General features: G+C 41.1%; 1 protein-coding gene across 1 annotated transcript; it reads left to right on the top strand.

The window, feature by feature from the left end:
* Positions 1–17,842: 17,842 nt before the first annotated feature.
* On the top strand, positions 17,843–125,236 carry LOC124130931 (advillin-like). Its single transcript, XM_046493989.2, has 27 exons — positions 17,843–18,084; positions 31,473–31,547; positions 38,329–38,400; positions 40,221–40,298; positions 43,337–43,389; positions 47,931–48,036; positions 48,801–48,911; positions 50,080–50,146; positions 68,345–68,483; positions 70,953–71,031; positions 75,971–76,069; positions 79,881–80,037; positions 81,340–81,437; positions 81,726–81,863; positions 82,681–82,770; positions 83,607–83,678; positions 84,608–84,694; positions 88,847–88,930; positions 91,342–91,403; positions 93,885–93,978; positions 94,191–94,283; positions 104,665–104,709; positions 105,003–105,068; positions 105,623–105,748; positions 106,982–107,053; positions 110,753–110,839; positions 123,602–125,236. Exons 1-27 carry the CDS (start codon positions 18,016–18,018, stop codon positions 123,713–123,715), a joined length of 2,433 nt encoding a protein of 810 aa, XP_046349945.1. The 5' UTR covers positions 17,843–18,015; the 3' UTR covers positions 123,716–125,236.
* Positions 125,237–125,793: the final 557 nt, after the last annotated feature.

The raw sequence follows: 125,793 nt of genomic DNA, 5'->3' as shown, positions 1-125,793 counted from the left end.
TTTCACAAGTCATCGTCTGCTGCCATCTTCAAGCAAAATCTCAAATCTCTTAATCGAAACCCGACGTGAAATTGAATTGCTTTGATTATCTGAAATATATCCGCCTGTTTTTTTCTCAAGGCAGCTTGGCAAATTCTTTAGCCATTACTGCATTCTTTGAACACTCATCAGCAACGATCATAACGTTTTCGCGAGCAAGTTAAATTACAGAGGAAAGTTATGGATTTTAAGTTGTGATGTTTAATTGGAAGAAAGTTTATCACACCGAAACGACCGAATAGAGATAAAAGAGTTAAATCTTCCGGTAAACATATTTTTCTTGTTTAGACATTTTCCCAATGTTTTAATTATAAACAGGAAGCAGATATTATTTGTTACATCAAATTTAAGATACCCTTAAATTTGTGAAGATCGGGGATGAAAGATACTGTCTGGATCCTTTCCTGGAATATGATGTCGGAAAATAAACACTGTATATAAGGACGCCTGGCACTTGACAGGAAATATACGTCCTCTTGTTTTTATCATCATGAGAACATGGCGTACGCAGTAAAAAGTCCTCGCCACTTCCTAGATCTTTTTGCGATTTTGAAATTACATCATCGACCCTCCTTATCTCGTTTGTATATTCCAATATGTTTTCGATTGGATAATTATGTATCTTGTTTACTTCTCTTTTGCATGCAATCCTTCGAAACGTCATGTTTATTTCACAGACACAACATATCTACATAGAGTCAGCTGTGAATATTGTTGTGCAGCGTTACCATGTTAACACTTTGCGCCGACATGTGTTGTATCCGTCTCGCAGCACATCGTTGGATCTGTCACGTGATCAGGCATATTCATATTACCTTAAGGCACTTAGGCCACCTCCATGGTGAAGTGGATAGAGCGTCTGTCCGGTGAACGGAAGGTCGGTTGTTTGATCCCCGGCCGTGTCATACCAAAAGACGGTAAAAGATGGCTTTGGTTGTTACCCTGCCTGGCGCTCGGCATTAAAGGGCTAAAGCAAGGACTGGTCGACTCGGAGTCAGTATACTGTGTCTGAATGGGGTATTCGTGTTAAACTGCGGCATGGTATGTATCTCAGTGGGCTAGGAAATAGCACACAAACACACGCGCATGAACGTCACCATAGACTGCCAAAATCTTATACGCCACGTCTAACTCCACTTCTATATTCTATATTCACGGATAAATGTACCTTTATCATGCTAAGAGTGATTGCCCTGTGGTATTTTTTTCATTTCGACAGGGACACTATCAACCGGAGTATGAATATATTTGTCACACCCACCATGTTATCGTTTGTGTTGATATCGCAACGAAGCAAGCATATCCATGTATTCATATTTTGACGTTTCAATACAATAAAAGAGTGAATGAGTCGAGTTTAACGCCGTATTGAACAGTATTTCAGTTACGTCATGGCGTGTCAGCTTGATGTGGGAGGAAATTCCATGTTGTATTTATTTCCCGCTTTTGGTAAAACCCCGGAGCCAGTGTATACGTCTGGCAAACTCCGGATCACAGCTCATGATCACATTCCAGGCCGCAACTTCGCACAACGAACTACAGCGCTTTATCATTTAAAGTCGGAGGAGTATTTTCGAGCTTAAATGATCACAAGTCGTCCAAACAAGTCTTGCGGTCCACAAAACCAAACTTCAGAGATGATTTGTTTGGTATTAACGAGAAAACGCCCAATTTGTTTTTGTAGTATTCTTATACCGAGGAACTGTTTATATACCATCAAGTTATCACAGTGGGAACACGTAAATGACGGCTCTCAATCCACGTCTCATGTACGTAATGTCTGCATTGCAGCTTGTTTCTAACTAAGATGTCATTTTAGGAAATGTTTTCGAGTTAACGAAACTGTTCCTGAACTTTAACCAGTATGACGCCAAATTCAAGACGACTTTTCGGCCAAAAAATATCTTCTAAGTGTCCGCTGGTGTATTTTGTGTTGAATATGTGTATAGTGCTGTCCCGTCTCCTATGTATTTTGTGTTCTGTGTCAAAATATGTACTAGTTTCCTTATAGTCATTAAGCTAACACAAGTCAAGAAACAGCTGTTGCTAACTCGAATTCCAACATCCAATATCATTATTTCCACACTAGATATAGCGAAGCGACGGCTGTTACGAACACAGTTGAAATTGACGCCATTGCTCAAGTAAATACGAACTTCGAAGAATAGGAATTGATTTTACAGGTCACTTAGAATATTATCCGGAGTTGACAGTCTGAACTGATGGGGAGAAACATTTACATGCAAATCTTACACAGTCATACATTTGGTGTATGATATCTACGTCCCAAATCTTAGCGACCTCTAGTTATTCTAATGGGCGGTCGGGTAGTCTAGTGCTTAAAGCGTTCGCTAGTCACACTGAAGGCCCCTGTTCGATTTCCCACATGTACAATGTGTGAAGCCCATTTTTGGTATCACCCACCGTGATATTGCTGAAATATTGCTAAAACGGCGTAAAACCATACTCACTCACTCTATCTATCTATTGTGTAACAATTTTCAAAAATAGGCAGTCATTATTACTAATAATGTGTATTTTATGGGGATTGTCCTTTTGAAGCATGGCCACCACAACATATAAACCCAACGTCATCGTTCATGTAGCTCGCGGCGTATGAATACCTCTTGTCAACGTGAAGCCTGGTATTGCAGCTGAAGTATTCGAGGTATCTGTGTTAAATGATAGGAACTGTTTTGGTGTAGGATCTCGCGAGATGCAGCTGACTACAGAGCGAGATACGCAGGAGTGGAACGTGTTCAGAATGGAGCTCTGTGTTAAGTAAACATGTACACCCTTGAAAGTTATTTGTAGTTCTAAATAGTATGTTGACGTTTCTCCAGTATCAATAGTTTAAGATTTTTATATAAGCTGTGGGTACAGGTCTGGATCATTCTTAGAGTATATTTAGTCAAATACGACGTTTTTCAAATTTTGTCTGCTCGTAAATCGTATTACTAATATAACGGGTAACATGAAATATATTCCACATTCGTAGAAGGTACCAGGATAGGCGTATCATAAACATTCATTGTTGAAACCCTGTCCTGATGTATCATGGAACTCTTTACTGAATGAGGACCGCCTCCGTGGTCTAGTGGTAGAGCGTCCGCCCGGAGAGCGGAAGGACCGGGGTTCGATTCCCAGCCGCGTCATACCAAAAGACGTTAAAATGGTACTTGTTGTTACCCTGTCTGGCGCTCGGCATTAAGGGGCTAAAACAAGGACTGGCCGGCTCGGAGTCAGTATACTTTGTCTGATTTGGGTAGTCATGTTCAACTGCGACATGGTATCTCAGAGGGCTATCACTATAAATCAGTCCGGACTAAAACAAGCAGCCACACACACACAAACGTGCATGCACGTCGCTATATAAGTGCAATAATCTTGGACGCGACGTTAAACCCTATCTCACCTCACCTTTACTGAATGGAGGACCGCTCTAAGTCACAGTCATATGTTTCCGAGCCGGATATGATTTTCCAAGGGAAGTCACTCCTGATGTAATATCAGGGGCAGATAACCTTCAGCTACCCTTCCGAGCCCAAATCAATATTCTGATATTTTCATCATTGCTGTTTTTGTAGGATTATTAATTATTTTCATATTAATGAGCAGCTAAACCATGCGTCACTTCGCGCATCAATGGTTTATTCACATCCAACCATTGATGAAAGTTTACAATAATATAATTGTCAAACCGTGGGTAACGTGGCAAGTGAAGCGTTCTCCTCCTGTGGAGTCTATTATGATCACATGAAGTATGATGTGTTCATTTTAATTGTTACGGAACATTACGAAATAATATACTCTTTACTCAAATATATACAACAGCATTGTGTCATAACGAATACTAGATGCAAACCCTGACTCTAGTTCAGGGTTGGGGGTGGGGGGTCACGGTGGCCCAGTCGTCTAAGGCGCTACGATTCGCTGCGCAGAGTTGCGTCCCTTGGGCACACCAGAAACCTATGATTGTGGGTTCGAATCCCGGTTCGCCCCGATTATGTTTCTAGGTTTGTCAGCACCATACCCGTGCTCGTGGGTTTCACCGAAGTGGTAAACGTCTGAGACCTGCATCACTTCGGGCTTTCCTCCCACATTAAGCTGACACGCCGTGATATGACTGGAATACTGTTAAACCCAACTCACTCACTCACTCATGTTCAGGGTGCCGTTGTACAAAGCGATCTCAACGCCAAGGTGATCGCAAGTCCTATACCTTAACATAAAGTTAAGTTACTTCAGGTAGCCCTAAGGTTGTTTTGTACAGCGACACCCAGGCACACATGCCGATACACAGCCTTAAAGAAATGCATACATTTCCCGCCACTGAGAACACATGCCTCTGTTTATCATGCTTGGTTTCCACAGTCCCCATAAGTAGGTTAATGGCTTCCCATATACACATCTAAGCAGTGGATAGTACAATAGCCGAAGTACGATGACCCTTGCCGACCTTGACACACTTTCGGAAACCAGCTGTAATTTGTCACACAATCAAGACCGATCTAGATGAAGCAGACACACTCATCAGGAACATTCTCTTTTGGACACAGTTTTTAAATCAGTTTTTTTTGCTACCATATCCAATATTCGGTTCAGTATTATTCAGTACGGAACATACCGCTTCCGTGGTCTAGTGGTAGGTCCGGGCTTCGATCTCCGGCCGCGTCATACCAAAAGACGTAAAGAGATGGTAATTGTTATTACCCTGACTGTCGCTCGGCATTAAGGGGCTAAACAAGGACTGGTCGACTCGGAGTCAGTATACTGTGTCTGAATGGGGTAATCATGTTAAATTGCGGCATGGTATCTCGGTGGACTTGCACTTTAAATCGGCATCAGTCTGGACTAGTACAAGCAGCCACACACACTTACAAGCACGTGCAATAATCTTGGACGCGAAGTTAAACCCTATTTCACCTACCTCACCAGTATGGAACACTGAATGATATAATATAAGGTAATCAGTATGTAACGTGTGCTCAGTATATATGTTCATCTGATCTTTACTTCGCTTATCATGTGAATGCTTTGAGCATTCATTTGAAATATTGAACTAAGTGCGTTATAAATACACTTCATCATCATGATCATCATCATCATCATCATCATTAGTGGGACAATCTGCGAAATCTCCTACAAGAGAATACTTATTTGCATGTTGTTTGAATGTTGGAATTCGGGGAAGTACCTCACAATATAACATCAGGTGTGAAGTTAAAATCTAACAATAATGACATAAACTAACGACACTCATTAGAGACAGTTGATTACAACACTCCACATACATGTATTATAGATAATACCACTCTGAATGTAAAGGGGCGGTCGGGTAGCCTAGTGGTTAAAGTGTTTGCTCGTCACGCCGAAGACCCGGATTCGATTCCCGACATGGATGCAATGTTTGAAGCCCATTTCTGGTGTCCCCCGCCGTAATATTGCTGCAATATTGCTAAAAAAAACATACTCACTCACTCACTGAATGTTGCGAACAACAACTGAGTTCATACCTTAGCTACAGTGTCACAGTACACAAACAAATCACATGATAGTGCTGATACATATTTAACTCTTTGCTGGAGATGACAATGTATATTCTTAAGGATAACAACTTCTTTATTATACATACCCAACATGTCAGGCTCCTTCTTACCCAGAAGGGCGGTCGGGTAGCCTAGTGGTTAAAGCGTTCGCGCGTCACGCCGAAGACCCGGGTTCGATTCCCGACATGGGTACAATGTGTGAAGCCCATTTCTGGTGTCCCCCGCCGTGATATTGCTGGATTATTGCACTTATATAGCGACGTGCATGCACGTGTATGTGTGTGTGTGGCTGCTTGTACTAGTCCAGACTTATGCCGATTTATAGTGCTAGCACACTGAGTTACCATGCCACAATTTAACATGAATACCCCACTCAGACACAGTATTCTGACTCCGAGCCGACCAGTCCTTGTTTTAGCCCCTTAATGCCGAGCGCCAGACAGGGTAACAACAAGTACCATCCTTTAACGTATTTTGGTATGACGCGGCTGGGGATCGAACCCCGGACCTTCCACTCTCCGGGCGGACGCTCTACCACTAGACCACGGAGGCGGTCGATAGGGCAATGAAGAAGTTGTTATCCAAACTCGTACTCACTGGCATGTCTACATCCAACTTCTTAATGCGTATAAAAAATCTAATAACGATGTACATGATAAATACAATACTATGAATGGCCAATACTGATTCGTACACAAATTGCTTTTTATATATTTTGATGTTCTTTGTTTTTACAGTTGAAACGTTTATCAAAGTTAATGAAAAAGACAATATTTACAGAACCGAAATACTACAAAATGTTCTTTTCATGTTACTTTAAGAACGAATTCCTTCAAGAAAAAATATACTGAAAACACAAATGCTCTTATCATTGAGATCATAGAATGAGCCATGACATGAGATATAAATTAGAGATGTCAGATTTGAAACATGACATGCATATCTTGAAACGCTATCTCGAAGATTTTACGTCTTATGTAATAAACTCAACAGAATGTTTCATGTTTCTCAGCTTTAAAATTTGAAGTTTAAGACTATAAATCCCGAAATGATTAAAAATAGCATCTTTTTCTGCATAATCTAAGATTTTTTGTAGTATCAGGCCAGGGAGACTAACTGAAGAGAGAACGGCATCGACAGCATCAACAACTATGCCAGACATGGAAACCACGCGGCGCAGTGAAATATACGAGCGCGTGGTGAAATAGACGAGCACATGGCACTGTTCATTTCACCCACTATGGAGCCATTGAAGCGACAACATCTGGCCGAAATGTACTTTTTTACACCGACTTGGCGTTTCTGAATACATAAACAGTGTCTCAGAATTCACCATAAGTATCAGACCGACAGAAACTTTATACGTCATTCCCTAATGTAATCTTCATTGCCTTGTGTCCGACATGACGTGCATTACGTCATATCTTGGGTCAGGACGCTGTCAGCTGTGACATCGTATAACATTATGTAATAGAGAACACACCAAAAATGCACGTGTTACGACTGGTTAAGCTTTTGAAGCCATGCAACCGTTAAAAAATAAACAGCTTAAAGAACAATTAATGATAGATATAGGCATAATACCTAATTGATCATAAAAGTGTATTTTAGGACGAATATGATCAGGTGTTCCTATTCGTTCAGTTATTTTTCTATTGTATCGTGTTGTAATTATGTGTACATTATACATGGCTGCATATACTATTTATCTCCGGCTGCATGTACTAGTTGCGAATATTTAATCCTACATTCGTTGGTTGGCACAGAGATCTTGATAAGTAAGAGGACTATGTTCCTCTCTTAAAGGCACGTTCTTCTCTAGATAAAGGACAGGCCATCGTATTGAACCAGGGACCCGTTCCGAGAAAAGAATTCGTAGTAAGTGTTTGAGTGAGTGAGTGAGTGAGTGAGTGAGTGAGTGAGTGAGTTGGGTTTAACGCCGCTTTTAACAGTATTCCAGTTATATCGCGGCGAGTCAGCTTAATGTGGGAGGAAAGCCCGAAGTGATGCAGGTCTCAGACGTTTACCGGGGCGAACCGGAATTCGAACCCACAATCATCGATTTCTGGCGTGCCCAAAGGGACGCAACTCTGTACAGCGAATCGTGGCGCCTTAGACGACTGGGCCACCCGTGCCCCCAGTAAGTATTTGAATAACGTAAGAGGATAAGAAAGATTGACAACAGTCGGAATGATCAGTTACTTCATACATTTACATCCTATTGTACACGACGACTTGCATCACTGTCATCTAATGTAAAGCTGACACGCCGTGATATGACTGACACACTGTTCAAGCTAAACCAAACACACTCACTCACTCTGTAGTATACTGCTTATGCCTGAGGCCTATTGAGAACTAACCCCATCATGAGGCATTGTCATTACGAAAACGGCCACGGCAGCTTTAACCCCGATTTTTAAAAAAGTGTAAGATTATAAGCTTTAAGCATGAATTTCGAAGGTTTCCTTGGTCCTAGAGAGAAAGCTAATTTGTCACAGTAACTTTTGAGGAATCCATCTGACGAATTTGTCGTGGCTGAAACTGTGTACACGTACAACTGCTCTGTTGCGCGCGTCCCTGGTTACATAAACTCGGGGCTGTATTGATCTGTAAGGTCAGACCTGTTGATCTGGTTCAATATGACAACATCGAGCCCCATAATGTGGGTGAGTGAGTTGGGTTTAACGTCGCTTTTAACAGTATTACAGTTATATCGCGGCGTGTCAGCTTAATGTGGGAGGAAAGCCCGAAGTGATGCAGGTCTCAGACGTTTACCACTTCGGTGAAAAAAAGCGAGTACGGCTATGGAGCTGACAAACCTAGAAACATAATCGGGGCGAACCGGGATTAGAACCCACAATCATAGGTTTTCTGGTGTGCCCAAGGGACGCAACTCTGCACCCCCCATACCCACCCCCACCCCCATTTTGTGGAGACATAACACAACACAAACACAAGGCATGTAACACAATTAAGGCTCTGTTCTCAAAGTGTGTGTGTGTGTGTGTGTGTGTGTGTGTGTGTGTGTGTGTGTGTGTGTGTGTGTGTGTGTGTGTTAATTAACCATATATTATCAATTGGCCTACAATCTCAACAGATAATTCGTATGGCAATATTTGTGTTTGACATGGTGTTATGATGAAGTTTTGCTCGATTTTTGGAAATATTATTATATTTTACACATTGCTTGTTATTATGTCTGCACCATAGATACCATTTTACATGATGTGCTAATCAAAATTATTAGGACTTATTTGTATACAGAAACGTGACCCGTGCGGCCTTAGTCTTCGAAAATAACCCCTGTTTACACAGACCCTGAGAAAAGAGCGTGTATGAAGCTTATATTGGTGTCGGCAACCAGGTGTTACCTTTCAACTACATCTTCAGGAAGACCCGCCCTGGGGAGAGTTCAATCTATGTGCAGATGGATGGTGGGAAGGTGAAAAGTGGTCATGCCGACAGTGTGGTCGAGCAATCAGTTACTGGCCAGACTTCAAAGCATACAACCGGACAGGCCAAGGTCGTCTTCAGTTTGCCATTTTGCATCATTTTTCTTTAAGATTTTTCACTATCCGCGATAATGCTGGCATTGTGCGAAAAACAGCGTACAACCATCCTGACTCGTCCCGGAACATCCGGGTTAGATTTGGTCTTCAGCAACCATGCTGGTAGTAAGAGACGGTAAACGGGATCGGGTGGTCAGGCTCGCTGACACGATTGATGCATCGAATCCCATTTCCGTACATCGATGGTCATGATGTCAGTCACTGGACTGTCTGGCCCAGACACAATTAATTACAGATCGTCGTCATATAGCTGGAATATTGCGGCGTTAAATAACAAACAAAAAAACAAACACTTCTTTTCTTGTACTAGTCACAAAGGACTCATTGTACTATCATATATGTCCCTTCGATAATAAAGTATTATTCCATTAAATTTTACGAAACCAACACTGGTGAAAAAATTGAGTTTTCTAAAGAAAAATTGTATTTGTTCTTGCGTTAGCATGTATGAGAGCGAGAAAACGTTCATCGAGGAACGTTTTAGACACATTGGTTTCAAGAACTAAAACGGAACGTGTTATCGTGCCATTCTTTATTTTTGTGCTTTTAGATTTTCTGTCGTAATTAAATTGTTGCTGACCACATATGGTATGTTGTGTATACCATTAGATTGTAAGCCTATCGTCATGTTCCTTGAGGTAAATGGTGAATAATCATCATAATTAATTAAAAGTGACAAAACCTTTTCCATAATCGTAATAAATTTCCGCTAAAAGCAGAATCCGTTGCACGATTTCGACTGTATCACACACATAAATGTGATAAGCAACTTATAAAATGTGAAAATGTAAGCTGGTCGTTATTCCTACATTCATCGTCATTAGAGGCGGTCGGGTAGCCTAGTGGTTAAAACGTTTGCTCGTCAAGCCGAAGACCCAGGTTCGATTCCCGACATAGGTACAATGTATGAAGTCCATTTCTGGTGTCCCCCGCCGTGATATTGCTGGAATATTGCTAACAGCGGCGCAGAACCATACTCACTCACTCACTCACTCACTCACTCATCGTCATTAATGTGAACCCAAACTACAGGTTTGACCGAAAGCCCAAAAGAAACACAAGTAGAATATAACTGTGTCAAACATACGACTGACTACGATCGAAATAGTGCAAAAATATGCAGTATATGTTTTAGGAAAGTACCATCAGAGTGAACGGGTTACATAATGCGTGAAGGTGTTTCGTCTGAGACGTTGTCTGAGGATAACATTAAATTCTGTTCTGTCTTCAACCTACATTGTGGTTCATTATAAAGCGCAATGCTATTTCAATTATATACAGTTGTCCAAACCTGAGAATAGCATCAAGACAGTGGTGTTCACTATGACAATGATACATAAATGTTCCCGATAGTCATCATAAGTACATGCCCAATTTGTTAAATACCTCATCCCTAATGGAGACGGTATCACGAAATTAGGCTAACAGGTCCCGTGCTAACACATTCTAATGGCTTGTTATGGCGCACATCCATGGTCAAGAATTCAAAGCATTCTAAGAGTTTGGTCCTAACGAACCTGGACAGAATACACAATAATGCTGTTTCATGGTGCTGAAGAGTAGGTTGTTCCAGTGAGCGAGGTTTAATTACAGCTATAGTTAAACATTCCTAGACATATGTTGACATTGCTTCAGTCTCATTGTGGAAACAGGTTAAAGATGTGATAATGACTGTCCTGGTTGTTGCAGTAGAGATCGGTTGTCTGATATCGTGGCCAGGATCGCCAGGTTAAGTAGCAAGATTGACCTGATGGTGATGACAAACTTAGTGAAGTCTGTATACTGACGTGCAGCAGATGTATTGAAGCCACGCATATTCAGAACATGGGGTTTCATACTAGTGGACAGCTTCCTTGGTCTAGTGAACAAAGCCTCTGTCCACAGAACGTTAAGTGGTTCGAGGTCGCGTCAAAGGACGTTAAAATATGTTAGTTGTTGATACCCTGCCTGTCGATAGGCATTCAGGGGCTAAAAGAAGGACTGGCCGGCTCGGAATCAGTATACTGTGTCAGAGTTGGGTATCCATGTTAAAATGAGGCATGGTATCTCAGTGGGCTAGCACTATCAGACACACTATCGAGTAATTGTGCAATTAAGTGGAATTATTACCATGTGGGTTCTCAAATGAATTTGCTTGATTTTGAGCAATCTCAGGAAGGAACCAAGTTGATTGTTCAACTTTGTTCAGCGCTCTCCTACATGGCAAACTGAAGCAATAACTTCATTCCTTGATCCATGTTACCAAACATGGTTTCCACAGATGCTGTTATCTCTCTATTTGCAGAGGTTCAGGACAATGTATTGAAAATGAAAGCAAATGTCACCTGAAGTTCACTGCCAAAACAATATGTGAAATGCTGGACTTTCGTATTGATAACATGTATGCAAAATTTGGAAGGAAGTAGGCCTCCTCATGGGCACCAATTAATATTGCTCCCATTCATGCTGATCAGTTTCTGTAGTCATATGATTTTGGAATTTTTCATCAGATTTGCAAAGTCAAAACAAGGAAATTTAACTTTATCTTCAGGTATATCTATGATCTGATATAGTTCAATATTCGTTAAATATCCAAGTCCCTGCCACTGATTTACCTACCTAGAAATAAAAAGACCAAGTGAACCGCCTCATCTGTTGATATTTAGATCTGAAGGATTTCCCAAGACAATATGACAAGAGGGATGACTTCAACTTGCCAATCGTCAACTTTCCCTTCGTGTCGAGCACTATTGCAGCAGCTCAAGCATTTGATGTCAACAATTCACAACTGTTGAGGTACAACAGAGCATGCTCTATCCACGAAGAGTTTCAAACAGCGTTATACGAATCATGCTCAAATGTTGTTTCAACATTCATGGCCTCACCAAAGTTTGCAAAAAGTTTAGACAAGTGGAGGACAGTTTCAAACTGGACGCATCAGTGACACAAAAATGTTCTCCGACGCAATTCCCTATTTAACTTGTACCATATGTCTATATTTATGCAGGTGAACAAACGACTATTTGTATTAATTATTACTGCTATTATATTCCTTTATCATATATTTCCAAGACATTGTGTCTGCATAGAATGGTGATACTGTTCTAAAACACTTCAACAATGCAAATATACACTTATATATTAAGTATGAGTGGCGAAGCTCCAATGGCAAAGATAATATACAAGGCAAGTACATCTATGAAACAGAAGATGATCTTACCTGGCTGTCAGACCGTCCCAATGAAACTGACCGTCGATAGGTTAGCTGAGCGTTTTACCTCATTTTGTAGAGAACACCTTCAAGGGAGCTAATCAGATTCCCATGGCGCAGTGCCATACACCATGGTTACCTTGATTGAACTAATATCTAGCCTCACTATGTTTAGTTTCGTGTAAACCTCTTTTGACAGTTTCAATATATTCGTAAACAGGCACAGTGAGCCTCACAAACCTCCCGTAATTGTACATATCGGTGTTATTGACATTTATGGCTTCTTGCATATGGCTGTGGTTAAGTTTTTGTTTTTATGAAATGAGTTGGGCATTTACTCGTTTATTGTTAATAAACTTTTAGTGTTATTTTTGTTTGGGGTTTAGGAGATAACTTTTCTTAAAAACTTCTGTGTGTACTGGCATAAGTGGGTTCGTTTGGGGTTTTTTTGTTCCCACTTCTTTTGGGGGTGGGGTGCGTGGTTGAGTTAAATAATCTTATTTGCTTCCCGTATATTTGACTCACTTTCACACGGCCAATCGAACAACTGTCATTTTTTTATACCGTGCAACACAACACAACAAATGCAGGTGTGATAACTACAGGTGAGAGGTAATATATTTATATAAATTAAGTTGTTTAAATGGCATAATATCTAGTTGGTTGAAAATGGTTTTCAAACAAAAAATCTATATTTTTTAATATACACCTACATACGTTTTATCAATTTTAGCTCATTGGGAAGTTAAGGAGAATATCAAAAAGGCCTGAAGCAGTGCTGGTCATTATGCAGAGATCAAATAGCGGGCAGGAGCATCTGGTGGCCGTGGGGTCGAATCCCAATTGATACCAATAATGTTCCTTGGTTTGTCAGCACTAATAATACTTAAATAAATCTGTTACTTTTGAGATTTCTTTGGATTATTGAAAGGGTTTTGTAGTTTTTATTTCGACCTGTGTAACCTTGACATTTGAAGGTGACGCGCTGTGATATAAGGGTTCATAGTACGCACGTTGTATTCAATCAGCAGGAGTTTTGTGTGGGATCTTATTTGAGAGTCTGGCCAAACTCACTCACTCAAAGAACAACTCTGGCACTGAACCACATGATATGCGTCCGAGAGAATGAACATGGAGTAGCCTGTGCTTGTAGACAATGCACATGAACTGCACCTTCTTATAAAAGCCTCTACATAGTTAGGGGTTTGCTCAGAATCGAAGGTTTTCATTCATGTACGCTTCTTGCAAGTGCATTTGTCACCCAAAGGCCACATGGGAAAGACACACAAGCGGTCTGTTGATTTTCCATTTCTGAAAAATAGCAGATAATCATGGATTAATTTCTCTTTCTCTGGTGGATGTTATTTGCAAATGTTAAAAATCCATGATAATTTCCTGTCATATATGATTGAAAAGTACCACATTGTCGATTTCGCCGCTTTAAACAGTTTTCCAGCCATTTCATGGCGTGTCAGCTTAATGTGGGGGGATAGGCCAAAGTGATGCAGGTTTTCAGGTGTACCAATTAGGTGAAAAGCACAAGCAGGGGTATGGTTCTGACCAACCTGGAAACCTGGGCGACCCGGAATTCGAACCCACAATCATCGGTTTCAGACGAAACACTACACAGACAGAGAATTACGACGCATTACACGACTGCCCCCACCCGCTACACACGCCCCCCCCCCCCCCCCCCCCCCCCCTTCGTTTAGAGAAGGAAAAAATACCTACCCCCACCTAACCACAAAACTTGCAAATATACCATGTAGGCTGACGTAAAAACAGAATTCTACACTTTTCTGTTACGTAAATTCCAAGGCTGATTCTATCTCTTTAAATCAAGTATACACCATCAGCCTCAGCATCAACCCGGTAATCAAGAAGATCCTTTAAAACTCCTTTAATCAAACGACCACCATAATTATCTTCATAATTGATTTCATCAAAGCTATACATAATTTCACACGCATACCTGTTAAATTAACTCAAACTAAGCATACATGTATGTGGTATGATATAAACATCAACAAGACTCGAGTCAAGGCACTGTTCAATGGCATAAGGATAGAATCTAGTACACACACTGTGCTACAAACACCAGATATAAGAAAGTATGTGCATACTTTGATGTAGTACATCAGCAGCCGACTACGCCATCGCTGGATGAAGGATCACACTTCAATGTGCAACCATAACGCTTGTGGTTAAGTATCTACGTATTTTATGCTCCAGTGGAACATATGCATAATCGTTTGCACGCAGCTTACGTAATACTGCAATAATGTGTGTACACAAACACCGTGCTTCTCAGGAAGTTATGCAATCGAAGAACGCCATCCATGTATTTCGTTTACCTATATTTACAAGAGAACCACGTTGGATTGAAAAACTCCTCTAAATGACGTTAGATTCTGTTAAATTCCGTTTTGACCAAACTATACTTTTAATTACTTTACATCTGTGTACCCGTGAACATCCAAGGTAGAAGAGGTCTTCAGCAACCCATATGCATGCTTGCCGTAAATGGCGTCTATGCTTGTCGTATGGGGCGACTAACGGGATCGGGTGGTCAGGCTCGCTGACTTGGTTGATGAATGTCACCGTATCCTAATTGCGTGGATCGATGCTCATGATGTCAATCACTGGATTGTCTGGTCCAGACTCCATTATTTACATACCCCCGTCATATAGCTGGAATATTACTGAGTACGGCGTTAAACGACAAACAAACAAATCTTTTCACCGAACTTGACTTTACTCTTTACTCATTCGCTTTTCAGGAATATTTACTTAAGAACCGTAATATTCGAACAGTTCATCATGATAAAGTAAAAATGAAGATAATTTCTTTGCTTCTGTTGTACTTCCCATTCATCACATCTTTCTGCGGACTAGGCACTGAGGGGAGTGCAGTTTACAAAAGTCCACGCTAGAAATCTGTTTTCTAAACACGGGGGAGCTGTACAGACATGCTACATATGTGTCTCACGCAGTAATAATATCGTTAACGTCTTCGCTCATTCATATATAAACATTATTTTTTTCATGGTGCATAACTTTAACTTGAATGAAGCAGATACGTACCAGATACTTCTGCAAACTTCTATGTTATATTATATTGGCAATCCTGTTAACGACTTATCAATTTCTATTTTTATTATGCAGATATATAAATATTTGCAAACCCTGTCATTTCCTTTTATCACCAAATTGATCTTATTCACCAGCAATGTCTTCAGGAAATTGTAGCTTAATCATTTTCGAGCTACCGCGTAGTTGGAATTTTGTTGAAAAAAATTCTCACCGAAAATAAATACGTGATAAACAAAAAAAAATGTTTTCTTCAGTTAGTATCCTTTCATGTATGTTAAGGTTGGTTGGTTGGTTGGTTGGTTGGTTGGTATTTTAACGCCGCACTCAGCAATATTCCAGCTATATAACGGCGGTCTGTAAATAATCGAGTCTGGACCAGACAATCCAGTGATTGATATCATGAGCATCGATCCACGCAATTGGGATCGATGACATGTATCAACAAAGTCAGCGAGCCTGACCACCCGATCCCGTTAGTCGCCTTTTACGACAAGCATAGTCATATTTTACGGCAAGCATGGGTTGCTGAAGACCTATTTTACCCCGGAATCTTCACGGGTCGTATGTTAAGGCTGTGGTGGTATTGGCCCTGTTAACAAGACCTTATGTACAAGATGACATTCAAAAGCTGGAATTACACCGACCTCGTTCTTTAGCAGGGTGTACGCGAGTCTAATCCCGTTAGGGTCGCTGATCGTGGGATCATCTAAAGGTTCCCACTGGATCATTTAAAGTCATTTATTTGTGAACAGATAAAAACCAGCTATATTCAAATCATCATGTAACGAAAAAGGATAAATAACGTTCGTATTTAATAACAGGTCAAAAGATTATTCGTTATATGCAGGCATTCGCTAAATACGAGTTCGATATACCCAAAGTTGAATTTTGGCAGTATTCATCTGTGTACTCCCAACATGATTAAAACGTCTGAGAATCATTCTCGGTAACCCCTGATATGATATGCAGGACTACTGCTATTTCATGCATCGTGGTGCTACACAACATGAAGGAATTTTATCAACGCCAAACTGGGTGAATATTATCATATTTATAGTTCATTGTAAGTACTTATGATAATTATTACTGTATCAGGTGAATCTACATATGCCATTAGTTCTTGGTGACCTTACTAGTTTGTTGGTCGTCACATGAATGAGATGAATATCCTTCACAACTGTCATTATCAGAGGGAAGTCAGTTCTAGTTATTGATTGATAGATTTAGCACGACCCCGGTTTTGTGTTAATGCAACAGTTGTTGATGTGCAAGCAGCTTTTAATTACTGCAGAACCTCAGTAGGTTAGGATGTAGCGTTACGATTAATACGCAGCGTTTGAGGTGGATAAACAAATGTAACGCTGCTTCATTTATTATTATGTACTGGGGTCTTTTGAAGCGTATTTGTCACATGTGATTCAATAACAAAGGATTCATATTGAATTCATGGCTAACCAAGTGTGTCTGGAACGCAGGTTCAGGGGGTGTATTAGAATGAATACGGTTTACAGCTTTGCTGGAAACATCTGAGATGTCACCTAGTTAATTAGTGCCACGCCGATTGACAGAAACATGTTACCAGCAGTAGGATACGTATGTCGGTCTGGCGGGAAACACTTTAACTCTGCGACGTATAGCCTGCGGTGATCTGAAATATATTATACACATCACCATCGTCAAGATGGTAACGGCAAAAACACATTGACCTAAAATACTAGGTCTCACCAAAACATTGTCCTACAACAGCTCAGCCGCACCCAATTGTCCTACGAGAGAAAGGGGTGGCAATCGTCCTTGGCGCCGCACTTTGTTGTGCAGAGTTGCGTCCCATGGGCACACCTGAAACCTATTATTGTAGGTTCGAGTCCCGGTTCCCCCCACTTTAAGCCGACAGTGCCGTTCAAAGCGGCGTTAAACCCTACTCACTCACTTACAATGTTCTACATTATCCCAGTCACATCACATTACCTTACAATATATCAAACCACAACGGTAGCAGTGCGACCCAACTCGACCCGTAGGGGTACAGTGACACACAAGCACAACCAGATCAAGGCTGCAAGTTTAAACGAATCGTTATCAGATGACCAAACATATGTTTGTTGCAGCCAGTGGTCACGATCAATGATTTCGACTAATCGTACTTAAGTGTTTTAGTAAAAGGAAAAAAAGGAAAAAACTTGAAACAATGCAGTGCCGTGAAAGCACGTGGGTTCATATCCACCAGTTAGTTTGTCACTGTAAACTGAAACCATGTGCTGCATACAAGCAATCCGACTGACACAATTACTTCCACACAAAATGATAGCAACGTGATAGTCGTGTATTTAAATGAGACAGTACATGCGATCACGTTACTCATCATGAAATATGCCAGCCAGTAGTCGAGGCAACACGTGCTCATTATGATGAATATTCAAATTTGTGACTGTTCATCTGTGGTCACCGAGCTGTTGTTCCAGATGGAATAGGTGACACCAACAACGGCACGAGTACATGTCAAGTCCATTGCAGTTTGATAGACATTTACAACAAGTGATTGGATATACATGTGGGTCGATTTCAAAACAATATGGCAGCGTATGATGAAGCATTTGCAAAATCTGGCCAAATCCCTGGATTAGAAATATGGAGGATCGAGGTGGGCATTTAGTTTTTCATATATGATCATTTTGCATTTGATAATGCGTAATTTATACACTATTGATCTGGTGTGATAATCCCGATGAATCAGGTATCGATTACCTGATGTTATAGGTGCAGTTCAATCACGACCGTGAAATCAGAGACGGATTTACAGGGTGCCGGCGACGTCATACTTCGGGAATATCCTGATACTCCTTAAGGGTTAATCCGATGCTTTTTAAATGTACCCCAGTTGTATAACCGTGCTCCTCAATGCAGATGCACGTGTTGATCTAACTGGTTGTGATCCACACGCCTACATAAATCAATATACAGTTGTGAATCATAGTCACATTTCTCATGCATCCATATAGCTATTTATATGTGATAAACTGTATGTACTTTGGTGAGGAACTCGTTACAAAGAAAACACTCTTCGCTATTGTTGTTTCCATCAAAGTATTAACACGAATAATATAAGTTGACCTGTAAATACGGATTCTCTGAATTGAAACAGACCTTCCACGTTCCACATTATAACGGGGCGATGGCTGTAGGGCATATCATGTGAAAAACATATGTTATATTATTAGTGATAGAGAAAACGCAGATTTTTCAATATTACGATAACCCGCTCACAAAATAATTTGCTTACTTTGCAAAAAAGAATATGTTGAATGGATACGAATTCGAAAAAACTCAGCATTGAAAACTGTCATTAATACCACGTGCGTGTTTTGTGAGTTTAGCCACACCGGCTTGTGTAGTGAATTCTATACCTAACAATATTGAGGCAAATATATATTGTATTGATTCATACAATTTATTATAGGCTGTTAAACATGTATACCATCTTTCAGTAGTGTACATTATCTGGATGTGACGTGTAGGAATAAACTATAGGCCATGGGCCAGAGGGGTGTGATGCCTGCTAAACATCACGTAGAATATACACTGCATTTCACTTGTCGCATATTGATGCTGAGTCTGATGATGGTGTCAAGGGGAAGACGTCTGGGCACGTCGAGGACGACCCTGGTCGAAGTCACGGCGGGTGTTAGCGTTTCGCGTCGTTCTCGGTTTTCGTGCATTGACGACGGAGCAACGTGGTCGTTATGGAGGGAAAGCCCGACGTCTCACCTTTCATGGCATACATGACACTAGAGGGTGTCCCTCGTTAACCTGTCCCTAGAGCCATCCGAAGTTAGGCTGAAGGCAGACGCGGATTGACCCAACTTATGCGGGACGTACAGAATGTGTCGTGTGTGCGCATATCGCATATCAAAATGTAGCCTGGGAGAAGACCTACTGTGACGGGAAAAACATTGAAGACATCAATTGTAGCGAGTTAGTTGTAATTTGACTCCCGTTTCCTTCAAACGGGTGAAGTTCAGCACCACTCCGCCAAAAGCAAGTTCGAACAGCAAACCTCTTTACTACTGATGTACAAACCCAGTGGGTCAAAAGCACACTGGGTTCAAAGTTACGCTGCACAATAAAACAGAAAAGGCAGTGTCTATTTCTGCAATTGTTTTCCCTACTACAGTAAACTACGGCTATAACGAACTCAAAGGGACTACCGATTTTAGTTCGTTATAACCGTAATTCGTTATAAGCATATATACAGCATAACTACAGCATATAGTCGGGATTAAAAGGTTAGTTCGTTATATCCGTTAGTTCGTTATAACCGTGTTCGTTATAACCGTAGTTGACTGTACTGTGTTTCACCACTTTTGCCTTCCCCTTATATCTACCTTTTCCCTTTACCCTCCCTTCCTCTAACACATGTACACTCGTGCGAAAAACTTAAGTGACGGTTTATCGCCTTCATGATGTTAGCGTTGTTGCTGTGGCTTAATCTGTCTCCCAAACCCAGCAAAATATTTTAACAAAGAGTCCAACTCAAGTCTAGAATAACTTGGTAAATCTAGACTGCCTCAGCTCTAGGATTGTTCTTGGCTGCATTTGGATTATATTTCATATTTAGAAGATATAGATTTTAAGATATGAGAACTTTATTCCTGGGACCAAGTATCAGTCAAGCTGAAGCTGAGTTAGCGGCGAGTGTCATGGTGTGTCATGGCCCTGGGACAGGTTCCTCGACGTTGTCACCACCAGGACTGTTTAACCAACGACTGGCAGTACTAATTACGTCTTTAAGAACAACACGAGCTTTTGGAACATCCGATGGTGATTTCTTGGCATAATAATTCTCTTGTGGTTATGTGAACCAACTTCATCCAGGCAACAACAGAAGGTCTTTGGCCATGGCGATGTTTCATAATACCTCCAGACTGACCACCAGACCTCCTCCATCACGAGACCAATATCACGAAACGTATCTTAAATGTTTATTCCAACCATGTAAACTACATGTATTAGGAAAATGTAATTTCCCTATATGTAAGAAAATAATCCAGAGACACTTCGGTGGGTGGGTGAGTTCGGTGTTACGCCGCTTTTAGCAATATTCCAGCAATATCACGGCGGGGGACACCAGATATGGGCTTCACACATTGTACCCATGTCGGGACTCGAACCCGGGTCTTCGGCGTATCGAGCTAACGCTTTAACCACTAGGCTACCCGACCGCCCCAGAGACTTCGATATGTGTCACTCACAGTTGAGCGAATCTTTGTAAGAGTGTCTGCCAAATATTCATGAAACCCCAGAAGGGTCGTTTCATCTTTATAAACATATCATATACACCTGGTTATTTTGGGGGTATTTGTATGTGGTACTTTTTCAAAGGCACCCATCAGACACACCCAGACGTAAGTGATGCCTCATGAGGTCAAAACTTTCGGTGTCGTCATATACTCATTAATATCAGTACGAAAAAGTCACATCTATACAAAAACATAAATCTTATCAATACTAATCCGATTGAATACAGGTACAATACTAACACACATGAGTCCGAAAGAGGAACGGGATATTGCTAAATCAGAAGGCGACCTCTTAAACACTTACGAGAAGAAAGAAATGAGTAAGTTCCTTCACTACTCATAATCATACTCGTATAACGCGGCTGTTACATTGCCAGAACCTCATTTTCAAGGGCTTTCGAGCGGACTGTAAATATATTTTCAGATCATGGATATAGGTGAGGTGAAATGGGGTTTAACGTCGCGACGTGCATGCACGTGTATGTGTGTGTGTGTTGGGGGGGGGCTGCTTGTAATAGTCAGGACTAATGCCGATTTATAGTGCTAACACACTGAGATACCATGCCGCACATGAATACCCCACTCAGACACAGTATACTGACTCCGAGCCGACCAGTCCTTGTTTTAGCCCCTTAATACCGAGCGCCAGACAGGGTAACAACAAGTGCCATCTTTTAACGTCTTTTGGTATGACGCGGCTGGGGATCGAACACCGGTCCTTCCACTCTCCGGGCGGACGCTGGGCTATTAGACCACAGAGGCGGTCTTCATGGCTATAGGAGCTATAATACACTCTCTCAAAAAGGAAACGCAACACCTATATTTTCAAGATGTTTATCTCAATATTCAAGTTATTATAACACATTTATTATTGAAGACAACAACATGAAATTTGGCATGGTGGCAGTACAGTTATGCAAGTTTAAGTTCAGGCTTCGACAGTTCTCTCACTAAGAATGACTTGACGCAAGGGGGCGTCTTTCTCAGTACCTCGTATGAGCGCCACGAGCTGCGATCACAGCATTACACCTCCTTGGAACAGAACGGATTAGACGCCGGATTCTTTCCTGAGGGATTGCTCTCCACTCCTCCTGCAGTGCAACGGCTAGTGCATCCAACGTCTCGGGCGGCGGTGTACGTGCACGTACTCGTCGATCCAGATAATCCCAAAGATGTTCGATTGGGTTGATGTCTGGTGATCGGGAGGGCCATGGTAACACGTTGACGTTAGAATTCTGGAGAAAATTCACTGTTACATGAACAGTGTGCGGCTGGGCGTTGTCGTGTTGATAGAGCCCCCTCTGTTGGTCGATAATCGGCAGAAGATGAGGCTGTCAAACGTCATTGATATAGCGCTGGGCTGTCAAATTGCCACAAATGATCACCAAGTCTGATCTTTGGTTGTAAGACATGGCTCCCCACACCATGACGCTCCCTCCACCAAATCTGTCGACCTGTCGAACACATTTCGGGGCAAAACGTTAGTTTCCTCTTCTATATACACGCTGTCTTCCGCCACGGCGTTGTAAGCGAAAACGTGATTCGTCACTAAACCAGACGCGCCTCCAGTTTCTGAGGGTCCATATCCGAACGTTGGTGCACCACCTGAGTCGTTGGCGTCGATGTTCGTGGCGTAAAACAGGTCCAATAAGTGGTCTTCTTGCACGTAGACCGGCCTCTCGTAGACGGTTCCTAATTGTTTGTGCGGACACTCTTCTCAAACCTGGCACCTATGTTGCAGTGACGGTAGGTGTGGCTAGCCGATTACGTAGGTAGGTGACCCGGATGAATCGATCCTGAGGTGGTGTGGTAACACTTGGCCTACCACTTCTGGGGCGATCTTCAGTTGCATGAAACTGGGTGTATTGGCTCCAAAGTAGGGAATCGTTGTTTTATGAATATTGAGGTGCCAGGCAACGTTTCCAAAGCTTTGTCCGGCCTCAATACGACAAATTGCGATATTTCGATCTGCAGCACTCAACCGTGGCATATTCGACCTTGTCTTTCGGTGAAAATGATAGAGTGAATTGCTAATCAACACGTGCTTTTATAAACCCATACTTATACTGCTCTTTCCATGAATTGCACGTGCATGAGGCTTTTGGCATGGGCCACGTGAAAATTTTGCTCACTATGATAAAAGTAACAATAAAATGCCCTTGTGCACGAAAATTAATGTGTTTGGGCGCTTACGTTAATAAACAGTGTACATGGTATTCGTGCATATAAGGAAAACCGTATTTACAATCAACATTTTTCTTTTTGGGGCTTTCTAACATTTTCAGACTGGGTTGCGTTTCTTTTTTGAGAGAGTGTATCTGTAATACCTGAACATCAAGTTCCGTCATGGAATTTATACGCATATTCATACATGTATAAATCTTTGCGCGTGCAAATCGCCGAATTGTCCTTTATTCCTTATTTGTCACTTAAATGGTACGTTCTGACTGATTTTCTGCGACAAAACAGGAAAAGTTTCCCAATTTAATTATTAACTTGAAGTCTCGGGATATAACTGTTCATGTCCCAATAACGGTAACTGGTAACGGTACAGGGGCTGTATAATCACGTGCAACACATATGGGGTAAAATGGTCATGGTTTCCCTTCCTGCGTCAAAAGGTTCTAAATTGACGCCCAAATTTGACATATTGCGTGACGAATTATCCTTTCCGTGTTCTTTGTCGTCACTTTGTCACCTGATATGACAGTGTGATTCTTTGACCTTGTGACGAAGCCTGCTGTTTCAGTACCACGGCAATATGCAATTATTATCTATGTCGTTTGATTAAAATAGCGAAGCATACTGGTGGCGTGCTAAAACAAGATATCTCTAAATAGATCACATTGTCACCTGATATTTCAGAATAGATATTCACCCTGTGATGAGGTCCGTAGTTTTAGCACCATGGCAAATTGCAATATGAAACCTTAGTCGTTTGGTTTAGATGGCGAAACATTCCAGTGACAATGCCATAACCAAATTGTTCTAAATAAATTGTATTTAGTTTTTTTTTAAAACGGGTATCAGATATCCAACAGAGTACACCGCGTATAGATGTGACAAGTGACATCGAGGCCAAATGCAGTGACACGGTGTAAGAAAACTCACTAAATTCAACCAATTGTCCTCCATCTACGAGACAGAAGAAAAGCTTCAAATCACGTACATCCTACGGGAGCAGATAGAAACAAACGGACCAAATTCCCCTCATTGCTCGAGGTGTAAGCTATCCACTGACATACAAGTGCGGGTCCCAAGACGTCACGTTGATATCGGTGTCTCAATATATAGGTTTTGTCACCGCGACTTCAGTAACTGTGACTCGAAAAAGCAGACAGTGATCACATATTTATACAATGAGTCGAGACAGCCATGCAACGTCACCATCATGATTTACAGAAAGTAACAGCAGTGAGCGATTGTTTGAGTGCCAGGAACGGTTGTCGCATATTTTGAATGCTGCAGCAGTGTTCTGTGGTATACCATCCACATGACAAGCAGCAAATTTGATGCAAAAATACTGCCTTCAAAATATGTAAAATTTAATCATATTTATTCAATATTTTATTCATTGATACCATTTTTTAATAATATATAACCGTTATACTTTCCCTCCAGTACATTTCTAGCCTTAATAGATATAAAAATAGCAAACAGCTTAGAATATCTATCGTTGCTTTTTTCACAGTTCTTATGGATTTTTTTTAAATTTAATGCGAAGCCGAATATAGATAGTGTAAATAGCGTCATGACATTTATAGGAAAATAATTCATGTGAAAGTATGTGCATCGACATGAGCCTCGCCGGGGTCAGTGGTGTGCCTTAAGTTGCATCAGAGCCGTGGGGGAGGCCCTCCAACTGTCGTTGTTGCTGCTGCATGAGACGAAACAGAGCAGCAGTTATATAATACGTTCTGACACATACTCGTAAAACCGACAGTGTTCATTTATTACGAGGAAGATCCCGACAGGGAGGCAGCACCGAGAGGGGTTTACATGATGAAGATGTGCTTAGTATCCTAGTTATCGGCCTAAAATGTTGATCATTTCACGGTGAAATTGTTACAACATTACTCATACCCTTGTTGAAACACTTCAGGGGAATTTGTTGATGTACATGTAAACACGTTGTTGATGTTGACATTTTATATCAACATCTTTCAAGACATCGTGGGACATGCCAGATTCTAAATTGCAATGGTTTGTGAACGTAACTTAAAACTACGAAGTACAAATTACACGGAAAGACCCATTTTGCTTCCAACCAAGATTTTTATTAAGACATTCCAGAAATGTTATGTGGTCATTCGGATGAATTTCCTGAACATGACACAACGATTGTCAGGGCGTATTCATACCTCCGGACTCAATCGGTTATAATAAACATTGTGTGCGTGACTTGTCCTCTTCAAGAACACCTGGTTGCAACATTGGTTTTCAGTGATCCATGAATATAATTTTCATCACAATTGTGCCATTTTTTACATATTTAAGACTGATTTTTCTCTAGCGTTGAAGTATTGAATGTATTTATGTTAAATTTATGTTTCGTATACATAATAAATGTCGAATAATATCGCAAAGTTTTATTTGCAATAGACAGAATAGAAAATAATTTTGTTCGATTCTTTCTTCTTTATTAACAAGGGGGCATGGGTGGCCCCGTCGTCTAAGGCGCAGCGATTCGCTGTGCAGAGTTGCGTCCCTTGATTGTTGGTTCGAATCCCGGTTCGCCCCGATTATGTTTCTAGGTTTGTCAGCACCATACCCGTTCTCGTGGGTTTAATAAAGGGGGTAAACGTTTGAGATCTGCATTACTTCGGGCTTTTCTCCTACATTAAGCTGACACGTTGCGATATAACTGGAATACTGTTGAAAACGGCGTTAAACACAACTCACTCACTCACTCCTAATAAGCATAAGGAGTATTATAAACTTTATATAAATGCAAAAGCTTTAAAAGCGATGGTATTCTTAAGTGAAATTTGTGCCAGAACACCATCTAGTGGAAGTTTAACTTAAACGTCATTGCCCACGAACATGGCCAGAATGCTGACAGGCAACCAAACCGATACCCAGCCAGTACCTGGGAGAATATTTACGGCATCCCAGCAACTAACCTCGCTGTTCCTCAAATAATGTTGTGTTGACACAACCTTCCTGCACTACCTGTTCAGGTAGAGGTGATATTTTATACCTGCAGTCAATATGCTCAATAAATTCTGCAACAGATTGTACTGAGATAGGATGTACGAATTCCAAAGTCTGTCGAGACACCATTTGCCTCCCTAAACCATGAGTGGTTATAAACACAGCGTACATATCGTTTACATGCATTAGTAATGGTGGCCGCAGGAAGCCAAAACATATAGACTTGTCTCTGTCATGTTGCATCATGTTTCAGAAACATGTACACTGTAATTTTAATTTCAACAAGCATAAAACTGTCAGAACAATGTGCTTCGTCATATAATGAAACGAGCCAGTCATGTGAGTTTTTTCTCTTTTTTAACAATATGCAAGTAATAATAGAGCAGGGGACATAGACATTGGTGATTCACAAACACATGCTTGAGATATAGTCGGAATCGTACAATCAACTCGATTTCTTATGAATATGGAAAGTCTTTTGTCGCTTTTGTTCACGTGTTATCCCAGTCTCCAGCAATTGACATGAAATGTATAACCATGATGCATATTCAGTACAACACTGAACAGTGCAATTGACATGAAATGTATGACCATGATGCATATTCAGTACAACACTGAACAGTGCAATTGACATGAAATGTATGACCATGATGCATATTCAGTACAACACTGAACAGTGCAACTGACATGAAGTGTTTGACCATGATGCATATTCAGTACAACACTGAACAGTGCAATTGACATGAAATGTATGACCATGATGCATATTCAGTACAACACTGAACAGTGCAACTGACATGAAATGTATGACCATGATGCATATTCAGTACAACACTGAACAATGCAATTGACATGAAATGTATGACCATGATGCATATTCAGCACAACACTGAACAGTGCAATTGACATGAAATGTATGACCATGATGCATATTCAGCACAACACTGAACAATGCAATTGACATGAAATGTATGACCATGATGCATATTCAGCACAACACTGAACAGTGCAATTGACATGAAATGTATGACCATGATGCATATTCAGCACAACACTGAACAGTGCAATTGACATGAAATGTATGACCATGATGCATATTCAGCACAACACTGAACAGTGCAATTGACATGAAATGTATGACCATGATGCATATTCAGTACAACACTGAACAGTGCAATTGACATGAAATGTATGACCATGATGCATATTCAGCACAACACTGAACAATGCAATTGACATGAAATGTATGACCATGATGCATATTCAGCACAACACTGAACAGTGCAATTGACATGAAATGTATGACCATGATGCATATTCAGCACAACACTGAACAGTGCAATTGACATGAAATGTATGACCATGATGCATATTTAGCACAACACTGAACAGTGCAATTGACATGAAATGTATGACCATGATGCATATTCAGTACAACACTGAACAGTGCAACTGACATGAAATGTATGACCATGATGCATATTCAGCACAACACTGAACAGTGCAACTGACATGATGAAATGGGATATAGACAAGCACCAGGCTGTACACGGATGTCTATGATTCACTCGACGTGTATGCGCGACAGCTGGTGATCTCCATGAAGTGCAGTAGCAATGATGCCACTGTACAACTTACGCTTGATGAGTTACTCCTTTCGCTTTTTGCAACTCGTCTTTTGATTGTGGTAGTGACTGTGTTTGAAGCAGCAACAATCACTGTTGGGTCTAGCAGTGCTCCACTTTTACCATCACTGGATACCACATCGTTTCCACGTTGTTTTTAAGTGTGCTTCTGACCGATTTCCGGCGGTGTCACCTAAGTGTGTCTCTGTGTTATTCAGGGACCGATCTATAAGAATATCAAATGTGAACCACTGGGTGATTACATTCACAATGAATGTCACGTTACGCCAATGCCGTTGTAGATAATAGGAATGTTAGTATTCCTGTAACATTAAAACTACTTTGTTTATTTGTTGTTTAATGCCGCACTCAGCAATTTTCCAGCTATATGACGGCGGTCTGTAAATAAATGAGTCTGTAAAAGTATTTAAAACAGTACTGATACAATCAAAGCGCCTTGTGCAGTGGTAACTAAATTGATCGATATCGTGTTGTGACAGTATTATCCCCTTATTGTCAACACCTACCTATGTTATCTCACTCATATATGCAATTGTTGTTACTGTACTGGTAATCCCGCACCTACTATATATATTCTTTACTTTGTCCCTCATTCAGTCTTGCTTGACAACGGTATAAGGATCTATACCGAAACGTCACTTTTTACAGTGTCAAAGTTGTTATCCATAAAATTGTGTCTACCTTGTAATACGTCAACTTCTAGGTAATGCCTATCAAACAATGGATCGATATTATTGATTTTCTTTAAAGGGGACTAGACTGCGGCTTTTGGCAGTTCTACTTAGTTTGATTTAAGGTACACCGAAGTCACACTCGCTTTCTTTGTATGCCGACCCAATGAAATGCATGTCGACGTAACTGCATGAGAACACTAATTACAGAGAGACAATGATTCCCCACATTGCACGAATCACAACGACTAGACGGGCAATGGGCACAATGCTGTGGAACATAGTCTCCCTCATGTTAGCCGTGTCCCTTGCAGTGAGGTGGAATGGGGTTTATAGTCGCGTTCAAGATTCTTGCATAAATATACCGACGTGTTTGTGTGTCTGTGTGTGACTGCCTGTACGACTCCAGACTAATGCGGTTTTATAGTGCTAGCCTACTGAGATACCATACTGCAGTTCAACATGAATACCCATTCAGTCACAGTAAACTGACTCCGAGCCGACATACCTTGTTTCATCCCCTTAATACCGAGCGTCAGGTAGGGCAACAACAAGTAACGTAGTTTAACGTCGTTTGGTATGACGCAGCCTAGGGATCGAATCACTATTTAGTGCATAACAGGTGTTTCAGAATGTTACTGCTGATAAGAGTATACAAAGCGATACTTTGTTTAGAACATGTGGGAATGTTAATAAGTAGCCTGTGATGGACAGAGCGTGGGGATACATCAGAGACTGGACTTGTTCAGGAGAACCTTAATCAGTCGACCTGGAACACACATACTGTGCTGTCCATTTTCTCCGACACGGGCCCATTTCAAAGCCAAAATATACATTGTCGGTATTCCACACAATATTGCCCCGTAGGAAACCAGACAGTTCTGAGAAAGTTTCTGTGACATTTGATACTTACATCTAAGTACCCACCTCTCTCAGCTGTTACCTGTAACTATGCTACTTGTATAAGAGAACCAGCATTTAATATTCTCTGTGGAGGGGAGGAGAGAGGGTGAGACTGGTTTTGATATTGTCGACACTCGTTATCGATGAGTGAGTATGGTTATACGTCGAGGTCAGCACTTCAGAGGTCAGTTTATTAAATGAGTCTTGGACAAGAATACAAGTAGCTGTTTGTTTGTTGGTTGGTTGAACGCCGCACTCAGCAATATTACAGCTATGACGACCGGACCGGACCGGACAATCCAATGATTGACATCATGAGCATCGATCTACACAACTGTGATACGATGACATAGTAGCTGTTTCTATGTACAACAGTCTTACCCCGGGACACCGTCACACACAATCACCCAGGTCACTGTCACCACCCGATTTCAATCACTCGGCTCTAACGACACCGGGCGTTAACGCCGCACTCAGCAATATACCAGTTATATCACAGCGATCTGTAAATAGCCGAATGTGGATCATACAAACCAGTGATTGATATCATGGGCAACGACCCACGCCGTCGGGGTAAGATGCCCCGCAATCAAGCAAGTCACGGTGCTGACCACCCGACATATTGTATTGCTTCTTCCAGACAGCATATGTGTTCGGGACCTATTTACACTCGGAGCATGTGGCAAGTGTAAATCAGCAATGCGTAAAGTAAACGTACAGGGAAGAGCTGTTGTGCATATTTCATGCTGCATTTATATTTCCCGAACTGTTTTGTAGAATATAATACATATTTTAGGGGCACTATATGGTATGCTTAAGAAGTGAATGTACTCACTTTCAAACGACAGTTTACTAAATAGACTATATATTGAAATTTATAGACTTAGACTATAACTAAATTGTTTTCTGCGTTGCCGGTAGCGTATTGAGAATAAATATTGAATTACAAACAGATTATAAATTGACTCAGTTCTTCAACGTATAACCTGACATTATGAGTGCAAGTAATTTGTACGCATACATGATGTTCTTATCTTGTCTTTGGTGTCTGTCGTTTATACACACTAAAAGTTCTATAACAGTTGAATGTAGACAACACTTTCTTTGGGAGTATGTATCCATGCACCGTTTCAACGATAACGTGCAAAAACTAAATTAAAACACAACACAATATACTTCTTACGTATTATCCAGACTTAGGGAGCAATAACTGTGTATATAAATTAGACGAACAACCTTTTCATGAAGTAGAACACTCACAGACTACAAATGTACTGACAGTAATTTAGGTCCCCCTGCAGCCAGAAGTAACAACTGGAATAATCTGTCAATCTGGAAACGGCATGCATCACTTGTGGCAAATTACCTCTCGGTAGTACTCAACCTCATGATCAATCTGGCACGTGCTTTGGTCACGTGACGCTCGGTGACATTGACCTTCTGATTGCTTCTGCGCATGTGTCTCCATGACGCCTACCATCGTCAGGTGTATCAAGTTCTCCCGTTGGAATAAGTTGTGGCAGATCCTTGAGTGATATTTTATAGTTATGTCATTTCCATTACCTGTGTGTGTTGCTACACGTTCGTTAATGGTTAAGGGGTGGTTCAGGGCAGTTCCTCGCTTGCATTCAAAGTGCTTGCTTCCATTCGTAATAAAAGTTCATCTTACGCTCGAATCATGAAGCATTCCTCGGCTTTGTCCGTTTTCCGTTAGAGAAAATTGATTGTTAACTCTGCAGAGCGCAGGTTATACTTTAATAATCAAATGATCAACATAATACTCATTAAAAATTTCCATGATCAACGAAAGCTCTGCTTAAAGCAGGGTCCATTGTTCTATTCCAACTATATCATAAGCCTGTATCTATGAATCGCTGCAAAATAGTGACGATACCAGGTGTTCCCGTAAAGGTGAGCGTATTCTTCCCCACTCGTGACACCCGTCCCAAACACACGCAAAGGCAAGTCACCTGATAAACAAACACGAAACAAATGCTACAAGTCAAAATAGGAAATGCATCAGATATAATTTTTTGTCACTGTTCCGTATAAAATATGGAAATGTTCTCCGCGTGTGACGAAATGGCCAACATGATTTGTCATTGCTACTGGGTTTGTTCTTGTATTAGTCCGGACTGATACCGGTTTCATAGTCCGATCGTTTAGCGTCTTGTGGTATAACCCGGCTGAGGTTCGAACCACCGACCTTCCGCTCTCCTGGCAGACGCGCTATTCACTAGGCCTCAGAGGCGGTCTTCCACCAAAGACGAAAGCGTCTACAACTTGTGTCATATAGTATGTCGAACTAAAGACCTCCTTGTACGCAAACATACTCAAACATGTTCTAATTCATTTCAGAAACTGAAGGTGGTACCACAGGAGTCATCAACCTATGGATCCTTCTACACTGGAGACTCCTACATTGTTTTAAGTGTAAGTTTGCCTGGATTCCTCGTCACATAGTCCTGGTGATGAGCAAGTGTGCATGTAGTCATAAAAAGGCAATGATAATAACTACTTATTACTTTCTCATGTTCTTGCTTCATTCTATTTTTTGAGGTAAAGAAAATGTGTTTGAAGAGCATGTTAATATTCGTTAACCCCAGATAGTGATCATTTGGTGTAAAATGCAAAATAGTGAAAACCACTGATGAAACCAGGTTTTAGCAAGAAGGGTGAGCATGTCCTGCCTTACCGGTAGCACCCCCCACACACAAATACAAATACATTCAAATGTAAGTGTTTGTTGGTTGCCTAACTCCGCAACTCCTGACTGTAAATACTCGACAAATATAATTAAACGTTTATGTGGCCGGTGTGATACACGCTTTTACGCAACTGTGACATCCGGAAATAACGAACTCGAAGAAGCTTATAATATGACCCAAGTGGATTCAGGAATAAAATTGGATCCAAATATCTTAAGCTTGTCCTACAAACAGAACAATCTCATTAAAATCATATCTTAGTTCCCGCTGTCGCTAAACAAAGATATGAGGACATCCCATTAGGGGTCACGTCAGAACGACCTGTCATCCGACCAATCAAAGCGTCGCTTACCAGATCGTGAAAGCGATAGTCGGAATGTGTTTTCTAATCATGCAACCTCGAACACGTTAACAAGAGGTATTCCGAACGACTGATTCCGTCAAAATAATCGTCTGTCTCTCGCTTCCGTGGGATAAACATTTGAATGGAGGAGGCGTTGCACAGTACGTGGGAAGCACTGCCATACAATCTCAACCATATATTAGACAGTCCGTAATGTTCGTTTGTTCAGTTTTCAAAATCTTAATCGAGAACTGTGTCAACGTATTTTTCAAGCGTAGTCTGAAAAGGAAGTCGCCAGGTTGAAACGAGTGCCGTGAAGCTCAAGAGAGCTGCATTCTAACTGGCTGATGTTGACTTCTTGTTAGCCATTTCCGTAGTCGGTCAAAGTTCACGAAAGGTCGTTCTGACGTGACCCGTAATGGGATGCCCTCAGATGTTTGTTTAGCGGCAGCGAGAACTTAGATCTGATTTTCATGATATTGACAAACAGAATTGGCTCATTGCGTGTCATCGTTACCAATGGCAAGGAACCTTGCTTATACTTTCAATTGCTGGTTTACCCCGCGCATACAAGATTATCTACATTTGCTCACTCTTAACATCAACTTGGACATTCGCGTGAAACGAACCGTACATTATTACTGCTGGGGATTAAAACTAGTTCGTTTAACTGCTGCAATGTATGTGTGCAAATGTGACTGTCTTCAATTTACACCAGATGGCCTAATCTCCATTATTGTAATGCTCTTTTAACAACGGAATCGATTTAATTAAACACAACACAAATTAACATACTATGCTAAATGTGTTCAACCATAGACACAGTGTATACCTTGTAATAGAGCAATTACTTGTATGTAGATGCACATGTGTCCTTTATTGCTTTTATTGATCGCTTGGGCTAGCTGAATTTATCTTCCTGAAATATACAATGTTTGTTTGTTGTTTAACGCCGTACTCAGCAATATTCTAGCTATATAACTGGCGGTCTGTAAATAATCGAGTCTGAACCAGGCAACCCAGTGATTGATATCGTGAGCGTCGATCTACGCAATTGGAATACGATGACACGCATAAACCAAGTCCGCGAGCCTGACCACCCGATAACGTTAGTGGTCTCGTAAGACAAGCATGAGTTCCTGGAGATCAGTGATAACCTGGATCTTCAGGGGTCAACTATACAATGTTCCTTTTGATGGAATGTACATCCACAATGTCTCTTATGGATAATTATATATAATGTACATACAATGCATCCTATCATGTACTATGTGCAATACATACTAGTACATGCAATATATCTTATGATAGCACATATACATAAAATATATCTTATGATAGCACAAGTACATACATTGTATCCTATGATGGCACAAATAAATAGTATTACAATGTATCTTATGATAGCACAAATACATACAATGTATCGTGTGCTAGTATATGATCGCATCCGTGGTCTAGTGGATAAAGCGTTGGTAGGCATTTCTTTTATTCTTTATCTGTTGGTAGGCCATTGTTTCATACTTGATCTGTTGATAGGCCATTGTTCCATAAAATTATCTGTTGGTACATGGCGGCCATTATTTCATACTTAATCTGTTGGTAGGTCAAAGTTCATACTTTACCATTTGTTAGTCCTATGTTTCATACTTTATCTGTTGGAAGGCCATTATTTCATACTTAATCTGTTGGTAGACCATTGTTTCATACTTTATCTGTTGGAAGGCCATTATTTCATACTTTATCTGTTGGTAGGTCAAAGTTCATACTTAACCTTTTGTTAGTCCATTGTTTCATACTTTATCTGTTGGTAGGCCACTGTTTCATTCTTTATCTGTTGGAAGGCGATTGTTTCATATTCTGCCTGTTGGTAGACCATTGTTTCATACTTTATCTGTTGGAAGGTCATTGTTTCATAATTTATCTGTTTGTAAGCCATTGTGTCAGGTCTGTATTTGGTATGAAGTATGTGTGCAGTTTTCTTACCAACTGATCTTTTGCATCTAACAATTTCTACTGTCATTAATGGTGTGCGATGAATAAAAATGGCAGCTGTGAAACTCGTTGTGGAGCAGTGGCGTGGAAGACAACCAATCGCTCTTGACAGTGCAATAACACAGTCTTATCTGTCAGAAATTGTTTTTGTCAACGTTCATTTTCTGCCAAAACCCTTGACACATTTCAAGTGCATTGCATCAGGTTATCGAGTCAGCAATGGCAGAAAACAAACACACATTTCAGCGCAGTTTTATCGATGCACCCTGTGTCGACAATACTCAATGGTTACGAACATCCCGATCTTCCCGGTGAAGTAAACAAATTCACATACGCCGTGAGTTTTATATACCATACAAAAAATCGCAACAGTACAATCGTTAAAACCCAATTCCACTAACCAATCTCAGCAGTGCAGCCAGATTCAGTTACATATCGTATTATCTGCAACCACGATCGAGGCCACCTGAACGAAATTAATTAAAGTTGCCACCAATTTTCCCATCCTTACCCAGTTTCGTCCATGTCTATTGCCTGTTTCTATGTCTTTCTGTCTAGGAGACGGGCCACATTACGCCAACGTGGTGCCAATCGTCCTATTTTAAACATCATACTACCCCGAAGCAGCGACAAACTGATGAATGAATGTGGTTACTTCCAAGATGAGCCAGAAAAAAATATTGCTGGAGATTGAGCGTTCACGTTTTGGTGAACAGTGTAAATTAACTGAGTTATATTTTCTCACGGCAATGGTTTGTTTTAGAAAGTTTTCTAGTTCCTCTGCTTCTTTCACAACAGAAGATATCAGTGCACGAATAACATAGGCCTTCTTTGCCGTTCGTGGGCATAAGCTGTGTGTATTTTAACAACCATGTCAAAATGACTTGAAACATGCTTTGTCGGTTTGCAATGAGCAGGTTAAGTAAGAGAAGCTTGAATGCATATATCCAAAAACTGGCTGTACAGAATGTATTGAGATATGAGGATAACAGACTCTGTGATAGCTCTGGGATAAGGCATGGTGTAAGATACACTCTCGTACCGTAAACAATCATTTACAAAAACATCTTCCTTTAGTTTTGCTCAGTGGTCTTAACCGCTCTATAGGTATACAATTGTAAAGTTGGCTAACGTCAATTGACAGGTGACGTTATGGCACTGTATCTGGCAAATAGATGAACAGGACAAAACAGCAGTTCCAGAGTGTATGACCGAGGTGTGCAGGTGAACCATCTTGAATATAAAACAAATGGGACGCGAGGTATATTCACTTCCACAGAAACGTCAGCTCACAAATAGTATCGTTTACGCGACGCCGGTACAACACACCACTCTCTGATATGATCTTCTATTACCATCCTGGTTAACTTTTTATGGATCCATTCACCACATGTCGATATCGTTATTGGCACGTGCCACAGTGATATGAACATATGTCAATAACATCGTGCATCTGGGACAATAAGTTGATGTCAACATGATCTTGATATCCACATCGAAATTACAGAGCCTACGGATATACATTACGCATACTACACGAATGATGATAATTATAAGTGAAGTGCCGTATCAAATTGGCCCAGACTCAGTTTTTCAAGGCTATCTGAACGACCACTGCATCGAGTTTATTTGCAGTGTGTTGAGAAGATCAGCAACCCTACAGAGCCCTTCGCTTGGATGAGGTCGGCTGGCCTGAAAAGTAAAACAGGACCCGTCACTTCCAACTCGAAACCGTCAATACGTGATTTTGCATCTAAATGTAAATAGAGTGAGTGAGTGAGTGAGTATGTTTTACGCCGCTTTTAGCAATATTCCAGCGATATCACGGCGGGGGACACCATGAAATGGGCTTCACACATTGTTCCCATGTCGGGAATCGAACCCGGGTCTTCGGCGCAAATAGAGATTATGTAATGAATTTAATGAGACGGTCCAACACATTGTCAGTGGATGCCAAGCTTTGACACAAACACAGTATCTTAAGCGACATGATGTTGAAGCTCGATCATTTTATTAACGTCTTCGCCATGCTTTTGGTTTTAACACAGAGGTCCATCCATGGTACGACCCGGAATATGTCGAGAGCGTCAAAATGATAAATACAAATTTCTTAGGAATAGGCCCGTAAACAGCCCCAGACGTATCCAGGACAACAAACCTGATCTTGTCCTTTTGATAATTCCAATGAAATCATCTATATTATTGCATTTTCTGTCCCTTTTGACACCTATGTGATTAACAAGATTCAGGAAAAACATGGCAAATATGCGGACCTCGCTTTCGAAATGTCACGCTTGCATCTCAAGTACCAAGTTGTCCGACTCCCCATTGTCCTCGGTGCCTTAGGTTTGGTACCTCCCAGTCTGTTGACTGACATTGGGAGAGTACCCGGGTTTGCTACCAGGAATACAGCCCTTCTGGCAATCTAGGTAATGCAGAAGGCTACAGTGTTGGGGAGTCTTCACATTCTCCGAAAAGTTCTGGGTGGGTTTGACCAGGCAGCGCTTCCTGTGAGAAGTCCCATTCGCTCTCCCGGCTGCGAGTAGAGGGGGCAAGGGCCCTGAACTGATGATGAGCCTAACCAGCCTGACTGTGCCAGGATCACCAAAACCCTCTTTGCTGCATTTTTTATTTTAATCTGTACATCATCATCATCATCATCATCATCATCATCATCATCATAATGCTGGGTACTTATATTGCTCTGGCCTCCAAACGCTCGCTGCATGCTCAAAGCGCTACATTATAACCCCGGACATTGGATCAGTGTGCACTCGATTTTTCATTCTCAGCTCCCTTTGGGAGTATTAATCCCAAGCTAGACGCTAGAAGATGAAGAGACATCTGATCCCACCGGGTACCCACTGTTACTGCTGGGTGAACAGAGGCTCATTTCGAACAAAATCACTTGCCTGAGGAGACACCACATATACTACTACATGTGCTTCAGCGTGGGGCAGGACCGAAGCCCTAGAAACTCCCAGGACCCATCGAATTTCGTTCAAAAATGTTTTAACAGACATGTCTCATGAATATGATATCCTAATGATTCTTTCGGTAGAGATTTCATACGGTTGTGGAAAGGGCTTTGTCCCTCTTATTAAATGTAGCGAAACATTATATAATCTGAAAGCTGATACAGTAATCATTTAAGAGTATTTAGGTCTTGATTAGAGGATAAAAGCTATGTCAAAAGAAATTGTGTGTGTGCAGAACATACATGTTGAGGAAACGGCAGCACACGCGTGTCAAGTGTGCTTCCATCTTCCTAATGTGGTATCTAGAATGAAGACGTTAAGTATCGTCTAACTTGTTCATGAGGTGCTAACTGATTACACTCGTATCTGTAACGTGTAATGGTAATGTTCTTAAAGAATCTATTACACACCAAGTGGAAGCATGTGTACTAAGCTGATATAGAGGTGTTATGAAGGTTGGGCCTGTAACTTGTAATCTTCTTTAGGAATCTGTTACACTTCAAGGGGAAGCATGTGTACTAAGCTGATATAGAGGTGTTATGAAGGTTGGGCCTGTAACTTGTAATGTTCTTAAGGAATCTGTTACACTTCAAGTGGAAGCATGTGTACTAAGCTGATATAGTGGTGTTATGAAGGTTGGGTCTGTAACTTGTAATGTTCTTAAGGAATCTGTTACACTTCAAGTGGAAGCATGTGTACTAAGCTGATATAGAGGTGTTATGGTGGTTGGGCCTGGAGATAGAGTAAGGGGGTATTTTTGGCGTGACATGTTTTCAGATATCATGAAGAGAATAATTTATTTTTATGTTACTCTGTTTCCACTTACCGTTTTTGTAAATGAATTGTTGATGATTATCTGTGATGACTGACTTTGGAAAACATGTTAATATAGTGTCCATATGTGTATACTTGACACATGTTTTCATAAAATAATATATATTGAATATATGAAAAACGAAACACTGTCCAGATTCGATTATTTACAGGCTTCCGTGCGTAAAACAACATTCACTCACACTGTTGGTGAGTGGTCCTTCTTGAAATTACAAACGCTTTCATGAAAAGCACCTTTTAGTGTAACTAAATGTCGTGTGTTGGGGTTCAGTAATGGGCTCATTTTGTGAAGGTTGGGTTTGGATAATCGCACTGTTATATCACACATTCCTGACATGATAATGTGTTTCTTTCAGACAAAGGAAGTGCCAAACTCAAACAAGTTCCAGTGGGACGTGCACTTTTGGTTAGGAGACAGCACCTCACAGGTTTGAATTCGTAGATTTTATAATTCTACTAACAGTTATGTATCCTGTATTATTAATGATTTATATGAATAGGGCTGAGTACACAGCTGGGAGTATGACATTGCAAAGGTGAGACTACGTCAATACAGGCCAGGTTTGATTGCATGACAATTCAGAGATGGATTTATATTGCAGGTATGAAAGTGTACATTTAAATGTTTGGCAGATGTTAGGTCATGGCAGTATATCTACAATGAGATCAGATAATGGCACGCTGCTAATGGAATGTACATGTATTTGTTGAGTCACAATGGGTAGATATCTATCAATACTTCCCTTTTGCAAGACATTTATATGACTGCACAACTGTCCGCACCGCATGCAAAGGCAGATCACCTGTTTGTTCACCTGCATAAAAACACATGAACATATAGTACTAGTCGAAATAAGGAATTGCATCGGACATTATGTTTGGCACTAATGCGTCAAGCTGGGACATGTCCTCCACATATCTACGTCATCTTGCATCAGATGAAGATCTTACAGTCAGCATGCCATAAACATCTGCATGTATATTTATATTTTCTAATACCACGTGAATATACAGTTTGTCAGATATGAGATGAACTAAATCTAACAACATGCATGGTCACTCTCTCCCCAGACAATGGGGCTGGCTGGACAGGGGTTAATCACGTCATGGTTTATGCAGTGTATCGACAGTGGCCTTAAAAAGTAGTCAATGAGAGTCATGACCTTGGATTTGAAATTCTGAAACATGCGTGACATATACCTTAAATCAGCGTTAGTCTCAGTATCCACAATTGAGGAATCATATGATATAATTAAATAACACCCAAGGATTTCATTTTAGTAAATAACCCCTCAGATAATGGAAGAAAGGTCAAAGGTGTAAAAGACGTCAACCCATTCGGGGTATTGTTTATTTTTGTTTTGTTTTGGTTTGTGTTTTGTTTTTGATGTTTTTTATATTTGTTGTCTAACGACGCATCTCATTAATATTCAACTCTGGACTAGACAATCCAGTGATTGACATCATGAGCATAAATCCATGCAATTGGGGTACAATGCCTATCGATCCATTTAAGCGCCTCTTACGACGAGGTTGCGGCGTCATATGTTCTTACCCGGAGTCGGTGCTATTCTGTAAGGGTCTTGAAATCCGTATCTTTGAATCCGTGACGGAGTCCAATAGTGGAAGCGAAAATGTTTAAGCCCTTCAAAGCGTTTAAAAAATATAACGATAAAAACAGAATATAGCTACAGTACAATCCGTTGACGAAGTGAAATGAAGTTATCTTATGATATACCGGATAAGAAGCGACATGTAAATTAATTCCATATCCGAAGGACATAACTGTGTATATTAATGATTTAATACAACAGTTCACAATTCGTTACTCCATATTTCCAATTCATAATTTATTACAGCCGGATTTGAGTTAATAGTGGAATTGGAGTCTTTGGGTTTTCATTTATTCCCTCCATTGTGAATATAAGTGTATGTCGTTTATGAAAGTATTTTGAGATCACTTTTCTTAAATATTGTAATAACGTGTGGATTACGGGTTAGTATAGCTCCCTAGTAAACTATAATTGTCGTAAATGGCAATCAAGTGGGTCGGGGGATCTTGGTTGTGTGTCATTGCACGCCGACGACGTGGAACGTGGTTCATAACATCAGCCACTGGTTTGGTTGTTCCAGACTCCATTATTTACAGGTCATAGCTGGGAAATTTCTGACTGCGGGGTTAAACAACATTCACTCACTCACTTTTATAGTTAATGTCCTTACATTGACATTGTGTGCTTTTATCCAGGACGAGAAGGGCGTGGCCGCCTACAAAACAGTGGAGCTAGACGACAGCCTTGGGGGAGCCCCAGTCCAGCACAGAGAGGTGAACACATGCTCCATATCATTTCAATACTAAGCATCAGATTTGGAATAGAGACACAATCCAATGTAGCTGTTTGTGCTAGTTCGGACTCATGCCAGTTTCATTGTGCTAGTCCGACTGAGATACCATGCCGCGGTATAACATGGATACCCTTCTCCGACAAAGTATACAAACTCCGAGCCGAACGACAGGCAGGGTAACAACAAGTACAATACTTAAACGTAGTTTGGTTTGACGCGGTCAAATACCCAGAATACAAATACATATACGAAATAACATTTATAGGTAATGCATATTTCCCTATGTTAATACTTTGAAGCAAACAATTACAGAACTTAATTATTCTTAAATGTCAGAATAAATCATTTTAATTCCTCTGTCACATGATGCAAAAATGCAAATGCAAAAGAATGGGGTGAAATATAATCGATATCGACCTGCAAATATGGACATGTAGTGGTATGTTTGACACCAGGTGTCAGTGTATCGGGTTCTGCCACGACTGTAGGTCAAGGTTACTTATATGTTGGCCATATATCAATCTACAACTGCTGAAGTAAATGACATGTGTTTTTCTTTAGCAGTTCGTGCATGACAGCGTTCACAGTGTGAACCTCTAATTTGATGCAGATGGGTAGTAATGTCAAATGCAGTTCGACAGGGATTGCAATGCCTCTTTTGCGGGTAGCTTATAACAAACAATTGCCATTTGTCAGTATCTATCTTTAGCAAATGTGTTTGTGATAACGTAATGATATTGAAATTAATTTGAATGTTTCTGAAAGACGATGCCGATTGCGGTCTGCCATTTGTGCTGACTGAGATCGGTTTTCCATATCTCGACATCTCACCTGTTTCTGATCGAGAATCTATTCCTCCCCTAACGCTATCTGGAAATTTGTTGACCGATTGACTACAGGCAGAACAGGGTATCAACCTATCAACTTGACCGTGTGTATACATGTAAATTAACACCGCTGCATCAACTTGGCCGTGTGTATGTTACCGCCAGACTGTAAAATCAGTCTTTTCGTGACGTGACTAGTAGGATGAAATGAAATGACCGAAATATGAGCGTCTGTTTTACATTAACCGACTGATGCCTTCAGAAATCCATCTCAGATCAAACAAGACTCGCTAATTACTTCACGTAGTTGTTGAATGTCAATTTATTTGACCCATCTGTATAGTTCTAGTGAACAGAAATGACAGTCGTCGGTACACATGCTACGAAGAGTGATACTATCACTAAATGGTGCTAAACTCCAAAAAATACTTTTTTTAACACCACAGTATCAACTTGACGGAAGACAAACATATACAATGACATTGACATTGACATTGACATTGCAGTATATATTTTCATTTTACTGTATATTATAAGGTATTTTTGTAATTGTGTGTGTATATATATATATATTCAATACACACACACAATTACAAAAAGGAGGCAAATGTTCACTCGGTGTACATGTAATATATAATAATATAATAAAGTTCACGTTAGTCCAACATCTTCTTTATATCAGTTTTATATATACATGCGAATTAAGATCACAGTATCAACTTGACAGTATACATACATGTAAAGTATAATCACAATATTTACTTGACTAAACATATACATGTAAATTAACATCTCAGTAGCAACTTAACGGTATATATATGTTACTTAATATTACAATATCAACTTGACAGTATATACATGTAAATGAATATCACAGTATCAAATTAACGGTATATAAATATGTAAATTAAAATCACAATATCAGCTTCACTATATATATACATACATGTAAATATACATTTCAATATCAACTTGACGGTATTTGTATGTATAGATTAACACCACAGTATCAACTTCACTGTATATATACAAAAGTCATGTAAATTGATATCACAGTATCAACTTGACGGTACATAAACATGTAAAGTAAAATCAAAATATCAACTTGAGGTTGTATTCATGTAAATTAACATAACAATGTCAACTTGGCGGTTGTATACATGTAAATTAACATTACAATGTCGACGTGACGGTTGTATACATGTAAATGTATATTACAATGTCAACTTGACGACTGTATCCATGTAAATTAATATTACAGTATCAACGTGACGGTTGTATACATGTAAATTAACATTACAACGTCAACTTGACGGTTGTATACATGTAAATTAATAATGCAACGTCAACTTGACGGTTGTATACATGTAAATTAATAATACAACGTCAACTTGGCGGGAGTATTCATGTAAATTGATATTACAATGTCAACTTGACGGTTGTATTCATGTAAATTAATATCACAATGTCAACTTGGCGGTTGTATTCATGTACATTATATTACAACGTCAACTTGACGGTTATATACATGTCAATTAACATTACAACATCAACTTGACGGTTGTATACCTGTAAATTAATAACACAACGTCAACTTGACGGTTGTATACATGTAAATTAATAATACAACGTCAACTTGACGGTTGTATACATGTAAATTAATAATACAACGTCAACTTGACGGTTGTATACATGTAAATTAATAATACAACGTCAACTTGACGGTTGTATACATGTTTATTAATATATCAACGTCAACTTGACGGTTGTATACATGTAAATTAATAATACAACGTCAACTTGACGGTTGTATTCATGTAACTAAACAGCATTAAGTCAGTGGTATATGTACTCGTATACTCATCGAAGTTATCTCACAGTATACTGAATGAAATCCATTGGTAGCCTAGTTCATTGAATATGCTTCTGAAGCATATCTTAATAGCTTCTACATAATACAGCGGAACCCGGATCGTCAGATACCATGGATAAAGATCTCGTTTAAATCAAACTTATCTTGACATGTGATATGGCAGACATGTACAGTTGTCAATCAAGTTAGATACACTTGTCAAAGTAAGAAATTACATGCTGATTTCGATTAATGATTGCTGTATTTGCAAACAGATATTCTGTGAAGAGAAACTGTTGAAAACGATTGACTTCATCACCAGGTGTGTTTGTCTTTCAGGTGCAGGATCACGAATCTCAGCTGTTTCTATCCTACTTCAAAAAAGGAATTAGGTGAGTTAATAGATTCGCCTGTTTCATGGTTTGTAGATGGATGTCGACTGAGTGTGCGAGGGACCATTCTTTAAGATCGCATTCGGAATTATTCATTGAAGTCGGAAATAGTAGGGTATAGTGGCAAATGTATCACAGCGACCTGTATATAACCGAGTCTGGACATGCAAAACAGTGACTGATAGCATGAGCAACAATCCAGGTATGACACGTAGTTACAGGGTCTGACCTGAAGACAAGCACGTGATACAAGGGAGATGACGACTGAATTAACCCAACTACATAATACCAGCCTAGTTCGGCAAGGGTGGAAACTGGACTTTTATGGTCAGTTAACTCTCTTGCCTCGGGAAGATGAGCAGTGAATGGCAACTAGGGTTTTAGCCGGCTTAGAGAGCTGAGAATGAAAATTAAATGCACACTTATGTATTGATCAGGGTAATAATGAAGAGTGTGGATGTGGCGCATTATACATATGCACGCTATCATTAATGCTACTAGTTATCTGCGCGGAATTGAGATTTGAAGAAGTGAGAGATTGCTAACAGTCATATAACTCAACACTCAAATGGGGCCTTTGTATAAAATATAATGAATACATGACGCTTTTTTATGGCTAGCAACTTCTTTTATTCTTAGTACGACGTTTCAGACGTTAACGCAACACAGGATGGTGAGGTGAGGTGAAATGGGGTTTAACGTCGCGTTCAAGATTATTGCACTTATATAGCGACACGTGTGTGTGTTTGTGTGACTGCTTGTACTAGTCCGGACTGATGCCGATTTATAGTGCTAGCCCACTGAGATACCATGCCGCAGTTTAACATGAATACCCCATTTAGACACAGTATACTGACTCCGAGCCGACCAGTCCTTGTTTTAGCCCCTTAACGCCGAGCGCCAGACAGGGTAACAACAAGTACCATTTTTAACGTCTTTTGGTATGACGCGGCCGGGGATCGAACCCCGGACCTTCCGCTCTCCGGGCGGACGCTCTACCACTGGACCACGGAGGCGGTCCAACACAGGATGGGATAGGTGTACAAAGATAACAACATAAAGACAAAGCTAATGACATAGACATAGGATTAATATACAATGATAACAATATAATGACAAAATCAATGACATAGACATAGGATTAAGGTACAAAGATAACAACATAAAGACAAAGCTAATGACATAGACATAGGATCAATATACAATGACAACAATATAATGACGAAGCCGATGGGATAGGATTAATGTATAAAGATAGCATTATAATGCCGAACCAATGAGATATACAGGAGAGGATTAATTAAGTACACTGAAGTGTAGTGGTGATAAGGATCTGGCTATAATGACTTTATATCTCTGCCTACAATCAGCAAGGTTGAAATACAATCATATCACAAAGTATAATATTAAACATTTAATAGATACCTCTTGGACACGAGAGACCAAATGGCAAGCATGATTTGTGGTTGCCAGGTTCTGCAAGTAGTGCGTTCGAAGCCAAGATTCTTGATCCTTGGTTTGCTATGTGCGTGTCATGCCCGTGCTCCTGGGTTTCGCTAAAGTGTTAAACGTCTTGGATTTGTGTCCCTGTGGGCTTTACCCATTACCAAAACGAAATAAGCCTAAAATACCCGCTCACTCTTCACACACTGAACAGCGTCGATCGTTACACTAGTTTATGTAACACTGATGAAACGTATGCGTGCATATATTTGTTACTGCAAAAACAATCTGTATTTACCACTGAATATTACATCAGCTGTCATGTTAATCGACGTAAATCACAAAATGATATTACATGTGCAATAAAACAGTAAACTACCTACACGTATAGCATGCGAGATTATAAAACTGATAAATGTTCATTAGAGTGGCTCATATATTGCGATTAGAACTTCTAAAGAAGCACGCCCATTTCAGACAGATGCAGTTAACTACCGATAAATAATTACATGTATGTTCAGCTTTCAATAAATTTCAGTCTTCTTCAAAATTGACATGTAACGGTTTATCTGTGCTTCAAATCTGGGAACATGAGCTTGCGTTTTTTAATTCAGGGCTTTTCATGTTGAAGATTTAGTTGTTGAGAGGAGGTGATTTAAACCGGATAAGTCACCGAAGCGTCACATGTCTTCAGCATTATTCCCGTTGAAGCCTATGTACATGGCTTCAAAGAAAGGAGTATTATTTAGTCAAGTCATAAGGTTATGCAGTTTGGCAAGAACGAGTTACTCTTAGTAGGGCTTCAAGTAGAAATCTTTCACATGCAGCACAAACACAAGTTAAACCTACCAGTGGATACGAAGCAAAGCACGTGTCAGAAATGTACATTTCAAGCTGGAACGAAATGTACATGTTAACAACATGTGTTCTACTGAAGGATGTATCCAAGTCCAAACGCAATTAGCAACATTCCGGCTGTGACTTAGTCTCTATACAACCTGGGACCACGTTCTAATTGCATCAGGTGAAACGACCATGCCGCTGAAGACGTCGCTGCCAGCAACGCCAATTGCCAAAACCATAACAAGAACACTGATACATATACAACTACTGAACAGAGCTTACGAACCCATGGTGTTCAGTAGCTGCAGAGACATCAAAGCGTCTTTGGCATAAGATAAATTTTGTTGTATTTTTAAACTTGTTCTTTCATTGTTCTTTGTGGCTGCAAAAATCTTGTAGAGTTGGATTACAATAATGGACTGTAGTATTGTCAGTGTTTACACAATAAATGTAAACATGTGTTTCACAGAATTTGTTTGCGTCTTCCGAGACATACTCATTACTGCATTTCGCCACCGCTAACGAAACATGGTCTTCTATTTGCAAGACATAGTTAGCTTTGCGGGCTTAATTTACGCTCTTTAAAAAGACATCGGTTAATTTGTACTCTTTCAAATATCGTAAGAATTGTTTGAAAAAAGATCAAAGAAGATTTTTTCTTATTTTTCGGATAATAGAGAACAGAATTGTGTAACAAACATGCAACACGTTTCCTAAATACGTCTGCATCGTGTATATAAATAAGACGACATAACCCTTTCCATATCCAAAAGAAATCTCTGCAAAAGAAGAAAGAGTCGATTGTACGATTCCGACTATATCATGTGTTTATGAATCACTATAAAATAGAGGGGCGGTCGGGTAGCCTAGTGGTTAAAGCGTTCGCTCTTCACGCCGTAAACCCGGGATCAACCCCGACATGGGTACAATGTGTGAAGTCCATTTCTGGTTAACCCGCCGTGGTATTGCTGGAATATTGCTAAAAGCGGCGTAAATCCATACTCACTCACTCACTATCAAATAGTAAGGATACCAGGTGTACCCTGCCCCACCGGTGGCACCCGTCACAAACACATGCAAAGGAAAGTCAATTGTTCATCTGAAAAAACACGGCGACATATTGTACAAGTCAAAATAGGGAATTGCATCGGACATCACTTTTGTCACTGATGCGTCAAATTTGGAAATGTCCTCCACATGTCTACCATAAAACTTTTTGAAAGATTTTCTAGGGCCTTGACTGTTGTAACCTTGATCAAACAATGATGTTGACGATGATGTTGGCATGGTAAAGAAGAACAGTTTATGAGTGGTGCAGTCACTCCTTTCTGATTCAGAACATCGACATCATCTTCTACTGGCGTATATATATATACGTTCTGATGCAGTCGGTTAGCTTAGTGGCTAAAGTTCAGTTTCGTCTTGACTAAGACCCAATTCGAATCCCCACATAAGTACGATCTTCAGAATGACTGTATTACCATAAAGATAAGCAGAGAAACAACAGATAGATCGGGATGCATCACTGCCTCGTATGTAGTCTACTGCATTATTATCATTATTCTTTTGAGTGGTACCATATAGGAAACGACACACTTTTAATCGTACCAAATTATTAAAATAACGACGAATCCATATAGAATCCATATCTTTTATCATTTATTTTTAAAACAGTTTAGGGGACGGGTCGGGTGACTCAGTGGTCTAATACGCTGTGTTGAGTTGTTTCCCTTACTTCTACCAGGATCCAGTATCCCAGATATGCCCCAATGATATATGAATCTCTACTGTGGTTTCTTTGCACCACACCTGAGCTTGGAAACATCCATTGTCTGAGTAACTTCGGGTTTTCCTCCCACAATAAGCTGAAACACAATAACTGAAAATACTGTTCAAAGCAGCGTGAAACCCATACACTGAATACAAAGAGAATTCATACGATAATTATATATCACTTTACCTTAGTCATTTTAGCTCTGTAGACGTTAAAAGTAACTTCATGATACCCTGGGGCGGTAGAGTAGCCTAGTGGTTAAAACTTCCCCTCGTCACTCTGAAGACCCGGGTTCGATTCCCCACATGGGTATATGTGTGAAGCCCATTTCTGGTGTCCCCAGCCGTGATATAGCTGGAATATCGCTTTAAAAAGAGGCGTAAAACCATACTCACTCACTCACTCTATTTAAGGCACAATATAACCAGTCAGGTTTCTGGTATCACGTTACATGCATAATATTCCTGAGTCCATTTTCTAGATATTTAGATGGCGGGGTGGACTCTGGCTTCAAGAAAGTCGAGCGAGACAAGTATGAGACCCGGCTTCTCCATATCAAGGGCAAGAGGAACGTGAGAGTGAGGCAGGTAGGGTGTTTGTCGTCTCTTTACATATAAACAGTCCGGTAGTTTCTTGGTAGTTCATCCTGACGCAAACACCTGTTGGATCCCCATGAGGTTAAACTCCTAACTATTGTTATCCCTATTTTGTGGATTCTAAATTACTGGTTTACGTGTACATCTACGCCATTCCTTTAATCAACTGTTAAAACACTGGCTAAACAGGTATCATGTGAATCACACATTCATCATTCTTTTGGATATGATCCATAGTTTGTCAGCATTATATATACATTGAGTTTCACCATATTGTCACACAACTTCATCTGCATGGTTTTATTCTTTTTAAATAATTTGATTTAAAACTTTTAAAAGTTAAAAAACACACAGTACACAACTGCTTATGGGTATCTTAGACGTCTTATCTTTGAAAATTAATATTTTTTTCGGTTCAAGTTTATAACATTTTAACATGGTTATTCACATAACCAATTTATTTTTACATAAAATATACTGTTGCAGGAATGATGGTTAAGTAAACATAATCAGCTTTAATAACAGTTCTTTCAATTTTCAATGACATTTAAAAAAATATTTATTTCTTTTGTCCCTCAGTACATTTTCTTGAATCATGCATCAAAGATGGAAATTTCGCTGCAAGCATAAATGTCGAAGTTGAGGGATAGCAGATATGCATGGTCGTTATTTGGAGTATACATGTATGTTGTATTTGCATGAAGTACATTATTAAGGATAGGTTTCATGAACTAATGTCCTTCATACTTGCCCAGGTCAAGTGTGACGCCAGTTCCTTGAACCAAGGGGATGTCTTCATCCTTGACTGTGGCCTCATCATGTACGTGTGGAACGGCCCGACAAGCAGCAAGATGGAGCGAATCAAAGTAAGACTTACTGGAAAGTCTGGTGCACCGTCATCTGCCATCTTATATATTTAGCACCTTTGGAATTTTGGGATAGAACAGATCCCCTGCATCCCATGACTGTGGAAGGAGTGGACGAATGAAAACTTCTTCTTTTTTCTTTTTTTAACGTCGCACACAGCAATATTCTAGCTATATGGCGACAGTCTATAAATTATCGAGCTTTGACCAGACAATACAGTGACTGATATTATGAGCACCACTATATGCAATTAGGATACGATGACATGCATCAACTAAGTGAGCGAGTCTGACCACCCGATCCATTTAGACGATCCTCTTACGACAAGCATCAGAAACTGGGGTCCGGTATTTTTACCCTGAATAACGAAGACTTAGTGGCAACAGTGGGTGACATCATTGCACATTGTATGTCATCGTGCACCGACGGCGTGGATCGGTTCTCAATCATTTGTATGCCTAAATAATCCAGACTTAATTATTTACAGACCGACCGAAATATAACTGGCTGCGAAGGATATGAAAACATAACTCTAATTTACTTTTTTTTAAAAGGAAAAACGTTTTCACTTGTCTGTGGTGAGGGTCAGTTATGCAAAAAATGTCATTATTTAGTTTGAAACACATGTGTAAAGTCCGATATACAGACATGGTATAGCATCATATCATAGTCATGATGATGATGATGATGATGAGGAGGAGGAGGAGGGGGAGGAGGAGGAGGAGGAGGTGGTTATAATGTGTAACCTGGATGACTGTATTCTTACCCCGACCATGTGGGGATTTGTTTATGATGTCTTCCACAAGGCAAATTACACGAGTAAGTGAGTTATGTTTTATGCCCTTTTTAGAATGATTGAAGTCACATTAAGTTCTCAGGGACATGTATCTAACAGCGATGTTTCCTATCGTTCAGTAAAACATTTACTGACTCCTTCGTAAACAGAACAAGGCGATTGCATGGTCAGAGTGGTTGCTGATCATGGGTAGTTCGTTCACTAACAGCTTTGTGATTGAGCACCTCTGTTGTGGTCTGGCTGGTGTAGTGTGTGGTCTTACCCCGATAGCGTTGACCAATCTGTACAGTGTTGGTTACCAAGTAGGGCCGCAGGTTTCATGATGAGCATGTTTTATGTATGATAGTGACTAACTTGGCGGATGTTTACAGGCTGCAGAAGTTGCAAAGACAATCAAAGATGAGGAGCGAGGTGGGCGAGCCACAATCAACATAATCGGTAAGTCCTTGTACATTCCAAATCTCATCACTCGATTCATCAACCATTTCAACCAATCAGTATATTTAAAGACTATCATTGGATTTCCATCTTACATTGTGTTTAAATGTACATACCAACCCTTTCGTGACGTTGGTTGTCCTATATGGCTGTTCATACGTCCTCGAGACTAAATTTGTAGTCTTTTAATATACCTACACGAGTTATCTCCCTTGTCCTCGTATCGAGCATGAAGGTAGATTTTACACAGCTCACTCGACGGATAACATATTTAGTGAGTGAACTGCGTTTAACGCCGCTTTTAATAGTATTTCAGTTATATCACAACGTGTCAGCGTATTGTAGGAGGAAAGCCCGAAGTGATGCAGGTTTACCATTTTGGTGAACCCCATGAGCACGGGTATGGTGCTAAAAAACTTAGAATTTTAATCGAGGTGAATCGGGATTCCGACCCACTATGTTTCGTTTCTGGCGTGCCAGAGGGACACAACTCTGAACAGCGAATTGCGGCGCCAACGGATAACATAGAAATAACCGTGACGGAATGTGAGGATGAGAGAGACACTGACAGAGCGAGAGATTCTGCATGTAATTCAGACATAACACGTAAATAATCAAAGCTGTCAGATTGACATGTTCACAACAGTCATGTTATTGGGGGCGGTGGGGTAGCCTAGTGGTTAAAGCGTTCGCTCGTCACGCCGAAGATCCGGTTTGATTTCCCATATGGGTACAATATGTGAAGCCCATTTCTGTTGTTCCCCTGTCGTGATATTGCTGGAATATTACTAAAAGCGACCTAAAATACAACTCACTCACACATGTCATTGAACGGGGAAAATGATCTAAATCACAATTGTTTGATGAAACTGACAGCAAAATTAAATACCCATTATGTGTTTATCACCGATATTCATTTATTGCACTTGTTCTAATTCGACATAAATCTGGTTAAACTAGAGTGAAACGACATGCTTACGCAACCTTCGCTAAAAATCAACTTGTTTGCTGCATGTCTATCCAAACTGCCGGGGAAATAATGTATGCACTTGAAAATTGGATTTGACACACAAAAAACGTACACGCGTTAAAAAGGGTTAGTAGGCTGAAAACAGTCGCCGAAACACTTCAAACTTATGGTACAAAACATAGCTAGATACAAGTATCAAATACATCCTCATCGAGTTAACCATTTCTTGTTTGTTTCTTGTACAGCCACCATTAAACATGAGGTCATACCTTTTTTTTCCCTGCAGTTCAGCGGGTACGAAAGCATATTGGGTTCAAAATTGAAATATGGAAAAGACACGAAAAGAAATTCGTTATAACGGAAAAAAGATTCGTTATTACGAAAATAAATTCGTTATTACGAAAAAAGGATTCGTTATTACGAAAATAAATTCGTTATAACCGAAAAAAGATTCGTTATTACGGAAATAATTTCGTTATAACGAAATTATTTCCGTGATAACGAATCTTTTTCTGCTACAACGAATATATGTTCGTAATAACAAATCTTTTTTCCGTTATAACGAATTTCTTTTCATGTCTTTTCCATATTTCAATTTTGACCCCAGTAGGCTTTCGCAAGCAGGTAACGATCACGCCAATTCCACAAATACAATGAGTCAGTGTTCACACTAGAGCAATGTCTGGACCTGGGTGTGTAACATCATGCGGAGTCCCCCTTTAAAAGATCAGGAAGTTGTAATTAATCAGAGCTACCCTATATTATCCTACAATGTGCTATTACCCAAGTTTTATAACATATGGTGATTCATACAAAATGCGCTATAAACAACGTACGCATATAGGAAGAATTTTGCTTTGACAGAATCAAATGTTTAACTCACATATAAAATTTAACATGCCTGTATAAGCAACACATTGCACATAACCGCGTTGACAGTTTCACTGCCATCTAAAATCAAGTATAATTTATCATCTGAGCACTCGTTACCCCCGTTTGACATAACATGGACACACCCTGCCGCATCGATTAACTGTCTAAACCTTTTACTTGCAACATACATGTACGATATTAGCCCTCAGTAAGTGGTGGAACCCGGGTCTGTCCCAACACGTCGTTGGAACATAAGCCTGACACAAACACTGATAAAAGTCCTCGAACCTTTATCTGCCCTAGTCAACAAGATGAATAACGGCCAGGCTAACAATACCAGGGCCCACTTGTACAAAGCGATCTTAGCCCTAAGATGATCTTAACTCCCATGCTTTAACATAGGCTAAGATCGCTTTGTGCAAGTGGGCCCAGAAGCCTAAATACACACATTAGTTGAGGCCAAACTTTTTAATTTTTTGCTTTGAGGATTTTATCAAATATATCATTGTCAGTAGGTTAGGACAATTTATCAGAAAGACAATTCAGATTAATTTGTTTCGTATAATAATTTGTCATGTGAGTTAGTCTTGCCGTTTAGCCAAGTATATGGTAAAATAATAACACGTGATCGAGTTTTATTCGACGATATACAATAAGTATTGCTTTTCAAGTTTTGTTTCTCCACATTACTATCGGGTCGATGGAATCCGTGAAGTGTTATTTTACTACGTCTTGCCTTAAGGCCAAGCTTCCGATTCACTGATTTATGGACTCCAAAAATAAAGCGTAAAGCCTATTATTTATACCGTGTCACACTTATATCCAATATTTATAGCCCCTAATATATTTACACCCGTCCCTTAGGGTTATATGAGGCCCCTCTTATAACCTATACTGGTCGTACGAGGCGACTTAATGGATCGTGGGGGGTCGGGTAGCCTGGTAGTTAAAGCGTTCGCTCGTCACGCCGAAGACCCGGGTTCGATTCCCGACATGGGTACAATGTGTGAAGCCCATTTCTGGTTCCCCGCCGTGATATTGCTGGAATATTACTAAAAGCGGGTGATCAGGCTTGGTGACTTTGTTGAATGCGTGTTTTCGTACCCCGACAGCGTGAGACGTCGCTCATGATATAAATCACTGGTTTGTCTGGTCCAGACTCGATTATTTAGCGGCAGACGTGATATAGCTGGCGTTAAACTGCGGCGTTAAACAACAAATATATTTACACCAAACTCTTTGCACAGATCAGTTTATAGTGAATGTGGTCTCTCTTAATTTGTCACAACTCGTTCATGAATATTTGCCAACACACTTTATAATCCAAAACGACCCGTTAAGATCCGGGGTAGAATGGGTCTTCTGCAACCCATTCTTGCCGTAAAAAGCAACTATGCGTGTCGTAAGAGGCGACTAACGGGATCGGGTGGCAGGCTCGCTGACTTGGTTGATACATGTCATCGTATCCCAATTGCGTGGATCGATGCTCGTAATGTCAATCACTGGATTGTCTGGTCCAGACTCGATTATTTACAGACCGCCGTCATATAGCTGGAATATTGCTGACAAACAACAAATAAACAGACAAACAAACAAATATAATCCAAAACAGGTTTCCACAGGAGATATGAGTGGCCTGTAAAGTCATACGTTGTCAAAGCTGTATGTGTTGTGGTATACTGAGGTATGTTTCGAGATCAACGCGCCCATCTGTGGACGGGCGTAGGGAGCTGACATATCTATTGCACATTTTATGCGTAGGGTGGTTGTGAATCGAGTACTCATTTTGTGCATAGAACTCACCTGAGTATTCACACTTTGGATTTAGCACACCTGAGCATTCACACTGTGGAAAAAACACACCTGAGTAGTCACACTGTGCATATACCACACCTTAGTATTCACTTTGTCCATATACCACACCTGAGTATTCATGCTGTGGATATACCACACCTGAGTATTCATGCTGTGTATATACCACACCTGAGTGTTCATATTGCGCATATACCACACCTGAGTATTCACTTTGTCCATATACCACACCTGAGTATTCATGCTGTGGATATACCACACCTGAGTATTCATATTGCGCATATACCACACCTGAGTATTCACTTTGTCCATATACCACACCTGAGTATTCACACTGTGCATATACCACACCTGAGTATTCACTTTGTCCATATACCACACCTGAGTATTCACACTGTGCATATACCACACCTGAGTATTCAAACTGTGCATATACCTCACCTGAGTATTCACACTGTGCATATTCCACTCCTGAGTATTCATGCTGTGCATATGGACACCTTAATATTCAAACTGTTCATATTCCACTCCTGAATATTCATGCCGTGCATATGGAACACCTTAGTATTCATACTGTGCACATACCACACCTGAGTATTCATACTGTGCATATTCCACCCCTGAGTATTCATACTGTGCATATTCCACACCTGAGCATTCATAATGTGCATATTCCATACTTGAGTATTCATACTGTGCATAGTCCACACCCGAGTATTCATACTGTGCATATACCATACCTGAGTTTTCATACTGTGCATATAACACACCTAAGTATTCATACTGTGCATATTCCACACCCGAGTATTCATACTATGCATGTACCACACCTGAGTAATCATACTGTGCATATACCACGCCTGAGTAATCATACTGTGCATTTAGCCACCTGAGTATTCATACTGTGCATATAGCACACCTGAGTATTCATACTGTGCATATAGCATACCTGAGTATTCATACTGTGCATATAGCACACCTGAGTATTCATACGGTGCATATACCACAGCTGAGTATTCATATTGTGCATATATCACACCTAAGAATACATACTGTGCATATATCACAAATGAGAATTCATATTGAGCATATGCCAAACCTGAGTATTCATACTGTGCATATAGCACACCTGAGTATTCATACTAAGCATATAGCACACACGAGTATTCATACTGTGCATATAGCACACCTGAGTAGTCATACTGTGCATATACCACACCTGAGTATTCATACTATGCATATATCACACCTGAGTATTCATACTGTCCATATACCAAATGTGAATATACGACGAACAAATGTATTTATAGAACACATGTGAGTATTCATATGACACATGTTAGTATTCATAGAACTCATGTGATTATTCATAGGACGTATGTGAGCATTCATATGACACATGTGAGTATTCATAGAACACATGTGAGCATTCATATGACACATGTGAGTATTCATAGAACACATGTGAGTATTCATAGAACACATGTGAGCATGTGAGTATTCTTAGAACACATGTGAGCATTCATAGAACTCATGTGAGTATTCATGTGACACATGTGAGTATTTATAGAACTCATGTGAGTATTCATAGGACGCATGTCAGCATTCATATGACACATGTGAGTATTCATAGAACACATGTGAGTATTCATATGACACATGTGAGTATTAATGTGACACATGTGAGTATTCATAGAACACATGTGAGTATTCATGTGACACATGTTAGTATTCATAGAACTCATGTGAGTATTCATAGCACGTATGTGAGCATTCATATGACACATGTGAGTATTCATAGAACACATGTGAGTATTCATAGAACACATGTGAGCATGTGAGTATTCATAGAACGCATGTGAGCATTCATATGACACATGTGAGTATTCATAGAACTCATGTGAGTATTCATAGAACGCATGTGAGCATTCATATGACACATGTGAGTATTCATATGACACATGTGAGTATTCATATGACACATGTGAGTATTCATAGAACTCATGTGAGTATTCATGTGACACATGTGAGTATTCATAGAACTCATGTGAGTATTTATAGAACGCACGTGAGCATTCATATGACACTTGTGAGTATTCATATGACATATGTGAGTATTCATATGACACTTGTGAGTATTCATATGACACATGTGAGTATTCATAGAACACATGTGAGTATTCATGTGACACATGTGAGTATTTATAGAACTCATGTGAGTATTCATAGGACGCATGTGAGCATTCATATGACACATGTGAGTATTCATAGAACACATGTGAGTATTCATAGAACACATGTGAGCATTCATATGACACATGTGAGTATTCATAGAACTCATGTGAGTATTCAGAGAACACATGTTAGCATGTGAGTATTCATAGAACGCATGTGAGCATTCATATGACACATGTGGGTATTCATAGAACACATGTGAGTATTCATATGACACATGTGAGTATTCATAGAACACATGTGAGTATTCATAGAACTCATGTGAGTATTCATAGAACGCATGTGAGCATTCATATGACACATGTGAGTATTCATATGACACTTGTGAGTATTCATAGAACACATGTGAGTATTCATAGAACACATGTGAGTATTCATATGACACATTTGAGTATTCATAGAACTCATGTGAGTATTCATGTGACACATGTGAGTATTCATAGAACTCATGTGAGTATTTATAGAACGCACGTGAGCATTCATATCACACTTGTGAGTATTCATATGACATATGTGAGTATTCATAGAACACATGTGAGTATTCATGTGACACATGTGAGTATTCATGTGACACATGTGAGTATTCATAGAACTCATGTGAGTATTTATAGAACGCACGTGAGCATTCATATGACACTTGTGAGTATTCATATGACATATGTGAGTATTCATATGACACTAGTGAGTATTCATATGACACATGTGAGTATTCATAGAACACATGTGAGTATTCATGTGACACATGTGAGTATTTATAGAACTCATGTGAGTATTCATAGGACGCATGTGAGCATTCATATGACACATGTGAGTATTCATAGAACACATGTGAGTATTCATAGAACACATGTGAGCATTCATATGACACATGTGAGTATTCATAGAACTCATGTGAGTATTCAGAGAACACATGTTAGCATGTGAGTATTCATAGAACGCATGTGAGCATTCATATGACACATGTGGGTATTCATAGAACACATGTGAGTATTCATATGACACATGTGAGTATTCATAGAACACATGTAAGTATTCATAGAACACATGTGAGCATTCATATGACACATGTGAGTATTCATAGAACTCGTGTGAGTATTCATAGAACGCATGTGAGCATTCAAATGACACATGTGAGTATTCATATGATACATGTGAGTATTCATAGAACACATGTGAGTATTCATGTGACACATGTGAGTATTCATAGAACACATGTGAGCATTCATATGACACATGTGAGTATTCATATGACACATGTGAGTATTCATAGAACACATGTGAGTATTCATAGAACACATGTGAGTATTCATATGACATATACGAGTATTCATAGAACACATGTGAGTATTCATATGACACATGTGAGCTTTCATAGAACGCATGTGAGTATTCAAATTGATCATTGAAGAAAGAAATCATATAGATCTTAGAAAACATAAGAGTATTTGTATTGATCATAATGCACACGTAAGCCTTCGTATCATGCAAATACCGCATGTGGATATTTATAAAACCGATGTGAATATCCACGCAGAGAGAGAGAGGGGGGGAGAGGGAGAGGGAGGGAGAGAGAGAGAGAGAGAGAAAGAGAGAGAGAAAGACGTAAACATACATGTAGCGTTTATTCGTGATCATGTCTCAACGAACATACTAGTAAGACTCACAAAGTCTATTCTAACAAACGGTAGTAAAATCTACAAAGATCACTAATGGGAGACAACTCCAGGCTCCTTGTTTGCAAAGATTAGTGTGAAGCTGCCATGGATCATTCACTGATTCCGAGGCTGAGACGCTGACATGATCAGACTGTCTGTGTCTGGATGAAATTGCTAACAATAAGTAAGTTTGACTGCTAAACTAATAATCCACAATTTATGCAATCATGATGTTTATATAAACAAAACAGTCTACAGTGTATCGTGTCTGAAAGAAATGTTTTATCTCGAGAACATGATTTGTCACTTTAGTTCTTAGTTTCTGCTAGTTCAAACTGTAACTTGAGAAAAAGGTTGAAATATATTTTTCTGATTTTTTTTCGATCAATCATTGCTACTTGTTCGCTGTTTTCACGGCTCTCAGGCAGGGGCGACGATGTAGCCCATTGGTAAACACGCTCGCACGTCCCGCTGAAGAACACGGTTTGACTTCCCACAGTGTCACGAATGCCACCAGGTGAAAAGGGACATGGGTGCTAGGAAACAATTGTGCTGTGACGTCATAAAGAGGGACGTTTGACGTCATTTTACCTCCGTAAAAAAAAGGGTGATGTGTGCAGACTGTACAAACATATCTTATGTTTTCTCTCGTTAGTTCGTAATGTAATATAACCATTATTTCAAAACATTTCAGCATGCGTGTCTACGTTCAGTTAATCATACATTATATCTAAAGCTGAATTCATTACTTAAGCAGGAATAAGTCTGAAAATGGGACTTTGCAGGAAATGAGTCCAAATGGTTGATGTCATGTATCTCTGTAATACATATAAAATGAAACTTATGAATTGTATTTTTGTGTTTATACGATACTGTAGTTCTGAAATATAATGAGAAGTCAATATGTGATTTTTCACCAATAATGTCCCTTTTCTCCTGGTGGGTCGCGAATGTTATCTGGTGCTGATATACAGTAAGGGAGACCTTCTCATGGTTTGTTCAGTACACTTTACACGCTAAATACTCGGCCGTTAAAACGCTTGTCTGCGCCTGCTGCAACACGATGCTGGTTTATCAGAACTTCGACAAAATATGTCGGCTTTTCCATCTGTGGCGAGCTACGCCACTATCTCAGTGTCCCTCATAATTCCTAACTGGTATATTGCTGTGTGAGTAGAGTGGTTTATGTGTGAGTAGCTGGTGTGTGAGAAGAGTAGCTGGCGTATGAGTAGGGTAGTTTGTGTGTGAGTAGCTGCTGTGTGAGTAGAGTAGCTGGCGTATGAGTAGAGTAGTTTGTGTGTGAGTAGCTGCTGTGTGTGTAGTTTGGGTGTGAGTAGATGTTGTGTTAGTAGCTGGTGTGTGTGTAGTTTTGGTGTTCGTAGCTGCTATTTGAGTAGCTGGTGTGTTAGTAGCTGGTGTGTGTGTAGTTTGGGTGTTAGTAGCTGGTACGTGTGTTGCTGATGTTAGAGTAGCTGGTGTGTGTGTAGTTTGGGTGTTAGTAGCTGGTACGTGTGATGCTGATGTTAGAGTAGCTGGTGTGTGTGTAGCTTGGGTGTTAGTAGCTGGTACGTGTGTTGCTGATGTTAGAGTAGCTGTGTAGTTTAGGTGTGAGTAGCTGGTGTGATAGTAACTGGTGTGTGTGTAGTTTGGGTGTTAGTAGTTAGTGTGTGTGTAGTTTAGGTGTTAGTAGCTGGTGTATGTGTAGCTGGTGTGTGTGTAGCTGGTGTGTGTAGCTTGGTTGTAAGTAGCTGGGGTGTTAGTAGCTGGTGTGTGTGTAGCTGGTGGGTGTAGCTGGGGTGTTAGTAGCTGGAGTGTGTGTGTAGCTGGTGTGTGTGTAGCTGGTGTGTTAGTAGCTGGAGTGTGTGAGTAGCTGGTGTGTGTGTAGCTGGTGTGTTAGTAGCTGGTGTAAGTAGCCTTGCATCCCTCTCTCCAGTTGCCGTACACTCCTCTGTCTGGTTGCCTTACATCCCTCTCTCCAGTTGCCGTACACTCCTCTGTCTGGTTGCCTAACATCCCTCTCTCCAGTTGCCGTACACTCCTCTGTCTGGTTGCCTTACATCCCTCTCTCCAGTTGCCGTACACTCCTCTGTCTGGTTGCCTTACATCCCTCTCTCCAGTTGCCGTACACTCCTCTGTCTGGTTGCCTAACATCCCTCTCTCCAGTTGCCGTACACTCCTCTGTCTGGTTGCCTTACATCCCTCTCTCCAGTTGCCGTACACTCCTCTGTCTGGTTGCCTTACATCCCTCTCTCCAGTTGCCGTACACTCCTCTGTCTGGTTGCCTTACATCCCTCTCTCCAGTTGCCGTACACTCCTCTGTCTGGTTGCCTTACATCCCTTTCTCCGGTTGCCTTACATCAGACTCTCTGGTTTAAGATGGTACGGGTTGTCGTGATGCCCTGCATAGCATCATAGCCTTATGTCATCACGGCAACCCAGACCCTATACAGACCAGTGCTAATGCTAGCCTGGAGGGTAGAGCGCCAGCACACATTATCAGGATACAATCAGCAACATCACATTTGGATACACGTCATTACGTTCACAAACATTGTCCGTGAAACCTTTGCATCTCCGTTAAAGTCCGCTTAAGTGATCATAACCCTCCTGTTGTACGCCAATGACGGGTTCAAAAAACTCTTACCTAATTGGACTGGCAGTGTGATCATTCCTACTTCAATCTGCACATCTCCACAGAGTTACCCCATTCCGAGGATTCTGCGCAGTTCTACGCTGCCCATGATTCCATCGCAGCACGTAGTCTTAACAAACAGCGCCATGGTTTCCATCCAGCCTCAGCGATGGCGGGTAGGAGGGTGCTGTTTAGTGTCTTGGGCCTGGTGTTTCAAATATACAAACAAACTACACATTTGATTGTTTCCCGACATCACGAATTTGCTCTTTCGTTAGATCACTAACGTGTTTACACTCAGTGAACTTTAAATTGAAACTGATTTGGAAACGAACTACCACCATAATTTATCATTTGTCTTCAGTTGTTTTCCTCAGATGCGGTGCACAAGGCAGCTAGTCGTTTTCTGTGTAAACGTGGCTGTCTCGTTCTGCTGTGTATGTGTCTAATCAATGAGTGAGTGAATATTGTTTTAAGCCGATTTTAGAAATATGCAAATCATACATTCAAACTTGAGAAGGCAACAACAGTGGGTGTCACGAGTGTTTATGAACTGCATTCGTGGTCTAGTGGCCACGTCATACTAAAAGATGGTAAAGTTTGGTGTTTGTCGTTACTGTCGTTCGACATTAAGAATATAAAAAAGGACCTGTCGGCTCGGAGGCAGTATAACTTATTTGAGTGGGGTACACTCACACGTATCCGTGAAGATCCGGGGTAGAATAGGTCTTCAGCAACCCATGCTTGCCGTAAAAGGCGACTATGCTTGCGGTAAAAGACGATCGAGTGGTCAGGCTCGCTGACTTTGTTGAAGCATGTCATCATATCCCAATTGCGTGGATCGATGCTCATGTTGTCAATCACTGGATTGTCCGGTCAAGACTCGATTATGTACAGACCGCCGTCATATAGCTGGAATATTGCTGACAAACAAACAAACTCTAACACTAACACTAACACTAACACTAACTCTAACACTAACACTAACACTAACTCTAACACTAACTCTAACACTAACTCTAACACTAACTCTAACACTAACACTAACTCTAACTCTAACACTAACACTAACTCTAACACTAACTCTAACACTAACACTAACTCTAACACTAACACTAACACTAACTCTAACACTAACTCTAACACTAACTCTAACACTAACACTAACACTAACACTAACTCTAACACTAACTCTAACACTAACACTAACTCTAACACTAACTCTAACACTAACACTAACACTAACACTAACTCTAACACTAACACTAACACTAACTCTAACACTAACTCTTACACTAACACTAACACTAACACTCATACGCACGTCGCTACATGATTGCAATAATCTTGAACTCGATGTTAATTACCTATCGCCTCACCTCACCTCACCCATAATATATCACAACTGCAGAAATGATTTATTTATTATTTAATGTATGATGCCCTATGCATTATTCTATAGCTGCGGGCACTGTTATATCTACAATGACACGTCACGTCGAACCTATTACCTCAACATGTGCTTCCCGCTTGATGCTCCTTTCTTAGTCATTACCTGACCCGGTTAACTCGATTTCGATTTATCCGATGTCGGATAAGATCTTATTTTAAAGGAAAACAAACATTCCATGATTCGTCTATATTTCATTGTTTTAATTTATCACCTTAAGTTTTTAAAATTAATTAAAATTGTAAATTGACAACTTATATTCAACTTAATGCAACGATATTTCATACTACATGCTCCGCATAAGATGGCGTAGCTCACTCGAGATGCCGCTTGTATCAAAATGGGGACATGAGTCTTTTATTACTGCCCGACTTCGGTCGAATTGACGCTATTTTACAAATCTTCTTGCACATAATTGACAACAAATTTCCATTCCCATAAGGCGATCGTTACCACGCTTCACACTGCCTATCGAGGCTTTTAGTGTGTATCTGTATAATGTCCCAAGGCCTCACCTGAAGACTTATCGCTACGCAGGGACACCTGGCGTAGCCGAGTCTACTAGCGTAAAGACAAATGAGGGGTCGGACAATATATAACGCCCCGTATGTCTCGGTAATAACACCGGGCCGCATACTGTTACTAAACTGTGACAATTATTGCTTCATATCACAATGCATCATGTTAAACCTCGAATGAAATATATATTTTCACTTTATAATATACTGAAATAAATCACTCTGTTCTGTACAAACATCTTTTCTTTAACAGCGGGAATTTGTTTCATTTTGCGGGAAGACCCGTTCTCCTCAAGGTATTGTTTCTTTCAAATGAAAATAGTTCATATATTATCAATGTTACGGAATCTTTTTTAAAATGGAAATGTAATGAGTCCACCATTCAAAATCGAAAACAACAAGGCACATTCTGGTATACGATGTCATGCATGAATCAACGGCCTTGTAGGTCATGATACACGTGTTATCCAAATACATCTTCATGTACAATTGGCGACATTTATGAAGAATCTTTATAGAAGAAGGGCTAAGTCACGTTGGCTGAGGTGAAACTGGGTTTTACATCACTTTCAAGATTAGTGCACTAATATAGCGACGTGCATGCACGTGCATGTGCGTGCGTGCGTCCGTGTGTGTGTGGCTGCTTGTACTGGTTTGGACTGATGCAGATTTATAGTGCGAGCTCACTGAGATACCATGCCGCAGTTTAACATGAATACCCCACTCAGACACAGTATCCTGACTCCGAGCTGACCAGTCCTTGTTTAAGTCCCTTAAATCCGAGCGCCAGACAGGGTAACAACAAGTACCATCTTTTAACGTCTTTTGGTATGACGCGGCCGGGGGTGAAAGCCAGGACCTTCCGCTCTCCGGGAGGACGTTCTACCATTAGACCACGGAGACGGTCATAACGAGTACGATGTGTCAGGTGGTGCAACATTCTCAGATTGGCATCGAATTATCTATACGATTGAAGGAACGTCAAACTAGATGCTGAAACAGAAAATTGAAAAAAGTAATATTAAAACTATTATATCTATTTATAATTTGTAACATGATTTCATTGTATACAGTCAAGTAATCTAATGGGTGTATTGTAAATAATGTATTTTCCTATGTAAAATCTTCGGATTCAGTTCTGGAGGAAATAAAGAACCTATTTTGTTTAGAAGAGGAATATTTCAGGGCGATGCTTTTAGTCCTTGGCTTTTATGCTTTTCCTTAGCACAGATCCCCAACACCCCTTACTCACCTCCTTTACATGGATGAACTTGAACTCATTGCCAAATGAGTCTCCACTCTAAAACAACATATTCTTCTTGTCGAGTTCTTTTCGGATGATATTGGCATGTCCTTTGGACTCGACAAATGCTACATTCTTCATCTGAAACGTGGCATTTAGAAGAGGGAAACAAACCTCAGAATGCCCATATCAAGACAAACTTTAGGGGAATACAAATGTAGACTTACGAAAATCTGGATTTCGGAGCTGAACCCTCGCAATAAAGTCAAAGCCACAAATATTTATGCTGTACCCGTCCTTTTGTATTCCTTTGGTGTTGTTGATTGGACGAAACAAGAAATTCAGGGTATTGACAACTCACTCGAAGAATCATGTCAGATAATAGATCTTACCATCCTCGTTCTTCCCTCAATCGCTTATATTTTTACCAGTAGAATTAGGAGGGCGTGGTTTGATTAACGTCGAGCCTCTTCATGACAGAATAGTACTGTGCCCTTTTGCACACATTTATTTGTCTGATGATCCTCTCATGAAGCATGTCAAGATTCTTAAATGAGCCAAGGATGTGGGACATAATCTCAATATCAATGTTGATTTTGTTGATGGTTCTGTACTGCTGGACGGTACAGAAATGAGTGTCAAGCCAAGTGCCATATCAAATCGGCCCAGACTCAGTTTTTCAAGGAGAGGCTATCTGAACGACCACTGCATGGAGGTTACGTGCAGTGTGTTGAGAAGATCAGCAGCCCTGCAGTGTCGTTCGCTTGGATGAAGTCGGCTGGCCTGAAAAGCGAAACAGGAGGCTTTCTGTTTCCTGCTCAGAACCAATCACTTCCTACTTGAAACCGTCAATGTGTGATTTTGCATGAAAGTGCAAATATGAAATTAGATTATGCAATAGATTTAACGAGACTGTCCAGCACATTGTCAGCAGATAAATATAAATTTCTTTAGAACAGGCCCGTATACAGCCTCAGACCTATCCAGGCCAACAAACCCGATGTTGTCCTTTTTAATAAATCCAGTGAAATAATTTATGTCATTGAGTTTTCTGTCCCTTTTGATACCGATGTGATTGACAAGATTCAGGAATACAAATGGCAAATGGCTTTCGAAATGTTTTGCTTGCATTCAAAGTACCATGTTGTCCGTCTCCCCGTTGTTCTCGGTGCCTTGGTTTTGGTACCTCCCAATCTGTTGACTGACATTGGGAGAGTACCCGGGATTGCTGCCAGGGATACAGCCCTTTTGACAATCTGGGTAACGCAGAAGACTGCAGTGTTGGGGAGTCATCCCGAATGTCATGTTATCCCCAAGCATTCACAAATACACAGCTCAGACCAAATTGTGATGACACTTCGCCTCTTTGTACTTGTATTTATGATCGTTTTCGTCATCCTAAAAATGCCTAGTGGAGCTGAAAAATACACTTTATGCGGTAATACAATGGTGAATATACCTTAAGGACTGCTAATTGAGCACATTGCAGAAGAATTATTCATTTAAGATAACCAGCAACAATTTTAATTTTTTTTCTGTTTTGGCAATGTTGAGTTCTAAACTGCCGGCCAAAAGAAACCATACACTTGAAAATTAGATTTGACGAAAAGTTTAAAAACGTTATCAAAACGTTACTGGGCAGAAAACAGTGGCTATATACCTAAGGTCCAAAACACATCTTTGGTGCCCGTATCCAATTCATTACTATCGGATATCCATATATTGTTTGTTTTATTATAAACAACCATCAAACATAGGTGTTTACTTTCTTGTGTATGTACGGTGGTGTATATACGATGGTGTATTTACGATGGTGTATGTACGGTGGTGTATATACGATGGTGTATTTACGATGATGTATGTACGGTGGTGTATATACGGTGGTGTATATACGATGGTGTATGTACGTTGGTGTATGTAAGATGGTGTATTTACGATGATCTATGTACGGTGGTGTATATACGGTGGTGTATATAAGGTGGTGTATATACGGCGGTGTATATACGGTGGTGTATGTACGGTGGTGTATATACGATGGTGTATGTACGGTGGTGTATATACGGTGGTGTATGTACGGTGGTGTATATACGATGATGTATATACGATGGTGTATATACGATGATGTATATACGGTGGTGTATGTACGGTGGTGTATGTACGGTGGTGTATATACGATGGTGTATATACGGTGGTGTACGTACGGTGGTGTATATACGATGGTGTATTTACGATGATGTATATACGGTGGTGTATATACGGTGGTGTATGTACGGTGGTGTATATACGGTGGTGTATATACGATGATGTATGTACGGTGGTGTATATACCGTGGTGTATGTACGGTGGTGTATGTACGGTGGTGTATGTACGGTGGTGTATATAAGGTGGTGTATATACGGTGGTGTATATACGGTGGTGTATGTACGGTGGTGTATATATGATGGTGTATTTACGATGATGTATATACGGTGGTGTATATACGGTGGTGTATGTACGGTGGTGTATATACGCTGGTGTATATACGATGATGTATGTACGGTGGTGTATATACCGTGGTGTATGTACGGTGGTTAATGCTTCCCTATACCCGGCGGTTATATATTCATAGTGTGAGACTTACCATTCAGGGTCATTCAGTGTAAAATACTGCTTCGCGGCGCTTTGTTAATTTGCTATATATTTCTTTCAAAGTGTGTAACGAAAACAGTACGAACTAAAATGTCACCTTATCGCACGCCTATCTGAGCCTGTTACAATATAGAGTTACCTATTTTGGTTCTCCAATAATGAAGTCACAGCATCATAATGACCTCTTGTTGAAAGATCTTTTGAAAAACGAGCTCAGAGGTGCTGAAGAATAGGATAAATGCATAGTATTTCGGCGTTGTGTGGTTGTCAGTGTGTAACAAATTGAACTGGAAATATATACCACACTCACTTAAAATGCTATACACACCGCGTAAACCAACACCCCACGCGATAATGACATTTGATTGACAGCTATTGATGAAAGATAATGCACGTGTAATAACTTCCGTCTGTTAGTGTAAGTACAACAGCACATGTGATCGTGGCTGTTTTTAGTGATTGGGATATGACAAATGTATATTTTGTACAGCTGTTGAAAGAAGAGTCAATTACGATAAATGAGAAAATTCGCAAGCGTATGAAAAGCCATTTTTAGAAGGCTAAAATATTTATCATCCAAATCTGGCTCCACGGGAGATATTGCTCAGGTGAGATCAAGCGATATGTCTTTGGAGATATCGCTACTACGAAATTGCATCACAATGATTTGCAGGCCTTTGGGATGTATCATGTTACAATGCTCTCACAATCACACGACATCCCAAATCTCTCTGCCGCTGAAGCTGGTTAGTTGTACTTTTGACACTGGAAATATTAATTAGTGTTTGTAAACTGAAACAGTCAGAAAAATGATTTGGGATGGAAACTAAAATCTCACCCCTGTGTCTTTTGATATGAAATGTTTAAAACTCGTCGACAATCCTCGGAGTTTTAAAGGGGCGGTCGGGTAGCCTAGTGGTACAAGCGTTCGCTCGTCACGCCGAACACCCCGTTTTCGATTTCCCACATGGATACAAAGTGTGAAGCCCATTTCTGGTGTACCACACAGTGATATTGCAGGAATATGGCTAAAAGCGGCGCAAAACTATATTCACTCACTAATTCGGAGTTCTAAACATTTGATATGTTACCTTAAGTTATTTGGTGGTGGATTTGACGTTCAAATTTATTGATGTAGTATACACAAGATTCAACACAGCCTCATTCGTAAAATAAGGTTTCATTAAGTGCAATAAGTGTGTCATCACATTTGATTGGCCTCTTTCAAAAATAGGGCCATTTTGATTGTTTTAGTAATAAACATAGTTTTCATGCTGTGCGACATCATTTTGACACAATAATGTGAGTTGTTTACCACGTCATTATTTACTCGGACCCGTGACAATCCGGGGTGGAATAGGTCTTCAGCAACCCATGCTTGCGTAAATATTGCCTTTTCTTGTCGCAAGAGGCGACTAACGGGTTCGGGTGGTCAGTCTCGCAGACTTGGTTGATGCATGTCATCATATCCCATTTGCCCAGACACGATTATTTACAGACCGCCGTCATATAGCTGGCATATTGCTGAGTGCGGCGTTAAACAACAAGCAAACATTACCTGCTCGTGAGATCATGTGGTCCAGTCCATAGCTGGGCGATCGTATCAACCAGGTCGTTTACTGGTGATGAAAGAACTCATCCCAACATCGGATCGTGTATTTATTGAATTCGTCCGTTACATGCTTTTAATTATTTTGATCGTCAGATATAACGAATATTTAGATATATCGTTGGTATGAATATCATCAATACCGTCGGTAATGCAAGTAATACTAATGAAATTGACAGTGAAATTTCAATCGCTATGTTCAAAGCACATAAGTTGTCTGATAAACGTTAGTGAGTGAGTATTGTTTTTCGGCGCTTTAACACTATTCCAGCAATATCACGGCGGGGGACACCAGGAATGGGCTTCACACATTGTACCGGTGTGCATAGGGAATCGAACCCGCGTTTTCGGCGTGGAGAGCGAACGCTTTAACCAATAGGCTAACCAACCGCCCTGGGTGCCGTTGTACAAAACAACCAAAACAACTACGACTGCCGTAAGTCTATGTTAAGGTATGGAAGTAAGGACAAGCTTAGCGCTGAGATCGCTTTGTACAACACCACCCTGATAAACATGAAGATTTACAGTGCATGTCCAGCACACTGAAGGAAATTAACTATCCTTTTATTTCAGATGACAAATGGGACTGTGATCCCAAGTTTTTCAACGCTTTAGGGAGCCTTGTTTCTCAGTGCTCTATCAAATCAGCCGACGAAGGGGGCGATGACAAGGAGTTTGAACGGGTGGCACAAGACACAGTCACTCTTTTCAGGTAGGGATACTACAACTGTGCAGTGATGGTTCATACAGTTTTCCGACACTCCATATGATAGTTCAGTAATTTGTGTCGCCTTCATATAACCACAACGGTTGAGGTAGATGTTTCTGTCATATGCGCAACGGCTATATGTAATTTAAGATATCTGTTTCTCCATCATTTTGAACCAAGACCCTATGAAGGTTACATTACGTGTTTCCCCGTCAGATGTGTCAAGACCATATATAGTAAACTACGGTTATAACGAACTCAAAGGGACTACTAATTTTAGTTCGTTATAACCGTAGTTCGTTATAACCGTAGTTCGTTATAACCGTAGTTCGTTATAAGCATATATACATCATAACTACAGCAAAAAGTCGGGACCAAAAAAGTAAGTTCGTTATATCCGTCAGTTCGTTATAAGCGTGTTCGTTATAACCGTAGTTTACTGTGTTGTCACGGGGTGATTTCCAAATAGAAATGCAAAGGTTAACCCAGAAAGTGTGAAATCAGTAAATGACGACACAAGATCAATAAATAAATAACAAAATACATTGAAACATGCAGTTTTAGGTTCACAATCACAAATGTACTCACGAAAGTCCAGAATGTGTCACTGTTGAATGTCTTGAAAGTGGCACGTGCCCCGTTCTTGATTCCGGAAACAGTGTTGGAAGCTGGCCGGAAATGGGTGTACTCGGACAAGTGTCCTGTCCGCGCTTGGCAAGTAGATCGTAGGCCCACAATCGCCCTCGTCTCTCTATTATATAGGTATAGCCAGCCTTCGTCACCTGACGAACATTTTCCAATGAAATAGCCTTCGACCAATGTTGCCATTAAAACCCATGAAGTCACAACAATACCCGACATTGTACGACACTTCATCTGCTGCCGTTGACCATTGCGTGAAATACTTTGCAACAATGTACGGCCACAATACAATATCCGTTTCTCCATCTTTTGAACCAAGGCTATATGAAGCATATAACAAATGTTAAGATTGGGATGACAAAGCCAGCGATCTAACCCCCTCAGCCAAAACAAAACAGTAAAAAAATACGAGAATCTGTATTTTACTAAGAAAGTGCCATCCCAAATTTACCATTTGTTACATTTGACCACTTTCCAAATGGCATTGTGTGTTCATAGCTTTCTGCCATGGGAGACGTGCCAATTTACTCTTGACAGAGGGGTATATATATTCAGCTGGAATATTGCTGAGTGCGACGTTAAACAACAAACAAACAAACAAACAAAAATATCACTGTTTCCTTCCCGAACAAACACTATCATATTACAGATGGCTTGTGGTTTTGTTCTAAAATCCTTTATGAAATGCGAGACATTGGTTTGAACAATTACGTACCACGACCTGCTATAAAATTACTTCGAATTATCTTTCCCTGCAAAGTAATTCATCATTTGTGCTCAATATACATGTGATTGCAGTCGTGCCTTTGGCTCATTAAGGGAGCTAAAAAAGGTGTCATTGATCGTATTGCAAATGTCAGGCTTGTTACACACACGACAGGTGCCACATCAAACGGAACTATTCTAGCCATGTAAATATGTCAGGCTAGTAACTCTCTTTATTTTCTCTTTGAAAATGGAGTTCAGTTCTAAATCTGACGTGTTATAGAAACAGGACAATAAGAAAAAGAACATTCAACTGTTAATAAATGAGTTTTTTTCTATTTACGCAGTATTGGGAGTGAGGGGGGGGGGGGGGGGGGGGGGGGGGGGGGGTGTATTCTTACATCTCTTTACATTTAAACGATGAAGGCGTGTGTAAGAAAATATTTAATAACTTATGCATGTATGACAAACTTTAATAGTTTTAATGATACAGAAATGCCTGGTGTGATTTATTGACATTTATATTCAATACAAAATATTCTACTCAAAAGAAGTTAAACATCATCCCATTTATTCACGTGAGTGAGTGAGTGAGTTGGGTTTAACGCCGCTTTTAACAGTATTCCAGTTATATCAAGGCGTGTCAGCTTTCTGTGGGAGGAAAGCCCGAAGTGATGGAGGTCTCAGACGTTTACCACTTCACTAAAAATAACGAGTACGGGTATGGTGCTGACAAACCTAGAAACATAATCGGGGCGAACCGGGATTCGAACCCACAATCATAGGTTTCTGGCGTGCCCATGGGACGCAACTCTGCACAGCGAATCGCGGCGCCTTAGACGACTGGGCCACCCGTGCCCCCTTGAAGTCTGTCATGACAGATAACTATAGGTATATGATATAATCGTGTGTTATCTAACTTCTTCTGAGTAGTATATAGGCAAGCCAGGCAATGAATATATTTCTGACAACCCCATTTTCATTGAGAATTCGGAAGATTCCTGATAGGAACAAAACGTTACGACGTACCTATCTTGAACGGTTTAACTGACTTTCATCACAGAGACACACATTTCAGATATAATACCACATGTGGATAATGTCCATATCGCCTGCATGTTTCAGAGTGACGGACGCCAGTGGCAAACTGGAAGTGAACGAAGTAGCGTCAAAGCCGCTGAAACGAGAAGATCTGGACTCAAATGTAAGAACGAGCATTCAGTTTTCATAAATATACATAACGTTACTGATATAACATCATAATAATGACAGAGCACCTGTATGGAGTCCCGGTCAGTATAGGAATTCAGTATCCCCTGCTGGCCATTGTGGTGGGAGTCCCGTCCGGTGTCGTTGTACAAAACAACCTCAGCGCTACGACTGTCGTAAGTCTGTGTTGAGGTATGGGAGTAACGACAACCTTAGTGCTGAGATCGGTTTGTACAACAGCACCTGGTCTCTGCGGGGCCCCTGTTTCCCATGCTGGTAACTGCCCCCGGTATGCTGTTCCGGACAATACAGGGCCCTAGTATCCCTTGCTGGTAACAGCCCCCGGTATGCTGTTCCGGACAATACAGGGCCCCAGTATCCCATGCTGATAACAGCCCCCGGTATGCTGTTCCGGACAATACAGGACCCCAGTATCCCATGCTGGTAACAGCCCCCAGTATGCTGTTCCGGACAATACAGGACCCCAGTATCCCATGCTGGTAACAGCCCCCGGTATGCTGTTCCGGACAATACAGGGCCCCAGTATCCCATGCTGGTAACAGCCCCCAGTATGCTGTTCCGGACAATACAGGACCCCAGTATCCACTGCTGGTAACAGCCCGGGGTATGCTGTTCCGGACAATACAGGGCCCCAGTATCCCATGCTGGTAACAGCCCCCGGTATGCTGTTCCGGACAATACAGGGCCCCAGTATCCACTGCTGGTAACAGCCCGGGGTATGCTGTTCCGGACAATACAGGGCCCCAGTATCCCATGCTGGTAACAGCCCCCGGTATGCTGTTCCGGACAATACAGGGCCCCAGTATCCCATGCTGGTAACAGCCCCCGGTATGCTGTTCCGGACAATACAGGGCCCCAGTATCCCATGCTGGTAACAGCCCCCGGTGTGCTGTTCCGGACAATACAGGGCCCCAGTATCCCATGCTGGTAACAGCCCCCGGTATGCTGTTCCGGACAATACAGGGCCCCAGTATCCCATGCTGGTAACAGCCCCCGGTATGCTGTTCCGGACAATACAGGACCCCAGTATCCCATGCTGGTAACAGCCCCCGGTATGCTGTTCCGGACAATACAGGGCCCCAGTATCCCATGCTGGTAACAGCCCCCGGTATGCTGTTCCGGACAATACAGGGCCCCAGTATCCCATGCTGGTAACAGCCCCCGGTATGCTGTTCCGGACAATACAGGGCCCCAGTATCCCATGCTGGTAACAGCCCCCGGTATGCTGTTCCGGACAATACAGGGCCCCAGTATCCCATGCTGGTAACAGCCCCCGGTATGCTGTTCCGGACAATACAGGGCCCCAGTATCCACTGCTGGTAACAGCCCGGGGTATGCTGTTCCGGACAATACAGGGCCCCAGTATCCCATGCTGGTAACAGCCCCCGGTATGCTGTTCCGGACAATACAGGGCCCCAGTATCCCATGCTGGTAACAGCCCCCGGTATGCTGTTCCGGACAATACAGGGCCCCAGTATCCCATGCTGGTAACAGCCCCCGGTGTGCTGTTCCGGACAATACAGGGCCCCAGTATCCCATGCTGGTAACAGCCCCCGGTATGCTGTTCCGGACAATACAGGGCCCCAGTATCCCATGCTGGTAACAGCCCCCGGTATGCTGTTCCGGACAATACAGGACCCCAGTATCCCATGCTGGTAACAGCCCCCGGTATGCTGTTCCGGACAATACAGGGCCCCAGTATCCCATGCTGGTAACAGCCCCCGGTATGCTGTTCCGGACAATACAGGGCCCCAGTATCCCATGCTGGTAACAGCCCCCGGTATGCTGTTCCGGACAATACAGGGCCCCAGTATCCCATGCTAGTAACATCCCCCGGTATGCTGTCCCGGACAATACAGGACCCCAGTATCCCAGCATAAAGCTATTGGTGAAAACTAGCATAGCTTGCATACCGCGTAAGGATAAAGGGTGCGTCACCCGGTCACAGGAATGACGTCATAATATACTCGATTATGTCCCTTTGTTCCGGGTTAAGAGATAAACATTCATTGGAATTTTTGCCACAATATCGATAAACTGTATCTGATATACTATTTCACTGAAGATAAATATTTTGTCAAGGGTGACATCATATATATGTCGCACATCAAGTACTCGTGACGTACTTTCGTACGGCAAGACTTAAGAAACTTCATTTGCATTGTACCATGTAACATAATCAAATGCAAATCGATTTTCTTAATTCTAAGAAATAGTTACAAAAGTGTCTTTCGCCTTATTTCGATTATAACAGATTATTGTGAGTGAGTATGGCTTTAAGCTGTTTTTATTAATAGTCGAAGGGTATATTACGGATGAGACGCCCGAAACGGGCTTCTCTCATATTACCCATGTGTGGAATCGAACCCAAGCCTTCGGTTGGTTTACCCTACCGCCAATATCAAGTACAATATATACTAGGTTAACCATTAGTGAGTGAGTATGGTTTTACGCCGCTTTTAGCAATATTCCAGCAATATCACGGCGGAGACACCAGAACTGGGCTTCACACATTGTACCCATGTCGGGAATCGAACCCGGGTCTTCGGCGTGACGCGCTAACGCTTTTACCACTAGGCTATCCGACCGCCTCGTTAACCATCACCCTGTCATTGCTTAAACAGACCTATGAAATTGTGACTTCCAACCTATATATGTGAAATATTCATACAAAAACAAGGCAGATACGGATGATATATTGCGCAGTCTTGATCCAGGGTAGCACCCTTTGTGTAAGTAGCTTCCTGTGTCCGCTAGGGCGTTGTGAAGTGTGTGCGTCAGCTGTCACCGTCATAGCAGGGGGCGCCACCTATCGGTGTTGATGTCATACAACTCCCAGACACCGTCCTGCAGGCAGACAATGTGAACTTTACATGGCCGCGTATCTTGGATATATTTACAGTTACGATACCGGGTGTTTATTTTCTTCAACAGTTTGGACACTATTTACGTCAAATGACGTCACGCGATAATGACAAAAGAGGGATTGCTTTTCATTTTATTTAATCGTGTGAAAGTGTATTTGTGAGATTAAAAGGCACGTGTTATGGCGTCTTTCTAGAGACTCAACTCTTGTCCGCCAAAACAAGAGAGTTCTGTTCACTGGTGGTATTTTAAACACGCCTATCGAATTTCGTGTGGTAAAGATTAATACTGGGCAATTAGAACTTCAGATGACGCCGTGTTAAACTTGTTGATGTTTTAACGCCAGACGCTGTGCCAAAGTGAAGGCACTGTCATGCGCAGCATTCTCAACAAGCCTTTGTTTATAGATGTTTATTCGTTATGTTTATCCCGTTGTTCTGTTTTGTTCCTCGGTGCAGTCATACTGTATATGACAAAAATATAAACTGCCGGGCCAAAAAACTATACACCTATGTTTGATGGTCGCTAAAAATTAAATAAACACGAAACGGCTATTCGATGGTTTTTGATACGGGCACATTGTTGTGTTTTGGATCTTACGCAGTTTCGGCGACCGTTTTCAACCTATTAACGTTTTGATAATGTTTGTAGTTTTTGTTGAATCCAATTTTCAAAAGTATACGTTCTTTGGCCCGGCAGTTTTTTACATTGACACGGTCGCTCATCATGAAGTGAGGTCAGGTGAGGTGAAATTTGGTTTAACGTCGCGTCCAAGATTATTGCACTTATATAGCGACGTGCATGTACGTGTGTGTGTGTGGCTGCTTGTACTAGTTCGGACTGATGCAGATTTATAGTGCTAGCACACTGAGATACCATGCCGCAGTTTTAACATGAATACCCCACTCAGACACAGTATACTGACTCCGAGCTGACCAGTCCTTGTTTTAACCCCCTTAATGCCGAGCGCCAGACAGGGTAACAACAAGTACCATCTTTTAACGTCTTTTGGTATGACGCGGCCGGGGATCGAACCCCGGACCTTCCGCTCTCCGGGCGGACGCTCTACCACTAGACCACGGAGGCGGTCTCATCATGAAGTATGATCTATTACTTGTTTGGTCGAGAAACATTTATGTTTTATAATCACATCCTTCGTAGTTGTCTCAGACAGAAACTATACATCAACCTGAAGATATAATTATATCCAATTGCAGGTATATAGTACACTAATCCATATTAGTACCAAACCGAAGATTGAAATTAGGCTGCAATATACTCCTTAAGACACCTGTAAACAGAAGATGTAAATTAAACGACAGATATAATCATTTATCATTCAAAACTGGATTCCACAGGAGATATCGCTTGGTGAGATCGGACGATATCTCCCACGATACGTGTATATCGCTTCAATGAAAATGCAGCACAATGCATCGTTACCGTGTCGTCACAATCAAATGACATCACTAATCTCTCTGCCACTGAAGTTTGTTATCTGTATGTTTTACACTCAAGACACAGCTGGTTATTACTCTTTACAAACTGAAAAAGTAAGGAGAATTATTTGGGATGATAGACATAATTTGTTATCGACTGGTGTTGATATATTTGATATCAAAAGACACTCGAGTGGGATTTTCTAGTATTGAACTGAAAAGAAACATCAAACTTGGGCTTGGTGACTTGGCTGATTGCGTGTCATCGTTATAGTATCAGTCAAGGTTTTCCCTGGTTCAGACTCGATTATGTACATGCCGACATGATTTAGCTGGGGATGTTGCTGATTGCGATGTTAAATACCAAACAAACAACATCAAACTAAAGAAAAACATCAAGTGAAGATTAAATTGAATTGAATTGAAAAATACTGTTATCTTATGCAAAATCCCCTCTCTAGAAATGGACAGTGGACTATTACGCCAGCAAACAAATAGCCTCCCTTGGGCACAGCATCAGTTGCAAATGCTTGCCTCCGCCTTCCTGACCGAAACATCGCTTTCATAGAAGCAGCCGAATCTTTCATGCTACTAATAATCATCTTTCAGGACTGCTTCATCTTAGACTCGGGGCCGAGCGGGATATACGTGTGGGTCGGGAAGAAGTGCACTCGGAATGAAAAGAAGTCAGCGTGGCAGAAAGCCACGGTATGTACTAGAGCTTGTTTTTCTTCACAATGTCCTCACTATGTCCTCACCATGTCCTCACAATGTCGTCCCAGGTTTTCCAAATCCTCACCATGTCTTCCCATGTCTTGACATGTCCTCGCCATGTCTTCCCATGTCCTCACCATGTCCTCATCATGTCTTCCAATGTCTTCACCATGTCTTCCCATGTCTTGACATGTCCTCGCCATATCTTCCTATGTGTTCACCATGTCTTTCCACGTCTTCCCATGTCTTCACATGTCTTCCCATATCTTCCCATGTCCTCACCATGTCTTCCCAAGTCTTCCCATGTCTTCACCATGTCTTTCCACGTCTTCCCATGTCTTCACCATGTCTTCCCATATCTTCCCATATCTTCACCATGTCTTCCCATGTCTTGACATGTCCTCGCCATATCTTCCTATGTGTTCACCATGTCTTCCCACGTCTTCCCATGTCTTCACCATGTCTTCCCATATCTTCCCATGTCCTCACCATGTCTTCCCAAGTCTTCCCATGTCTTCACCATGTCTTCACAAGTGTTCCCATGTCTTCACCATGTCCTCACAATGTCTTCCCATGTCTTCTCATGTCCTCACCATGTACTCACCATGTCTTCCCATGTCTTCCCATATCTTCACCATGTCCTCAACTCGTCCTCCCATATCTTCACATGTCCCCACTATGTTTGCCATGTATTATCATGTCTTCCCATATCCTCACAATGTCTCACCATGTCCTCACCTAGTGCACTCTTGTGGCTGCCACGTTCTCTTGTCCCAGCTCTCTCTTCATGTCCTCGTAGGATTTGCCGTGCTGTAACTTACAATAGTGTGTGAGTTGGGTTTAATGCCGCTTTGAACAGTACTCCAGTTATATCCCGCCTTATCAGCTTGATGTGGAAGGAAAGCACGAAATGATGCAGGTCTCAGACGTTTGCCACTTTGAAAACCCACAAGAACGGGAATGGTGCTGATAAACCGAGAGAAAAAAATCGGGGCGAACCGGGATTCGAACCCACAATCATAGGTTTCTGGCGTTCCCAAGAGACTTGAGAACCCACACAGTAGTTCGGCATTATTCTAACAGTATAATTTGAACGTATCCATTGGTTTCACGCCGCTCCCAGAAATACTGAAGCTGACGAAGGGGAACACCACAAGCAGGCTTCAATGTACACGGCAGTCTTTGGCGTCTCTGGCGTCTTTACCATCAGGCGGCTCAGCAGTCCATGCATTTGTTATCGTGCAAACTTCAATACGTTTCTGTAAAACTTCATTCATCTAAAGTACCTATTTGCTTCAATATGTTTCCAAATTACACCGACAGTCAACTATCTCTCTCTATTTAATGTATTCAGGAAAACATTCGTCGTTTCCCTTCTAAATATAGTCCCTTGACCCCCAGCGCTATCTATAAATGTCAGTTAATACATCCATACGTCGCCGGATGTGCACGTACATTTGTACATAGGTCACTGACCTTGCGCCACGGACGGATTGCACGGCTAGTTGTGGCGTCGGCTACGACCGCAGCCTCGCCAACGACTACGTCGATGATGGCGAATCGCCTTCCAACTTCCTGCCTGTGCGTTCTGTCACGTGATTGCCATTACATTCTTTTCGACCTATTCCAACCATCTACTATAACCATGGCTGTGGTCTCCAACCCGTCATCCCTGAGTTTTGTCTCCCGTCAACACCTTGAGCTACCATCCAGGGCAAAACGTATGCTCCTTGACACATTCAAGAAAGGATACATACAAAACCGCTAATGATTGAGAAATGATTGTTCGTTTGATTCCATTGGAACTACGCCCTTACAGGAATTCGGTTCCAAATAATCCTGACAATCGATAGTGTTGTGTTCAAATCAAATATGTTCCATCATCTGTATCTCATGACCTCCCTCACACACTACATCCGTGAAGATCCGGGTTAGAATAGATCTTCAGCAACCCATCCCTGCCGTAAATGGCGACTAGAGCCGACTAACGTGATCGGGTGGTAAGGCTCGCTGACTTGTTTGATGCATGTCATCAATCCCATTTGCGTGGATCGATGCTCATGAGACTAATCACTGGATTGCCTGGTCCAGACTCGATTATTTACAGACCTCCGTCATTTAGTCAGACTATTGCTGAATGCGGATTTAAACAACAAACCAACCGACCAATCCTTACACACTACATGTATACGGTACACTAGGATGTCTACAGAAATATGAAACAACGCCAGAAAATAACCTCGATTATCCGACGAACCAGATTCCACTGGGCTTTAAAGGCAAAATAGCGATGAAAACTTAACGAATGGATTACTGAAACTCAGTGATGACTCCAGGTTAAAAGGGTAAGCAATGTCCTGCCTTACCGTAGCACCCGAAGAAACGTCTCGCAGTGTTACATTCAGTATGCAACCCAATCAACAAAGTAACCCACGACATTTCGTACTCAAATAAACCTTCGATGATACGGTTTCTCTCATGCGCCAGACGTAACGCTTCCATTGCTAGGTAACGCGAAGCTGGCATTGGGATATCAATGGTGTTCTGTTTACGTATTGCTCGCAGCCTTGAAGATGAAAATGAAAAAAAGTCCAACCATGCTTACGCTAGCATTACCTGTTTTCTTACCTTTTCATCGGAATGCAGAAATGGGGAAACTTTGCAGGAAAAATAACTACGCCACGCTATCGACTTTTTGAGCTTTGGGTTGTTAGAAATAGATAGATGAGATAAAATGGGAGGTCGAGGAGGTTCGCCCTGCACGTGCGGGATGCATCAACTCGCCGTCTGGGTGTAAACAAACCCAAACATGCATGCGCAGTATCTTTGGCATTTTATGAATAGAAGAAACAAAATAACTATTCATGGAGTGTTAAGCGTGGTAGCAGATTATATGAAGCACCAAGGTTCGCTCGGGGCCAGATATGGATGCTTAAATATCTATGTGATTTGATAAAGATGTCGAATTCGTCTCCATTGATGTTAGATATCCAGGTTAATGGGACCAACCCTGTCGACGTTGAGTGTTTACTGGAGTTGTGTTTTTGGTCTTATTTTGTTAAGAGATTGCAGCAACAGTTGTTAAAAGAAATTCAGAAAAACAATCAAGTGACCTCATCGCATCAAATAAATAAAAGCGTCAAAATCCTTGCAATAGCCACAAGAAAGATCTCTGTTAAACGCAGAGTCGATTGTACGATACCGACTATCATGAGTAAGTGTTTATGAGTATAGCTATACACACACACACACACACACACACACACACACACACACAAAATATTGATGATATCAGGTGTTCGCGAAAACGAAAAGTTGAGCCTTTCCTGCCCCAGTGGTTGCATCCGTCACAAACACATGCAAAGACAAGTCAATTGTTCACCTAAAACAACACGGGAACATAGGAAATGAGGAAAAGGAAACTTGATTCAGAATTATTTACTACCATTATTAACGAGGGAGCTTTTACGCTTCCTTTAGCAAATTTGCAGCCCCTGCACTTCGATGTCCCTAAGCATGATAAGTGTGTGGTACATGTACTTATAACTGGGAATGCCGACTCAAACCAATTTGATTCACGGCGATTTACGCCGATATTACCACCATACTTATACGTCTTGCATCTTGATTGATTTCCAGAGTGAGTGAGTGAGTTAAAGAGTTGGGTGAAGTGCAGCGTTGAACAGTATTCCTTGTGACGTAGTGTAATGGTTTCCAGGCAATGATATATAAGTAAGTATGTAACTAAAATTCATGACAATATGTATTTTTTTGGTCACTGACTCCAGTGTTTATGTTTATTCAGGACTTCCTGTCCATGCGAGGGTACCCCGAGTGGACGTCGATCACCCAGCTGGTGGAGGGAGGGGAGACGCCCCTCTTCAAACAATACTTCTCCCTATGGGCACCCCCTAACGCCCAGAGGGGGCTGGGACAGGTCTACAAGACCAATAGAATTGCCAGTGCGTTTATTGTTTACGATGAGATAGCACCTAGCACATGCGCAGTAGTAGAAGTAGTTGACGAAGACGTAACAGTTGTCAATTGAAACAATATGTTAACCAGACATCTGTACGTTAAAGAATTTAGTGTTAAACTAACGCACAACCAACAAATGGTATACAATCAACAATTGTATTACACAATTAACTAGGTTTACAAATCAATACAAATTACTGCACAGCAATTACAATGGAAGTATGCAATAGAGTGGTTGTACAATATTCAAAGGCAGTATCAAATTCAACATATGTGGCAGTGGTGATAGCAAAACGTTCAGTGATAATCATATACACCCATCCGCAACAGAGGTCAAGCCTGCGACAGGCCCTGGCTGGGAATCCGTGGTGATAAGTGATCGTCACACAAAGCTGGTTTTGATGTAATGTCAGATGAAATGTGAGATGACAGGCTTCCAACACTTTCCACACAGTGCCAGACCAGTCCAGTGTCACAAGAACATCACAGAATATTCCACATGTCTCTATGATGCTTGACATCCATCCATGCTATTCCGGAAGTTTACAGATTATTCGAGCATCTAAATATAATACTCAGCAATATTCCAGCTACATGACAGCAGTAAATAATCGAGTCTGGACCGGACAATCCAGTGTTTCACATCATGAGCATCGATCCACGCAATTGGGATACGATGACATGCATCAACCAAGTCAGCGAGCCTGACCATCCGATCCCGTTAGTCGCTTTTTACGACAAGCTTAGTCCCTTTTTACGGCAAGCATTGGTTGCTGAAGACCTAGTCTACCCCGGGTCTTCACGGGTCAGTAGTAGTAGTAGTAGTAGTAGCAGTAGCAGTAGCGGTAGTAGTAGTAGTAGTAGTAGTAGTAGTAGTAGTAGTAGTAGCGGTAGTAGTAGTGGTAGTAGTAGTAGTAGTAGTAGTAGTTGCGGTAGTAATAGTAGTGGTAGTAGTTGCGGTAGTAGTAGTAGTAGTAGTAGCGGTAGTAGTAGTAGTGGTAGTAGTAGTAGTAGTCGTAGTAGTAGCGGTAGTAGTAGTAGTAGTAGTAGTAGCGGTAGTAGTAGTGGTAGTAGTAGTAGTAGTAGTAGTAGTTGCGGTAGTAATAGTAGTGGTAGTAGTTGCGGTAGTAGTAGTAGTAGTAGTAGCGGTAGTAGTAGTAGTAGTGGTAGTAGTCGTAGTAGTAGTCGTAGTAGTAGTAGTGTCATTAATTCATTCATCAAATCGAGCACATGGTTCCTACATTCCACTTGTAACAGCACGATCCTTTATACTTCCTCTTCTCCAGAATACAGCAATGAGAAATTTGATGCCACTGGACTTCATAAAAAGACATCCAAATCCAAGAAGGATTTCATCCCCGACAATGGCTTGGGCACAAAACAGGTAATTCGTGACTCAATAATTGATTGCTTTCTCACCTCCTACAACACATGCATTACATCACAGTGTTGAGGACAGAGTAGACAGTCTTCCACTGACTGCAGTTTTCTTATAATTCGGTTTTATTAACAAAAGGAACTTTGATGTTGGTGCGATTCCATGGATTCATTTAACACATCCTCGTGCTCGTGAACACAAAGTGCTTTGTTCCACGGGTGATCTGCCAACCCGGCAACAAGCAGCTTAAGCAACGCATGGATCAATTATGTTTCACTGTGACATTCCCCGTAGATCTGGCGAATAGAACAGAACGCCATGGTGATCCTGCCCGAAGAGATGCACGGCGTGTTCTACACCGGCGACTGTTACATCGTCCTCTACACCTACAAGGTCGGCAACAGGGAGAGCTACATCATCTACTTCTGGCAGGTCAGTACTGCAGCAGTTCAAAACTTCAACACCAAAGAATCAGTCTCGATAATCTGCCGAAACAGATTCCATTGGGCGTAAAATGCATGTGCATTGTGGGAATGGACCACTAAAATCAGTGACGATTCGGAATAAGCACGTCCTGTCCTACCTGTTGAACCTACCGGTCACACAATTGGCTTTAAAAAAGTGTGTTAGTTGCACAACGCCACACATGGCGTGACTCGTACATGTATTTGCCAAGGAACAAAATGCAAGAACATTAGTATCTCACTAGCATGTATTCATGTACCATAGATGGAATATATTACTGAGTGATTACCTATTTAGTAAATAGAATAGTTAACGTACTTATACCGAGACATTGATATGTCATACGATACATACAGTCCCGTACGCCCACACGGTGTTACACAAGCATATAGCCAATCATTTATCTTCAATGGCTTACATGCACAGGTAAAACAACTTTCATATATCAAGGTCATGACATGGTATACAGCACATGCACTATCCATGCCTAGTAAGGTAGTAACCCTTCCATATCTCGAGGTAAAGACATAGTATACAATTGTGTATGTAAATAAAAGCGACAAACCCCTTTGCATATTACAACTGCCGAAAATATTAGCATGGGTTATAAGCCGTATACAGATCTAGCTCGCAGGTAGACATCAATGTAGACAAACATAGAAATAGAGAAACACAGAACCTCATGCAAGGTATAGATATCAAGGTTGAATAAACCAAAAAGAACCACACAAGTGTAAGGAAGAAGTGAGGACCACTTCAACCTCTGTCCGATCTGTCCTTACAGGGAAGCAAGAGCACCATCGACGAGAGGGGAGGATCCGCAATACTTGCCCAGCGACTGGACGACAACGATCTCCACGGCAAAGCTATACAGGTAATGGCCAACTTCCCACTAGAAGTGTCCAGTTCTCATTCTACATGACTCCTGATAAGAACACTAAGACATTGACGCCATGGTCGACTTGGTTGGCCAATGTTATTGACAGTGCGCCATTGATTGCTGGCAAGTAGGTAACACTCATGTTCTTCTTCAGTGGAAAAACACACCAGCAGCAGCAGAATACACTGCCGGGCAAAAGAAAGTATATACATGTAAATTGGATTTGACCAAAAACTACAAACAAAATCAAAACGTTACTAGACTGTAAACAGTCGCCGAGACGATGCACACTTAAGGTCCAAAAAACAACTATGACAAATCTATGTCAGTCTTGCTTGACAACGGTATAAGGATCTATACCAACACTTCGCCTTTTACAGTATTAAAGAAGTTGTTATCCATAAAATTGTGTCTACCTTGACAAGTATGACAGCCGTGTCAAATGCATCCTCACTGAATAACCATTTCTTGTTTCTTTAAGTTTTATCCATCAACAAACATGGGTGTATACTTTCTTTTGCCCGGCAGGTTGTGTAGTGTTCCTTCACTTACTAAATCATACCAAAAGGGGACAGAGCCACAATTTGCTATTCGGACATCCGTCGAATAACAGGAACAGTGTCCATTGGTGATGGGTTCTCATCTCAAAATTATTATGATTATCATACTTGGTTTGTCATCATCATCCCCGTGCTCGTGTTTTTCAAGTCGCTGACATCTTCGACATGCCTCATGACGGCATTTCCTCCCACATCAACCTGACACACCGGGATAGGAATTCTACTTAAACTGTAATTGCGGAGCTCACTCATGTTTTTACTTCTATTCAGATTCGGGTTGTACAGGGACAAGAGCCTGAGCACTTCCTGCGGTTATTTCAGGGGAAGATGATTATATTCTTGGTAAGTATTTGGATGTGTGAAGATATCACTGTGACATGGCTGTGCTCCAGCTTGATAAATCCTAAACATAAACAGATGTAGTGAATAAGTACACATGAATTTCAAGTTTTTACCGGGTTTGTAAATTTTCACCATTTACCCGTATTCAAATATATTCTCTCAAAAAGGAACATATTTACATATTGATGAAGGGGTCGAATAAGGACCTTATTGCCCAAAGGATAAGCAACTTTAAAAAACGAGTACAGGTTTAGAAATCGTTATGTGCTTTCTCAGATGTGTTCACATGATTGAGAATAAAACGTTTATATATACAAGTGCAGCGTTTATAACACACTACATATATGGGGAGGGTTAACATGGGTTAAAAGGACTGATGTTATGATAGGTTTTCAGGAATATATTTTTTTGTAATAGTTTACATAAGCAAGACTTTGAACCACGATGTCAGGAGAAACACATGGTAAAAAATACATCTTTGGTCACGGGCTTCCTCGTAATTATATTTTAATTGGTAAAAATGACATTTTTTCCTAATTTTAGCTATTTTTGTGCCCTTGATTATGCCAAGTGTAACAGAGACTAAAGGCTAGTTTCGGCCATTGGAAATGTCTGGCACCACACTATTTCAAAGTTTTCTGTTATATTCCCAATGGACCAAAAGGGTTATTGTCCTACCTCGTCCTAAAGTCAAATTCTGGGTGAAGCGAACTGGCGTTAACCTCTCAATCCTGGACATGTCTATAAAATAGCCACGTGCGAGTACATGTATGTGCTGAGATAACCACTTTTCGAGACGTAATGGTGCGTAGTACTGATGGCGCTCAAGCCTGGCTGTTGTTGGAACTCTACGGTTCATAACCAACTCAGGCAAACACAACAGGATTCAGCTGTGTACGAGTTGATTTCAAGTCGCTGTTTCTCTTCAGGGCGGCATTAACAACGAAGTGGAAGAGAGCCCAGCTAAGGTGTATCACATTCGAGGAACTAATGAGTTCAACACACGAGCTATTCAGGTAACACCCAGATTTCTAATATTGAGTACTCCTGAAGATAGGTGCATCTTTCTCCCGAAACTTAATACTTTTGAAAATAGGTTCCACTTTTTATTGACATTTAATACCATTTCAGATAAGGTGCCACTTTCTCCTAATATTGAATACCACTAACTTTAGGTGCCAATTTAAATCGACAAGAAATACCATGTCATGATACATTTCCTGACACTGAATACCCAAAAGGTAGATGCCACTCTTTCCTGGTATTCAATATAAATGATGATATGCAATGCCCCTGAAAATAAGGTGCCCCTTTCTCCTGATATTTAATACCACTGAAAATAGGTACAACTTTAAACTCATATGTAACACCAGTGACGAAATGTACTACTTAGCCCAGAAATTGAATACCTCTTACGGTCGGTGGCACTTTCTCCTGATATTTGATACCACCGAAGATAAAATGCCACTTTCTCCTGACATTGAAAACCACTGAAAATAGGTGCCAATGTCTATTGACATGTAGAAAATGTGGCACTTTCTCCTGATATTTGATACCACCGAAGATAAAATGCCACTTTCTCCTGATATTTGATACCACCGAAGATAAAATGCTACTTTCTCCTGACATTGAAAACCACTGAAAATAGGTGCCAATTTCTATTGACATGTAGAAAATGTGGCACTTTCTCCTGATATTTGATACCACCGAAGATGAAATGCCACTTTCTCCTGATATTGAAAACCACTGAAAATAGGTGCCAATTTCTATTGACATGTAGAAAATATGGCACTTTCTCCTGATATTGAATACCCCTTTCGGAAGGTACCGCTGTCTCCTGATATATAATATCACTGCAGGTTGGTGCCACTTTCTACTGTGAATACCACTGCAAATAGGTTCCTATCCCAACTCGCACGTCACTGAATGTTGGTACCAGGTGTAGGTCAAGGGGTTACTCCGTCTGCTTAACTAATCACTATCGACTTAGTGTGAATCATGGCGAAGTGGCTTTCTGTAGCACTTGAGGAAAGTACTGTGGAAGAAATACCGTCAAGTTAATGTGATCGTAAGGTTAACATCAAGCTGGCTAATTACGTTTCTCCAAAGGTTAAGTAAACCGAAAAAGTAAGCGAAACCCACTTAATCCGGATGGTGACTTTCCTGGCAAACACGTCCGGATTAACGAATACACATAGTAATAATGTACCTTTATAATGTAGTATGTTCAGTGAACGGTCATCCTCCAGTAAGCGAGTTTACCGGATTAACAAGGTTTGGCTGTACATTGTTCATCAAATTCATTGTGTTACTATTTCATGTTTTCATTGTTTACCATATAGATATAAGCGACAAAATCCTTTGTGCTAATCCGACAATATCATAAGCATGTGTTTATGAATCACAGTCACATTGTGGTGATAACATGTGTTCGCGAAAAGCAGAGCATATCCTGCTCCACCTAGGCTCCCGTCACAAACACATATCCATCCCCTGTTGTTAACGCAGTATAATGACATTAATAAGCATGTATTTAATAACATGAATGATATCAATAATAAATCCTGGGATACAACATCAACAAGGTAGATTTCACTTTCTCCTGACATTGAATACCGCTGTAGGTTGGTGTCACTTTCTCCTGACATGAATACCGCTGTAGGATGGTGGCACTTTCTCCTGACATTGAATACCGCTGTAGGTATGTGCCACTTTCTCCTGACATTGAATACTGCTGTAGGATGGTGGTACTTTCTCCAGACACTGAATACCGCTGTAGGTATGTGCCACTTTCTCCTGACATTGAATACCACTGTAAGGTGGTGGCACTTTCCCCTGACACTGAATACCGCTGTCGGATGGTGGCACTTTCTCCTGACATGAATACCGCTGTAGGTATGTGCCACTTTCTCCTGACATTGAATACCACTGCCGGATGGTGGCACTTTCTCCTGACACTGAATAGCGCTGTAGGATGGTGGCACTTTCTCCTGACACTGAATACCGCTGTAGGTATGTGCCACTTTCTCCTGACATTGAATACCGCTGTAGGATGGTGGCACTTTCTCCTGACATTGAATACCGCTGTAGGTATGTGCCACTTTCTCCTGACATTGAATACTGCTGTAGGATGGTGGTACTTTCTCCTGACATAAATACCGCTGTAGGTATGTGCCACTTTCTCCTGACATTAAATACCACTGTAAGGTGGTGGCACTTTCCCCTGACACTGAATACCGCTGTAGGATGGTGGCACTTTCTCCTGACACTGAATACTGCTGTAGGTATGTGCCACTTTCTCCTGCCATTGAATACCCATTGAGGGATGAGCCACTTTCTCCTGGCATTGAATACCGCTGTAGGTATGTGCCACATATTCCTGACATTGAATACCAATGTAGATATGTGCCACTTTCTCCTGACATTGAATACCCATTGAGGTAGGAGCCACTTTCTCCTCATATTGAATACCCATTGTGGTAGGTGCCACTCTTTCAGACATATTCGCAAGTGACAGTAACCGCAATCCAGCAATATTGGCATAACACCTTTGTTGTGTTCTGTATATCTTGTCATTAACTTGTTATATTATGTTCCAAACTTCATGCATATCATGTCTTATCAAATGTATTGAATAACCCCTTTCAATCACATTGCAATAAATTGCATGCCCAAAATGGAAACGCATAACATGTTAATATTTTTACGAAGCTCATTCTGTTGATGGGAAGTCTTCCAGGTTGCATTGCTACATGAAAATAAAGTCAACATGTTTTCTGAAGATAAAGTGCCACAAAACGGTTTTATTGCTTTATGACTTTGATAGAGTTATTATCGATGACCTTTGACATTTGAATTTGTCACTAATTTTGACAGATTTATAAAACATGTTTTCATAAATTATTCCGTTAACGAAGTGACTTTTGTAAATTTCCATTCCAACAAGACTCAATAATAATGCGAGAAATAACGATATTGGTAGACTTGAGGCTGATGAATCACAACTATCAGAGGCAAGACATTGTGACCTTGCCTAGAGATCAATCTCCCGATTTTGGAAAGATATCCGCAATGGGCAGCATCAGAGATCGTCCAAGATCAGGGAGACCCGCATCACCACAGCAGCCTACATCTGAATCCTACACCTTTGAAACAGGATAAACACTACACCGTACACTGAAACACAAATGACTGGCTTCACGTCCCATCTCTGCACAGACTGTCCAAAGCCCTTTACGAGCCGCCGGAATCAGAGCAAGAAGGCCCTTCACGATGTTATTTTACCTCAACGTAATCGACTTCAACGGCTACGGTGGTTTTGATTACACATCACCAGCGACTTCCCCTACGTTGGCGTAGCGTTGGTTTAGTGACGAATCCCGTTACTTCTTCAAAGGAGATATGGGCGTATCTGTGTGTAATAATTACCGGATGTTCCGCCCAATAAGTTGACAGATTCGGTGGGGCGAACAACAGATCGTGTTCGGGGCAACTTAACAGGTGTGCGTTATCGTGACGAGATCATACATCCTCACGTTTCCCCGGCCCCTAACACCGAGCGCCATGACAATGTCCGTCCCCACACACAACACGAGTCAGAATGAGAACTCAGAACACAAACGTTCTGAGGCGGCAGTCAAGGTCACCCGATCTCAACCAAATTGAGCATCTGATTAACTAGACAGACGGTTACGTCAACGCCAATGTAGGTCACAGAATATGCCGCAATTACGCCAAGCTCTTCAGGAAGAATGGGGTGTCTGTCATTTCACAAGATGTCATCCAGAGGCTTCTTCGTTCCATGGGGAGGAGGTGTCCTGCAGTCATTCAGGCCCAAGGTGGACACACACACGGAAATAAGCGTCACGACTGCTTGCTTGAGATGGTGACGTAAACGGCACATGCGAATACTTTAACGTTAACGTTTGATGAACTCTTTGTAATTTCCTATACCCTAACATCTTCAACGAATCGCTTTTGAGACTGATTCGATCTCTTGAAAAACACGTATGCGTTTCTTATAGGGTAGCATTTCTTGATTTTTCCGAATGTGAAATATCAACATGATTATTCTGCAAAAACCTTGGACGTTTAAAAACGTCCAAGGTTTTTGCATATAAATATAAAATTATATATTCAATAAATAAAGCCATGGCCAACTATTGCAGGTTGTAGCAAGAGCCGCATCTCTGAACTCAAATGATGTCTTCGTCGTGGAGACCGGTGCCGACTTGTATCTCTGGATTGGAAAGGTGAGTCTCTCACGTACCCTGTCACTTCAGAATGTTGTTGGTGGTCGTGGTACGGTTACAAACGGTAAGATGAAATAGGACTTACCACAGCGTCCAAGATTATTGCACTTATATAGCGTGTGTGTGTGGCTGCTCCGGTCTGATGTCGATTCATAGTGCTATCTCACTGAGATATCATGCCGCAGTTTAACATGAATACAACACAGTATACCAACGCCGAGCCGACCAATCCTTTTTTTGGCCCCTTAATTCCGAGTGCCAGTAAGGGTAACAGCAAGCACCATATTTTAAAGTCTTTTGGTATGACGCGGCCGGGGATCGAACACCGGACTTTCCGCTCTCCGGGCGGACGCTCTACCTCTACACCGCGGAGGCGCTCGGTTACAAAAGAGGAATGAATCTGGTTTAACGGCACTTTTAACAGTATTTCAGTTGTGTTGATGAGGGAGGAAAGTTCAAAGTGATGCAGGTCTTAGATGTCTTTGGTGAAGCTCACGGGCAGGGGTATGGCGCTGACAAAACAAAAAACATTCACATCTGGCATTGGAACCACGATCATTTATTGCTGGTACATCTAATGGACCATTTCCCTCAAAAGATGTTGGAGCAAACATTATTGACGAAACTGAAGGATGAGTTGATATCTGGTTTGATCACAGCTGTAACGTTTAACGGGGGATTAGACTCGGTTCAAGTGGCAATCCTTGTAATTTTGATTCAAACCGGTTTGTTTGCAAACTGAAATTCTATTATCACATACCAGCATCAGTCTAGCAGTTAATGGTCAACTTATTTACATCGGGACAATGACTCCGTTCAACACAGGGAACTTTGAAACAACGTCTCGATCTAGATTCGACCGGGCACAAGGTTGTGAAACGTTGTTCCGTTTCTGTAACCCACGCCAGTTGAATAGTGTGTGGTTCCATTTGCAACCAATCACTGTTTGTGACTAACTGCAGGTAACACCGCTATAAATACCTCATTTTTTTACGACATAACGTAACGCGTGATATTGCATAAACGCAGTTAACGACTATTTTGTCGACACCTTTCACGTAAACAGAATAATTATAAATAAACGAATACAGACTGACACATCTTTCTCGAAATTTACCTCATTATGATTATAACGCTTGAGTGTCATTGACGTTAAATTTTCATATGCCTTGTCTTTAGATCTTTAAATACTCCAGAACGAAAACCATTTCATGCCTACTTTACATCCTGGATTGCATCCAAAGCATATGCCATATTCGACGTTTACACTGGTGTCTCAAATTAGCTTTTAAAAAAATGATTTAAAAAGTGGAACAAAACTAGCCGTGCACTCAGTACATGTGTTTCTGGATTGGCTGAGCAAATTGTTTGCTCCTAATCCGAAGTTTCTGCCCGGAGATATTTTTGATGTGTTCTTTCACCGGAAATGATAACTTGTGTGTCAAATTTGAGACGTGATGCGTAATAAGTTCCAGATGTTAGACTAAAGAAACGACGTTATCTGAGAGTCTGACGCTGAACACACGCCATATTGGTACCAGAACATTTCCAATCATAGTAAATCAAACTGTCACAAAAGTTTTGTTTGTTGTTTAACGCCGCGCTCAGCAATATTCCAGCTATATGACGGCGGTCTGTAGGTAATCGAGTCTGGACCAGACAATCCAGTGATTGACATCATGAGCATCGATCCAGGCAATTTGGGTCGATTACAAAAGTAGAAACGTAAAACTATTTCTTTTCTTGTCCATGTGATTATTGGCCAGTTATGTTGTTGTCTTCAAAAAGATCATATTCAAAGGTAAGATATGCTTCAGTTTTCGATAAAGCAGTGGAGCAAGGTTACATCCCCAGCACTCTATTACTTGTCCCAAGAGGCGACAAAATGGTTAGGCTATATGACGTAGTTGGTGACGTGCCATCGTACCCCCAATGTGACGATTCTCAAAGTAGTAGTAAGTGGCTTACATGTATATGTACCACACGCGACTATTTCAGGTGCACTGATATAGCCGGAATATTGCAGAATGCGGCAAAACAACACGCAAACAAATCTATGCCAGTGTCAGTGTTTGAAATGGTATATCACTATACAGTACGTGTGTTTGTCACTTACTTTGTTAGGTTGGGTGTAGTCACGAGCTTATGGGAAATAATTCTCTTTATCTTTATTCTTGCCAGGTGTGATGTTTACTATTCTCAATTTAATCCCAAATTGTTCTGCTCCAAATGTATCTGGGATGCTGTGGATGTGATGTACAGATGTGGTCACATCCTACTTGACAAGGAGGGCACATACTAGTAATTGAACACACAACAGTTCGTTTTGTAATGAAGTATTGATTTGCCAAGTGACGTAGGTTTTGTTGATGAGTGTAACGGGTAATCATTTTCCTGGTTGTTATATCCAGGGAGCCAGCGAAGAGGAGAGGCATGTTGCAAGAGACCTCCTGGATTTCCTCTTCCCAAATAGGTACGTATATTATATTATATATATATGAATGTCCCTCTATGGCGAGATTCAACACAAGCCGTGAGATCATACAAACTAATCATAGCACCATCGAAGTGTAAACTTATGGTTGTCAGGATGGAGGATCACACACTGGTCACCTAACACCCCCATATTCCTACTCTACATCAGTTATAAATGTAACATATACCACCGTCAACAGCAGTTATAAATGTAACATGTACCACCGTCAACAGCAGTTATAAATTTAACATATACCACCGTCAACAGCAGTTATACATGTAACATATACCACCGTCAACAGCAGTTATAAATGTAACATATACCACCGTCAACAGCAGTTATACATGTAACATATACCACCGTCAACAGCAGTTATACATGTAACATATACCACCGTCAACAGCAGTTATACATGTAACATATACCACCGTCAACAGCAGTTATACATGTAACATATACCACCGTCAACAGCAGTTATAAATGTAACATATACCACCGTCAACAGCAGTTGTACATGTAACATATACCACTGTCAACAGCAGTTATACATGTAACATGTACCCCCGTTTGCTCCAGGTATATATGTAACACATATCACCGTCATCAGCAGCAGTTTCACATGTAACAAGGAGGTAATCGTATAGCCACTACACAAGAAAAATGCAGCAAAGAAAACTCTTGTAATGATTTATAATCACACTTCCTGGTTCTAAATACCAGGAAGTTTCTTTCTAACTATCAAACGCCGAGTATATGTCAATTATCTGATTTGTTTTTTTAGATTCATTCACGAACACCTAACCCCAACGCCTAGATGGGGAACTGTGGTACTGGCAGAATTGTCATGTGTCTTAACTGCAGATGTGCCAGAATCAGTACCAATTACACCAAATAGAGGTTACGATTTTATGCTGTTGCTCGGCTCGGCCCGGCCCGGCTCGGCTCGGCTCGGCTCGGCTCGGCTCAGCCCGGCTCGGCTCGGGTCTGCCCTGCCCGGGTCTGTCCTGCCCTGCCCTGCCCTGTCCTGCCCTGCCCTGACACACGGCGCTTGTACAGCACTGCTTCACTGTGCACCGGCCTTAACACCTGCGTAATTTTCACCTTGCCTTCGACATTTGTCTCTCCAGATCGTCGTATAACCGAACCTGTAGCTGTTCAAAGCGGCGTTATTCCCAACTCACTCACTTACATATATACAGCTTCCTACTCATGACCTGGAATAGCCTAGCGATTAAGAGTTCACTCATCAAGCCCAACACCCGGGTTCAATGCCCCACATACATTCTTGGTGTCCCGCCTCGATATGACTGAAAATTTGCCGCGTAAAACACGACTCACACACTCAAACACGTCATGTATATACACGAGTTGTATGTGTTTGAAAACCATATTCCATGACAAGTGACACACCCTACACTATATCACATTATCAGTTTGAGGGTAGATATTCACATTTCATATCCGTAGTATAAAACTGACATACCATATATTGAGTGAGTGAGTGAGTTGGGTTTAACGCCGCTTTTAACAGTATTACAGTCATATCACGGCGTGTCAGCTTAATTGTGGGAGGAAAGCCCGAAGTGATGCAGGTCTCAGACGTTAACCACTTCGGTGAAACCCACGAGCACGGGTATGGTGCTGACAAACCTAGAAACATAATCGGGGCGAACCGGGATTCGAACCCACAATCATAGGTTTCTGGCGTGCCCAAGGGACGCAACTCTGCACAGCTAATCGCGGCGCCTTAGACGACTGGGCCACCCGTGCCCCCTACCATATATTGACGAGTCTTCGTTTAACTTCATGTATGAAACAAGTCACATGCGGATGTAACAAAGATGGATATAGTGAAAGACTGGGCCAGTGGCTATAACGACGTCAATTCTTAATGAGAGAGGTTACTGCTGGCCCACTTTCACAAAGCGATCGTAGTGTATGACTTGGGTGTCACCCACATAGCATAGATTACAATAGTCGTAGTGCCAAAATCGCTTTGTGCAAGGGTCGGTCGGGTAGCCAAGTGGTTAAAGCGTTCGTTCGTCACGCCGAAGACACGGGCTCGATTCCCGACATGGGTACAATGTGTGAAGCCCATTTCTGGTGTCCCCCGCCGTGACATTGCTGGGATATTGCTAAAAGCGGCGTAAACCCATACTCACTCACTCTTTGTGCAAATTGGCCCTTGTTACAAACTTCGGTAGAACGAACGAATTAAGGACCCCGTTGTCTGTCTCTAAGACCCTAGAGAATAAATTAGAAATGAATTCAGCTCAAGTCTAGAATGATTTCCCAAGTTGGATTGCCTCATCTCCAGGATTAAACATTGCTGTCGGTTCCATTTTGGATTTTACTTTTTTTTATTTTGCAGACAGATGGTTTTTTTAAAAGGATAACTTTATTTCTGGGCCTAAATGTTATTCTGGGGGTCCCTTTGCCATGTCCAGTGTTGTCATTCTTAAACTGACTTTATTACAGATCAGCAGTGGAAATTCCAGAAGGCGATGAACCCGCGGAATTCTGGGACATATTAGGAGGAAAAGAACACTACGCGACCGGACAGAGATTGGCGGTACAAATATATATATAAATAACATACAACGTACCATGCTAAATAATATTTTCATAGATTAACCGAATAAAATTTCCGACGCCCCGGTCTGTGTTCGTGAGCATATTCTTCAGAACACAGACACAACTTGTTTAATAACCCTGACCGTATGGGAAGTTTGGTTTATTATTATTACTGGATGCCAAGACATGTTGTTCGCTTTTCCTTTCCAGACACCAGGCAACGACATGCCGCCTCGTCTTTTTCAATGTTCCAACGCTTCGGGCAGGTTCCTTGTAGAGGAAATCGTCAACTTCAGTCAAGAAGTGAGTATGAGGTTCATTGTAACTGCGCATGCGTCCCCGGAAATACATCTAACAATTCCACGTGACATGTTTATATGCGCGCATGCGTCCACGTGGTCCCGGAGAACAGATGCACAAATAAAATGGGACTCTAAGTGTGTTTGTGGGGGATAGTGGTAATATGGATTGCTTATCTTCATGTCGTGTTTAGAAAGCGAAACTCGACGTGTTTTGACATGGGGAAATGAGATGCACGTGTGAGGGTGGGACAGGGTGCCGCACTAGGCACAAGTTTAAATTATGGCAGTTTCACAGTTTGCGGAGTTTGAATTATGGCAGTGGTGTATTATATCATTTTTAAACGAGTAAGTGAGTATGGTTTTACGCCGCATTTAGCAATATTCCAGCAAATTGACGGCAGGTGACACCAGAAATGGGCTTCACACATTGTCATTTTTAAACGAACGCAGTTTGGTTTTTGCCAAGGTCATCATCACCAAGGTATCCTCAATAGAGAACCACTGAGAGGTGAAGAACGCCAAAGACTCGAATTCGAGTTTTCAAATCTGGTATAATTTGTGAAACATTCCTGGTGACCACAGACGTCATATTGCAGGAGTATTGCTGAAGGCGGCGTATAATTTCATTCCCATGAAAGATTTAACACCGTTCGTCGCAATATATGTGTTGGGAGAAAAACTCCATGACGCAAGACGTCATGTTTTATCACTGGACAAACAGGAAGAGTAAGGTCTCGGCATATGGTTTGTGTGGCCCTCATTTATAGGAGTCTAATGGGTAAAATACATTTGTGGTGTCCCCACGTCGATGTGGCTGGAGTGAGTGAGTATGTTAGTTTGATTGTAGCAATATTCCAGCAATATCACGGCGGGTGACACCAGAAATGAGCTTCACATATTATACCCATCGAACCCGGGTTTTCAGCGTGCGAACTAACGCTTTAACCACTAGGCTACCCGACCGCCCTGGTGTTACTGGAACATGACATCGTTGTAATACTGAGATACTGTTCAAAGCGGTATTATAGCTCACTCATTCACTCACTAAAGCTCCGAGGAGTATATTCCTCCACTGAGCTGGAGTGAGTGAGTGAGTTTGGTGTAATGGCGCCTTGAACAGTATCTCAGTGACATTAGGGCGTGTCAGGTTGAATGCATTTGTCCCTTGGGTAAAACCAATGAGCGCGGCTACTGTGTACATACCATGGATCTTGCATCGGGCGAACTTTTCGAATCAACAAACCAGTGCATCCTGGCAGCTAAGGGACGCAACTCTGCAGAGCAGGCTAAAGAGCGAGTGCGTTGGTTTTGACGCCGCTTTGAACAGTATTCAAGTCACATCACGGTGTGTCAGTTTATTGTTGAAGAAAAGCATGTTCAAGACCTCAATGAGGCACAATGATGTTATTGAGTATTGAGTTCTTGACATTATTTTATATCAAATACCATATATCGGTGTGTGGTATGTGATAAAATGTATTATTATCAGTGAGTGAGTGGATGAGTATGGTTTTATGCCGCTTTTAACAATAATCCAGCAATATCACGGCGGGGGACACCAGAAATAGGCTTCACACATCATACCCATCTGGGGAATCGAACCCTGGCGTAACAAGCAAACGCTTTAACCACTAGGCTCCCCGACCGTCCCGAATTATCAACGAAGTGAAGTCATCATCATTTTGAGCTGATGATCTTCTCTTGGTACTCCATGCACCAGTGTTGTCAACCAGCATGGTATTGTTGTTGTTTTCAATCCTCACCTCAGAACATTCACATAATAATATAGCGTTGCGATGTCGTAACAGGTGTTCAATAATCGCGTGTAAAGCAGATCATTTTTTTACTTTGATGCAACCATGTTATCGGCGCTGATACAACCACGATATCCAGGACAACCTGTGGACACAGTGCATGATGGGATACACGTTTCGCTAAACTTTGATGGAAATCTTTAAGAGGAGTTTATTGGAGCTAACTCATCCCTGAACCGGAACACGACACGTACCGGACGGTTTAATCTTCTTACCACAATATACTCCGTATCCTCCCTTGGTACCGTATTGTACTAAATGTACGTACTATGTGTTTGCTAATAGGCTATAGCCACTGACCGATGAGGGACAGATCTTGCATTTGATATCATGTTAACTTATCTGACGTGTTAAAATCATATCGGCTATCCAATCACAGGCCACGTCACTTACGAGATGGCGAAAGTGAAAGCCCGAATGTCTTTTCTAATCCTACAACCTCGAAAAGGTTAACACGAGGCATTCCTAACGACGTTTAAGGGTTTTACGACTTACTGAATGCTAGACATCGTCGATCTCACGCTTCAATGGGATTAATATTTGAAACGGAAGAGATTTTCCATAGCCCGTGGTAAGTTCTACCATGCAATCTCGACCATCTATAGACATACCAGAGTTTCTTTTCTTCAAACTGTGTTATTATCAAATTTTGAATCGAGAACCTCGTTAAATATATTTCAATGCGTAGTCTGGAAAGGGAGTCGCCATTTTGAAACGAGTGTCGTAAAGTTCGAGAAAGCTGCTTTCTGATTGGCTAATGTCGGCATCCTGTCAGTCACATCATTGGTAGGTCAAAGTTCGCGAAAGGTACCCGTGACCTGTAATGGGATGTCCTCAGATCAGTGGTGTAGCGAGTACTAAGATCTAATTTTAATGAGATTGACGTCAGAGCACCCAGTTGGTATCACGTTACTGAACGAGACCGCCTCCGTGGTCAAGAGGTAGAGCGGGGTTCGATCCCCGGCCGCGTCATACCAAAAGACGTTAAAAGATGGTATTTGTTGTTACCCTGTCTGGCGCTCGGCATTAAGACTGGGGTATTCGTGTTAAACTGCGGCATGGTATCTCAGTGAGCTAGCACTATAAATCGGCACCAGCCCGGACTAGTACAAGCAGCCACACAAACACACACACGTGCGATATAAGTGCATATAAGTGTTATATAATCTTGAACGCGACGTTAAACCCCATTTCACCCGCCGTTACTGCACGAACATTAGACTGACGTTAGGTCACGTGACCTATAGGAGGAAATGCCCGCTGTGATGCAGGTCCGAGGCGTTTAATACTGTGTTCTTGAAACCAGGACGTGAGGCAAACCACGGATCATAATCAGGTGAATCTGGGATTCGAACCCGTGACCAGGAGAGCTGGAAGCAAAGGTCGCAACGATGAACAGGAACCAGTGTGCATGACTCATGTGAACTGTATTGACCACGAACTCATTAAACGACTAACAAAATTCTAACGAACTGATCTTAGGTCGGTACATGTACTTTTAAGCTGCGTAGTGTATTAAAATGTAAACAAACCTGAATTAGGACAACAACAGTGCACTGAGTTAAAATACTTGGAAGGTGATCAACAGATTTAGAAAAATCAAGATTTGCACTAAGACTGAGGTGAATAAGTACTTTTTGAAAATGAATTTAATATCGACATAACAAAACTTAGTCTAAGAGAAATCTACAAATCCTACCACCGCGATATGTACAGTACCCAAAGGGAAAGACAAATCTGTCTTATGCTTTAACGGATATAACATCACTGTTGGCGCTGACCGGATAATGCTTTTAATTCTACTAATCAACGTTTGCAACATAGATATGTTCAGATGTTGACGTGAAGCCATTATACACCATTATGATTCTATGGAATAAGCATCGATTTAATTTTCGGCTTCCCGGCGGCAAACTCTCAAGTTCTAGGATGTACTTGTGTTTCGCAACATCAAAGGTCTGACCCAATATATAAGCTCACCCCAGTCATAACAAATCTACAGCGACCTAAAATACGCCTAACCCTTCTCATCAAACAACACACAAACAGGTAGCTTAAGTGTATCAAAATAAATCCTGAATGTTAACGGTCGTATTTACCAGCTCCTAAGCAAGGTACGCGTAGATTTAACGCTCAGATTGTAGTGAAAGGTTTTGCAGCCAAGGCTCCAAGTTAGACATGGCATCGGTTTGTTTTGTGCTTTCAATCCCGATACTAACTTGTATTTTTCGTGGCAAGAGCCGAATCTTCTGCTTGATTAAAGCGTTCTCGAAGTTTAATATACTTCAAGTTCTTATCTGTGTAATCCCGTTATACGACGCGGGGATATCAAGTCTTCTCCGGCTGCGCTCGTGTACTCATTGCCCACATGGCCAGAGCAACTGCGGCTGAGGGTTATTGGTACGAGAGTGATGTATTTTACAGATTTCTTTTAAGGTCAACATGTTCTGAATGTGAAATATGAGGGCAGTGCTTTATTACGCTTTATTACGCCATTCATACATTTTATCAAAAGTAATCAAAATGCCATTAGTTAGCAGGAAATGGATTATTCAAGAAATGTGTTTGTAAATGTAGGTTTGGTAGGTGTGGGTAAATATGCTTGTTCCTGTAAGCCTACGGGTGCAATGGGTTAGGCAAAGCTGCTGATGATTTTATTTTGGCTTAGTTATCAGTTCGCACGATAAACTGTGTATATTTATATAATTATAAAGGATAACTGGTCCTGATATTAAGTACTCTTGTTAGGTGTTGATTTAACACTGATAGTGTCTGACGCTTTCACACCATCCATATGTCTTTTAAGCCTCTTGTATATTTTGTTTTATTCAACCAAACATATTGCTTTCGGGGTTTTGAATTATCGTCAGAAACAAGTTATTGTTTGTTTGTATCGTGTTTCAACATACTGATTTTATTTTTACTAAGAAGGGAGTAAATTTAAAACATCAACGCCTGAGATAACCCGTGTCGATTTTCCGCCGAGACACATTTAATTGAGCGTCAAAAGCAAAAAAGCGGTGAAAATTATATGAATGGATCACTAAAAATCAGTGATGTCGACAGTAAATTGTTTGCGAAAAAGGTAAGCATGTCCTGCCCTGAAACATGTTGTTTGTTTGTTTGTTTGTTGTTTTACGCCGTTCTCAGCAATATTCCAGCTAGATTACGGCGGCCCCAAACACACTAAAAGTAACCACTAAACAATAATTATCAACATTTACTGAGGGTGAATTCAATATGAGCTTACGTCTAAGTAGTGATTGAAAGAAGGCGCCGGTGGCCACGGCGTCCCAATTCGCTGTGCAGAGTTGCGTCTCTTAGGCACGCAAGAAACCTTTGATCGTGGGTTCGAATCCCGATTCGTCCCGATTATGTTTTTCGGTTTGTCAGCTCTACACACGTGCTCGTGGGTTTCATCAAAGTGGTAAACGTCTGAACCTGCATCACTTCGGGCTTTCCTCCCACATCAAGCCTACACGTGGTGATATAACTGGAATACTGTTCAAAGCGGCGTTAAACCTCACACACTCAATATTTAAAAATAAGATTTACAGGAATATCTTGAAAAGTTTACGGATAATTTCCCTTTGATCAAACGAGTGAGTGTTTAATTACAACGTTTTCAGCAATAATTCAGTAATATTACAGCAAAGGATACCGGAAATGGGGTCTCACATACTACCCATTTGTGGATTCGACCCCTAGCCTCCTGAGCAAGGAGAGAACGCTGCAACCACTAGCTTAAACAGCCATCCCTTATTTCACTCGTTGATATTTAGTTTGATTTGGGGACGGGATACCATAGAAAGCTAGTTGTGCTCCAGAGTTTGGACTGAAATGTACTGTCAGATTAATGTACTAGACCGCCTCCGTGGTCTAATGGTAGAGCGTCCGCCCGGTTCGTTCCCCAGCCGCGTCATACAAAAAGACGTTACCAAGATGGTACTTGTTGTTACCCTGTCTGGCGCTCGGCATTAAGGGGCTAAAACAAGGACTGGTCGGCTCGGAGTCAGTATACTGTGTCTGAGTGGGGTATTCATGTTAAACTGCGGCATGGTATCTCAGTGAGCTAGCACTATAAATTGGCATCAGTCCGGACTAGTACAAGCAGCCACACACACACACACACACACATACACGTGCATGCACGTCGCTATATAAGTGCAATAATCTTGGACGCGACGTTAAACCCCATTTCATCTCACCTCACCATTAATGTACTGTTGAAATAATTGCCTGACAATATAGATCAGTTGTTAATGACTACATTCCAACCACCTTGATAACGGTGTAAGAATCATCAATGCAGCAAGTTTGTTATCCGTGAAGTTGTATGTTTTCTTACTTGCTCACCATCTTCTAGAAGGCCAATCGAACAATTAAATTCCAACCTTTCACTCAGTTATTCCCTGTGAAATTGTCCTTATACAGAATACCGGATTTACGAATCGCGGTGCGTTGTGACATCCATGCATGGACAAGGTCATGTGTTGATTGGGGCGGTCAGGTAGCCTAGTGGTTAAAGCGTTCGCTCGTCACGCCGAAGACCCGGGTTCGATTCCCGACACGGGTACAATGTGTGAAGCCCATTTCTGGTGTCCCCCGCCGTGATATTGCTGGAATATTGCTAAAAGCGGCGTAAAACCATACTCACTCACTCACTCATGTGTTGATGAGGACACAAGGGCACGTCGTTCTGTGTATCTGGTAGCCAGGTCACAATGAAGCAACGTCGGTGACGGAGAGTAGGTGGATGGGTGGCCTTCTTTGCTCCTGTGAGTTTCTTTGGCTACGGTATTCTGACACAGTGAGGATGGTTAGGCTCATCATCAGCTCAGGGCCCTTGCCCCCTCTACACGCAGCCCAGAGAGCGAATGGGACTTCTCCCAGGAAGCGCTGCCTAGTCAAACCCACCCAGGACTTTCCGGAAAATGTGAAGACTCCCCAGCACTGCAGCCTTCTGAATTACCCAGATTGTCAGAAGGGCTGTATCCTGGAAGCAAACCCGGGAACTCTCCCAATGTCAGTCAACAGATTGGGAGGTAACAAACCTAAGGCACCGAGAACAAAGGGGAGTCGGACAACTTGGTACTTGGGATGCAAGGGTGACATTTCGAAAGCGAGGTCCGCATATTTGACATGTCTTTCCTGAAGCTTGTTAATCACATTTGTGTCAATAATACAGAAAATTCAATGATGGAACTGATTTCATTGGATTCATCAAACAGGACTAGAGCAGGTTTGTTGGCCTGGATGCGTCTAATGCTGTATACGGGCCTATTCCAAAGAATTGTGTATTTATCATTTTCCATGACGCCCTCTACATATATTCTGGGCCGTAACTATGGATTATTATTATTATTATTATTATTATTATTATTATTATTATTATTATTATAAACTGAAACCCGCCCAGAAGGAAAGGTTTCCGTTGGAGTGGTTTCCGTCTTGACGAATGGTTTTCACTGTGTACTATTTCAAGACAAACTGACCAATACTACGTCGTTGACGACCAGACAACTTTATCACTCGGTCATCAGATCACCTTCATTGATTCGGGTTTTCACGGTGTGATAAACCCTCTAATGACAAATCTCGTTTACATTAAAAGCTAATTATCAATCTGATCCGCCTAAGAATAATCCCGCGTTTGTGTGGGGTTCCCAGTAGTCGATGATGGCTGTGAGAGGCGACTATGTAGCTGTTGTTGTCAAGCTTGCTGACGTGTTGATTGCGTGGTTTCGTATCCCGAAGGCATGGATCAATGCCCACAAGACCAAACACTGGAATGTCTGGTCCAAACTTGATTATATACATGACAGAGTCATAATGCTATTATATATTACTGAATGCAGACACACACAGAGACACTCAGACACAGACACGACATACAGACAGACAAGTACATAGTCACACCCACAGACCCATACACACACCGACACATACAGACACACATTGGCACACACAGGCACACTTACGCACACAAACAGAGACACAGACACACATACACTGACACCGACACACTCACAAGCACACTCAGAAACACACACACACACACACACACACACACCTTCTCAAAATCGTCCAAGTTTCTGAAACTGACCATAGGTGCGGTCACCCTGGAGTTGGCCCTCTCATTAACTCGTTTGATTATCAATCGCACGTTCTAATTATCCTGCTCCGTGAGGCTGGTTATAAGGGCAGTTATGCTCATTATCTTGGTGGTCTTCTTAGCAAGACTGGAACCCTGGAAGCATTCAGACGACGCACTAAGAACGTGAGTGGACATTTTATGGCCAATAATGGTGCCAGAGCTATCATGCATGGACGGGGGGCGAGCTAAATGGGTGTTCCACCGTTCTGGTATACCAGGCGAGGGCTTTCACGACGTGGACTTTATTGGCAAGATACCCTGTAGTTTCGCTCCGAGTATTGAGCTTTTTGCTGATATACGTATGTTTTCAAGATAGGCTAGTTTATTTCTATAAATAAAAGAAGATATATTTATCACGGAGTGATGAAGCATATCCCTTGGGTTTTTTAACATAATAATAATATGATCATCTACATGTATTTATAATAAATATAGCGTCGAGTTCCAACAAAGCTCCTCACGTGTGATTTACAATAAATTGTACTTACAAAAAACATAATGTGGCGGTTCAAAAATTGGCCCATAACAGTATTTCCACCTACGGATCGCCAATGTCTTCATATTCTTGTAGTTGTCTTTCACATGGCAATACGTGTATTTTCAGTTCTCTGTGAAAGGCCAGGACGAGTTGGTGCTGACTTTATTGACATAGGAAGTTTGTTAGGTACAGCTGCGGCACGTTGAAAACGAGTTTTGTTCTTGATTTGATATTTATCATTAGGGCTTTATTTGTGATCTACTGCATGTAGACATTTAGGGTTTAAACTGATGGTATCAACGCGTACAAACATTTATGGAACTGAAATTTGCAGTCTTCATTTGATGATTTGTTAACTTGATTCTCTTACACAAAGGAAACATTCGATTTTACATTTTATCCAAATGTCCAATGAAGCATTGGTAACGTTTTAATAGTTTCTCAAATAGTTTCACAGTGCAATCTACTCCAATGTGTCCAACAAACACAGCGTGTAAACACGCGGTTTCACTATGTTAGAAGACTCTGTGTGGAATCTTTTTGCAGAGATTTTAAAAGATTTATACCCACCACATGCTAAAGTTTATGTTCTAAAACAACCATCAATCATTTTAATAAGTTATTTAATATTAATTAAGACACCGTATCAATGGTATGTGACGATTACGTCATATTTTCAACGTGCAGGGTGTCTCTCCGAGCTTGGTGATAACACACAGGTCGACTCCATAACAAACACATATGACACTAATTGCCTGTATGTTATTGATTTTACTTTATAGCGGAGCGCGAAGGAATGCGATAGGAGAGGCGTTTATACAATGATAATATGAAGCACAACTTCTTTAACATGCGTAGTTCGCGAACACCTGGTATCATCACTATTTGATTGTGATTTATCATCCAAAACTGGCTCCCACAGGAGATATCGCTTGGATTAGATCAAGCGATATCTACACTGGAGATATCGCTGCAATGAAGTTACACCACAATGCTTTGCAGACCATTGTGACGTCACTGGTTACCATGACGTCACAATCAAATGACATCACTAATGGCTCTGCTACTGAAGCTGATAGCAGTACTTTTTACACTGAAGACACTGCTAGTTACTGTCTACAAATTGAAAAAGTTTGAAGAATGATTTTGGATGATAAATAAAATCTCACCCTCGTGTCTTTTGATATCAGATCCTCGAAAAAACCCTCGAAAAAAACTCGTGTTGATATATTTGATATCAAAAGACACTCGGGTGAGATTCTCTACTTATTAACACATGCTTATGATATAGTCGGAATCGTACAGTGGATTCTGTTTTAATAGATATTTTTTTATGATAATGGAAACGATTCTTGTCGCTTTTGTTTTTTGGACATGTGTAGGATGGTGCAGGATGTTTTGTTTGTTTGTTGTTTAACGCCGCACTCAGCAATATTCCAGCTATATGACGGCGGTCTAGATCTGTAAATAATCGAGTCTGGACCAGACAATCCAGTGATTAATATCATTAGCATCGATCCACGCAATTGGGATCGATGACATGCATCAACCAAGTCGGCGAGCCTGACCACCCGATCCCGTTAGTCGCCTCTTGTGACAAGCATAGACGCCATTTACGGCAAGAAGGGGTTACTGAAGACCTATTCTACCCCGGATCTTGGTCGATGATGTAGCAACCCGCCGTTTGGTCGACTTTGGTCGTCCGTGTTGAACATTCATCTAAGATGTATTCAACTATTATGACCATCAGATCCCCATTTCCATGAGACATTTAGACGTGTAACCTGCCGGGCAAAAGAAAGTATACACAACAATATTTTAATGGTTCTTATGAGGCCTTCATGACGTCTTGTATTAGGATCAACTTTTCGTCATACGATGTATGTCTTGTATGAGGAGCTGACCATCTGACTTCTTTTTCTTTGCTTTGCAGGATCTGGTCGAAGATGACGTCATGCTTCTGGATACGTTTGACGAGGTAAAGGAAGTTAACATTTGTTTGAAAAGAGAGTTCAATGAGAGCCATTTTGAAATCAAAGATAGCGCCCGAACCAACAACAAAAAAGATAAAATGCACTTTGCAATATACAGTAAATGCATCTTTTTTTAACTTGAAAAATAACTAAAATCAAACTTCACCTTTTTTCGATCAAATGATGCTACTTCCCTCAAACACCCAAAATGATTACCTTCAGGCAAAACTAATGACTTACGTCACAACACACTACTGTAACAATATTTTCCTAAAACTTATCTTTTTTTATCATCTAGATATTTGTTTGGATTGGCAAAGGAGCAAACGAGATTGAACGGAAGGAGAGCCTCTCAACTGCTATGGTAGGTGTTCTAATAACACAAACAGATGGCTGGCACTGAAAGTGGATCAAACGTGGTGGCAGGGTTGTTGGGGAACACGGGAATACAATGGTTTAAATAACAGTTTGCTCATGTTGTCCATGTAACAGAATACCCATCCATCAATTCAAGTGGATGTACGATATTACACTTGACAGTGCAATCAGGGACAGATAATCTCGCAAAACGACATCTGAGTTCAATATTCTGTAGCAGCCAACATCTGTGTACGACATTTTCTCTCAACGACAACTGTCTCCGACATTCTGTCTTCACGAATATCTGAGTACAACCTTTTGTCTTCACCAACATCGGAGTACGACTTTCTGTCTTCACCAACATCTGAATACGACTTTCTGTCTTTACCAATATCTGAGTACGACATTCTGTCTTTACCAACATCTGAGTACGACATTCTATCTTCACCAATATCTCAGTACGACATTGTGTCTATTGTGTCTATATATATATATTGCATCATATAATTGTTTATTCACGCTCTTCAGTATAATATTATAATAATTGCTGTCTCCTAGGAATACATACGCACGGATCCTGCAGGGCGGACCCCAGACAACACCCTCACCATGCAGATCAAACAGGGATTCGAACCCCCGCATTTCACCGGCCATTTCCATGCCTGGGATCCCGACAAATGGAGTGTAGGTATCACGTGGTTACGGCCTGAAATATACAGTGTCAATACTCCCCCATATGCATTGGGCAGCATTGCAAGAATTCGGTGTTGGCAGCAATAACAGCTGCTCGCTATAGGGCGATGTCCATGATTTCCCATGCAGGTTGTTCAACCCTGCTTTAGCCATTAGTGATATGAACTAATAACGTTTATAAATACAGTAAACTACGGTTATAACGAACTCATATAACAAATGTTATAACAAATGTTAGTTCGTTATAACCGTAGTTCGTTATAAGCATATATATAGGATATATATAGCATTTATACAGCAAATGGCCGGGACCAAAAAAACAGTTTGTTATATCCGCCAGTTCGTTATAAGCGTGTTCGTTATAAACGTAGTTTACTGTAAGTCATTTCCAAATCTATTGTTTCTATAAATTAGCTACTTGAGTAAGTGTTCCTTATTATTAACTTTGTTTGTTTATTGTTTAACGCAACTCTGCAATATTCCAGCTATACGACGGCGAGCTGTGAATAATCTGGTCTAAACCAGACAGCCCAGTGATTGATATCATGAACATCGATCCACGCAACTGGGATACGATGACATGCATCAAGCAAGTCAGCGAGCCTGACCACCCGATCCCCTTAGTCGCCTCCTACAAACATAGTCGTATTTTACGGCAAGCATGGCCTTATTATTATCAGTTAGCTTAGTGGTTAAATCATTTGTTCGACACACCAAAAGCCCGGGTTCGATTGTCCGTATGGGTACGAAGTGTCGATCTAATTTGTTGAGAAAAAAAACAGTTGAAAGGGGCACGGGTGGCCCGGTCGTCTAAGGCGTCGTCATTCATTGTAAAGAGTTATGTTCCTTATAACTGTGGGTTTGAATCCCAGATTCTCCCTGATTATGTTTCTAGATTTATCAGTAGATTTAAGGCCTGCATAACCTCGAACTTTCCTCCCACATTAAACCGACACGTCATGATATGATGTTTGTTTGTTTGATTGATTGTTGTTTAACGCCCAAATCAACAATATTCCAGCCAAATGACGGCGGTCTGTAAATAATCAAGTCTGAACCAAACAATCCAGTGATTGATATCATGAACATCGATCCATGGAATTGGGATGCAATGTTCATGATATCAATGAACCTGACCACCACGTCGTGATAGGAGCTCGATACTGTTCAAAGCGGTGTTAGTTAAAAACTTAGTTACTCACCAACATTTATTGTACATTACAGCACGGCAAGTCCTACGAGGACATGAAGAGAGAGCTGGGACAAGAGAACGTGGCAGCCACAAGAGTGCAAGAGGTGAGGACATGGGGAGACATGCTTTCAGTACGCGCTTAGTCTGTTGCAGGTTCAGCTGTGTTCGGTTTATTTTGTTTGTTTGTGTAACGCTGCACTCAGCAATATTCCAGCTATATGACGACGGTCTGTAAATAATCGAACCTGAAACAGACAATCCACTGATTGACATCATGAGCATCGATCTCCGCAGTTGGGATACGATGACGCGCATCAAGTCAGCGAGCCTGACCACACGATCCCGTAGGTCGCCTCTTACGATAGGAATGGGTTGCTAAAGACCAATTCTGACCCTGATCTTCACTGGAACTCACGTGTCTTGTACAATAAACTACGGTTATAACGAACTCAAAGGGACTACTAATCTTAGTTCGTTATAACCGTAGTTCGTTATAAGCATATATACAGCATAACTACAGCAAATAATCGGGACCAAATAAGTAAGTTCGCTATATCCGTCAGTTCGTTATAAGCGTGTTCGTTATAACCGTAGTTTATTTTACTGTGTTCCGCTGGGGCTCTTCGGTTTGGCCACGTGGTTTTATATGCAAACACTGTTTAGTCCACTCGAGTTATACAATTAATGGTTTTGTTCCGAGCAAGTACAATGCTTTATATCTGTTTGCGTTATATTATTGAATTCCTTGCATTTCCAATGCAATGGATGGATGTCTAATATTCTTATGAATTTAGTCAGCATGGGTTCCATGATAACGTTTTTTGCATATAGTATGCACTGAATACATATGTAGTCTTTAGGTGGATGTCTAGTCCTTGTAAACATTATGCATTTCCTCTCTGTTGTTACCCTGTCTTGCGCACGGCATTAAGGGGCTAAAACAAGGACTGGTCTGCTCGGAGTCAGTATACTGTGTCTGGGCGAGATGTACATGTCAAACTGCGGCATGGTATCTCTGTAGGCTTGCACAATGGAACCGACATTAGTTCCGAATAGTACAAGCAGACACACACACACACACACACACACACACACACACACACACACAAACACACAGCATGTGTTTAAGTTTAATGCGTCAGATGGGGTAGCCTAGTAGTTAAAGCGTTCTCTCGTCACACCGAAGGCCAGGGTTCGATTCCCCACACTGTTTCAATGAGTGAAGCCCATTTTTGTTGTCCCCGTCGTGATATTGCTGGAACATTGCTAAAAGCGGCGCAAATACAAACTCACTCACTCACTCTTGCGTGCATGATTTATTTAGTGAACTGGGTTTATGTTGTACAATTGTTTGTTTTTCCCATGTAACGAGTCTGGTGAGGCCCTAAAGATACATAAAGACGGACATGTCCATTATGTCACCTAGCAACATATGTCTGAACTGGACGGTGGCACATCAAATAAAATATGGTTTTATACAATGATTTCACATCGTTACAATCGATGTTTTAAATTGCACTGACAACGTTTGGATCGAAGCTCAATGTATTTGCATAATGTCCACAACCACAACGCATGTACACTGCTCAATGCTCATTGAATGCCATACCATTCTGCACTGGTGCAGTGTTTATTAAGTCCATGTTTCTGGTGAGTCAAGACATTCATCGTGTCTAATTAAGCCAATCTTAGGCGTATTCTAATGACTCATAGTTAAGAGACGTCCCTCCATGTCCACTGAGTACCAATACATCTGAGGTTTGAAATTCATAACGACACAAAGACAATAGCCTCTTCAGGAACAGTCTCCATCTTCGGACATCAATGATTCAAAGTATCTCAATTAATCGCCAGTCGAAGCAGCCAAATGCTGTTGACATTTCTTTACCCGTGATAAAATTAACAGCGCAAGCCCCGTTCTCAATCCTCATTCAAAGCGGCTCAATTACGCCCGGCCTATACACCACAGCTTACTAATTGCCAGCTTCTGAAAACACGTGAAACTTGAAGATGATCCTCTCCATGCTGCAGGCGGATAATTAAGACAGAAGGAAAACCTCTTTGGTCAAATTGTTAAATACCGCGCGGGAGTTTCGTCAGGGCACAGTGATGGAAACCACATCAATGTTTGTTGATTCCGAGTTTAGTCATTATTTGTCTAGTAGTGGTATACTAAGAGACTCTGAGAAGAGGTGTTGAGGTTGGTGTTGAGATGGATGAATAGACTTATTCTGTAGAGCGAGAACGATTGGGAATGCGGATGCAATGTCTGTAGTTTCTGGTAGAGAATAGGCGACATCGCTATGGCCACTCCTATGATGAGGATGCTATTCTATCTTAGCCAAATATATTTTCAGGTTAAACCAATAAGTACAGATGAAAATGGGGAGATTATATTTTGTTGGGTTTCTGATCCCATGGATTGGATGCCCTTACTGTCTAAAGACTTTGTAAACGAATGTGCTTCTATTTCAAAACATTAGAACCTTATCCCTGAGTAGTATTGTCTCGGGGTTGGGTTGTTCCGAATATAGATCAGAAATCATCTCGAGAGAGAGCATAGATAAGAGTGCTGACATGAAGACTAGATAACGATGACGACATAGATTTACGTCGTGTGGCTTGACATGGGAAGACCAGGTCCCCAGCACCCCATGCTTGTAGAAAGAGACGACTGACAGGAGCGTGTGATCAGGCTTGATGGTGTGGATGGGTATGGGTGTCATCGTGTGCCGATGTCGTGGGTCGGTGTTCATGTCTCACGGGTTTTCCTGGTCCAGGGTTGATTATTTAAAGGACGTCGTGATAAAACTGGAATTGGTGCTGACTGTGCCGTTCAACATCACTGTCTGATCAGTCGGTGTCCCTTCTGGAGATAGGATACGTTCCAAGTACCCGTTATACGAGATGGTTAAATGGGAGTAGGATTGCATCGCAATTACTTGATATGGTTTGCAAGCTTCCGTTATGTTTGTGTTTGTTTGTTTGTTTGTTTGTTTGTTTGTTTGTTTGTTTGTTTGTTTGTTGACCCGACCAATATTCCACACTATATCATGACGTCCTGTAAACAATTGCGTTAGGGTCAGATAAACCAGTTGTTGGTATCATAGAGCCTTACCATGAGATCCAAATTTAGCGGTTTACATGTTTACATGCATATTTGCTGAAGTCTGGTGTATAACAGTGAGAGTGTGAAGATTTAGGCTTTACAAACGATACAATGACAAACAGATCAATACTTATTTCACCATTCGTTCGGTGACAAGAGAATTCAGTGTATTGCCTGTATATCTGACAATCATCAGATACCCATCATAGTTAATTCCCTTAAGTCCTAAGGATAGTAGTGTAGCCTAGTGGTTAATGGTCAGCCCGCCGCACAGAAGGCCTGGGTTCCATTCCACACATGGGTACAATTTGTGAAAACCCATTTCAGGCATGCCTGGTATCACCCGTCGTGATATCCCGGACGCGGAAAGTTTACGTTGCAATTGTGACCAAACTATAGTATCTCATAAGGAAGAGAATTTATTTATTCACCTGATGAAGGAGTAAGTATATATTCCGAAACATAATGTTCCTCATGATAAAGCTGTCATCCGTAAATTCTCTTCCTTATGTGTATCACTTCTAAATGCCTTTCAAAGACGTAAAGTATCTCAGCAGAATCCTAATTTTACGGTAATGATATTTAGTAGTCAAGTCTATGAGACAATGTAACATTGGAACTGGGTCGTGAACTTGAGTGGTTTAGATGTTAAATGATTTGTATCTGATATTATAACGTGCCCTTTGCCCTGCAGGAACTGGCGTGTTATGATCAAACGTACACCTTCGACGAACTGACCAAGCGCTTGCCACCGAAGGGAGTGGATGTTACCAACAAGGAGGTATGCCGGTTCTGTGCCATATACAGAAACAATAGTAACCTATTTAGTGTATCTGTCTTACCGATGGATGGATAGATGATGTAAAGGATGAACATAAAGGAGGGCAGACAAGGATGGTTACTGGATGGGGAGTATGTAAAACTTGTTGGACTCACGGTGAAAGGCAATGATCTCTGCTGGTGTAATAGCATCATGACTGTCATTGATAGCGCGATATTATTGTGATATTTAAATGCTTTCAAAAGCCGTACATGACTGGTTATAAATAACACATGCATGGATTGTATACTGATGCATAATGATTATTACTAACGCGTGTATGTGTTACACTGGATACACTTTGGCATGAATGAGGTGAGGTGAAATAGAGTTTAACGTCGCGTATACCCCACTCAGACACAGTATACTTACTCTGAACCGACCAGTCCTTGTTTTGGCCCCTTTATGCCGAGTGCCAGACAGGGTAACAACAAGTACCATCTTTTAACGTCTTTTGGTTTGACGCGGCCGGGGATCGAACCCCGGACCTTCCTCTCTCCAGGCGGACGCACTACCACTTTTGATATAAATAAGAATGGTCGAAAGTCCAAAATGGTAAAAATAATGGTTGAAAGTATTTACCTACTACGTCGTCGAAACATGACGTCACCCAATGAGCTCGGTCCATTGTAACCACCCGATCCCCACTGGAATTGGTTCATACAAAACGCTCAGGGTACTGGTCACCCATTCTGCCCAAGAAACCCATGACCAACAACAGGGTCCCGTTCCACAAAGCGATCGTAGCGCTAAGATGATCTTAACTAACATACGTTAACATAGGCTTACGACAGTCGTAGCGCTAAGATGGCTTTGTGGAACGGGATCCTGGTGTCACCATCGAGTTTCAGTGATCCATTCATATAATTTCACCACTATTTTGTCTTTAACGCCAATTTGAATTTATTGGATAATCGAGACTTATTATTCTCTGGCGTTGACGTTTTATATTTAATAATTAAGTAATGGGTGGGAGAAAATGAAAATGAATGAATGGATGACGAAATTAAAACAAAATGATTGTGGCGATAGTTCACATTTACAAATACACATGAAATACAACAGGCCTAACAATGATTGATAAGTCTACCTGGGTATCAGCTAATATCAAGTCTTGGTTGTCTGTGGATATCATCTGTCACCGCTTAACTTAGCGTAATTGACATGAATGCAAGGCTGTCTCTTTCACTTATCGATGCAACATACACCGGCCATCTGGGCGTTGATGAATCAGATTCCTGTATTTATGGTTAGGTTGAAGAGATCTGGGGATCTCTTGCCATAAATCTTGTCGTTATTTCTGTTGAAACAGGAAGATGTCCTAGCTGTTCATATATTTGTGATTTATGACGGCGTCACTTAGATTTAATGCCATACTAATGGTTCCGTATTGAAGATAAATCAACGGAGGATTTATATACTCGTGTTCATTTGAGAGACAACACATTTCGATAATTTCCCTACATCCAACAAACGATGGGAGACTTTAGGCGAGATTATGAAACCCACTTACCCGACGTCCCGTTAGTGTGATGATTGATTAATTTACAAAATATGAAATCAGTATAAAAACAATTCTGGTTCTCAATAGTCAATGACGAGTTCGATGACCCTTATCAGTATATTAAGTAGGTCAAATGTCACATTTGAGTAGTTTTCAGAGGATACCAAAATATTGATGGCTTTGACCGGAATTCAATTGGTAGACAACCTCTATATTAGCACAAGTCAAACTTGATAGTCAGCCAAATTGATCGATATGAGAGAGGTCAGAGGTCACATTATTGAGCCTCCAACTGACCAACAAGGGTCGGGTTTCAGATGAAACCTTTTTACTGTATTGATATGCGATGTAAGCACACAGAACGTTCGATGGCCAATCAATCAGTATGTTTATATATTGGCGAAAGGTCAACGTCAAGGTGAAAGGTGACTTGACCCCACTGAATGAGAACGAGACATTGTGGGTCTGGAACAAACTATGTAGAATTGCAATATTCTGACCACATTCCAGTCAACTGATGCGAGAGAGGCAACTAAACATAATCTTGAAAATACCAATGCTGAAGGTCCATTACATGATAATATTTAAAGGTCACGGTTAAACACGGGAATTTATATCCCATTCAAAACATGTTGATTCATCAATGGACTAACGTACACTGATTTGATTTAAAATTAATACTGAAAACAAAACTTGATATCAGTTTCATAATTCTTTTCAATCGTTTTTCTTATTACAAATATGCCCCAAACATAATCATAACATTTTGTTTCAGTAAGGTGACAGCCATCTTCTTATCTATTCTAACTCTAAAAATAGCAAAGCATTGATAATAATTTGTCTGAAAGCTTGTATTGTATTCATGTCGGCATGATGCATAGATCACAATGGTGTCCATAACTGAGATATCAGTAATGAAGTGGTCGTGTAAACTACGACAGGGACGTCTTCCCGACGGCTGCAGCAACACGTTCATCGGAGACAAGTATGTATATGACTCACTATGAAACACTCACACAGTCTGAAGGCAGAGCGACCTTTACTGACAGTCCGACCAGACATAACATATCCAACATATTCACCACTCAGGGTTGACCACTGTCTCGGACTGTCATGGTCACTGAGGCCAAAGGACACGGTATTAAGATGACACTCTTTGGGCCGTGGGATATGCATGCCTTAAGAATGGGGAAAACCTTTAGACGTATCAATATGATGAGTATTAGATGTGTTCATTCTCGTTCTTTCGTGTTCATTCTTAGTTTTGTGTGATTTAGACTGTGTCCATTTAAACTATTGCACGTTTGGGACTTCGCCAAACTAAATGAAAACTCAAGCGTGGCTAAAATGTGTGTGTGTTTTCTAATTTTTAAACATGAGCAGGCCTCTGGCCCAACTGGAATTTCTTTTGACCAACAACTTTTGACAAAAAAATCATCTTGGGCCACGTACATACTTAGAGCTTCCCTTGCAAATAATCGGCTTTTTTCACGCGTTTACAAATGTCAGGGATCCATAACCTACAGGAGTTCAAATGAAAATATGTCAGTTGCATGCCAATATTTCAAATCCCTTCTCCCACCTCGCCCTTTACAATCTGATAGCATTAAGATGAATTGGCGACGTTTTAAGCTTCTTGCCAGTTCACCATTCATGTATAAGGAGGCATGGCGAGGCCTCGAAATTTTATGTTGAGGAATGCAACCTGTATGTGTATGTGTACATGTTTCAGTCTACAATATGATACACAATTAGTCGCATTCTCTGTAAAATGAGACACGATTCAGCAATACCATTAAAGTTTTAATATTTGATGTATTTTTACTTGAATGAAGTAGAAGTAGGTTTGTTTGTATATGGACCTCTGGTCAATATACAGGTACAATAAATTCATATTTCCAAAGCATGCCTCGCTGAACACAGTTTAATATATCTTTTGGTGAGCGTATTTGGTTGAAACAAGTTTCACTAGTTTTTGTATATAAGCACATTTATGACACGGGAAATGAATCCTGAATCAGTTTATGTTTTTTACACATCATAAAAAGGGCAGGACCGGTTACCCTTTCTCAAACACCTGGTGCCACCAGCCATTTTTAGTCATCCATTCCTATAATTTATGCCTCTCTTTTGCATTTTACGCAAAGCTGTTTCGTAGGATAATCGAGACTTGTTATTCTCTGGCTTTGACGTTATATATTTACATTGTCTATGGCTGGTGACAAAACGTCTATTGGAGACATATAAATGTAAAGGGTGGTAGTAATGATTATATATTGTGATTGCGACCTTGAGTTTACGGTGTAGATATTGACGACTGGAATTTGCAAAGAGAACATACATTAGTTCGCCTGTCTACTGCAGGTGTCCATTTGAATACTAAAGAGGATGACCAGGGTCGCTTGACCAGTCCTTAATGAGTTTATCCTCCTTTCCCCATTACGCTCTGATTCTCTCAGACGTTCTAATTCCAGTTCCAGACGTAGTAATTCTCAATTCCTAACTCCCAACACGTTTTATGAAATTTTGCCGTCATAAATTTAGTCGATTTCAGAGCGGCCTGGTAAGGTTTCAGCTCAGTAATTCAATGACACGGCCAGCAGACAGGTCCGAGGAGAAGACCTATTGTCAGTAGCTGTCAATCAGTCATCATTAACATGCCAATCACTCATCGTTAGTAGAAGCATCCCAGTGCTTGTCGATATCCATCGATCCCTATGACTTGTCATTTCAGTGTTAAATACACGGCCAGTAATCACACAATTAGGCATGAAAGCCCCCAATTACTTCTGATCCACATTCATTTACTTCCAGTCACAGATTTCATTAAAAGCCTCTTTTTCATATCTTCCCCCGACACATGGCGGAGTTGAAGAACAAATCGAAATATATCGATTCTTGTTAGTGGCTTTCCCTTACTTAATTAATACCAAGCTTGTTAGTGCCCCTCAAGATCTGTAATAACGCGGTGCTTGATGTTGATATATGTTCAGTAACAGTGGTGGCATTTTATTGCGATCAAGCTATTAAGGCTCCGATGGGAAGCCTTTGTTCTGCGCAGTAACAGATATGGTCTGTTACCCTGGACTACTTTGCACTGAAAACCCTGACCGTTAATTGTAGCCGAGAAGACTATTCCAGGAATCTTTTAGACTCGCTACGGGGACGATCATTGCTTTTCTGGCTATGCTATACACACCCCATCTTCATATCGGGGTTCTTTAGAAATCTGTTTCGACTATCCAACCATACAAGCTGTTATTATCAGTAGGAATACTAGTAATTATTCTACAGGCATAATTATTTCTGTAGGAAACTTATATCATCAAATTACTGAGATTGATTTCTCGGTCATGAAATGCATAATTATGGTTTTGATATTATTTCTGCTGATCTTGGTCGTAACGATATCATCAACACCACCTATGAAGATCGATTCTGCGGAGTCGTAGACCTTGTCATCCGAGAGTGAATGGGTGAATGTGGTTGAACGCCGCTTTTATCAATATTCCAGCATTATCACGGCGGGGGCACCAGAAATGGGCTTCAAACATCGTACCCATGTGGGGAATCGAACCGGCGTGACGAGCGAAAACTTTTACCACTAGGCTTCCCAACCGCCCCTTTTAATCCAAGAGGTAACACTTGCTAAGTAGATAGTTGAACATTGAGACAGTGTTATCTTCTTGATTGATATTCTAATAGTTTCTTTATGTGAACTTTACACGATATACGACTTTCCGTTGGACGTGAGGCCGGTTGGATGATCGCGAAACTGACGTTCGTAAACTTATGAACGACTCAGTTTGACTTTCATACGTTTTTCACTAGACACTATTCATGACTTCATATGACGTCACCATTTACCAACTATTTCCAAATTCCCGGAGAAAACTCTATAAATTCTGTAGAACTAATAAATACAGAGGCGTTGTTTCTGGTCATTTGGACCCTTTAAACTCAGAGTCTTAGCATACATTGGAAAAATGCTCACAGTTTGAATGCATGGTCGTTCGCTACGACCCATCCTTGTGAACAAGATATATATGCACATCCAAAGTATCGACCCGATCCGCGTCCAGACTGACAGTGACAGTCTACAGCGATCTATTAATTTACCGCAGTATCTATTTCACACATCTTCATAATTACCTTTCAATGATCGGCAAATTGATTAATGACGACTTACACTTGTGATCGCCACAGGTTCATTAGCATCTTGAAATATGTCCCCTCACGTTTATCGTGTCGGCCATTTTGCCGTCCGATGTCCACAGAATGAAGGTTCAAAGTCCAATGAACTCACACAAAGTTGAAGACAAGTCTTAAATATTCGCTAGAATCATCTGTTCCTGTCTAAAGAGTATCATCAACATATTTTACAAAATAAATACAAGTGAAAGTTCATGCATCGTCAGAGAATGATGCATGTTTGTAAAAATGTGCCAAATGTTCATCAATTTCTTGGGGGCACGGGTGGCCCAGTCGTCTAAGGCGCCGCGATTCGCTGTGCAGAGTTGCGTCCCTTTGGCACGCCAGAAACCTATGATTGCGGGTTCGAATCCCGGTTCGCCCCGATTATGTTTCTAGGTTTGTCAGCACCATACCCGTGCTCGTGGGTTTCACCGAAGTGGTAAACGTCTAAGACCTGCATCACTTAGGGCTTTCCTCCCACATTAAGCTGACACGCCGTGATATAACTGGAATACTGTTAAAAGCGGCGTTAAACCCAACTCACTCACTCACTCACTCATCAATTTCTTGCTTCTTGTTTCATGCCTCTTGCTTGTGCGAACGTCTACAGTCTATTTTTAACCAACTTCTACTGACAAATGTATCATTTTTACACTTCAATATCTCCAGTAGCATAATAACAGAAAATCAACCTTTAGCAACAAACATCATACGTACAAACATACTATTGTTCATAGTTACCTTATCGACCCGTGAAATCCCGGATTTAGAATTGGTCTTCAGCAACCCATGCTTGCCGTAAAAGGCGACTATGTTTGTCGTAAGAGCCGACTAACGGGATCGGGTGGTCAGGCTCGCTGACTTGGTTGATGCATGACATCGTATCCCAATTGCGCGGATCGATGCTCATTATATCAATCACTGGATTGTTGGACCAGACTCGATTATTTACAGACCGCCGTCATATAGCTGGAATGTTGCTGAGTGCGGCGTAAAACAACCTTATCAACCTCTTGATCGTGTTTCACCTCGCCAATACCATGTCATCCTTGTAGGATTCGAACCGTAAAAATGGTTGGTGTCTTGTTGAAACAATCTTTATCACAAACGTTTCTATGCTATATGCATACTAGTTTTAATGTAAAATGTTTTAATGCATAATATTGGTAATACAAATAATATTTTATTATTTGCTACCTTCATATTTATATATTAAGTGCATTCATTGTTTTTATGGGTTCTTCATCTATTTTCTGTGCATCATGTGTGTCTTGCTTCATGGTGAATAGCTTCAATGTGTCAGCATCCTCGGCTGTATCCTGCAAGACGCAACTGACTGGCTACAATTAGCAGAGAGACACATTTCATCATCCCTGACAAGTGACTGCTACCCATCACACAATCCCCAGTTTGTTCATCTAATTAGCTGGAGCTTCTTGAAATCTCTCCAGAAATTCTTGGCCTCTTCCATTGACGCTGATCCAGACAATTTCCTGTTAACAGATGCATTTAGCGTTTTTGTACTGGAACAAATGATTGATTCCATAATCAAAAAGCTAAAAGGAAACACGTGTCAAATAGAGACGGTATATACTGACGGACAGAAATAAGGGAACAGTTATAAAAGATGCATTTGTGTCGTATTAAATTTGGTATTTAGCCCCAGGGTCTACAGAATAGCTAATCATAACATTAGGCTCCGTAAGTTTGTATTAAATGAAACATTTTTATTGGACTCTTTCTATATATTCTTGAACTTGTTTTCGGTGACCAATGACTGCCTCCGTGGTCAAGCAGTCGAGTGTCTGCCCGGAGAGCGGTAGGTCGGTTCCCGGCCGCGTCATACCAAAAGACGGTACTTGTTGTGTCCCTGCTTCGCGCTCGGTTTTTTGGAAATAAAACAAGAACTGGTCGGCTTGGAGTTAGTATACTGTACACTGTAAAACCGGCATTAGCCCCAGACCAGTACAAGCAGCCACACACACACACGCACGCACGCACGCACGCACGCACACAACCAATCACACACACACACACCCAACCGCGCGCGCGCGCGCACGCACGCACGCACGCACGCACACACACACACACACGCACACACACTATACAAGTGCAATTAGCTTGAACGCGACTCATTTTTCGCCTTATATCGCTGGCCTAGTGGTCTAGCACATCGTGATTCGCTATGAAGAGTTGCTTCCCTTACGAGTGAAAGGATAGCTTGTTCTTGTAAATCCCTGTCAGATGTTAATCTAACTGACGAGTGTCACATAGTGTTGTCGGGACAGGTCCTTTCAACAACGTTTTATCAACACTAAATCTGAGATTAAGGCATAATGAACAATATTCACCGTTTTCCACTCAGACATGGGAAGCTAAGTGTGAAGCCCATTCCTTGCGTCCTTCGCCGCTTCTAGTGCTTGTTATTTCAACCCTTACCCATAGGACCCCCCCCCCCCCCCCCCCCCCCTCCCCCTTCGCTCTATAAGCACATTTTTTTAGGACACAGCCCGTGCGTTTGTCAGGCTGAATCTACTTCCTGCTCCCCCCCACCACCTGATCCCCACAATCACCACACACACACAAAGATAAAGAGAAAGAGACAGACAAGCACACACACACACACACACACACACACACACACACACACACACACACACACACACACACACAGACGCACGCACACACAGAGAAAGAGGCAAACACACACGCACGCACGCACGCACGCACGCACGCACAGATACACACACACATATATACAACTGATCAACTGATCAAAAAACTTTTTTCTGGTATTCTAGGGTTGTTACGTCTAGTTCCACATATCCATGGGAACCTCTTGTCGAACATGACACATTATCTAAAAAATTCTAAACAATCAAATTCAGACGATATGCCCATCATGTCCAGTCTGAATTAATGAGTGAGCGAGTGAGTACGTGAGTGAGTGGGCATTTACTGAGTGAGTGAGTGACTTCGCTTCAACGTGCCTGGAAAGTATTTCAGGTGTATGGCGGAGTGTGATGATGTGATGTGAGTGTGATGAACAACGTTTAATGAAGATTTCGATACATGAGTTCAAATATCGTAATTCCAAAACTTAGTGACCAATATATCCATTCTAACTCTGCTACAATGTTACGTTAGGCTGAACGTGCTCAACGCTTTCTACTTTAAACTGTAACCTGGTAGATCTTTACGCTGGTTCAACTGTTGCAGCAGAGTTAATATGTCCTGCGTAATATGCCTGCACTACTGTTGTTGCCCTTTGATACAAGACGTTTGCAGTGTTAGTGTTTCCGGGCAATTATCGTCAGAGGAAGGAGTTGTTTACGGGAGGTTTTTGCCATCATGAAAACTGTTCTCATTTGCAGACTTAACATTCTCAAATATACTCAAACAATTTAAAAACGCAATATATAAATAAATGCACGTACCGTGAACGGATGCCAAGGGCGGATCCAGCATTTTTAAAAGGGAGGGGTCCAAAATATCAAAATCCTCTTTTACTGCCTATCACATTTTGGTTTCCAACAGCCCCCCACCCCCCTACCTCTGTATCCGCCTAACAAGTATCCCTTGCTATTGCTCTAACATCCAGGGGTAGCCGACGTCGATATGTGTTGAGAAGAATAGATGTGGGGTAATGTGAGCGATAAAAGATTCGAATGTGTATTTTTTGCATATTCTTAGTAATGAACGCAGGCCAACCGTAACGCGCGCCACACAACATGAAGTCACCGGGTGGATTCAAATTGAATCATTAAGACAAACTTGGGCATATGAAGGATGCGGTTGGATAAGCGCTAATTTTGGGCCGTCGGGATATACAGAATTTGAGGAAGGAGCATAACCTCTACGATTCATTAAGAAATAGGTAAGATTGAAATGTGTACAAAACTGGTTTCAGAGGATTTTCGGGAAGCATTTGTATAATACTTGAATATGAGCAAGTCCTTGATACAATCCGATTTTCTAAGGAAGTGTAGATGATAAGAATACGAATGTATGGTAAAACATTCATCTTGGTGACTGACTTGCTCATACTCACATAGTTTAGCCCCATAATGTACTTATGTACATGCGGGATCGTTTTCATACCACTTTTGGAGAGTCTTTCGCAATTTAAATATTTGACATTTTCGTCGGCCATAAAAGTCATTTATCCTATCTCGTCTTTAGACATTTGTGCTAAGCTTGAGAGCTTTGATCCCTGCCACAATTCTACTTTAACCAGGATACAGAAAGTTGTTTGTACTTTGGAGCATGAATCTCGAAAAGATACGAAAATGTCACTTCGGCAAAGGCCAATGAAATTTCCAATGCAGACTTCAAGACGTGTAGGTAGCCACGTGCTGCTAACAGTACAGGGGTGCTTGCCAGACCCAGTGGTTGATCTTTGTGTATAATTGATAGACGGCTCCAGCTGTCCCAGGGTGCTGCCACCCTGATTGTGTGTACCTAGAATAGCCCCTAGTGCTGCAATGTGTGGATGTTCGTGTCTAGTAGGATATTTAACATTTAATGTTCACAATCCATTGTATTATGTTCCAGGACATTGTAGTGTTGATAAGATGAGATAAAATGTGGTTAACGTCGGGATCACGATTATTGAAATATAGCGACGTGTGTGTGTCTGTGCGTGTGTGTGTGTATCTGTGTGTGCGTGTATGTCTGTGTATGTCTGTGCGTGAGTGTGTGTATCTGTGTGTGCGTGTGTGTGCATGTGTGTCTGTGCGTGTGTATCTGTCTCTGTCTGTATGTGTCGGTGTCTGTATGAGGGTGTTTGTGTCTGTGAGGCTATGTACTTGTGTGTCTGTGTGTCTTATCTGTGTCTGAGCGTCTGTGTGTGTGTTTGTGTATGTGTCTGTGTGAGCGTGTGTCGGTGTCAGTGGCTGTGTGTGTCTTTGTGAGCGAGTGGCTGTGTCAGTGGCTGTGAGTGTGTGTGTCTGTGAGTGTGTGCTTGTATGTGTGTCAGTGTGAGCGTGTGTGTGTGTCTTTGTGAAGTCCGGGACTAATGCCGGTTTTATAGTGGTAGCCCACTGAGCCGATCAGACCTTGTTTTATCCCCTAAATGCTGAGCGCAAAGCAGGGTTACAACAAGTACCATCCATTGACTTCTTCTGTTCTGGTATGACGCGGCCGGGAATAGAACCACCGTCATTCCGCTTCAAAGCACACGCTCTACCCACTAGACCACGAAGGCGGCCATAGTTGTGAAAAATGACTCAAAATATAAGTCAGGGTGAAGATATGCCGCATTAAACAAGAGTGAGTGAGTGAGTGAGTTGGGTTTAACGCCGCTTTTAACAGTATTCCAGTTATATCAAGGCGTGTCAGCTTAATGTGGGAGGAAAGCCCCAAGTGATGCAGGTCTCAGACGTTCACCACTTCGGTGAAACCCACGAGCACGGGTATGGTGCTGACAAACCTAGAAACATAATCGGGGCGAACCCACAATCATAGGTTTCTGGCGTGCCCAAGGAACGCAACTCTACACAGCGAGTCGCGGCGCCTTAGACGACTTGGCCACCCGTGTCCCCCAGTTAAAACAACTGAAACATGAAACTAAGGCGGGCATATTTATATGAACTGTATCTGAATACAAATATATCGGTATTTATTTCACACGTACACTGAGGTAAGGGAAAACCTGTCGACACTCATCACAACAAGCTAACAAAGACACGTTTTATCTTTGAGGTTTGAGGCAATGTAAAAACCTCAATGTTCTCGTTTGACAGGATGACTTCACCTATTCAATCTACGCTTTGAAGTGTGTTGATATCATCATTTAACATGTATTGAAAGTGTACAGCTATCATACATTTTTTGTAAATAAATCATTCCTCAAGCAATGTCAAGCAATGTCAACCAATGACACTCGGTGAATTAGGAAGGTACCCATTATATTTATTTATGTTGTAAAATATATATCCTACTAGATATAATTGTTGTCCATTTCATGCCCCAGTTACATAATTTGTAATTATATGTTCTTTTCACTTGATAATGTCGAAAGTTTGAAGGCAAACATGGATTGGATTTGTGAGAAAATATTTTGTTTGAGGTAAGGAATCGTTTGGCTAAATGAGGATGATGGAAACCGGCAAATATCTGTTTGTTTCCTTTACTCACCGATTGAAAGATGTATCACGTGAAAGCTGACTTTGTAATCTACAGGGGAAAGTAAAATAAAGATTTTATGAACTGTGTACATTTGTGAACATTGTAAATATTAAAAGTTAGTAATTCAATAAAAGCGACAAGACCCTTTCCACATCCAATTGAATATCTGCATAAAGCAGAATCGATTGTACAATTCCGACTATATCCTGAGCATGTGTTTATGAATCACTATCAAATAGTGTTCGCCAAAAAAGGTGAGCGTATCCTGCCCCACCCATGGCACCCGTCACAAACACATGCAAAGGCAAGTCAAATGTTCACCTGAAAATACTAAGAAATGCTTAAGTACATTCCATTGTTGAAATCATGTTACGAATGGACTCTGGACGTTGGGATATGTTTATGTTTATATTGTTAAAAATGATCGTTTAAAGAAAGATGAAGAACAATTTCTGTTGATCTGTACTTTGTATGACAAATTGAGGAGCGTTGTTCAAGGACATTTTAATGTTATCAACATCATAAAACTTTGTAAAAACCAACGTGCATGGAAACAAAGTGCATACATATTTTTATGGTATCAATGTGAGAAAACAATGGATTAAAATGCATTATGATGAGAATAGATAACATATGATGATAATGTATGTATTTTTTACCAAAAAAACTTACAAATGTTATCAACACGTTACGAGGCTTAAAACAGTTACCGAAATACGTTAAACTTAAGGTCCAAAACACGACTATAACACCCATATCAAATACATCCACATCGAAAGACCATTTTTTTTTTGTTTCATTTCAGCCATCATACATGGTTGTTTACTTTCTTTTGCTTGGTAGGGTATATGAAATATCGCCATTATTTGATGAAAACCTTTCTCTTCTCTCAACAGAAATACTTGTCAGATGAAGAATTCAAGAAGATTTTCAAGATTACAAAACATGACTATCTCTCCAAACCAAAATGGAAACAACTCGAGATGAAGAAGAGGTTTGGGCTGTTTTGATGTAGAAGACAACAGCCCGGAGCTGGAGGATGAATCTTCCTTATAAGTAGTTCCCACATGGGCTCAATATATCCAAGCATGAGACGCCGCACTTATTAATCATGTGTGTCTAAAAAGGCCAAAATCGCCTGGCTGTGGTTGAAACATTGACTATACGATACAGTTCAGTACCGTTCGTTACTTTCTATGCAAAGATTTATCTGTTGTTTTACCTAAAGCTGACGTTATGAAACACCTGTTGCTGAAAGTCTTGACTAATCCTTATTACACATAATATTATCTTACCTTTGGTGACTAGAGGATGTAGCAAAATATACAATTTATTACACATTCCATGGTTTTGCATTTTTCTACTTTTACTTTTTACCATATATTTTATTCCAGTCCATTCATTATCCTGACATTCGTAAAGTACATTTTTATCACATGCCAGATATGTTCAACCAATGGGGATCCTAGGAGAGACAGACTCATATATACTGACGGCAAAAGAAAATATACACCTATGACTGATTGTGACTAAAAATTAACAAACAAGAAATGGTTATAGGATGGTTATGTATTTAATACGGGTATCAAGGTTAGATGTCCTTAGATCAGCAGTGTTTCGGCGACTGTTTTCAGCCTTGTAGTGAGTGAGTGAGTGAGTATGGTTTTACGCCGCTTTTAGCAATATACCAGCAATATAACGGCGGGGGACACCAGAAATGGGCTTCACACATTTTACCCATGTCGGGAATCGAACCAGGGTCTTCGGCGTGACGAGTGAACGCTTTAACCTCTAGGCCACGACCGCCCCTTCAGCCTTGTAACCTTATTGTAACGTTTATAATGTTTTGGTTCAATGCAATTTTCAAGTGTATACTTTCTTTTGCCCGACAGATTGTCATGCTTTATTTCATACTTTTGCAATGTTTGATAATTATACCAGACTGTCGAAAATATTTATTATCCAAAACGAAAAACAACATTACAAAAAGTGAAATATATCCGTCTTGGCGTTTCTTCAATTTAATTTGTCATATTTGATATGACACACAAGGTATTCCCATCACATAGATAACCAAGTCTTCTACGTCCAAACACGTATTCTGACCAACTGGCCCCGTGGTACCATCGTGTGTATCCATCTTATTTTTCACTGAGGTAACTTTCTACTGACAGTTCTTGAATAAAACATTAACTTACTCATTTACACGTATGGCCTCTGAAAGTTTTGACAATTATTAACTCTTGCTATGCATTTATTTCAAGACAGACTTATGTGTTTCACGATCTGTGTTATTGGACATTTTAACGTCATTCCATTTATCCCTGTCTTCATCAGGGCAGCCCCTGGGGGTTGTGTTTTAGAGGTGTTGTGACGATGCTCATTGTTTAGAGCTGCCAGAATAATGGCACTGATGCACCAAAGATTCGTCTTTCTATCGCGTGTTCTGTTTATATTTTTACAGATATTAATTGAGGATATGGGAATTATACATTTTTCGCGTTTTGAAATAAAATATATATTTCAATAAAGGATATGTTTTGTTATTATTCAATCACGGATTTTTATATGTATATAACCGTAAATAACGCTTTCGCTATGTTAGGACTTCAAAATCAACATCTACGCGCCGCGGGTATGCTGCCAATATTTTAATGTTAATCTCTTTGAAGACGTTATCTACAGCAGGGCAACACTCATGACTTACCACGGCCTAGTCATCCACGTGTGACGTCACGTCATCAAGACAAACATATTCGGTTGTTGCATCTACGGAATCGATACAAAAAAAAACAGTTTGGGCAATTCCTGGTTTGAGATTAATTTCTAGTTGAGGGAGCACAACATCCGACACCGATGTCAAAGCGATGCGCCATGTTGGTGCCACGTCACCGTCAGGCACGCCTAGCTTTGTGAAGAGAGGTTTTGAGGAAAACAAGAGTGGGCAGTATACTATTTGCAGATGAATCCAGCTTTCATCTGGGCAGAGCTGATGATCGTGCAGGGGTCTACAGACGTCCAGAACGTGTTAGCGACCCTTGCGTTACTTAACGTCGTCAGTTTAGGGGTGGATATGTAATGGTATGGG

This window comes from Haliotis rufescens, unplaced genomic scaffold, assembly GCF_023055435.1.
Source record: "Haliotis rufescens isolate VD_foot unplaced genomic scaffold, xgHalRufe1.0.p SCAF_20, whole genome shotgun sequence".
Taxonomy (NCBI): Eukaryota; Metazoa; Mollusca; class Gastropoda; order Lepetellida; family Haliotidae; genus Haliotis; species Haliotis rufescens.
This window is presented reverse-complemented; position numbering and strand designations above follow the sequence as displayed.

Coding starts and splice junctions, on each gene's coding strand:
- LOC124130931 (XM_046493989.2), top strand. CDS start 18,016: ATGGCAGCGTATGATGAAGCATTTGCAAAATCTGGCCAAATCCCTGGA. Junction 94,284..104,664: donor TCGTCAACTTCAGTCAAGAA/GTGAGTATGAGG, acceptor TTTGCTTTGCAG/GATCTGGTCGAAGATGACGT. Junction 104,710..105,002: donor TTCTGGATACGTTTGACGAG/GTAAAGGAAGTT, acceptor TTTATCATCTAG/ATATTTGTTTGGATTGGCAA.